Here is a 144,179-nt window from a genome sequence, read left to right as displayed (position 1 = left end):
ATTTTCTAGATTTATAAATAAAAACAGTATTTATAAGTTTAATTTAAAGGGGCTAAAAGAAGCCACATTTTGGCTGGGCGTGGTGGCTCATGCCTGTAATCCCAGCACTTTGGGAGGCCGAGGCAGACAGATTGCCTGAGCTCAAGAGTTTGAGACCAGCCTGGACAACACGGTGATACCCGTGTCTATTAGCATACAAAAAATTAGCCAGGTGTGGCGGCGTGCGCCTTTAGTCCCAGCTACTTAGGAGGCTGAGGCAGGAGAATCGCTTGAACCCGGGAGGAGGAGATTGCAGAGAGCCGATATCGCGCCATTGCACTCCAGCGCGGGCGACAGAGTGAGACTCTCTCTCAAAATAAATAACATAAATTAATTGATTAAAAAAAAGAAGCCACATTTTAAAATATGTAATTTAATACAGTCAACATTAAGTTCAAATCAGTAGTGTTTGTAAGATTTAAAATTGCATGTTTCTTTTTTCTCAGAAGAAAAGGAGTCTATCTTTAAGATTTTTTTTTTCTTTTACCATATACAATGATCCTGGTTTCCTTTCACAAAATGCCTTCTTGAAGAAGAGATGTGACTTTCAAAACTTCATAGGGATGATCACCACCATCATTTAACTGAAGATGGACCAATTCCAAGGTGCTATTTTTTTCAGAAACACTCTTAAGAATCTGTCTTTGTGACATTTGAAAGTGGGAGAAAGTCTTAGAAGATTGCAGGGTCTCTGCTGTGTTGGAATCTTGTATAACGGGCTTTCCAGGTCAGTTGCAGTGTCATTTGTACAGTTAAATGAGCAAATTATCAGAGCAGATGCATCAAGGGAAATGTTACTTTCTGGAGTGTACTGCCAAACATAAATTTCAGATTCATTACTCTCTGCAAAATAGAACTGAATATACTAAGTCTTGATGATGTAGACTGCGATTGAATTATATTAAATTGCCAATAAAATTGTGAAAGTTCCCTAGCACTCTAGACAATATTTTATCACTTGGAGGATCTTCTCAAAGGCTATCCTAACTGTGTTTTTCCTTCCTCAATGGCAGCCACCTGCCAAGCTCTGCATTTAGATTATCTCTGTCTTCATAAGCAGCCTTCTCTCTTTTTTACTTTTTAATGGACAAGTCTGAAACTAGTGCTGTGTCTCAAAAAGAAGCAACTAATTATAGTGCTGTATATTCATAACTTTTTTATGTTCTGTTCTATCCTTTTTATATCTTTAATTACATTTAAGTGTTTTAGGAATCTGTTCTGTATCATAATCAAACATCATCTCGCCTTGTGTGTCTATTCCTCTTTTACATCTAGATTTCTAAAATGTCTATGCTATTTTTATGTCTTTATCTCCATCCTCTCTAGTTTTCCTATATGAAGAGATACGTTTCAATGGTTTGTCTGCCAGTTGCTACAAACAGGCTGGTCATATGGGTTACCCAATTAATCATATTTATTCTCCCATTGAAAATAAGAGAGGGAGCAGTCACAAGAGCCCAGACAAACCAAATCCTAATCTCAGCCACTTACAAGTCACTTAACCTTCTGAACTCAAATGTATTCATCAGCCAAATGAGTACAAAACTTACTTGAAGTTACTAAGAGGATTGCCTACACAGGGAATGATGGTGGCATAGCAAATGTCGGTTTCCTTTCCTACAAAAATACTGGATTCAGGCTCTTCTCCCACGCAGATACACCAACCACAATAGACCTGGTTTCCTTTATCCACGACCTGTAATCCTATCAGTGCCTTTGTAGATTTGTCAAGGAAAATGCCATGTGAACATGTGGGGACCAAAACACCAATCAATCTCTATTTCAGAACTTGATTAGCCATATAGATATTACTCTTGAAGTCACCTTGGCATAAGAGCCACAGGAGAATAACTGAACTGAAAAATAGGTTTAAAATTCTTTCAAACATAACATGATTCATAACAGCAGAGGTTTTTGTGAGCCTGCAAAACTCTAAAGCCTTTGTTTGTTTGAAAAAATATATGTAGGCCGGGCGCGATGGCTCATGCCTGTAATCCCAGCACTTTGGGAGGCCGAGGCGAGCAGATCACGAGGTCAGGAGATTGAGACCATCCTGGCTAACACGGTGAAACCCCGTCAAAAAATTAGCTGGGCGTGGTGGTGGGCGCCTGTAGTCCCAGCTACTCGGGAGGCTGAGGCAGGAGAATGGCGTGAACCCGGGAGGCGGAGCTTGCAGTGAGCGGAGATTGAGCCACTGCACTCCAGCCTGGGAGACAGAACGAGACTCCGTCTCAAAAAAAAAGAAAAATAAAAGAAAAAATATATGTATATATATGTATGTATTTACAAATGGTATGAGGGATGAGGGATTATCACAGAGAGAAAGCATACCTTTGTATATAAGCATATAATCTTATAAAAGCAAGAAACATCTTCAAATGTTGCTTCAGGAGGTAGATGGAGCTGCTGGCAAACTAGTCAAACTCACTCAGCATAAATACAAGAAACATTTCAAGAAGTAAAAGAGCAACTTTACTTAGGTGAAAAGTTTCTGACAAGGCAGAGAAAGTAAAAGCACATTTTCCCTTAAATTTTTTAAAAATTTTACAAGTGGAGATTTCACATAATCCGTTAATGTCTTGTATTACCTTTAGGTGGGTATTAGCAATACACATGCGGGAAATGTCCCTGCTTAATCTTGATTTTTGCTTTTGTCCTCCAGCCAATTTTGTACCAATTTGCATACTATCCTACACCATGTGTCAAAAGAGGCGAAGAAAATGCCACGGCTTGTATTACCGGACAAGGCCACTGTTTTGAAGCTCAGTGGCATTGCTACCAACAGGGACTTTTCCTATAATGTAACGGAATGAATCAATAGATTTGTTGGCGTCATTTGTCAAAACTTCAGGTCTAAATAATAATATTCCATAATATAATAAAGACAGCATGCCAATAGGAAGTAAACATGGGGATTTATAACATTTAAAAATTACATAAATAGTTTTGACAGGAACTAATGTTTTAAAACAACAGACTGGTTGTGTATCCATGTATATGTAAACCCACAGAAGGGAGTGCTTTGCAAAGCACTGCATAAAATAATAAAATTATTGATTAAATGAAAAAACTCAACGATGCCTAAAAAAGTCATTACCAAGGAGTCTTTCTGTGAACTTCAGACATGTTTCATTTCATTACCACTAACAAAAGAAAATAATGAAATACGATGCGAAATAATTAAGCTTTTTATCTTTTATTTCTATCTAGATGGGAAATAAATTTAAGCCAGCAATGACAATAAGCAATGAGTAGAACTCAAAGCTTTTCAAATTATTCTAAAATCTTCAGCTTGCAAAATTGGTATAGTAAATTTCTTTTTAAAAATTGGACTATCTCAACTGTGTGCTGTGGGTTTCAAAGAAGTTCCAATACAGCTGCATTGTACAAGTGGTGATTCCACCCTGAAAAAATTATTCTTTTTACTTGACCACACCCATTACTAGGTTGCTGTGTGGATTCTAAAAATATGAGTATTAACACATACCAATGTGCCAAATGAAATACATAAATGGATACAACCAAACAAGACATGTCATGATACAATGATCTCTAAGGTTGAAGCGCATCAGATAGTAAAATGGAAACCATGATTTGATCAGACACTGAAAGCACTTTGAATATAAAATAAATATCAGTATTTCAACCAAAGAATGTGCATGCCAGTATGTTTTCTCTTTGTCTAGTTTTCTCTCTTTTTAAAAGTTGAACTGGATTATCTCATCAACTTCCTGTTAAAATTAATATACATTGAATGATAACAATTGCATTTAGTGTTTTGGTTGATATTTGAATTGTTTTAATCACCCTAGGAAAGGTTACTAAGAAGTCTTTATATTTTTTTTAACAATCTGAAATTGGTTTTAAGTAATTTGACTTAGTTTCATCTTTATAGAAATCATATAAAAATGAATGTTTCAAGTCTTTGCCTAATTCATATGACTAAAGAAAGTTAAAAATAAGACAAAACAAAACAAAAACCTCTAAAATGGAACAAAGTTTGATTTGCTCAAACATTTGATACCAAAATATGTCAAGGACAAAATTTGAAAGCACTCTTCAATTAAGATAAAATGTCAATGGAGCTATTCCCATCATGAATATTTATGAGGCGAATGATAAAGCATCCACATGTATCTGAAATGCACTCACAACAAGTTTTTTGAAGTACAAAGATACTAAATTGTTTGACATACTTTTTCTGTCATTGACAGAACAAGTCAGCAGAAATTGACAGAACAAGTCAGCAGAAATAAATAAAAATGTGGAGAATTTGAGCAATATGACCAATAATGTTGGTTAATAGATGCAAATTAATTAAAGTGCTCTTTCTGTTTTAGCAAGTATATACATGTTGCTTCACCAAAAGGATCATGTTAGGCAATAAATAATTTATACTAAGCTTTAAAATAATAATAATAATTTTGAAAATATTCTTTCACCTAAACACATGGAAATAGACACATAGGCAAAATTTGATAACATTTGGTAGCAATGATATTACTGTCCCCACAAGAGCAGCAGCAAACTCTGACAACTGGGAAATTAGCCCCACTTACCCAAATAAGAGGATGTTAAGTACCCTCAGAGAGGAAGACCAGAGCCTATTAAAATTTGCCCCCTCTCCGGCCGGGCGCGGTGGCTCACGCTTGTAATCCCAGCACTTTGGGAGGCTGAGGCAGGCGGATCACGAGGTCAGGAGATCGAGACCACAGTGAAACCCCGTCTCTACTAAAAATACAAAAAATTAGCCGGGCGTGGTGGCGGGCGCCTGTAGTCCCAGCTACTCGGAGAGGCTGAGGCAGGAGAATGGCGTGAACCTGGGAGGCGGAGCTTGCAGTGAGCCGAGATTGCGCCACTGCACTCCAGCCTGGGCAACAGAGCGAGACTCCGTCTCAAAAAAAAAAAAAAAAAAAAAAAATTTGCCCCCTCTCCTTCTTTTGTATCATACTATACTACCCTCAGCCATTTCCTTCAAAAACTCTTATTTGAAGTATCTTTTTAAATTGTTTAGAATAGTTTTAGGTTCACAGCAAAGTTGTGCAGAAAATAGAGTTTCCTATACCTCCTGCCCTGACACATGCACAGCCACCCCAACATTGACACATTATTATCATCCAAAGCCCACACTTTGGATTAGGGTTCACTCTCGGTGTTGTACATTCTATGAGTCTTGACGAATGCATAATGTCAAAAGACTATCTTTTCTCCATTGCATTGCCTTTGCTACTTTGTCAAAGAACATTTGGCTGTGTCTATGGGGGTCAATTTCTAAACTCTCTGTGCTGTTTCCTTCATCGATTTGTCTGTTCTTTTGCTAATATCACACTGTCTTAATTGTAAAGCATCTTTTTATTCATGTATTTATTTAGATTTTGACTATTTCCCCAATCTTATGTACTGTATCTTGTTCAGTGCATCAACAAATAAATATTTTTAAATAAATAAGGTTAAAGAGGAAAAGGAAATAGCAACTATGTCCATTTAGAAGCATGCTGAAACTGGAGCATATTGGGCAAATAGGACAGTGGCACTTGGTGGCATTGATGATCAGAAATTACTAAATATTGAAGTGCACAGAATATGGTTAATGTGTATGCAGAGGCAAGTTCATACTCATAGAAGTTTTCTACATTAAAAAAAGAAACAAAAATATATTCACTATTCTTTCAACTTACTTGGTTACAAATAGAAAAAGAAAACTAGACAAAACTGAAAAGCACAATGAACTAAGTATAAATAAATGTGTGAATTAATGAGTTAGGAGAAAACTGAATCTTTGAAAGGAAACCATAAATCGCAAATTAAAATAAATGTGACAGCTGAAGATATAACCTATTTCTCTGCTCCTGACACAAGAAAGCAAACAATAAACAAGGAACATGTAAGAAAATCATAAAGATCACTACATATTATACCATGTGGCATAAACTCTACTTATTGGATAACTGACTTTTCACAATTTAGTTCATCTAATGCCAAATTCTCCTAAGGCAACTTATTGCTTTTGCATATGCCCAGTTTGCTAAATTTGCCAAAAACATGTTTAAGGAAAATTCATCTTAAATGTAGTGAATGAAGTTGAATTAATTTTTCTCATTAAGTCTTTCTTAATGAAGGGTCTTTACCTCAATCATACAATATAAAAATAATTTTAATAATTTTTTTAGAACTAGTAGTGGCAGATGCAGAGGAGAAAAGTCATTGCCGTAGGGATTAACTCTCTCCAAGAATCTGCGTTGAAAGGAGCTACATGGACTTATCCACTTTTCATGGGTATATTCTTCTTCCATATCATTGAAGAATCAACATTTAACCCTAAAGGGTTCAAGTAAATTCACATTAAAACAATAGAATTTTTCATCTATGCAAAAGTGACATTAGAATATCGAGTATTGTTTATCATATCGACTATTATATTTTAGGAGAGTTATTTATTTAAATCCTTTTAAATCCTTTAATCCACCGAAAGTACTTCCAAAACATGTAAAAATATGATATAAATACACAAAATGCATACTGAGGGATTGAAAAACAATTTGCTTATGATAATAAAGATCAAAACATGGCCATTGACAGTGGTGTAAATTTCTTGAGGTGGTAAGTACTTACAATCACAATACTCTCATCATCCTCGTGAGGTAGGTGTGATCATCTCTGCTTTCTACAGAAAATATGTGAGAAGAAAGATCATCAGAGTGGATAAAAAATACTCTACATTTAATCTCACAAAGCAGTAGCAGAGTGAACATTTGAATCCCAATCTCCGTAACTCCATCCCCACCTTGATTACTCTCTATACTGTCAAACAAAGAATAAGTCAAGGATATAATCAAGACTGTCATATGAGACCATTTTAAATACAAATAGGCAGGCAGAGTCTGTACATAAATGCATAGAAGCATCTTTACAGAGAGCTATTGCAACAACATGGATGGAACTGCAGGTCATTATGTTAAGTGAAACAAGCCAGGCACAGAAAGATAACTATCACATGTTCCTGTTTATTTGTGGGATCTGAAAATTAAAACAATTGAACTCATGGAGACAGAGAGTAGAAGGAGGGTTACCACAGGCTGGGAAGGGTAGTTGGGGGGTAGGGGAAAATGGGGATGGTTAGTGAGTACCAAAAAATGGTTAGAAAAAATGAATAATCCCAGCACTTTGCGAGGCCAAGGCAGGCGGATCATGAGGTCAGGAGATCGAGACATCCTGGCTATCATGGTGGAACCCCGTCTCTACTAAAAATACAAAAAATTAGCCAGGCGTGGTGGCAGGTGCCTGTAGTCCCAGCTACTCGGGAGGCTGAGGCAGGAGAATGGCGTGAACCTGGGAGGCGGAGCTTGCAATGAGCCGAGATTGCACCACTGCACTCCAGCCTGGGCGACAGAGCAAGACTCTGTCTTAAAAAAAAAAAAAAAAAAAAAAGAAAAGAAAAAATGAATAAGACCTAGTATTTGACAGCACAACAGAGTGACTATAGTCAATAATTTAATTGTGCATTTTAAAATAACTAAAATAATATAATTGGATTGTTTGTAACACAAAGGATAAATGCTTGAGGGGATGGATACCTAATTTTCCATAATGTGATTATGATGCATTGCATGCCTATACCAAAATATCTCATGTACCCATGAATATATACACCTACTATGTATCTACAAAAACTTAAAACAAATTTTGAAAGAGAAAATAATAAATATAATTAACATTTTAAAATATGCCTAGGTTGTCTCTGATGACTAGTTTTGCCTTTTCCTACAGATCAGTCTAATTTGTGTATAATAAATGTTAGTCTTATGTATGTTTACAGTTCATAAAAAGAGGAAACTGAAATACATAAGACCAGAAAATTAGTCTTTAAATCAATGAGCAAGATAGACAAAACTCTATAAAATACAACAAAAAGGCAGAAAAAAGAAAATTTAAAAATTAGACATGACAAATTGAATAGGACAGAGAAAAGATATTAAAGGATTTTAAGGCAACACTATGTACAAATCCCTAAGACAAATTGGAAAATTTTAGAGAAATATCATTAGAAAATATAAATTATCAAAATTAAGTGAAGAATTAAAGAAAAGTTGGAAATGTGTATAAATCAACAAAGGAAAAAATGGAAAGGCAAAACAAAAAAAAGGAAATGATATTCAAGACTCTGGGGTCACACAGATTTACTAATGAGTATATTCTAGCTTAAATAAAAAAAATCAGTCTTATGCCTTGCATGGGCACACACTCATACGCAGTGGGAACCCATTGTATTGTCAGACACTTGATCTGATGAATACAGAGGGGACAGGCATCGTACATTTCAGTGCATTTAACTCTTGCACACTTGCTTTTAACTCTTTTTCAGAAAGCTAAAATGTAGAACAGATACAAAGGGAGCTGTTCTAGTTGGAAAGGAGAATTGTGGGTGGGAGAGAAGGCGGGACAGCAAGTGGAACATCATCTGCTGTTCTCAGCTGCTTGGCAGAATCTCAACCTTCATTAAATCCACTTCATTGCCTCTTCCACACCTGCACCTGAACAGCCACATATAGCTGGAGAAAAACTCACAGCCTAGCAGACTGGTATCTTTAAAGAAGGATCATTATCCTCAAGGGGGCTATCCTGAGTTTATTTACTTGCTTAAATACCCAGAGCATTCGGTCATCAAAATTGATTTCATGTTAAAATCACCTAGGTAGTTTGAAAAACTACTGATGCTGGGGTCTCAGCCCCCAAAATATTGTTATGAAATTGGTCTTGGGTGTGACCTGGGCATGCAGATTTTTAGAATAGTCCTGATTCATTCCAGGGTGCAAATTTGAGAAAAGCTGGCTTTGAAATCACTTGGAGATATTAATAAAGTGCAGATTCTGGTTCGTTTGTTTTGGGGCGATTCTTCATTTCTAACAAGCTCCCAAGTCAGGCTGATGCTGCTCGTCTATAGACCACATTCTGAATAGCACAGACCTAAAGTCTTATTTCTCACCTGTTCCTGTCTCCTCAGAAATGTCCAATAGTGCAATACCTTCTCTCTCCTATCCTCACTTTCCATGCATGACCTTGCTTCCCATTTTACTAGGACAATCCAAACCATCAGTAGGGAGATTACACAAGCTCTGACCTCCACTCTACCCACCTATATGCCATCATGCCCACACATTCTTCCCTTCACTCTTGTGATTTCAAACTATCTTTGCTCCCATCTAATGAAAGCACCCCATGTTCACACCAGAGTGGACCTCTCTATCCCTTTGACAAGTCTCCCTCTCTCTGTCATTATCAGCTCCTCACCAAGGGCTAGATCACTACATTCGGAAGCAGGTCAGAACTCTACAATACTAACAGGAAGAAAGGCAGGCAGGCAGGCAGGAAGGAAGGAAGGAAGAGAGGAAGGGAGGAAGGGAGGAAAGGAGGAAGGGAGAGAGGAAGGGGGCAGGAGGGGAGGAGGGAGGGAAAGAGAGAGGGAGGGATGGAAGGAAGGAAAGGAAAGGAAAGGAAGAAGGAAGGAAAAAGGAAAGGAAAAGAAGAAGGAAGGAAAAAGGAAAGGAAAGGAAGAAGGAACGAAGGAGGGAAGGAAAGGAAAGGAAAGGAAAGGAAGAAGGAAGGAAAAGGGAAAGGAAAGGAAGAAGGAACGAAGGAGGGAAGGAAAGGAAAGGAAAGGAAAGAAAAGGAAAGGAAGAAGGAAGGAAGGAAGGAAGGAAGGAAGGAAATAAATCTCTTTCTTATCCCAATTTCTTCTTCTAAACCAGGTTTTCTTCACAACTGACCAGTGAATATGCTGTTTTTCTCAATCACCAATGATCTTCACATTGCTGCATGCAATGCCAACCTCAAACCTCAGCTGACTGGACCTACAGCATCATTTATTTGACAGAGTCATCATCGCTCTTCTTACCTTAGGAAGCTTTCTTGGTGTGGATGCCTCACACTCCTATTCTTTTCCTTCTACCTCCGCTGCTGTTTCTTCCCGGCCTCCTTTATTGATTTATCCTTATCTACACAACCTTTAAATGTTATTGTGGTCCAGCCTTACCCTTTGAATGTTTCAATTTTCATATCCATACACACTCCCATCCTGGTCTTATCTAGACTAATGATTTGCAATCCTATTTGTCTGCTGATAACAAAATTTTTATCTCCAATTTGTACCTCTCATCTGAACTCTAATTTTGTGCATCCAACTCTTCCTTAATAGTTCTACACAGATGCTAATATTCACCTCAATCTAACATGTCAAAACCAGAAATCATCACCACAACCAAAAATTAAAACAAAACAAAACAAAACAAAAGTGGAAAAAGAAGAAAGTAAAAATCCCTTCTTCCCTTGCAGTGTTTTCCATGTTGATTAATGTCAATTACTCAATTGAAGACTCAGGAATTATTTTTGAGCTCTTTCTGTCCTTCCCAACCTACATCTGATCTTTCAGGAAAGCTTATAGAGTCTGTCTTCCAAGTACAAGCAGAATCTGGCCACTTCTTCCCACTTTCTCTCCTACCTTCTCTAAGCCATTTCCATTGTACCCTGGAGGCATAGCATTCACATTTTAACTGGATTCCTGATTCCAATGTTTCCCCTTGTAGACTACTATTAACACATAGGCAGAGAGACACTGTTCTATGATAGACTGAATCATGCCAGCCTCTGTCTGCTCCAGCTTTCCAGGAATTCCCCATTTCCCTGGCAGTAAACATCAATGTCCTTACAAAGATCTGCAAGGCCCCACATGACTTCCCTCCCACCACTTTATTACTCTTTCTCCCTTTATCATTCTAATCCAGCCAAAATAATCTTCTTGCCGATCCTTGAACATTCCAATTGCCCTTCTAAGGCAAGGGCAATACCTGCTTCCACTTCCTGTCCCCAGAATACCGTTCCCCCAGACAACCAAATGGCTGGCCGTTTCACCATCATCAAGGTTGTATGAAAAGTGAACTTCTCAATGGGTCAGTCAAGTTGGCAGTAATATCCTTCCCCAAGTATCTCTCAATACTTGGAATTTACATTAAGAAAACAAAAAGTTAATGGCAATATCAGGTACTTTTTTAAAAAAATGGAGAGATTCGTTTTACGAGTTATTACAACAAACTCTTTTAAAATAGTACTTCTCAAACTGAATTTTGCATCTAAAACGCCATGGGATCTTGTTAAAATGCAGATTCATATTCAGTAGATCTGGAGAGTCGGCTGAGGATTTGTGTTCCTAACACGTGCCCAGGTGATATCCATGATGCAGCTGGTCTTTTTGCCACAATTTGAGTAGAGGGTCCTCAGAGGATTTTCAAGAACTTTTAGTAATATACAGAAATACCAAAAGTAAAAAGAAGAAAAAGAAATCATCTGTGTTTTACCCACTCATAATTTGTTAGTATGTCTTGGTCAGTACAGGTTGCTATAACAAGTCACAGAGAGAGTGGCTTAAATAACAAATTATTTTTCCTCACAGTTCTGGAGACTGGGAAGTCCAAGATTGAGATGCCAGCACACTCAAGATCTGATGAAAAGAACCCACTTCCTGGTTTGTAGATGGCTGTCTTCTCTATTTATCCTCACTTGTTGGAAAGAAAGAAAAGAAGAAGGAAGCTACTTTGTGTCTCTTCTTATAAGGGCACTAACCCCATCCTGAGGGCACCACCCTTATGATCTCATCATCTCCCAAAGGCCCCACCTCCAAATATCAGCCACTGGGGGTTAGAGATTTAGCATATGATTTTATGGGGATATAAAACACAGTTTATAACAACTAATAGTATGTTTAATATCACTGGGTTTTCTTCATCTGTAGAGATTGCACATTCCTTTAGTGCATTTATTCACTAAAATAAGTATCAAGGATATACCATGCAACACACAAGTATTGTATTGGATGCTGAGTATCTAAAAATAAGGGGAGGATTGGTGCAGTAGCTCATGTCTGTAATCCCAGAGCTTTGGGAGGCTGAGGCAGGAGGATCACTTAAGGCCCAGAGTGTGAGATCAGCATGGGAAACATGGTGAGACCCTCAACTCTACAAAAAATTTAAAATATTAACTGGGTGTGGTGGCATGCACCTGTAGTTCCAGCTACTTGGGAAGGTGACGTGGGAGGATTGCTTGAATCCAAGAGTTCAAGGCTGCACTGAACTATAATCACACTACTGCACTCCAGCCTGGGTGACAGAGCAACACCTTGCCTCTAAAAAAATAAAAAATAAAATAAGTGAAGAATTGGCCCTTCTGGTCAGATTTCACAGAAATATTGGGCTCTCTGTCCTTTCTTTCCATTCATCTTTTCTGAAGACAGACAGAAAGGTAACAATTCAGCATTGGAGGACAGACAGAAGGTAACAATTCAGCATTGAGTGATAAGGTGAAGAGAAGCCAAAATTCCATGTAAACATGTGGACACTGTTTAGAAAATACTGCCACTTAGCATTCCCTTCTGGACATTACCAATCAAAAGTTTAAAAATAGCTCACAACTAACTCAAAGAACTTTACACATAATTTCTCTGTAAAATTCAGAAATAACTTCTATTATTGATATTTCATCTGAATAGTATGTAACGATATGGTGTAGACAAATTAAGTGTGAGATATAAATGATATTTCAAGAGAAGTATTTCAGAAAGTTCATTCCGAGTGAACAAACACACATCTTATAATATTTTGTTTGATTTCCTTTCTAGCAACAATTTTATTCTGCTGAGAGACATAGTTACTGTGAAACTATCACATTATAATGATATTATATTTGTACATAAAATTGAATGTTTTGCAAATTGATAAAGGAGCTGATTCACTTCTGTGGTTCATAAAAATGTAGTATTCAAACAATGGTTTGAATTGTTGTAGGTTAGTTTTTGATATTTGTTTTGGGACGCTGCATTCAGTCGCTCCTGGCAGATTTTACATGCAGAAGAGGAAGAATGACTTACACTTACACTGCAGCTTTGCTGGTCATTCCCCCACTAACTTACTCACAATGTGTTCATTGCCTGCACTTCTGCTAGGAGTCAGCTAGTGTTCTAGTCCAGCCCAAAGGATGTAAAGAGGAATAAGACATGGTCTCTACCTTTGAACATCTTGGTTCAGAAAGAGTGTCGTGTGAATAAATAAGTATTCTTTCTCAGGAGAAAGGAGAAAGAATGGAAATAAAGTATTGTGGGCAGAGGAAAGTAATAGGGGAATTGACTGCCTCATCTGAAAGGAGCCTTTGTTTTCATTGGTCTTGAAGAATTAAAAACTTTAAAAAAAACTTATTCCAAGTTTTTTATTCTACTGGGGGCAGGTGAAGGAATTTGATATTAAAAGGTGCAGAGCATAAAAAATATTGGGGGCGGTTTCATCATGGCCAAGGTGAAGGAAATGGGAGAAGATGGTTGAATGAAATCTGAGAAAGAAAAGGCCAGATTTTGACACTTTTCTCTACAAAGGGGAAGTTTAGCTAGAATGAAAGGACACAGCCTTGCCCAATAATACGAAAGCTTAGAGGATGAAAAATGTTTAAAGATTATGCAAATTAAACCGACATTTGCATGTAACAATGCGTGTATTCCTTTAGCAATATAGGGGGAAAAATCTCAGGGCAGTCTCAACCTTTAATTTTGTAAAAGTGTTTAATTTCAACATAACCGAAATTATATATATATGTAATATTATTTATGTATGCATATTTTAATGAAATTGTCCTAATTGGACTACAATGAAAACCAGTAGTTCTTTCCATCACTCTTCTCCATTTCTGGCATTGCAAACGCACGCATTTTTGACTATTTTAGTTGTTTTCTCAAGACATTTACTTCCTTTTTTTGAATAGCAAGCTTATGTATTTTTTTTTTTGGATTTAGATATTATCCACCTATTACTTATTGATTTATCTCTCTTATCACTTCCACTACCATTTTGCTTCTTTCACTCCCTCTCCACCTATAATGAACACAGGAATTGGCTAAATCAAGTATACTTTGTTTATGTTATTAAGGCTATATTTCAATTATTCACAGTCAAACCATATGATGAACAATGATTGCATTCCCTTCTAGTACATCTCTTTGGTTTTCCTTGGGGTTAGTAATTGCCTTTTGTTTACTTGTCTAATTTTTATATCGCTTTTCTTGAATTGTCTCTGCCTCTCTCACAGAAATATACACCTGTTTTCAAAACAACCAGGAACATCTGTATGTTCTTGAACCACTGAACTCACTGCCTCTGGACATGCTGCATAGCTTTGATATTGAAATTTCTTACCACCATTGCTCCTGTAGTTTCTTTAGTTTCTCTCTTGTGTTGGCACTACAACTTCTTTCCTCTCAGTCCTTTTCTGTTTTGGTAAATCATGCCCTTTAGTAATTTCCTCAGAAAAGATGATACATTTTTCAGACTTTAAATATGTGAAGATATTTGTATTCTATGCTCAGATTTGACTGGTAACTTTACCTGGCATTGTATAATGTTCTAGGTGGAGAATAACTTTCTCATAGTTTTTTGAAGGAATTGCTTTATTGGCTCCCACCCTCAAGCATTTTTATTGCAAAATTCCATATCAACACGATTATTAATATTTTTTTTCAAAGTAAACGTTCTTAACCTTGCAAGTCTGAATTAGGTTAAATTCTTTATACACAATCATTAATTGATTTTTTTCCTCTTGTTCACCAACTGCCGACAGCCAGAATTCCTCTCTCAAGAAATTGACCAACCCAAAGGAAAAAAATTTAGATGCTGAGAGTGATGGTCATCTTGTGAAATAGCAAGGTTTCTAGTGAGTTATTGTATCGTAAAGGTCACCATTAGAAAACAGGAGCCACCAATTGACATTTTAGTGTGTCTCTCTCAACGTGGAATGAGCAGTGCAGGAAGACCAAATAGTTGACATAGGTTTTAACATGATATATAGACTAAGGCAAACAAAATAGAGATTAAAAAAAAGAGACTCAGAAGAAAGAGGAAAACTATCCTTAAAGGAGCATATCTCTACTATTTTGTCTTTTTTTCTTCTGATGTTAGATGCTTAGTACATTAATTTTGAGACTTCCATCTTTACAAACAAATATATCAAAGATAGTGAATATTATGGCATAAAATATTAAAATATAATATACATATGTTTAGGGACAAAGGTAAGGAACATCTTCTAAAATAAAATCAGCATAGAGCTTAGACATATTGGACTATTAAATAAGCCTCACTCTGAAATCTTGCCCAGTGTCAAATGCTACTAATAATTTCACACAGCCAAAACAAAGTTTGGGACCATCGACACTCCTCCTTGAATCTTCTCTTCTTTCATTAGGACACGTTCTGACTCTGGGTTCCAACTATGAGTTCTCTAAGTAGTGCTTGTGGGAGCACCTTTTATGCAGAAGGGAAATGCTTCTTTCATGAGACATTTCCAATTAGACTCAGTTACATAGCTTATGTAACATTTTTCAGAAATCCATGTCCCTAAGTCTATAAACAGTACTAACCAGGCCAGTTACAACAGTCTGCTAGAAGTGGATCATAAAAACTTGGTAATGGTATCTCCCACTAAGAGATAAAATTATAGTGTTTTCCAAGAGGTCTGCCATTTGCAAGCTTACAGGTAAATTGCCCAAGTCATCTTTCTTTCTTTTCCTTGGCGTCCCCAGTAAAACAAGAAAAAGAATTCCTAAACTGCCCTTAGCCCTTTCTTTACCAAAGGTTTTAAGATTTTGGCACTAAGGTATTTTTTTCTCTAAACTATATTTATTTTATTTTTTAATTAAACTTTAAAAAACATAATATATGAGCAGAGATTTTGAGTGTTCCTATAATTTTAGGAAGTTAGGTGAGCTAATATCAATATTTAAGATACGCACACAAGAAAACAATAATAAAAGTGTGCTGCGAACTGCTTAGCAAGAAGTAGGCACTTGTCTAATAGAAAAATTATACAGAGACTGGGTGGTAGTTCTGAATTAATCATGTGTCTTTGTTTATCATTATTGTCGAAAAGTCTGGAGATATGGTCCATATTGCCTTTAAATTTCTTCACATTGGTAATAGCATAATTTCTGACTTAGGGTAAATGTTTTCACTTTAATAATTGTTGCAATTTATTTTGAACTATTACCCTATTCCTAGACAATATTCCCAAAATAGTCCTCCTATGTTTCAGATTGTTACACCTGCAGAGAGTCCTTTTGTGGCTAAACCAGATGAACCCCCCTGTAACAGCTGTATGCGTTGGGAAATGGTATTCTCAACAAATAGAAACTTTCCCTGCAGTTAAATTGAGTATTGGGCCAATGAATCACTACCCTTCTGACCGAGGAAAAGTTGTATATATCAATGGTACTCTCTAAATAATATATGAGAGTGGATACTCAATCTGTTTCACATTGAGTTTGCGGGTGAGTAGGTTTGGGTTAGGCAGAGTAGAGATTAATGAGACCATGTGTATTTCCTGCTCTGTGGGTAAATAGCTCAATATTCACCAGGGAAGTCAGTGAAAGAAAGCAGTGGAACCTGCATGTAAGTGTTAGATATTTTGAAACTATGCTCAATAGAAATTAATTAAGTACTCCAATGTCCATGATTAAATAAGTCTTTTGGGGGAACTAGAAAACTCACTGAAAATGAAATGGAAGAAAAATGAAATGAATTCTAAGCAGCAATGACAGAAACAACTACAGACTATGTTGTGACCAGGGCTTGTGCCAAGTGTGGCCAAAACGCCTCTGCGTCCTTTATATATAATACTTCTCAATTTTTTGTGTCATCCAATCAGTATTTGTCAGGGCTTGTACCTATAAAGAATGATACTTGAGTCCTCAAATAGGAGAGTAAATTAGTCAAGAGGAAGTCCAAGGCTGGTGGGACTGGGGTCTTGGAAGTGAGAATAGTGAGAACTAACTGGAGAGAATGGTAGAATTATGGGAATACGATGGTGAGCAATGGCAAAGCCATCCCTGTCTTTATTGGGATGGCAGGCGTATGGGGAGAAACAGACACATTTTCAAAAGCTACTACAACGTCGTATGATGAGTGTCTGAAGACGTAAGTACATGTGAGTTCACCTGAAAGGTCCCTGATATGGTTTGGCTCTGTATTCCTGCCCAAATCTCATGTCGAATTGTAATTCCCAATGTGGGGACAGGGACCCTGTGGAAGGTGATTGGATCATGAGAGTGGATTTTCCCTTGCTGTTCTCATGATAGTGATGAGTTCTCACAAGATCTGTGTAGCACTTCCACCTTCACTCTCTCTCTCTCTCTCTCCTCCTCTGCCATGGTAAGACATGCTTGCTTCCCCTTCACCTTCCGCCATGATTGTAAGTTTTCTGAGGGCTCCCAGCCATGCTTCCTTTATAGTCTTTGGAACTGTGAGTCAATTAAACCTTTTTTCTTCATAAATTACCAAGTCTCAGGTAGTTCTTCATAGCAGTGTGAGAATGGACTAATACGGTCCCTAAATCAGCTACAGGTGCAAGTCAAACTTTATGAAGAAAGTGGCATCTATCAAGAACCAGCAATTTGAAAGGGAGCAGATAAAATGTGGCAGAAAATGTTTTTTAAAAAAGCTTCCATCTTGGAAAAGATGTGTTGTTTCCTTGAAATAGGAGTTGGCATTACATATGTGATAATCCAGAGAGGAGAATAGGGAGGTAATGGATGAATGCAGAATAGCAGGACATCCAGACAAAGGAAGAGCACATTCAAAGGCCTTTGCCCTTTAGAGTAAAGACTAGCTTTAATTAAATACGACACTTGGGGTATCCATAAAATAGACCCTGCAAGACTGTCAGCATCCTTTTATCACCCACTGCAACAGACTGAATGTTTATGTCACCAAAATTCCTTTCTTGAAATCCTAACCTCTGGCTAGGTGCAGTGGCTCATGTCTGTAATCCTAACACTTTCGGAGGCCAAGGCAGGTGGATCGCTTGAACTCTGGAGTTAGAGACCAGCCTGGGCAACATGATGAAACTCTGTCTCTACTAAAAATACAAAAATTACCCAGGCGAGGAGGCGCGTGCCTGCAGTCCAAGCTACTTGGGGAACTGAGGCAGGAAGATCACTTGAACATGGGAGGTCGAGACTGCAGTGAGCCATGATCTTGGCACTGCACTCCAACCTGGGCAACCAAGAGACTCTGTCTCAAAGAAACAACAACAACAAAAAAACAAAAAGAAAAGAAAAAGAAATCCTAACTCCCACCAGATGGTATTAGGAGTTGGGGGCTTTGAGAGGTGATTAGGTCATGAATGAGATTAGTGCCTTTATAAAAGGGACCCCAGAGAACTCCCTTGCCCCTTCCACCCTGTGAGGGTATAACAAGAAGGCGCCATCTCTGTGAACCGGGAATTTCGTCCAGCAGACACAGAATCTGCCATGCCTTGATCTTGGAGTTCCAGCCTCCAAAACTGTGAGCAATAAATGTCTGCTGTTTATAAGCCACCCAGTTTATGATATTTCATTATAGCAGCCTTAACTGACTAATATACCACCTTGCCACCTGGGCATTCAAAGCCATACAGCCACTCTTGACTTTATTCCAGATCAAATAGCAACAGCTTAACAGCTGGTTGGATATGGGCAGTGGGGTAGAGAATTCAGTGGAATTATCAAATGGTAATGGAAGGTTGTAAATTGCTACAAGCATTATGAGGGGCAACTCACCTTATGGTCTGCTAAGTGCCTTACAAATGTTTTTTCAAGGTATTGTTGTCTCCATCCCACATAAGATGGAACCACAGCTCAGAAAGGTATGGTGATCAATTTGAAGTCACATGTCAGAGCTTGGTTTAGAACTCACATTTGTCTGGTTTCGATGCCCTTGTTCCTTCCATTGTATCTAACTCTCAGCAAAGCAAAGATACAAACATAAATTATGCAAAGTTATGGTGCTCGTTTTGCTTATGTAAAAATGAGATCTTTTTATTATGCAAAGACAAGACACCAGAAACTCATATCCATGATAGAAATGGCTATTTAATATGAACATTGTTTGTATTCATCTAAGAAATGACATTGTGATGGGAAAATGGATTTAGACATGGTATTTTGATTCCATCAAAATAATGCTTTATGTTTTTAAATGTGTTTGTATTTATGATGGATCAGGACTCAAGTAACCTGCGAGGAAGTTTAGACCAACACTGGGCTTCGTATATGTTCCAAATGGGTTTATTTTCTATCCACTTCTAAATCCATACTGAATAAGAAAAACACAAATTGTAAAAAACGAAGCCCAGTTTGTTAGCGCTCCCATATAAAGACCGTGATAAATGTATTTGTACTTTTGTAGGATTTACTTCTTCATCTAGGTAAATTAGTAAGAGCAAATCAAAAGACATACAAAAAATGACACAAAGGAGGAGCCCAATGAAAACACAATTGGAAACACAAGAAGAGAATGAATTTAGACACAAGTTGTCAGTTTCTATAGTTAGAATCTGATTAGACAGTGAAAGTGAAATGCCAAATTAAATATAATTAACACACTTTACATAAACCGGGACAATAAATTAACCACACCACACATCACATACAACTCAGATTAAATATGTTGTGTCCATAGACTGGGGAAAGAGTCTTAAAAAAATACAACAAAGTAACAAAGTTTATAATAGTGCTATCTCCAAACCATAGAAGGTTAACTCTAAGAATTTTTATTTTGATAGTAAAGTCCACTAGAAAGGCACATTATTAGATTCAATTTTTATGCCACAATATTTGAAGTTGTGTCTTAAGATACAAGATATTATTATTCAAAATTGTTTTCAATATATTGATTTCTCTTATTGAATAAGCATATTTGTCTACTGTAAGAAATTGGAAAATAGTTTGTTTATATAGGGAGTCAATAGTGAGGCAATATTAGATTCACACACAATTAAAAAAACAATAAAACAATTATAGAACATCATCTTCATGTTAATTATTTTCAAACCTTATAGATGGCACAACAATATGAGTATCGTAGCAGTATCATAACTGCACTGAATAAATTAAAAGTAGAAATGTATATTAGCTATCATTTTAACATTCATACTTGCTGGTAAATCCACCTGAAAGATATTCACCTTTAGCTTAGTTATATATTTATGTGGATTCAAAATTCTTATGAGCATTAATGGGAACTTTGACACTTTAATAAATGAAAAAGTAGGATGTTAGGATGAGATATTGGATGATATATTCAATTTATTCCTAAAATATATAATACTGCTTGCTGTGATTCTTCCAACTGGAGTAATTGGTTGCAATTAAAATAATGAGATATTCCAAACAGTGATATATGCATTACAAATGTAGAGCGATATATAATTTGTAATTCCTATATCATTTTTATGCTGATACATTTCTTTCTAATTATAATAATCTTTTGAGCTAATAGGAATATGTTTTGTCACATGGATTATATTCTCGGATAATTTTTTTTATGATAGCTAATTTGAAAATCTTCTGACTATACCTAAAATATAGTATAAATGTGTATTTTGGAAAAAGAACTTTGGGAAACTGTTCAGAAGTATCTACAAGCTGAATACATGCATGCTCTATGACCCAGTCTTTTCATTCCTAGGTAAATATCCAACATAAGTGGGTACATGTGTTTACCAAAGACACGTGCAAGCACGATTATAGTGTCATTGTGTAGTAATTTTAGCTATACACTTTTAAGGCTTTTGCCATCTGACCTGCTTGAGTGTGAAGGTAGCAATAATGATTTGAAAATTGGATACGGGCACTTCATGGCAGAATTAATACTTAATTATCGTCTGCGATTTAAAACAAGTTAGTTCATATCCTGAATAATATGATAGTTAGTACTAGTCCACCAACATCTACTGACTGCTGTATGGAAGAATAAATTGATTGCTTCTGTGAATATTTACTCTCAGCACTTGATGTGTATTAACTTCTTTAATACTGAAATCAACTTTATGAAATATGCTCTTTTTAAAGTCAGAGAATATGAAATGTAAAAAGATGACTTATTCAAAGTCAAGTAAATAGTAAGTAATAAGTGACACGAAAAACATACATCAGGTAAATGTTAGGAAGATTGACTGGTAGATGGCTTCATTTTGTAGTGTCAGGGCTGGCTTTTTTTTTTTTTTTTTTTGAGTAGATACATAAATTGCAATCTAAAAGACAAGAAGAACTCAGGCATGTGAAGATACTGGGGAAGATTATTCCAGGCAGAGGGAGCAGCTTCTAAAACAGGCTGTATGCCTGAGTGGTTAGCCTGAGTGTTTAGGCCTGAGTGTTAGCTTTGAGCGTTTAAGGAACTAAAACATTGAGCTAACAGAACTGAAGCAATCATGATTGAGAGGAGAGTGAGAGGGAATGAGGTTGCAGAAGGGCATAAGCCCTAGTCACATAAGAACTTCTAGGCTAGGTAAGAGTTTCACTTCCATTTTAAAGTATGTTTGGAAGTGCTGGAGAGTTTTGATCCAAGGAATAATATTTTATAACCCAAAGTATGGGGATTTTCAGCTAATGGTGTCTGGAAGACCATTTAGGAAACTCTTGAAAGAATGAAGATGAAAGACGATGGCTGCATGGAATAAGGTGACACTAGTGGAAATGAAGAAAATTGAACAGATGTGGAATATAAAGTAAAAGCAGAGCTGACAAGAGTTATTAATACGGCCTGTTAATGGATGTGAGATGAGGGAAAGACAGGAATCACGTGTATATGCCTGGGTGCACATGCTGTTCACTGAGACACAGAAACTGAAGAAGAGAGTTGGGGTTTGTGTAGGATCTAGAACCAATAGCTTTATTTTGGACGTGCTGATTTTGAGTTGCCTTGTAGGCATCCTAATGTAGATACGAATTAGGCAGTTAGATTTAGGATTTAGGACTTTAGAGGAGAAGTCAGAGCAGGAGATAAGAATTTGGGGTCATCGTGGTATAAATGCTATACACAACCATGGGAATGGGTAACATTGTCTGCAGAGGCAGAAGAGCTGGAGGAAAAACAGGTGTCAGGAATGGGGTCTTGGGAGAGTTCAACATTTGGAAGAAGAGAAGATGACCAAGAAGATAAGAAACATTGACTAAGTGTGTGCTATCTTTGGAGATAAGAAAATGTGTTTACAACAGAAATTGTTTAATAACAGTATTAAAACAAAAATAACAGCTAAATAATTTAAAATGCTTTTTGAAAAATTTCCAAGATTTAACATAATAGGAATCAAAAGTATAAAATTAAAATATATACAAGTATATGCTTTGTATACTTGTTTGTGTGTGTGTGTGTGTGTGTGTCAAAGAAAGAAATCTCAGCTATCTGAAATATGTCTGAAAAAAATCTTTGTCATGCTGCATGAGGAGTTTAACTATCCTCCTGATAGCTAGTGTAAAGAGAGATCTAACAAGAAATATGTTTATTTTCTTGTGCCAACAAAACTAGATAAAGGACAAGGTCTTTTTCAAGTAACACTACTACAGGCTCCACACCTTTCAAGCTCATCTTTCTTTGGTTCAAACCCAAAGTGGCTACCTGATAAAGGATGGTGCATGATTACCTGATTCAGGGATGTTATGTTAATTTAGGTTTCCCAGGCTACCATCTCAAATGAGTGCCAATGGCACCTCGACCAGCTGTCAGACCACACAGAGCAGTCAGAACGGCATCTGCCTGGCACTCATGCCTTTGCTGAAGTACAATCAAGATCATCTAAGTTTCCTACTAACACAGTACCTTGGAGTAAGAACGCTCTGTTTTCAAAAGTTGTATTCATTTGTGTTCATTTGTGTAAAAGCACAGTTCTTTGGGTGGGTGCCAAAGCTACGGATTTAACAATTTAACAATTATTTTCCTCATACTTGTCCTAAGCGAATAGTGCCATTCTCCCCAACTGATATACAGGACCACAGTAATTTCTGGGGAAAAGGTAGCAAAACGGCATGTCTTCTGTCGGTAGGACAATCACTTTTAGAGTAACGCTTACTTGCTTTGAGTGCACTACGCTTCCTGGTCTAAATTTAGTCTGAGTGGTATTACACTATAGGTAACTTACCGCTTGACACTTCCATGCCTTGAGACTAAATAAAGGGATCTTGCTGGGGATGCAGTGAGCCCGCAGAATTGCTTAAAAGGAAATCTCTTTATCCTTAACCTTGATTCTTCGATGCAGACATTTTCTTGTCCCCTATTACTGAAAGTAAGGGTAGAGCCTCAAGCCTGATCCCCACATTCTCCTGTGTTGTGTCCATCAGAAAACAACCAACATTAACCTCATGTAATGCTTGGGGCCTTATCCCTAATTTTTTTTTCCTAATAGCAGCTTTTGACTCCTATGCATCATGCTTTTCACAAAATTTGGGGTTTCAGCTTTCTTACACACTCTTAATTTTATAAAGTACCAGTTAAGATAATAGTTAATGATATTTTGGAAATCTTGAAAATAAAAAACAGTAAAGGTTACTATAATGTTGTCACTGAGAGATAGTCATTTGTTAATGTCTCTTAAGATTCTATTTTTCCTCCTCCTTGTCATCTTCATCTTATCCTCCTTCCTCTCCCACTCTTCCTTTTCTGCTTCCTTCTCCTCATCCTTCTCTTTCTTCTTCTCCCTTCTCATCACTCTTTTCTTCTTATTTTTCTCCTTCTCCTCCTTCATCTTCTTCCTCCACCAGCAAGGTATTTTGTTATACCAGCCTGAATGGACTAAGACAAGTGATCAACTCAACCTTCAGTTGCTCTCCCCTTCTTAGAGGGAGCTCTAACCCTCTAATGACATGGTTGGTTTCCCTGGCAATCTGCTTCCATCGTGAGGCTGTTCAGGAGCCCACCAGGAGAACAAAAGATGCTCCTATCACCCAAAATATTCCTAGGGATTTAAAGGCTCTGTGTCAGGAACCGAGGGTCAAATACAAAATATTAGAACAAAAGATTTTCCTAGCACCTCTACCTAGAGGTTGTTAGGCATTCCTGGCAAGTTCCTGTGCAAGGAACTGAGGGCCACAGACTAAACATGTATTTCTTATTATGTTATAATACCTGATATGGTTTCGTTGTGTCCCCATCCAAATCTCAACTTGAATTGCATCTCCCAGAATTCCCACGTGTTGTTGGAGGGACCCAGAGGAAGGTAATTGAATCATGGGGGCCAGTCTTTCCCGTGCTATTCTCACGATAGTGAATAAGTCTCACGGGATCTGATGGTTTTATTAGGGGTTTCTGCTTTTTCTTCTTCCTCATTTTCTCTTGCTGCCACCGTGTAAGAAGTGCCTTTCACCTCCTGCCATGATTCTGAGGCCTCCCCGGCCGTGTGGAACTGTAAATCCAATTAAATCTCTTTTTCTTCCCAGTCTCGGGTATGTCTTTATCGGCAGCATGAGAATGGACTAATACGGTAAATTGGTACCAACAGAGTGGGGAGTTGCTGAATAGTTACCTGAAAAATGTGGAAGTAACATTGGAACTGGGTAACAGGCAGAGGTTGGCACAGCATCTTCAGCTGCAGTTCCATGATGAAATCATTGTCTGGCTGTACTGTTAAGTGAACCGCGTTAGACAGCAACAGAAGCTCACACCATTGTGAGGTCAACATTGCACATGGACAGGGTGGGAAAGAGCTTTTCAGTGGCACATATCACATCGCTAATATAGATCCTCACTGAGGTTACCAAAAATGTTCCTCTCTGTGTGCTTCTGTAAGGCTTGAATAATTGTTACTCAATCTTGGATTACTGTGGTCACCAGGGAAAAATTGAAGAATCAAAACCATCTGACTTGAGGCAAATTTTTAAACACACCCAAGTCAGTTTACTTAAAAAGTAATCTAGGATTTGCTCTAAAATAACTGAGTGGGGCAGGGGACGGGTCAGGTTTGGAGAGGGTAACAGGTGAAATGGGATTAGCTGACTTTTGTAGTGGTTGGAGCTGCATGATGAAAACATGGTGATCACTATAGTAGTCTCTCCACCTTTGTGCATGTCTGACAAGTTTCAAAACCCTCTCAGTTTGTAGGATGTCAGAAACCACTCCTGCAGGATAGATGGACCGGAGGACATCATGCTTCAGTGAAACAAGCCAGTCACAGAAGGACAAACGCTGCCCAATTCTACTTTTATGAACTATCTAAAATAGTTAAACTCACAGAAAGTAGAATGGTCATTGCTAGGGGCTGGGGGAGGGGAAAATGGGGAATTGAGGTGCAATGGGCATGGAGTTTCAGTCATACAAGATGAGAAAGTGTATTAGTGTTCTCTAGAGGGACAGAAGTAACAGGATAGATGCATATATGAAGGGAGTTTACTAAGGAGTATTGACTCACATGATCACAAGGTGAAGTCCCATAATAGCCCGTCTATAAGCTGAGGAGCCAGGAAGCCAGTCCAAGTCCTAAAACCTCAAAAGTAGGGAATCCCACAGCACAGCCTTCAGTCTGTCTGTGGCCAAAGGCCAGAGAGTCCCTGGCGAAACACTGGTGTAAGTCCAAGAGTCCAAAAGCTGAAGAACTTGGAGTCTGATGTTCGAGGAAGCTTCTGGCACAGAAGAAACATGGAGGCTGGAAGACTCAGCAAGTCGGCTTCTCCCACCACCTTCTGCCTGCTTTATTCTAGCCACGCTGGCAGCTGACTGGATGGTGCCCACCCAGACTGAGGGTTGGTCTGCCTCTCCCACTGCACTGACTCAAATGTTAAATCTCCTTTGTCAACACCCTCACAGACACACCCAGGAACAATACTTTACATCCTTCAATCCAATCAGGTTGACAGTCTTAACCATTCCAGAAAGTTGTAAGGATCCACTGTAGCACAATGGGCATATAGTTAACAATACTGTACCATGCACCTCAACATTTGTTAAGAGTGTATATGTCGTGTTGTGTGTGTTTTACCACAAGTTTAAAAATACTCCTGAGTATCTTATTCCATATACTCAACACCTTAGCAAACCTTAGTACTTCACTGCCCTTTTCTGGCTGCATGGTGTATCAGAGAATGTGTGGGCTTTGGAGTCAGACAAGCTTCGGGTCAAGTACCAGGTGTTCTGGAACAGGTTACTTAGCCTGGCTGGTCCTCAGGGTCATCTCTTGTAAATTCAGGATGGAATAAGACAGCCCCATCTATCTTCCAGCACCATTCTAAGGATGACTCATAGGCATTGCTCAGTCATGGCAGCGATTATTGTTTTTTGATTAGCATCTAGCCCTCTACCTGGACCATGGTAGGTGCCCAATAAATGTTTGTTGAATGAATAATTTAATTCATTATTAATGAATTTTTATTTTATTTTACCCTGCTCTGCGCCATTTTTTTTAGTGCAATTACTCTTATCTAGTTTTGAGTTGTATCCAAATTCTCAATCTAGTTAAGATTCAAAATTACATATCAGCTTGCTGGGCTAGCACTTTTCCTTACTCCTCTTTCTGAAGGGTCCCCAATTCTGTTTCTATTCTGTGTGTCCTTTTTCCCCACTTCCGTGGACCTGTGTCCAGGGCCCCTTCCCCCAAAGCCCTTCAACTAGTTATTCTCCAGCAGAACATTTTTCTGCCAGTAAAAATGTTTTCTTTCAGGAATTGGCTAAAAGCTGTTTTCATAAAAACTTCCCTGTATGAATTGAGCCTGTAATTATCTTGTTCTTCCTTAGGATTTCTGCAGAGCTTATGCACACCTAAAGCGTGCCAATTCACACTTGGTTCCGGGGTCTATAGTAGAGTCACAGAAACATGACTCCTGTCATGAATTCAGGCTAGGATGTGGTCCCTAAGCAGGGGATGTGTCTCGAATGCCTCGTACAGTGTCTAATACAGTGCTGCTTCCACAGCGTTGAGCAGCAGTCCTTAAGAGGGTGGAGTTTAGAATTTGATCTTTGCAGACCTGAGTTTTAATCCTGGCTCTATAACCTATAAGCAGTATAAGAAACGTACCCAAACTGTCTGTTTCATTTGTCCAGTGGGGACACTACTCATTCTACAGGATGTGATGGTTAATTTCAGGTGTCAACGTGACTGCCTTAAGGAATACGTCAGGAATTGGTAAAGCATTGTTTCTAGGTGAGCCTGTGCAGATACTCCCATGAAGATTGGCATGGGGTGCTGGACAGTGGGGAAGATGCCTTCAATAGAGACAGGCCCCGTCCAATTCTCTGAGGGCCCAGATAGAAGAAACAGGGCAGAGGAAAAGCACTTTCCTCCCTTTCTCTCCTGGAGCTCAGACTCTTCTTTTCCTGCCCTTGGACATCAGAACTTCAGGCTCTTTTTATACTAAGAGTTATACTATCCACTTCCCTGGTTCTGAGGTTTTTGGTTGTGACCCGAGTCACACTCCTGGCACCCCAGGGGCTCCAGCTTGCAAACACTCTGCCCTGAGACTTTTCAGCCTCTAATTCACCTAATAAATCCCCTCTCGTCTATCTTTGCTGATAGGCTGTTGGTGGTGTCTCTAGAGAGCCCCGATTAATCCACAGGGGTAATGTGAGGGAGAAATGAGGTCGTGCATGGGGAGCATTTCACACCCTGCCTGACACATGCTCAGGTCCAATAGGCTGCAGCTGCAGTTATTCTAGAGCTTAGCATCAGTGTTCGAAACAGCGGAAGGCCTTCCTTCTGGTACCCAGTCATCGCGTTGAGCTTCCCCTGTCATTTTTCAATTCCAGAGTGTTTTTTGAGAGCAATTCTGTGTCCTGTGTATCTCTGATGTGGGGCCAAAAACAATCCGTACGCTTGGGGATCTGAAGCTGGGAATGACCAATAGGTCAGAAAGTTCTTAGGAGTCAGGAGCAGAGGAAGCTGCATGGTCAAGGGGAATCCACATGAGCCTTCCTGCCATGTGTCCTATTTCCTGTAGTCTAATGAGACAGAGACATATGTATGTATACATCATCTCATGCTTAGCTCTTTAATGTGTACAAGGTGTTTTCAAATTCTCCCACCAACTGTCTGTGACAGCTGAGAATCTCAAGATCACCTGTTGTTCATGACTGCTGTCAAGGGGATCCTCCCTTTAGGGACACAGGAAGATTTGCCTAAAATGTCAGGAAGCTTTGATATTTATCATTTTATTATAAAAGTCAACTGCGCCTTTGCTGTTATGTTATTTTGGGTCTTTACTCATTCCACTGTTTATTTTAAGCCTGAGCTTGTGTGTAGTTGGAGAAGGAGGGAAAATATTTAACACTCTTATTAACTAATTTAACTGTGTATATAGCATGTAGAATAAAGAAAGACTTAAAGGAAGATGTAGTATTTATGAATGCTCCAATAAATTAAAAGATTACTTAAATTATTGATTTTTTTTTTTTTTTTGAGATGGAGTCTTGCTCTCTCACCCAGGCTGGAGTGCAGTGGGTGCAATCTTGCAATCTCCACTCACTGCAACCTCCACCTCCAGGGCTCAAGCGATTCTCCTGCCTCAGCCTCCCAAGTAACTGGGATTACAGGTGCACACAACCACGCCTGGCTAATTTTTGTATTTTTAGTAGAGACAGTGTTTCACCATTTTGGGCAGGCTGGTTTCAAGCTCCTGACCTCAAGTGATCTGCCCGCGTCGGCCTCCCAAAGTGCTGGGATTACAGGTGTGACCCACTGCACCTGGCCTGATTTCTGATTAAACCACTTATTGTCTATAATGAATTAAAAGTTTGTGAAAGTAAATTCAATGACATTTTTGCATCTATAATTTCAAAATCATAATAACTTTCCAAATGTGAAAATGTCTGAAACACAAGTCTGCCAATCATCACAATAAAACATGAAGCCCTAGTGAAAGAGCTAGTCAGGATGGGTTCCCAACAAATAACAGTGGAAGCTCCTACTGCCATGAAATGATGAAAGAAACAAGGTTTAAGTGCCATGGATAATTTTTTCAATGCCAAAAGAATCATCACAAACTGTTGTGACATGCAGCGCTTGAATGGAAATATGGCATTAAAATAAGGTGCATGAAATTAATCCTTGAATGTAATTTTGAAACACATTGCAAAAGTGCTCCCTAATATACACCAACCCCAAAAGTGACCACTGACAAGATGAGTTTATTTTAGTTTTATGCTGTCATTATGGAAAAAACCACAGCAGAAAGTTCACCAATTTCCCTTTGGAAAGAGATATACAACCACAGCCAATAGGCTTTCCTAAAAGACAGCAGGAGCTTTTCATTCTCACTTGTTTCCCATCCATAACATACAAATATTTATTGTTCAGGGTCAATAGAGCCTTGCAAATAAACAGGCTTTGAGTTATACCAAGCATGCTCATCCTTATATGGTATTTCCATATAAGAAATACAAAAGAAATATACCACAAAATGATGGTGTTCAGGACATGGGCAACACCCTGTTTCTGTGGTATAGCGTCCTAGGTTTCTTAGGATTCCATAGGAGGCAGCTACAAGTTCAACATGCAAAGCTCTGAAATCCCTTCCTAAGCTAATGAAGTGAAGCCCTGACCACACCAAGGAAAGGATGAAACAGAACTCATTTGTTGTTTCTCAAATGATGCTACCATCTCTTCAAAGCCACCATTAATTTTAACATCTTTAAAGCTTTCAGAACAATCTATGTAACAAGTGAAAACTGCCTATAAAGTTAGTGCTTTACATCTCAAACCCTTATTATATGGAAATTCATATTTTCATAATCACATAAAAGTTTAACGTGTTATTCATTGTAAGATTAAATGGCATGAGTTATTCTGTCAGAGTAATTACTAATAACTGGAAATTAAATCGTGATAATTTTGTACTTTATTCTTCTTATAATAATTTCCTTTCTCCTTTTGCCTATGAACCATGCTTCAACAATCATAACACCTTACCTTCTAAAATAAATGATCATATATAGAATATATATTTTATATATTATATATTTATCTTTACGCATTACATATTTATATATTATATATAAATATAAATATAGTTACATATTTTATATATGTATTTATTTACATAGAATATAAATATTTGTATAATCTATATGTGAAATAGATCTCTATATAAATGTAAATACGTAGAACCAGATATAGAGATTTTATATTTATCTATAAATATACATATAAATACAAATTATATATATACACATTAGAAATACACAGTTTTTTTCTAAATATAAATATAGAAATACACGGTCTTTTCTAAATGTATCATAAATTCTACTATATAAAATTCTACTGTACATAAAAAAGACCTGTGTATTTATATAAATATATATAACCTGTGTATTTATATAAATATATAGATTTTATATATATACAGGTTAGAAATACAGCAGTAAATTATACTATATATAGAAAAGATCTGTGCCTTTATATAATTATATATCTAAATGTACATTACCTATATACACATTAGTAATATCCGTCTTTTCTATATATAGCAAGTTCTATATTATTCTCACATTGTAATTATTGACAACTGGGAATTTTGTACTTTATTTTTTATGTTTATTTTATTTTTCTTAAAATGATAATTTCCTTTCCCTTTTTATCTGTGAAGGATGCTTCAACAATCATAACACCTTACCTTCTAAAATAAATGATCACATATAGAATATATATTTTATATATATTTATACTTATATATCTATTTTCATGTATTTATCTTTATAGATAGGTTTCATATATAGATTTGATGTCTATATATTATTTATAAATATAAATGTATGTTTAATGTGTTTTATATATACTATATATAGAATATATATGTAATCTATAAATACAAAAACATAAGAATAGATGTTAATATATAAATACATATAGTAGGTTCTACTATGTACAGAAAAGAGGTATGTATTTCTAATGTGTATATATAATCTATGTTTACATATATTTATATTTATATATTTTATATATAATATATATTCCATATTTTATGTCTGTATGTATACATTTTATATGTAATATGTAATCTGTTTGTCTATAGTAAATATAGTTGTGTATTTTATTTATATAAAAATTTACATATATTTGTATATAGTAAATTCTACTACATATAGAAGAGACCTGTGTATTTCTAATGTATGGAAATACGAAATGTACTTTCTGTCTCCTCAACTTCAAAAATAAAAAGACTTTTTTCAAGTAGATAGATTTTGCTCTACTTTGAATTTTTCTTCTTAATTATATTAGGTTGTAGGGAAGGGACGCTGAAAGACGATGGAAACGATTCTTCCATCGGTTTCTAGAAACGAAAACATATTTTAACAATGAAACCTAAGTAGGTAGAAACTAGTTCTTGGTACTTGGTGTATGTGCTAGCAAGATTGCATGAAGAAACAAACCTTACAAGAAGCAGAGTCATCCTGTGAAGGGGAAGTTTGTTTCCAGTGCTCAGCTGTGATGTAATCCTTATCCTCCTGTGTGGCTAACTGTGACCTGTCCCTTTGACCTAAACCCCACGGGACCCCACTTCCCTCCCTCCCCACACACCACCTCTTCCTTCCTTCTTTCCTTTCTCCCTCCCCACACACCACCTCTTCCTCCCTCCCTCCCTCCCTCCCCACACACCACCTCTTCCTCCCTCCCCACACACCACCTCTTCCTCCCTCCCTCCCCACACACCACCTCTTCCTCCTCCCTCCCTCCATACACCTCCTCTTCCTCCCTCCCTCCCCACACACCACCTCTTCCTCCCTCCCTCCCCACACACCACCTCTTCCCTCCCTCCCTCCCTCCCCACACACCACCTCTTCCTCCCTCCCTCCCTCCCCACACACCTCCTCTTCCTCCCTCCCTCCCTCCCCACCACCAGAGAACACGGAGTCACTCAGATGAGTTTGCAACACATTCATTTTATTGTTCTCACCAAGGTAAGCACCCTGCTGGTGAGATCTCTGAGGTCTGGCGGCTGGGCCTGAACTTAGTGGCTGCTCAAGGAGATACGGGAGTAGTTGGCCACCCCTCACTCAGTGGTTCCTCCAGCTTGGTCTCACTCAGTGGTTCCTCCAGCTTGGTCTCCTCACTCAGTGGTTTCTCCAGCTTGGTCTCCTCACTCAGTGGTTCCTCCAGCTTGGTCTCCTCACTCAGTGGTTCCTCCAGCTTGGTCTCCTCACTAAGTGGTTCCTCCAGCTGGGTCTCCTCGCTCACTGGCTCCGCCGGTGGCAGCTCATACTGAAGGGGCTCCTGGCTGGGCTGGTCACTGGGGCCGGGTGCCGCTGGCCCGCTCCCCGCCTCAGGTGCCGTCACAGCCGCCATCTTTTTTGCAGCCCTTTTCTTCCCTCCTCTCCCTCCACGGGCTGCTTTCCCCTTCTTGGCCACCTTGGTAGTCTGGAAGGACAACAGGGAGATCACAGAAGGGCTCTGGTTTAGGGACGAGGGTGGAGGAGGCTGGGAACAGGGACGTGTCCTCAGAAGCGGTGCGGGCCGGGTTGGGGGGTTGTGCCAGGTGAGGACCGGAGAGGATTCTTGTGAGGAAGGAGGCGAGGGGAAGACGAGGAGGAGCTTGGGAGGGTCACTCACCTTCTTCTTCGGGCTACTGGGGCTCAGCTGGGGGGAGGACTTGCTCTTTCGTGCCGCCTTGGTGGCCGGAGGTCCGGAGGCTCTCGGCTTTGGACTCATCTTCCGCCGCTCAACGTCTCCCAACGGTCGACTAACTCCAGGCTGCCTGGCCTCCCTGTATATACCCCTCCCGCGATCCCAGGACAATGAGGCGATCACGTCCCTGAGCTGTGATTGGTCAACACTCCACTACCCAGCCAATGGTAGCCCTGGGCAGGAAGGAAGGCTTTACACGTCACAAAGCACCATCAGGACATGGCGGAGGAAGTCGGGGTGGGGGTGACATCTGATGAGGAATGCAAGGTGCTCTGGTTGGAGAAAGGGAGATTTTGGTTAGCACCCCTAAAGATAGTTCCCAAACTGACATGTCACCCCTCCTAAACTCCCCATGTTCAATTTTGGCAGATCACGTGGCAAGGGAGGATATTTCCGCCACATGTTTCCCCCGGACCTCCCATTCAGTGGTACATTCGGTTCCTCCACACCTGCCATCATTACCCGGTTTCTCTATGACCTACCTAAAATCCCTCCATGCTAACTAGGATGCATGGAGGGCTATATGAAGGTGTCAATTGACCAGGCACAGTGACTCACGCCTGTAATCCCAGCACTTTGGGAGACCAAGGTGGGTGAATCACCTGAGGTCGGCAGTTTGTGACCAGCCTGACCTACATAGAGAAACCCCGTCTCTACTAAAAATACAAAATTAGTCGGGCGTGGTGGCGCATGCCCATAATCCCAGCTACTCGGGAGGCTGAGGCAGGAGAATTGCTTGAACCCAGGAGGCAGAGGTTGCAGTGAGCCAAGATAGTGCCATTGCACTCCAGCCTGGGCAACAAGAGCAAAACTCTGCCTCTAAAAAAAAAAAAAAAAAATCCTTCAATCAATCATCCCTTTCTCCTACAAATTCCTCTGCTGCACCTTGAGGACCATTCACTTCTTGGATGCAATCAAAGAACTTTTCCATCTCACTTCCTTCTCCCAGCGTCCACATAGTGCCCCTCAATGTTTCATTCTCATGGTTTAAAGCACTGGCTTCAGGCGGTGAAGATCAGCAAAGACACTCGCTCAGCTGGGTATTTGTATCAGGCAGGGTTCCTCAGAGGAGAAACTAAGCCAACAGGATATTTGTGTGTGTGTGTGTGTGTGTGTGTGTGTGTGTGTGTGTATTATATGTCATAAACATCTATTTACTATTGTATGGTATTTATTTATGAATAATATATATGATATGCTTTAAGCAATTGGCTCACACATTCACACATTGTGGGAGTCTGGGAAGCTGAAATATATAGGGCAAGTGAGCAGGCTGGAAACTAAAAGCTTCTGCACAGCCAACAGTCAACAAAATGAAAAGGCAGGCTATGGTTTGGGAGAAACTACTTGTGAACCATATATCTAATAACGAGTTAAAATCCAAAATATATAAAGAACTCATACAGCTCAATAGCAAAAAAAATAGTCTGGTTTACAAATAGGTAAAGGACTTGAATAGACATTTCTCGAAAGAAAACCCACAACTGGCCGACAGGTTTATGAAAATGTGCTCAACATCATTAATAATCAGAGAATGCAAATGAACCACAGTGAACTATCACCTCACACCTGTTAGGATGGGTATTATCAAAAAGTCAAGAGATAAAAAGTAATGATGGCAAAGGTGTGGAGAAAATGAAACCCTTTTAGGGTGTGCAGAAAAGGGGACCTTTAAAGGATAGAAATGTTATTGGTTCATTATGAAAAACAGTATAATGGTTCCTTGGAAAATCAAAATAGATCTACCATATGACCCAATAGTTCATCTGTTGAGTATGTACCACCCCTCAAAATGAAATCCACATCTCATAGAGATATCTCCAGCACTAATTCTAACTCATTAATCACACAGGAAATAAGAGTTTCTATTTGAAAACACTGGTTTTTTTTTTTTTTTTTTTTCACCATTCTGGTGTCAAATACCTATCCTAGTCTAGTCATCTCTTCCTAGTTCTTGATTTGTGGTAACCTAGGTACTACTACACATTAACAGAACTAACTCATTATTCCAACAAGAAATGAGAAATGTTGAGAAGAATGAAATTTTATACTTCTTATCTTCAACCAGTTATTCTAGTTTTATGGAGGATTCTGTATTTAACTCTTACCCAGGTAACTCTAGTTACCATATCCATAGTACCTAGTCAACAGTCCTAAAAAAATAAGAACACAGAGTTGACTAGAATGGTTACTAAACTTTCTATGTTCAACCAGTTTTCCTACTAATTGCTAGTTGTTTATTCAACTGTTTGCCTAGGTACCACTAAATGTCTAGTTTTATGTCACTAAGACATAAGAAAAAATAGGACAAATAATATGTTTATTCCAGGTACTGGCTTCATCTAGTTATCTCTAGCCCAGGAGGAAAAAGTGATTTTATGGGCCAGGCCCAGGGTCCCTGTGTTGTGTGCAGCCTAGGGACTTGGTGCCCTGTGTCCCAACCACTCCAGCTGTGGCTGAAAGGAGCCAACGTACAGCTTGGGCTGTGGCTTCAGAGGGCGGAAGCTCCAAGCCTTGGCAGCTTCCACGTGGTGTTGTGCCTGCAGGTGCACAGAAGTCAAGAATTGAGGTTTTGAAAGTTTCACCTAGATTTCAGAAGATGTATGGAAATGCCTGGATGCCCAGGTAAATGTTTGCTGCAGGGGTGGGACCCTCATTGAGAACCTCTGCTAGGGTAGTGTGGAACGGAAATGTCAGGTTGGAGCCCCCACACAGAGTTCCTACTGGGTACTGCCTAGTGGGCTGTAAGAAGAGGGCCATCATCCTCCAGACCCCATCACGGTAGATCCACTGAGTTTGCACCGTGGGCCTGGAAAAGCCGCAGACAATCAACGCCAGCCCATGAAAGCCAGGAGGGAGGCTGTACCCTGCAAAGTCACAGGGACGGAGCCACCCAAGACCATGGGAACCCACCTCTTGCATCAGCGTGACCTGGATGTGAGACCTGGAGTCAAAGGAGATCATTTTGGGGCTTTAAAATTTGACTGCCCCGCTGGATTTTGGACTTGCATGGGCACTGTAACTCCTTTGTTTTGGCCAATTGCTCCCATTTGGAATGGCTGTATTTACCCAATGCCTGTACCCCCATTGTATCTAGGAAGTAACTAGCTCACTTTTGATTTTACAGGCTTATAGGCAGAAGGGACTTGCCTTGTTTCAGATGAGACTTTGGACTGTGGACTTTTTGGTTAATGCTGAAATGAGTTAAGACTTTGTGGGGCTGTTGGGAAGGCATGATTTGTTTTGAAATGTGAGATTTTGGAGGAGCTAGGAGTGGAATGATATGGTTTGGCTGTGTCCCGACCCAAATCTCAACTTGAATTGTATCTCCCAGAATTCTCATGTGTTGTGGGAGGAACCCAGGGGGAGGTAATTGAATCATGGGGGCCGGTCTTTCCCTTGCTATTCTCATGATAGTGAATAAGTCTCAGGAGATCTGACGTGAGATCCAGGGTTTCTCCTTTTGCTTCTCCTCATTTTTCTCTTGCCACTGCCATGTAAGAAGTGCCTTTCACTTCTCACCATGATTCTGAGGCTTCCCCAGCTTTGTGGAACTATAAGTCCAATTAAACCTCTTTTTCTTCCTAGTCTCAGGTATATCTTTATCAGCAGCATGAAAACAAACTAATATAATACCACAGGCACTTTATGGGAGTATTGGATGGAACTGGACAAATATATCCAGGGTCCTCCAAGCTAACTGCTAGGTCATTACTAGAGTGAAGGTCTTTCCTCATTCAAACACAAACACAGGCCAGCAGCATCACATTGACGGACTTGAGAGAGAGAATAGACAGAGACATCCCTGCTCTTTTACTCAGGTCCCAGAACAATCAATTCCACCACTGGGAAAAATTAAAGTGGGTGTTTGTTTTCTGTAGGTGCTGGTGCAGTCTTTTTTTCTTTTTTTGCATTGCATTGCAGCTTTTTAAAAATTATCACCTCCTTCCCCCTTCTCCTTCTCTTCCTCTCCCATACCTCCTCTTCCCTCACCTTCTTCTTCACTTTCTCTCTGTGTCTCTCTTTCTATGCGTGGTGGCAGATAAACATGAGAGCGTATAATGAGGGGCATATATAGATCTATCTATCTCTTTATCTATCTATCTGTCTATCAATCTATCCTTAAAGATATATATATCTCTAAAAATTTATAGATGGTACAATAGCCTTTATGTGTCAATATTGTATTTTTGATCATTTACTCATGAACTGAAATGGGTTAAAAACATGACTCTTAAAATCTGTAGAATACTCTCTTTTATGAAGGGTCCATGATGTACCTACCTATTTGATATGGTTTGGCTCTGTGTCCCCACCCAAATTTCATCTTGAATTGTACTCCCTTAATTCCAACATGATGTGGGAGGGACCCGGTGGGAGATAATTTGAATCACGGGGGCGGTTTCCCCCATATTGTTCTTGTGGTAGTGAGTAAGTCTCATAAGATCTGATGGGTTTATCAGGGGTTTCTGCTTTTGCATCTTCCTCATTTTCTCTTGCTACCACCATGTAAGAAGTGCCTTTTGCCTCCCACTATGATTCTGAGGCATCCCCAGCCATTTGGAACTGTAAGTCCAATTAAACCTCTTTTACTTCCCAATCTCGGGTATGTCTTTATCAGCAGTGTGAAAACAGACTAATACACTATTCTTCTACATGGAGTATATTGATCTTTTCCATTTTCTAAAATTAAAACACGATTGGGTTTAGGATGCTTCTTTGACATGACTGTGACCCTGCATGCTGGTTAGCCGGAGCCTGTGTTATGTGATTGTGCAAGAAAAGCTCTTAGTTTCATGTAGCAAGAACAACAATTGACTTAATATCAGCTACTCAGAAAAATAAGTGCATCAAATAACCACCCAACTGTGCATATGGAAGATGTCCAGAAAATCCATAAAATAATAATATTATCATTGTCACTGTGACCAAGACGGAAGAAATGAGACTGGTTTGTACACAAATCAGACAGGTTATATAGTCTCACTTCAGTCCAAGTATGTTTTTTCAACATGATCGTTTTTCAATGCTGCACGACCATTTTTATTTTTATTTTTTTTTATTTTTTTTATTTTTTTTGAGACGGAGTCTTGCTCTGTCACCCAGGCTGGAGTGCAGTGGCGCGATCTCGGCTCACTGCAAGCTCCACCTCCAGGGTTCACGCCATTCTCCTGCCTCAGCCTCTCCGAGAAGCTGGGACTAAAGGCGCCCGCCACCACGCCCGGCTAATTTTTTTTTTTTTTTTTTTTTTTTTTTTTGTATTTTTAGTAGAGACGGGGTTTCACCGTGGTCTCGATCTCCTGACCTCGTGATCCGCCCGCCTCGGCCTCCCAAAGTGCTGGGATTACAAGCATGAGCCACCGTGCCCGGCCTCGCACGACCATTTTTAAAGCAGCATTTACTATGAATAAATTTGAAGACCTCTCATCATTTTAACCAGTTTTATATATGTTGACAATCTGGGTGAGAGTTGTCCATGATCAGGAGAAAGATTTGGTGGGTAAGAAAATCGCGAGGCATGTTTAGAAGTTGGAGAGGAGAAATTCAGATTCTGTGACCTGTTAGGTCTGTTTTTAATCTGTTTCTGAGTCATCTACAATTTTGATGATCTTTTGGTTGTTCCCCCAAATTCATCAAGTGAGCTCACCTTTTAATTATTGTTATCCACTGAACCAAATGGTTCAGAATATAGTTTTTGCATTTATTTATGTTTTTCCTTTTGTGTCCTTTTTCTTCATAGGTCTAATGAGTCATTGAGCCCTATGATACTGCAATGTATGGATGGCTCTCTTTTCGCTGTATTATCTAGAAATGAAATACAATCCATGGCAGGAAGCCCAAAGAGGAGTTTGGCAGTTAGGCCTCCTTATGTCTCAGAATTGTGTCCTGAGAAACAAAACTGAGAAAATGGCTTCTGGACACCCCAGGACATTTGAGATTCTCAAAGAGACAAGGCATAAACAGCCCCAACAAAAGACTTTCCTTCTCACTAATTTGATGTTTGAATCAGCTGAAAACCAAAAGACTGTGAGGCAACGCTCAAATGAAGACAAGGCACAACATAAAACATAAAGAATAAATGAAGACAAAGTCCATCAGAAAACCCTGAAGAATTTGGTACTCCTGAGTGCTCATATTAAGTAGTTTGGGAAGCTTGGGTTGTAAATTTAGGTCAACATTTGTTGATGGCTATATATATATAGATATATCCTTTACCTATGAACTCTTATGGGTTGAAAACATGACTCAGCCAGGAGTGGTGGCTCACGCCTGTAATCCTAGCAGTTTGGGAAGTAGAGGCGGGCGGATTGCCTGAGCTCAGGGGTGTGTTGGCATGTGCCTGTAATCCCAGGTACTCGGAAGACTGAGGCAGGAGAATAGCTTGAATCCAGGAGGCGGAGGTTGCAGTGAGCCGAGATTGTGCCACTGCACTTCAGCCTGGGTAATGGAGTGAGACTGTGTTCAAAACCAACAACGACAACAACAACAATAAAAACATAACTCTTAAAAAGTGTATAATTCTCTCTTCATTATTTACCTACATAGATATGCTTTTTGCTGATAAGAGAAAGCATACACATTTATTCCTAGGGATGAATCTCTTCCTTCCCCTGATCCCCTAATACTTCTCGAATGAAAATTCAAGGAATATTGTGTGGGCTTTTATGAGTGACAGTAGATGCAATGTGCAATAATTCATTTGCAAAATTATAAAAACATTACCCAAATCGACATCTGTGTAATACGTTCTCTAGAGAAGACAAGGATATAACATCAAATTGCCTCTCAATGAATGTATTCGCGAAGGCCCAAGAAGTGTGTATCTGTAATGCCCTGATAAACTGTTGACTTCAAAAGGACTGCATACAGTTTGCTCTCAAGCATCAACAATCTGAAGTAAAGCACTTGGCCTTTTTCAGAGTCTCCAGATATTTATATTGATTCGAGAACCACATTTACTTTGCAATGAATCTTGCTGCTGTTTTGGGACCTTTCCCTATCTGGTATTTGGGAAAGCAGTTTGCCAGGGAGGAAGGAGAATGACAGAGTAGACATTGAGTACCTCTTTCTGTTTTCATATCCCCTATCGAGAGGCTCAATATAAAGAGTTAGAGGGGTGACTTATTCCTGACAACTGCATATGATTGCAGGAGGGCCTTCCTTCCTTCCTCTGAGGCTACGCTTCCTTCTTCCTGTTGATAGTCTCTGTCAGGGCTAGAAGAGTAATGATAGTCACCCAAAAGCTTCCCCTGTCTCTGAACGCAGAACATAATTAGTACATTATCATCATCATCATCTTCATCATTATCATCAGATAAGAGTTTCTGGTACCATCAGCAGCATAGCAATACATCTTTATCCTTTTCTGATACACTGAAAAAAATCAAAATGAAATGATTCATACCTCACACTCCATTTCAGCATGGCCACTGGAGCCCACATAGCATTAACCTCAATAACAATGACAGAAATGTCCTCATGCAAAGCACATCTCACTCTCTGTAACAGTTCAGACTCCATAAATGTCAGCAAACTGCCTTCTGGGAAGAATGGATAAAAAAGGCTAAATTGCTACAAATCTATGCCTCCAAAAAAGGCAATAGGAAATCATTTTACAATAGCCAAGTGCACAAAATATAATATTGTAAAATACGGAGCTGGAAATCACAAATTGGAAATAAAAATGGGGACCTCAACCCCTGCAGAAAGTGAGATAATCAACTGCTATATAATGACTAAGAAAAAAGGGGAGAAGAACTACAATTTACAATAATAATAAACCATTATTCTGAAGTGAAGTTGGAAAGATAATCTTTACAATATGGAGAGAAAGATGGAATTAAACCAATGTTACAAAATGATTTGTTCATATCTGAAGAGGCAGTGTGAGTGAATCATGTTCACACAAACACTTTATTTTCCCATGTCAATAGAGTTATTGAATATGAATTTTCAATTTCATTCATTTGTTCAAAATGTGATTTTATAATTTTAAACAAAGAGGCAATTTGAGCAAAGCAGGATATGAAACATGTCTGGGATAAGTACCCTTTTTGAGAAAGACCTCAGGCTTTGTCCTATTCAATAGTGATGTTTTAGACTCATGGTCTCTCATGAATGACTCTTTGTAGGGGGTAGGGAGATGGATGATCATTCAAGTTAGAATTGTTAGCTCTGATACTGGCAATAAATTCGAGTTGGGTTTTGTAATATGTTCCATCATTTATATCGTTTACTTCTTTTGGAAGAGCGTTTTCCTCAATAATCTGCTCACACCCTGCATCTCATCCAGCAGCAAGTTTTATTCTGTGTCTTACAAATGTGCTCTGAATCTGATGGCTTTGGCCCATGTCTGCTTTCACCTCTTGTCTGAGCTTCCAGGTCGTTCTGCTTTTCTCACGTTACCCCTTCACACCACCTTCTACTTGGTAACTGGAATGGTCCTATAAAATTGTAAATCAGGCCTTCTTATTGAGAGGCTACTAACCTGTCCATCGCTCTTCATCCAAATGTAATTAAACCCATCTTTTCCCCATGGCACATCACTTTTATCTCTCTGAGTTTTCCTCTTACAACTCTCTCTCCTCCTGTTCATTATGCCATGAACACACCACACCTTTCTAGAACCTTTATCTCAGCACCTTGCCAGTTCTTAGTTGCACTGCCAGAAATATATACTACTCACATTTATTTTTCATGGTAGGTTCCTTCTTGCCACTCAATTTTCAGCTCACTTGTTGCATCCACCAACTTATGCAGCTGTACCTGCCCCCAACTTACCCGTTGGCCTGTTACTCTCTCCTTTTCTTCATAGAGGCTCATCTCATCCAATGTCATCTTCTGTTCCATTACCCTCTTTCATTTTCTTCATTGCTCCTAATTTTGACCAATAACAGCTGTTTTTTGTGTTATGTACCATCTGTCTCACACCAATTTAAGTATCAGCTCCAGAAGACAAAAAGCCTTGTGGTTTTGTTTATTATTCTCTTTTTAGCACCTAAAACCGCTCAGAACCCAGAATGCAATCTTTAAGTGTTTGTTGAGTTAATGAATGACTCCATTCCTTGGTGTTTTCAGGAAACAGGACAATAGACAGGCAGCCAAGCTACGATCTGGGAGTTGATGCCCTGAAGTTGCTCCAGTGTTATCTGTCCCTTCCTGGCATTGCTGTTAGAGGCTTCTCTGAAGTGGCTACTGCGGCCAGCAGCACACTCCCCAGGCCCTTCAGTCTGGCCCCAGCTAACTTGCTAGCAGTTCCCGTTAGCCATCCTGAGCCAGCACCAACATTTACTCACTCACCACTCAGAACCTGTGAGTGGTCATTTATTTGCTTTTTTTTTTTTCTTTTTACCCAGTCCTCTGTGAAGCAATGACTATGGCCACGTGGATGAGATAACAACAGCAAAGGTGATGCCTCCATGAAGACACGTCAAATACTGCATTGCCCAAGTGTGGCTATCAAGAAATAGTTCTAGCGAGCTGCAAGACCTCTCTTCTTTCTTTTTAATGTTGCCAGGAGGGTGATGTCCTTGGTGGTGGTAGGTATGACTCCTGGTACATGGTGGTATGTGTGAGTGAAGGTGTGTGTGAGTGTGTGCATGACCCTGTGTGTGTATGCATGTGAGTGAATTTGTGTGAGTACATGCATGACTCTGTGTGTGTGTGTGTGTGTGGGTGGGTGGGTGGGAGGAGGGCTTTGCTGCCGATGGAAGAGAGACTGAGAGCACACGGGACAGGCAGGTGAAATGCACTTTCATTCCTGCTTGCCACTCAAGCATTTCTCTCCTTCATATGGGAGCTAACAGGACACTTTGCTGCTGATCGGAGATGGCTCACAAGTGAAAAACTGGTTTCCCCCCAAAAAATGTTTATAGCCATGCACTGATTAATGATGGGGATACATTCTGAGAAATGTGAGATTGGGCAATTTTGTCATTGTACAAACATCACAGAGTGTGCTTGCGCAAACCTAGATGGTACAGTCGACTACTCACCTAGGCTATATGGTACAGGCTATTGCTCCTAGGCTACAAACCTGAACAGCATGATACTGTACTGAATACTGAAGGCAACTGTCACACAACGGTATTTTCATATCTAAACATAGAAAAGGTAACGTGTTGTGCTACAATATTAGTAGATGATAGAATATTTTCAGCTCCCTCATAATCTTATAGGACCACCATTGTATATGTGGTCCATCATTGATCAAAATGCCGTTATGCTGTGCATGACTATACTTTTGTTTTTCATTTCATTCATAACAATACAACACCAACAATTATAATGATAAATATCTATTTTCTGCTTACTTTGGCCAAGCACTTTTCTAGGAAGGTTACACATGTTAATTTACTTAATTCTCGTAGCACCCATGGATTAGGTATTTTTCTCATCATTAGTGTTTTGTCGATGGAATAATGGAAGAACAAAAGTAATTTTGCAATGTGTGCATTGGCAAAATTGATATGCATGGAAATATGACTTGCAGGACTGATTTTATAGCACACACTTTGGGATAAACCTTTGTCCTCCCACGGTTATAGAGAAAGAGGAAGGGCACTTGATATGAGTTAAATGGCATAAATGGCCGTTGACCTAGCTGACAAAAAGAACAACTCTTGCCCCTTATTAGGGTATCACTTCCAGCCTCTCTAACGCTCAATTTTCTCACTATAAAATGAGATTAGCACCTGCCTCACATTGAGGAAATTAAATGGGCAAATGTATGTGAGAAGACATTTTAAACTGCAAGCACTATGTTAACATGATATATTTAAGGCACATCATCAACTGGCAATTGCCTGGGTCCTTTAGCTATTTCAGTGTAATTCACCAGTATAGGTTTGTAGAGGAATATGACAATTGAAGAGCACCTCAACTCCAGGCCGCTGTAATGACATTCATCAAGAACCTAATGTGCTATTTTAGGTCATAAAAACTACTCTATATCGTATCACAGGGTGTTCCAGAATTCTCTGATCATCATCTCTAAAGATACACTCATGCAACTACACGTAATGGAAATGTTTACTTCCACTCCTGTCCCTTCAATTGTGATAATGTCCTCTGTAAACTTCTCCTGCATATATTAGCTAATATATTTTCTAATACCCATTTCAGCCCATTGGAGAAACTCCTCTTAGGATCCTTTCAAGCATCCTAAGCCTCTGAGAGTTCTTGGCTTCTTTGTATTTCATTTGATGCATTGTTCCTCCTTTATAGTTTTTAATTTTCATCGCCTAGACACCGCCTTCACATAATCGTCTTTCATGTTTCTGAATACTCCTTCCATTCTGATGGTTCTTCTTTCCCTTACCTCAGTAACTATGGACCTCCTTAACACTTTGACCTAAGGAGCTCACTTATCCACTCATGGATGTGTCTCTTTTCAGAGATCTAATTAGTTTTTACGATGTGCTGTGGGTGGTTCTAGGCAAAATTACATCAGTGACATTTTACATTTTCTCCCTCACCTCTCTGCCTTTCCTCAGTGTTGCCCAACTGCCTGTTTCTCTGATGCTCTTGTAAAGTTCCAAGTGTCTCAGGGCCCCCTTCCTGTACAACATGCAGGATTTTCTGGTAATTTTTGGTCGAATTCCATCATCAAATCTTAGCAGTTCTGAGGTTACTGCCTTGTCGGGGGTAACAACCAAACCAACAAAATCAAGGTTTTACAACATTTTTATTTTGACCAAGCCCGCTCCTGCCTACGTTTAAAGAAGTAGATAAATTCTGAACAAGAGAAGAAAGAGAATGAGAAGAAGGAGCGGAAAGAGAATAAAGAGAAGCAGAAGGAAGAGGCGGAACTAAGTAGAAATCTGGGAGGGTTTTGTTAGCTTCAGGTTGCATCACAGGGATAGATGCTAAATCACTCAGCGCACTTAAGAGATTGTCTTGAGTGTTTATAACAGGGTAGAAAGTTCTTGTCCAGGAGGAGATCCAAAGTCTCACAAGGCATAAGACCTGCTACCAGAGGTTTTGTCTAATCTAATCTTTCTTCGAAGGGACTACTCTGATTTATTTGTATGTTTTAATAACTTCAAAAAAAGTAATAAACATTTCTTTTTCATTTTATGCCTCGCCCCTACTTTTTTCATTCTCTTTCTCTCTTTCTTTCTTCTTTCTTTCTTTTTTTCTTTCTTTCTTTCTCTCTCTCTTTCTTTCTTTCTTTTTTATTTTTTTGAGACAGAGTATTGCTCTGTTGCCAAGGCTAGAGTTCAGTGGCACGATCATAGCTCACTGCAGCCTTGGACTCCTGGGCTCAACTTATCCTTCTACTTCAGCCTCCTGAGTATGTGGGCCCACAGGCGTGCATCACCATGCCTGATTAACTTTCTAAGATTTTTGGAGAGATGGGTTCTCCCTATGTGGCCCAGGCTCATCTCAAACTCCTGGGCTCAAGCAATTTGCCCTCCTCAGCCTCCCAAAGTGCTGGGATTACAGGCATGAGCCACCATGCCCAGCCTTCTTCCCTCTTTTGCACACTATGAACCATTTATTAATCCATCCATCCATTCATCCATCCATCCATCAATCCATCCATCCATCCCATCATTCTATATATTCACTTAACCTCATTCATTTGTTTAATAAATATTAATCGAGTACTTTTTCAGGCCAGATACTGTGCCATGTTGCAGAAGCATACCCAGTCCTTACTTACTGTCTAGCAGGAGAGAAAGGCATCACATTCAGAGGTTCCAATAAACCCAGAGGTATGCACATAGAACCCGAATAACACTTTATAACATCTACTCCCCTGTTCACTTCACCTCTGCACACAAAACAAAGTTCTCAGTAACAATACATTGCCCTTTCATCCAGCATTGCTCTCTCTCACTAAGAAAGTTGTCACAATAGTAAAGTGAAGTCGTGGGCACAGGAAAGGAAACAGATAATTCATTTATTGTCCATCATAAGTAGAGCCTGGCAAAGTGGTCTCCTTGCTGAACAGGCTTTAAAGGCAACATCGACCCCCATTTTCACCTAAAACCATGTGAAAAGCTGCAGTCCTACCCTGACCCCTGAACCAACTCTGGCAGGGTCCAAACTAATATCCCAATGTCTAGGACACCCTTGGGGGCTCAAGCCTCATGTCCACAGCAGCCTTGAATCTGCAACTTTGCATTTAGCGATTGACTTGGTTTGCCCACAGACATCCTGATGTCCATACCAAAAATATTAAGCTGATGGTTTGTATGCTTTATTTACAAACCACCCTGTGTTCCTTCAGCCAAGGCACACTGACCTCCTGGCAGTCCCATCCACCAGAAAACACCCTCAGTTTTGTGTTTTCCCTGTTCCTTCTGCAGTACGTATATATAGTCCATAAACTGACATTGGAATTCCTAGTCTACTTTGCATGTAAATTCTTGAACATCCAAAGTGGCTTTTTCATTTTTTATGCAATGAATCAGTAATAAAAGCCAACTTCATTAATTCATTCACTGTATTCCTCCGGAGGGAAATGCAAGTAATAAAAATCATGTTAGGACAAGCATATTATGTGTACTTCTCTGCTCTGAGGTACCATGCTTTTATTTGATTTATGATGAGTCTCAGACTATACAAATAGATAAGTAGTTCATAGGAATTAATTCTCTTGTAGGTAAAATATTATTTTATCAAGTTTTATTGGATTTTAAACATTGTGCAGTTAACCAAAGGTGTATTAGACTTTCCCAAGTGGATGTTTTCTGTTTAATAAGTGAATTAAAGTTCAAAATATTAGATAACTTTAAAATACTTTTGAGTGCAAAAGTATTGAGTGCAAAATTTTATTGATTTAAATGGCAAGTTTTTAAATGACTTATTAAGTAGAAGGTCTTGCTCATTGAAATACCACCATCTAGCCATAAAAATTCTAGTTTTAAATGTTAAAAGAGGTGGACTCTAGTATAAATTAATTTAATCCTTTAGAGTCCATACAAATATTGGAAATAGCCTCCTGGTGGAACACAAATCTTTTAAAAAAATCACACACACAGATATATATTTGTACTATATGTACGATTGTATGTACCGCATATATGTGTGTACACATACTACTGAAAAAATCATATGTATGTATATATATTTGTACTATATATATGACTTTTAGTTATATATGTATACACACATGTTTGCATGCACACATAAATACATGTACATATGTAAACACAGATACGCCCACACCTACATATGGAAGCATTTAAACCATTGAACCTTGTACTATATACAGAATGCTATGTCACATTATTCATTTATTTTTGAGACAGAGGCTGGCTCTGTCACCCAGTCTGGAGTGCATTGGTGTGATCTTGGTTCAGTGCCACCTCTGCCTCCCAGGCTCAAGCGATTCTCTTGCCTCAGCCTCCCAAGTAGCTGGGCTTACAGGCACATGCTACCATGCCAGGCTAAATTTTGTATATTTGCTAGAGATGAGGATTTTGCCATGTTGCCCAGGCTGGTCTCAAACTCCTCGACTCCAGTGATCTGCCCACCTTGGCCTCCCAGAATGCTGAGATTACAGGTGTGAGCCACCACGCCTGGCCCTATGTCACATATATTTAAATATAATTTTATACAAATTGACAAATATTCAATATAAGCATATTAAATATGTTAATCCTCAAAATAGGTATTAGAATGAATTAATGAAAATATGGCCAGATTCCTTACCCTGGGGCAAAGAACAAATGTTCTAATGAGAGGAGATAGGTCAACAGGGGGAGTTGTAACAATGCCTGGTCATGCACATCTAACAGTATACGATTAAGAACCATGGATTATCTTTGGCTTGGTATTTTCAACACAAGTCTTGAGTAGGAAAACAAATTGGGAAATGGTGTGCTATATTTTCTTCCCTAGATTTTCAAAATAAAGCTCTTTATTCACATGCACTTTTTTTGCATTATGTTTCCATGGGTTAAAAAAAAATGTTTTCATTGAACACTACTTGAGATATGATTAGGCAAAAAATTGTCTAGCAGTTTTTAGATAATCAGGAATAAAAAATAAACTCTTGAAACAAGTATTTGGATTCTTGTTCATTTTAAGCCTGCTGCCATTGATAAGCCACCATCTCAATTATGAAATGCATTTTTGGAACTCAGCAATACTATCGTAATATTAGAACATGTTATTAGACAGTACGTGGAAGGGTGGTGGATCATTAAAAAAAGCCAAATTAAAGTCTTTCTTGATTGACGCATACAAGGAGCACATGAAATACTCTTAATTTAAAAAGAAAGGAATTTAGAATAAAATAATCGAATAATGCTTCTAGAGTTAACCTGAACTTGTGGCAAAAGCAAGGTTTGGATTTGCATTTCTATTCTCCTGCCTCAACCAATTATTTCTTCCTATAGGATGTAGAAAGCAATACTGTCCCTAACCTGTCATGGGGAAGATTTCAGCAATTTTAATTGAGATAGTATTTTTAAAGGTGTTGATACACAGTAGAAACTCAGTCACTTTCTATTCTTTTCTTGCATGAAAACTGTGAATATCAACATTAGGTTTAGTATGCGTATGATCTTCAAAGCCTCATTGGAGAGGGGCAGTAGGGTTGTGCATATATATACTATCACTTTGATCTTCTTCTCCAAGGTGCAAACTGAATCTGTGAGATTTTAAGAGATTTTTCTTGCATCGTCAGTGCTCCAACTTGGCCAGAACTCCTGGCCCAAAATCTAATACTCGCATCTCAGTGTTCTCCAGGAAAGACTAGAGCTTGGTAGTCCAGGCAGCCTAAGAAGTTCCTGTATAAAGTTAAGAAGTCCCCCATGGCTCATTATCACAAAGATAAGATCCTGCCTGTTGTACTCAGAATCAAATATATCCTCATTCTTATGTCAGCACTTTTAAAATTGCAACCGACAGCCAATGGTATTCAAACTTTAAGATACCAAATAATCAGCCCAAGTGCTTGTTAATAATAAGATTGCCAGAAGTAGTCACTGGAAGCTTCCCTTTAAATAAGGTTGCCAGGTGATGCTGATGCCTATATCCTAAAGGCATCATCTTGAAAACCACAGAGAGGTAGCTGTCTGTGGAGGATATCTGCCAACACCCAGAAGTACTTTTGGTTTAAAATTGATGTCTCTCACCATTTGGATTCAACTAAGTCTTCTTTCTCTATTAAACAATTCTTTTGGTTAAAAAAGAGACCTATATATTGGTTAAAGAAAAATGATTTATGCCTACATATTTAGAGGCAGAGATTATATAGAAATATGCCATCAGTATAGAATATGTCCATTACTTGCATTAATTTCTATAAATAACATTATTCCAGGTTTGCTTCCCTAATCACCTTATACAAAGTTGCCCACATTCTCTTTTTACTCTCTTTCAATCTGAAATACATAACTTTTTCTTCGTAGTGTTTAACCCCATTTAAAGAAATAATCTTTTGAAATATAGTTTTGCTTGATAATTCTCTGCCCCTCACTGCAATCGAATGTAAGTTATATAGTATTTATCGACTTTAGAGCAGTCTTTCAAAAAATCAGAAACGTTCAATGAATATTGAATAAATTTGAGGAAGGAAGGGGGGAGGGAAGGAAAGAAAGAAAGAAGAAAGAAAGAAAGAAAAGAAAAAAGAAAGAGAAGGAAAAGAAAGAAAGAAAGAACGAAAGAAAGAGAGAAAGAAAGAACGAAAGAGAAAGAAAGAGAGAAAGGAAAGAAAGAAAGAAATAGAAAGAAAGAAAGAAAAGAAAGAAAGAAAGAAAGAAAGAAAGAAAGAAAGAAAAGAAAGAAAGAAAGAAAGAAAGAAAGAAAGAAAGAAAGAAAGAAAGAAAGAAAGAAAGAAAGAAAGAAAAAGAGCTGAGTTGTATGGCCACTATGCTTAACTTTATGAGAAATTTCCAGGACTTTTCCCAAGTTAGACTCCCACAAGTGGTGAGTAAGCATTCATATTTTTGACAACACTTGAAATTGTCAGAATTTTCCACTTAAACCAGACTAGTGGATATAGAGTGGAGCTGCATTGTGATATAACTGACATTTACCTGGTAACTAATGATGTTGAGCAACATTCCGTGTCATTATTGGCCATTTACATTTCTTCTTATGTAATGTGTCTTTTGCTATCTTTAATTGGCTTTTTTGATCTGTATTATTGAGTTATCAGAGCTCTTTATATATATTGAATTCCATTACATTATTAGATTAGTATTGCTAATGTTTTCATCCATTCTGTATCTGACATTTTTTTGTGTATTGGTGTATTCCAGAGAAAAGTTTTTAACATGGATGAAGTCTAGTTTATCAGTTCTTTACTTTTATAGTTTATAGTTTTATGTCCTATCCCTATGGTTGCTGATTTTTCTCTTATGATTTATTCCAGAAATGTTACTGTGTTAGCTTTTGTGTATAAGCCAATGAATTTATTTTGTGTTAATGTATTTGTAGTGAGATAAGGGTTGAGTTCCCAATAAACACACACAAAACAAACATGTCCTTTAAAAATACTACAAGAAATAACTCTACTTTGCTCATAAATTTTCTAAGCTTTATGTTCTTGTGCTGTGTGAGTATATAACTTCCACTTAAATACATGTGTATATGTGATAAATAAATTTGAAATGCATGAGTTCATCCTTTCAAGGAACAGTTCAAATGCTGTCCTCTTCATGTGGGTCCCTTTTATATTGATGCAACCCTTCCCTGCCTGTCCACGTAGCATCCACACATGGCAGTGCCTCTCCATTTCTCCTGTCCAACATCCAGATCACTCCCAAACCCTGCCAGTTGACCAAGCTCAACCACTTCTCACCAATTCTACAACCTTTGTCTTCCACCTGGACTACTGGGATGCAGTCAATTCTGCTTATTGGAGGTAGTTGTGCTCTAAGAGGTCATCACAAACACTGAATATGGAACCATTTCTTCTTGGAAAATTCAGGGTTAGGTTCCCGTGAGCTCCAGTTTCATTTTCCTCAACCAACCCATATATAACTTTGTTTTGGGTGTGTTTTCGTACAAACATACTTTACTGGATGTATATTGTTGATTCACTAACATTGAACTGACACCCAACTGCACTGTCATGCATGCATAAATGAGGCATATCTAAGACATGTATTTTGTCTGTGGAACACCAGGCAGCACTTCAGCACTGCATTTTTGGGCCATTGTAAACAGCAAAAGCTCCAACAAAAAGCACAAAAATACAAACAACATAGTCCTAGATAGACCACGAAAAGAATAGTTATTTACAGTATGAGAACTGAAACAAGAAGGCAGAGTGCCTCCTTATTCAACCTCAGCTGGGAATGTACTAGAATATTTCACCACTCTGCACAAGTCCACAAAAGCACAGGGAGTATTCATTTGGGGGTTACAAATAAACTGTAGCAACTAGATAGATTTACAAATACAGAATCTGCAGATAATGAAGATCAACTGCAGTGTTCTAACTGGGTCTCCCTGTTCCGATTCTCACCCAGGCACCACTCAGCAGTCAAAGTGATTTATACTCAATCCACATGAATGATTACTAGACTCTTCTGCTTGACACCTTCCAGTAGCTTCCCCTAGCAATCAGGGTAATAAAATTGAAGGCCCTTTTACTACATCTGAATAAATGGTTTCAGACTCTGGCACACATGTGTCCCACAAAGACTCACTTGAGATATTTCTCCAAAAGATCTCCCTCTCATTATTTCCCCCTTGTTGGTTACGTTCTGACTTTCTGTTTCTCCAAGTCCCTCAAATGTCTTTGCATTTGCTCTTTCCCCATTCTCTCCTCATATATTGCCATGGCCAACCACCTTTCTCCATAAGATCTCAGCTTAAATGCCATCTTATTGAAGAAAAATTTGATGATAGTCTATTATCAGGGAAGAAATATACTTTTTCTCATCCTCCATAAGCTTAGTTGGGATGAACTCCTATAACAAAAGGCAAGTCAACAGAAGGAAAAAGGAAGCTGATTCGCCTGTGCTGTTCACATCATACAGGAGAAATCTCAGTGAAAGGTAGCTCAAGGCAGTGGATTAGAACTCTGGCTTACAGGATATATTCCACCAAGAACAATGCATGTGTAGAGAAATGGTAAGACAAAGGAAAGTGGTTTTAGCTTCCAAGGGACAGAAATGGTGGGAAGGTAAATATATTGTAAGAAACTTAATGGAGTAGGTTTTGTTTGCAGATCTCTCTGATGCCATCTCTGGGCTGAGAAGAGTTTAGAGTCATCTCCAGTAAAGGAGAATCTATATTTTGCCTTTAGGCAGAAAAGCAGGAGGACAGGGCCAGCATTTCCTTCATTTTCTGCTTTCTAATTACTTTTGGCTCATAAATAATTTCTACGTTAAAGAGGCATCTTTTGTGGGACAGATCCTGGTTTCCCTCACTATCTATGGTCACAATTCCTCTCAATTCTGTGCCCTGGCTGTGTTCTGCACTTTTCTTGATCTGAAAGGGTCTTGTGTGTTTGCTTGTCTACTGGTTATTGATGTGCACAGGGATATAGAATTCCTGACAGCAGGATCCTTGTCTACTTTCATCCTTGCTGCATTTATAGCATGAAGAGCAATGTTCCTGGGACTCAGTGGCGTGCCTTACACATGCATTGAATGAATACTGCAGAGTACTCCTGTGTACTATTTTTATGGTACTAATTTATGTATTTGTCCCCATTTTCTCCCATTATAATGTAAGCTCCTGAATAGCAGCAGTGACTTAGGCTCTGGCTTCACAAGAAGATATTTTTTTACCAAATCTCCCCTCCTTACTGTGTAATGTGGGGACGGCAGGATATGGGTAGCAATGAAGCCACACACTTGAATACCTTTGGTATGTTATAAGCTAAAAATACGTTTATCAAATAAATGGTTTCAGATTCTGGCACACGTGTTTTAGTTGTGTTTTGCTTCATAACAAGTGATACTTAGTGGCTGAAATCAACAGCAGTCTTTTTTGTCCCCTACAAATCTGCAATTTGGGCAGGTCTCCGTGGGCACAGCTTGTCTCTGTTCCATGCGACAGCTGGCTTGCTGGAAGGATAGCTGGGGGCTCCATCATCGCGAGTCTGACGACTCACATGTCTGGGGATTTTGTTGCCTATCCCTGAGACTTCAGCTGGGGCTGCTGGCAGGGGACCTGATGTGGGACCTATCTATATGGCTGCTTGGCTTCTCCAAAGCATGGTGCCTGCATCCCTAGGGGAGAATGCCACAAACACTGGGAAGAAGCCATATTGAGTACCTCGTGTTGGGAGACTTTCAGCATCGCTTCCTTCTTAGACACATTGTAGGTACACCCAGAATCCAGGGAAGGAAGCACTAACCCTACCTACTCATGGGAGGGCCATCAAAGACAGTACACCTCCATGTGTAGCAAGACAGTTCGTGTCCATCTATCACATTCGAATGGATCGAATCTGGGGCAAAATGGTGTTACATGAATGCCTTTATTCTTTCATTTGCTCCTCCATAGTACGCATGTGAGCATGTGTATGCATGTATGTGTGTGCATATGTGCGTGTGTTTCACTCATGGAAGCAGCAGGGAGCAGACAAAATAATTTTTTTTAAAAAATTGAATTCCCTTGGACCAATGAGTTTTTTAGAGCAAAGTAGAGGAGTAAAATGTAATTAATTGCAGAATCGAATCTCAAAATAGAGCCCCAATAAGTAACAAAATTTTCCCCAAGTCAGTTTTCTAGAAAAGTATACCAAAACATTGGTCATTGTAAGCAGTTCCCAGTGACTATTTTTGATATTCAAATCTGTAATTACAAGCCAAATACTGCCAGTTCCAGGAACTCCCTTGCCCTTTTGCTATTATGTCCGCAGTGGAACAGAATGCCAATGGGATTGCATCCTTTTGCTCCCATCTCAATAGGAGACATTGATCTATTTTAATAAACTTTTTTTTTGTTTGTGTGTGTGTAGCTCATAATACTCACCCTTTGATGTCTATTTTTTCCCCATTGCAAATTGCCTTAGGCATTCTTTCAATGAATACTTCTGAGCTACTCTGTGTCAGGAACTGTATCAGGGTTTGGAGATACTGAGATATTAGCCATGGTATCTACCCTTAGCTGCTTCCCAGTGCAGTAGATAAGACAGACAACTGACTCCAAATCTTATAGTCCATTTTGAAAGGAAGATAACATTTTGTAAAACTCCCAAGGAGTTTAACTAACTTAATAATGTCAGTTCCTTCATGGGATCTGCATACATGCTATGAAACCTCAGAAGCTCACTCAAACTTAAAATAGCCCAGTCAATGTGAAACTTTTAAGGCAGATTATTCACTCTCAAAGTGGAATCGTTACAATTCATATGTGGATATATAAATAGGTATTCATAGTGCATATATAAATGCCAATGTAGAATAATCAAAACTCAACAAATATACATTGATATACATTTATGTATATATGAAAAAACACGTGAAGAAATTGGTGGAATTGGCCAATGTCTATTCTCCTAACACTCTCTTCTTGTTAGAGAAGAATGTATTACACCTGCAGGTGAATGTTTCCATGAAAATTTAGGTGGATGGATATTTGGCTAAAGTTTAGCAGCTCTTATGCTGTTATGCTTTGATAAACCACCACCAAAGTTCTAAATGAGCAGCCACCTTACTCACTAATTGAATATTTTAACTTTTTTTCCTCTAGAACTAGTGTTTCGTTATATTTCCCATTTTCTGCCTTGCTTTTCATGCATTTAAAGTGCTGGAGCAGCTGTTTATTTGGAAAGGTTCCATTATGGCCATAATAATCTCCAACTAATTGCACATCAAATATTTATTTCTTGCACATTAAATTAATGAAGCAGTTTCAACAAGAGAAAAATTGGATCAGGATGGCAAACAGTGCCTATAAATTCATGAAAGATTCCCAGTTCTTTTTTGGCAGGATTCCTTTAATACAGATTAACAGTTTTTAAATGGAATATTTTTCTACTATCTAGTTGTGACTTTGAACATATCCAAGCTTTACTGTGTAAAGCGTTTTTCTCGATTTGCTCTGGATATATCGTATCATAATTTTCAGAAATAAAAGCTAAATCAAACTATCAATTTTTAAATAAATTATTTGCATCTTTTTTTGCCTTAGATTTTATATAAGTTTTTCCTAATTCCACTTTTTTTTTTTTTTTTTTGAGACACAGTCTCGCTCTGTTGCCCAGGCATGAGTGCAATGGCATGATCTCGGCTCACTGCAAACTCCGCCTCCTGGGTTCAAGGGATTCTCATGCCTCAGCCTCCTGAGTAGCTAGAACTACAGGCACATGGCACCACACCTGGCTAATTTTTGTATTTTTAGTAGAGATGTGGTTTCGCCACATTGGTCAGGCTGCCCCCGGACTCCTGGCCTCAAGTGATCCTCCCACCTTGGCCTTCCTAAGTGCTGGGATTACAGGCATGAGCCACCATGCCTGGCATAATTCTATGTTTTATACTATAATTTTTTCAGTGGGTGGACTTTAATTTATTTTCTATTTTATTTTAGTTTTTATTTTTTAACAGCTTTATTGAAGTATAATTGACATACACATAATTTCACATATTTAACCTGTCTGATCTGATGAATTTGGACATTTGCAAATAACTGTGATACAATCACCACAATCAAGGTAATAAACTGATATGGTTTGGCTGTGTCCCCACCCAAATCTGATCTTGAATTGTAGCTCCCATAATTCCGACGTGTGGTGGGAGGGACCTGGTGAGAGATAATTGAATCATGGGGGAGGTTTCCCCAAATTGTTCTCGTGGTAGTGAATAAGTCTCATGAGTCTGATGGTTTTGTAAGGGGAAACCCCTTTCCCTTGGTTCTCATTCTCACTTGCCTGCCACCATGTAAGACATGCCTTTCACCTTCCACCGTGATTATGAGGCCTCTCCAGCCACGTGGAACTGAGTCCATTAAATCTCCTTTTCTTTATAAATTACCCAGTCTCAGGTATGCCTTTTTCAGCAGCATGAAAACGGACTAATACATAGACAAATTGAACATATTCCAAAGTTTCCTTGTGTTGATTGATAGATTAATTAATTTTGTGGTAAGAGCACTTAACATGAGATCTCCCCTCTAAACGAATTTTGAAGTGTAGAATACCACATTGTTAACTATAGGCATCATCGATGTGCAGATCTCTAGACCTTATTATCTAGCATAACTGAAACTTTATACCCATTGAACATGTTTCCCACTCCAGCTCCTAACAACCCCTAAGTAGCTTCCATGAGTGTGACTATTTTAGATGCCTCATTTAAGTGGAATCATGAATTATTTGTCCTTCTGTGACAGGCTTATTTCACTCCCAAAGCAGATATACAAATGGCCAACCGGTATATTAAAATATGCTCCACATCACTAATCCTTAGGCAAATGCAAATCAAACTATAATGAGATATCACCTCACACTTGTTAGGCTGGCTATTATAAAAAAATGATAGCAAGTGTTGGTGAGGATATGAAAAAACTGAAACCCTTGTGCACTGTTGGTGGGAATGTAAGATGGTGCGGCCATTATGGAAAACCACATGGAGGTTTCAAAAAATCAAAAATAGAACTAACATATGATCTAGGAATCCCACTTCTGAGTATATATCTAAAATAATTGAAACCAGGATCTTGAAGAGCTATCTGCAGTCCCATCTTCATAGCAGCATTATTCATAATAGCCACAATGTAAAAACAGCCCAAGTGTCCGAGGGATAAAGGGATTTAAAAAATGTGATCTATATACCCAGTGGAATATTATTCAACTATGAAAATCCTGCCACTTGTGACAATATGGATGAACCTGGAGGACATTATGCTAAGTCCATGAGTGAGCTTTTAAAGCTTTGCTAATTAAAAGTAGCAGTTGGCTAAGGATTTATTCTGAACGTTTATTCTGAAAACTAATTTGTACTTTCAACTTATATTTTTTCTGTTGATATGGTCTCTGAAAGATCTCTGATACTATTTTCTCTTAGTCCTATTGCTGGTGTGTGTAAAATAACTAATTGTTTTAGGAAACAGTTTCAGAAAAGAATTTCTCTAGGCAGTTGGTTTGTCAATGTTAAGGATAATGTCTATGGATTTCTTTCATTGGAATAAATTATGTTACAATTTTACAACAGGGAAAACTTGCACAGTTGTCACCAACGATTATTGAATACTTACAATTCTTGGTAAAGAATACAGTTCCCACACAAGGCTAATGGTCGACCATTGAGTTGGTATGAGCCAATAATTATCCTTTTTTGTATAACCCTTTTGAGTAGGGTTTTGGCTTCAGTTACTTATGAATGCAACATAACTTACATTTGTTTGCAGAAAAGTCTTTTTGAGGTAGTTGTGATCTCCCTGTGTTGTTTCCTTAAAACAGCAAGTTACCAGTAACTTGTCCTCTAGGTGAGTCAGGATGGGTTTCTTTCTTCACTTCCACCCATTACGCTTTATTGCACATGGTCTTTAATAGAGGAAAATAAGATGCATCACATATATGCTCTGAAAAGCACTCAACACAGCAGTATTTATTTTCTATATATTTTACTCAAAATAATCTGATGTGTCTACATTTCTTTTAGAGACTCACAGATTCTGATTCTACCCCTTTCTCTTCAATGCATGGCTAGGACCAAGGGCAGGAGAGGCACAAGGGGCCATGCTAACCTGCAGAAGGGCTTTGTTTGGTCAGCCTAAACCTCATGTTTACTGTGTCCTCCACCTTCTCTTCTTCCTCCTCCTCTTTGGTTTTCTTCTCCTCTTCCTCATCCTCCTCCTCTTCCTTCTCCTCCTTCTCCTTCCCCTTCTCCTTTCCTTCTCTTTTCCCTTCTCCCTCTCCTCCTTACTCTTCCTCTTTCCTCCCTCCCCTCCTCCTCTTCCCTCCCTCCTACTCCTTCTCTACTCTTCCTTCCCCTCCTCCTCTTCCCTCCCTCCCTTCCTTTTCTCCTCCTCCTTCTTCTTCTTCTCCTCCTTTTCCTCCTCCTTCTTCCCCCTCCCCACCCTCCTTCTCTTCCTTCTTGCAGTGGGCAAGCACTCTCCAATTGCAGACATCCCTAGTTCCCTGCTGTTCACACTCAGCCTGAATCATGCCTATGTGATAGCTGCCTGTCTCCTGCAGGCATTTGAATTTTCATCTCTGACTTAAATGATCGTATGTGGCTCTTGTAAGATACAACTAAAAGGAGGAAGCAAAAATAATGTTGGTGATATGACAGCAACTGAGACGTGACACTGGGTACAACACTTATATGTATTTACTGAAGATATCATAGTGCAATACCACTGTTTTGTTATGTACTTACCGTTTTGTCATATGCCACTGTCTCTATTTTACACTATGTTTTGAAATTTGCATAAGTTATCTTTTTTTAAGTCTCACAATGGTGACATGAGTTATGTATTATAACCCAAACACGTAGAGAAAAAAACAGAATTAAACAGAATTAGTTATGTATTATAACCCAAACACATAGAGAAAAAAACATCATGTATCCAAGTTGACATGGAAATTTTGTAAGGAGTAGATTCAGGATTGTGGCATGCTTGAAAATAGGACCAGCACGTTTTTCCTCTCCAAAGCACAATACTGAATATAATTTTGACACTACCCAAAATGTATCAGTTGAAGAAAACAGTATAGGTATGCGGTCAAAGTTGAAAGATTATGAAGAAAATGGGGACAAATATAAATTTTCTTTCAAAATACCAACAGACTGGTTATAAGGTCTTTTGGTCAAACTTGAAAGGAATAAAATTAAATGAAGAATAGAAATATAGTGAAAATGAACATGCATGCACACATGGATAGACAGGCATTTTGATTTAGGGAAAAATAAATGTTTAGGGAATATGTCATTAATCTTATCATATACTCTCTACCTGGGGGAATCCATGCCTTTTCCCCAAATTTTTATCAGTATCTCAGGAGATACCAATAGTCAATCTCCATGCTTCCCAGTGATGACAACCAAAAATGTTTCCAAATATTACCAAATGTCTACTGGGAACACAATCGCCCCAGGTGTGCACCACTGCCCTAGCTCAATCCCATTTCATTGCAATGTCCCCTTGAAACTCTTCCATATTTCCTACCAGTGTATTAAGAGCTCTGCAACCAATCTTGATCTAATTGTCAAAATGAAAAACCCAGCAATTACTGTTTATTATTCCCTATGAGTAGTGACAGATTTGAACTTCTTTCTGCTCCTCTCACACCATTTCCAAGTCTTTGTAGAAGAAATCAGATATTATTGTTTAAATTCATGGTGCTTAATTTTGTATGCACCTTAGAATCATCCAAGGATTTGTTTAAAACTCCAAACACCAGGTGGCACCCCAGAAAATCAATTCAGAATCTCAGGGAGCGGGGGCACACAGGCATGACTGTCTTTGAAGTTCCTCAGATGATTCCAAAGCATAGAAACATTTGTAAACTGCTGGTCTGGATTTTGGCCAAATCTGCGGATGAGCCATGATATTGGAAATAGGATGCCTGTGTTGCATCCCTTACAAAATTTCCACATCATCTTGGGTATATGACTTCATCCAACTCTGTTTTTCTCTATGAGTTCGGGCTATAAGGCTTAACTCATGAGACTTAAATAGATGATGTGAATTTCAAAATATAGTGAATGGCATCTATAACAAAATGGTGGTTACTAAAATAACTATAATTTTTGGTATTATTCCTTTTCAATAATTATGTTGAGCTCATTCTTTCCATTACAATCAAGTTTTCAATAATTGTCTAGTAAGTTGATTAAATAAATAATTCAATCAGGGGATTTTAAGCAGGGTCATTATTTTAATCTATATGTTGGTAAACTGGAATATATATTCAAGTAATTTTTTTTTAAGAAAAGCTATTTGTGTGGTATATATCGTAAACCATAGCGTACCTTAGTGTCTCTCTCTCTTGCCATTATGCTTGAGGAAAATCTTTTTTGGGGTTGAATTCTTGGGCCCTGAATCCTAACCTGTCAACACTCTGTAGATGTTACTTGATCTTTCATTGTTTGGTATTACAGAGAAGTTGGAGCCAGCCCAGGAATACTTCCATCCCATGCCACATACTTTGTTTGCCAGGGTGATTATAGTTGATATTTCACTTTTATTTAAACTATGATGATACAACACATTTTGGTATGGTTATATTTTTATTAAATTTTCCTCAAACCAAAGTGAACCCAATTAATCTGCAACTCTGCTTTTTTTTTCTGTAGAAAAGTTTTCTTTTGTTACAACCTTGAATATTATTTCTGCTCCATTTGTTTGTAAATCATCTTTAAGAACACTAATTATAAGTTGATTCTTTTCTTTGTCATTTGTATTTTTAATTTCTTTTTAAATTTATTCTATTTGTCCTATTTTTCTGCATTCTGGGAATGTGCCCCATGTTTTACATGCCAGAAATTTTTAGTGTCAGTTACATTCTTTACAAATTCCAATGCAAATTTAAATTTGGTCATTGAACTTTCAATTTCTTTTAAAGTCGTGTCCATGTTCATTTTATCCTGTTCTCTTCTTATACTGCATGGTTGCCTTTGTATTTGCAATACTGGGAGAATAAAATAAATCTGAATATTCTGAAATCCAAATGTTTAAAATATTTAAAATCCAATTTTTAAAATAACCCCAAATGCTTAGAAGCCTTATTATGTACAGGAAGCTCTAGAACATTTTCTAAAATGACTCTTTAGGAAAAACAGCTCTTACCTTTTAAAAGTTTCTCTTTTTCAAAGTTAAGGTACAAACACATCTAGAGATTTCTGTATCTTACATGTACTTCTCTGAAAAGCAATCTCTTGCTGTGAACCATTTACACTTCTATAGATAACCCATACCAAATTAGAAAAAAAAATTGAAGGCCTATATTTGTCCCTGCCTCGAAATAGGTTTGTATCTCATACCAGATTAACCCATGCTGTGAGGAACAGAGACAGTGAAGCACTAAGTTAGGGACTGAATCTCACCTAACAAATTCTGAGAAAGGCAACATTTTTCTTCAAGTGCAAGTCTCCACTCCCATTTGTGAAGATTTTGTCTCTTTTCCTTCCTGTGATCTGTCTCTGTGGCATTCTTTCCTGTTATAAAATAAACTATTTTCCAACGAAAGTTAGGACCTCGTGACAGGGGCCACATGACTTTTAGACTTTTAGACAGGAAGTAGCTATAAGGAAGTGTGCTGTTGGACAAGCTGGTTAATGCTTAGCTTTGCTTCTGCTCAAAGCTTAGGCATTTGCTTAAAAACTAACCAATTCAGCTGCATTAATTTCATGATGATGGCTTCACAGGCACTGTTTTAAGTGCTCACACTGCATGAATTCTTTCCATCTGTATGACAATCATGTAATGTAGGTACTCATAATGTCTCCATCTACAGATGAAGGAATAGAAGTACAGGGAAGTTAAGTAATTTTTCAGATATACAGATGGGATGGTCAAAGCCAAGTCTGTTCATCAACTGTTCATAGTTGATTTTATAACAGGAAAGAATGGAAAAGACTCAGTGGAAAAGACTCTGTAAACTTATCCACATGAAGGGTTACATTTGGCATATTGATCAAACAGCAATTACTGATTGAATGCTTGCCATATGTAAGGAAAATACAGGTTCTGGGAGGTATTGAGCGACCTCTGCAAGCAGCTTACAGGGTTTGAGGTAGAAAATGATTAAGAATAAGGCTTGCCTGAGGAAAGATGGAGCCTCCTGGCTGAAGAACACGGCTTTGCAGTTCACTCCAGGTAATAGTAATGTGATTATCTAAGTGAGTATAAAGAGCACAAAACTTATATAGTGAAAGGAATGAATCACAGGGGACACAGACTAGAGGCAAGAACCCTGAGTCCCAGGAATAAGACTATTTCAGGGAAAAAGATAATTTCCATTTTGTGGTTGCCTTCTTGTACCTGTCATTGGGTTGGACACTTTACAAGCATTGTTTTGTTTCATTGTCTGAACATGTTTATGCAGATATAGGGATGGAGAAAGCATGTAGAGTCCATTCCAGACTTGGCTTTGACCATCCCAACCGTATATCTGAAAAATTACTTACCTTCCCTGTACCTCCACTTCTTCATCTGTAGATGGAGACATTATGAGCACCTACATCACGTGGTTGTCATACAGATGGAAAGAATTCATGCAGTGTGAGCACTTAACACAGTGCCTGTGAAGCCATCACCATTAAATTAATGCAACTGAATTGGTAGTTTTTAAGTAAAAGCCTAAGCTTTGAGCAGAAGCAAAGCTAAGCATTAACCAGCTTGCCCAACAGCCCACTTCCTTATAGCTGCTTACTGTCAAAAAGTCACGTGGCTCCTGTCACACGGTCCTAACTTTCCTTAATTGTTTCTATAGATAACATCTTAACATTAAGAAACTTCAAGTTCTCCACTGGAGATATTTTCCAGATTCTGCATTCCAATGGGTCCAGTGATGCCAGTCTGTCTTAAGATCCCCTCCAAGGAATTGATTCAATGAAAAAATGCAGTTTCTACATCTTTATGGTTTCATCCCTAATCACACCCTATAAACAACCCCCAGCTCCTCAGCCCTCTACCCACCAAAATTCCCTTAAAAACTCCAGTCCAAAACTCCTCAGAAAGGTGAGTTTGAGGTTCCCTCCCACCTCCTCATTTAATTGCCCTATGATGATTAAACTCTTTCTCTACTGCAACTCCTGCTGTTTTGATGCATTGGTGCATTTGGTGCCTGTTACCATGCAACAGGCAATCAAACCTTGTTGTTCTATAACACCTGGAAGTCAGAGAGGACCATGGATGTCTGTTGAATAAAGCTATTCCTCCTGCACAGATTAGGAAATTTCATCCTGATGGAGTCAAAGTTTGAAAATCAAACTCATAGAGGAACCACAAAACGTTCTGGATCCTGACTTAGGGGATGGAAATGGGAAAAAAAAGTTTACAAGAAAAGAAATAGCTAGACTTAGGGAACAGTCATCTGCAGTCACTCAAAGAGTCATCTGGCTAATATTCCTTTCAATAAGTACAATTTCTCTTCCACTGTCTCTTTCTTTTATGCTCCACTGGAAAACTCCTGGAAGAGCCTGACTTTCACTTTAATCACTGAAGAGGAAACAGGATAGTGAATTACATGTTGACTAAACAAAGTCCACATTACACCGCCTTTAACAGACCTCACAAGGTTGTTTAAATCTGGAAACCATAAGGTTTAGCGAGAATGATAAGGCTGACCACCTGTTTCCCACCTCTAACAAGAAACACGGTTTAATTTTGCTTCCTTTAAGAAAATTAGCATGCTTATACTGGTCACACTTAAGACACCATATGGGGCCACAGGTGCTAATGAAACCATCATGATGTCTCCTGGTCATTAGATGCACAAGAATAAAATCACCTTGTGACAAAGGGCTAGAAAACCAGACAATGAAAAGTGACACATTCTTTTCAAGTTCCTCTGCCACAGGTGTTTCAAATGCTCAAAGTAATATCTGATTCCTCTCACATTTTTATAAGATTTCGAACCAAAATAAGCAGCTAATGCACCAGCCTTTAAAAGATCTTATATAATCAGAACTGTTTGTTCTCCTTGTATCTCCCATGAAAGCATGGACATTATCAAGCCTTCCCTGACACACATGAACAAGATAAGTCAATGCCCCCCTCCCAGACTCAAGATAATCTGGAATCAGCACTGTGTTGCAAAGCATATAGCTATGGCACTGACTCTACATTTTACGCACAGAGGAGCTTGGAGACATACCATTGTTTTAAACTAGAAGTACTTTCTTTTCATGGTACTTCAAAGTCTCCCACTGACACTAGCACCAAAGTCTGAATGTCATGAATTGCCCATGTAGATAGACAATTATCGGTCTAGTGCAGGAAAACACTGAAGACCCTCATGCACAGAGACCTAGTTCATCCAAGCAGGGAGCCACCCTTGCTTCTCATATCTATACAGATTCACGCTTTCTGCTTTTTCTTCCCCATTCTACAGGTACAATTCCCTTGCAGGAAGATTTTCCACTGAAGAAAAGCTTTTGGGATGAAGGGGGCAAGAGGCTGATCACTGTCTATCTATATGGGCAATTCATGAAATTGAGACTTTGGTGCTAGTAGCAGTGGGAGGCTTTGAAGTACCACGGAAAGAAAGTACATCCTATGGTTTGAAACAGTGTTATGTCTCTGATCTCCTCTGTGCATAAAATTCAGAGTCGGTGCCATAGCTATATGCTTTGCAACAAAGTACTGATTCCAGATTATGTTGAGTTTGGGGTGGGATTGACCTACCTTGTTCATGTGTGTCAAGGAAGGCTTGATAATGTCCATGCCTTCATGGGAGATGCAAGGAGAACAAGAAGTTCTGGTTACATAAAGACCTTTTAAAGGCTAGACATTCTGCTTTGCTGTTTATGTGTATCCTCAGGTGAATCTCGATACCTTCCCTGTGAGCTAGATACCAATACATCCATTTTAGAAAGGAGAAAATTGTCAATGTTGACCAAGAATAAAACCAGGTCTGTCCAATATGGAAAATTACACGCTGGTCTTCCAAATGTCACTGGCCTCAGTAAGTGGGAAAGGAAAGGGATGAGAGGGTCTGAGGTATGGTCTAGCTCCCATTTTCTTTGCTCTTTTAGGATCGTAACATGCTGTGCTACAGGTGTGCATTGCTGTATAGAGTGGTGTATACCACTGGGCTAGTAGGAGTAAGAATAAACTTCTAATCTCATGTTAGGACCATGAGCTGCTAGAATGGGCACCTTTTGTTTCTTCTAGAAATGGGCATTGCTATGAATTTCAAATCAAAATAGAAACACTTTTAGGCAGTGCCATTCTTTATATAACTGTGAATAAGTAAAACACTGGTTAATATGTTTTCTGTTTTATGATGAATTCTTTTAACTACTAGGCTGGTGAAAAGGTAATTATGGGTTTTGCCATTACTTTCAATGGCAAAAACTGCAATTACTGTTGCACCACCTAATATATATGGTGCTTCAAAGAAAGTAGCATGTGACAATAACATTTATTTGAAGGACTAAGGGAGGTCACTGGATTAATAATTGTGCATGTCATTCTATAAGAGTACCCAAGATTCAGTAGCATCTCTTCAACTCCAAGTTTAAAGGAATCCAGACTGAAAGGTAATATCAGAGGACTGTCACTGAATGGACGTCCCAAATTTTGGGCATGAGCTAATGGCTTTTAATGCTAACTCCCATCTCTATGCATTTGGAACATATTCTGGCAACCTCGCACAGCTTTGCTGGTGCCAGAGCATTTGGGCATTCTCCACTCTAAGTTATTTTGACTAAGTGACTCCTTCCAAATCATAAAAAGAGCATGGGTGGATTTGCATCTTTGGAAGGCAAGGTTCATATTCTATGATAATATTTTGCTCATTTTCCCTCTTGCATATCATGAATTATGAATTTGTGTATTATTCATCCAGGCTAACAGCTAGAAGAAGCTCTCAAAATGCAGGGTACACATGAATTTTGCTAGGAAAGACCCTTGTAATATACATATTTTAAAATGCATATCATCCTTGTCTCTTGTGACTACACACATTCAATGAACATATTTGTGTGTCCGAAAAGAGGGTATGCTGGCAAAATAATAAAAAAGCAATCACTGTTTTTGAGCTTCAGGATCAGAGACTCAAACCTACTTCATCCCTTTCCACTCTTCCTCAATAGCCTCTCTATGGCCCAGTTGTTTTATTTATTAACTGAATGTGTGAGATGGCATTTTCTGTGAAAAATTAGAATCAGATATCTCTAAGCATTTTAACCTCAACAATAGAGTACTTAGTTATAAGGCAGTAATATTCAGTTCAAGAGCAAGTGTACAGGGAAAAATAAAAGAATAAGATGCATCTGGGTGAGCGGCATGGTGCAAAAGATGAAGTGGCCTGAACAGCCGTTCCTTATCACCACACAGATGCTCTGCGGACAGATACTCCATGCACTGCCACTGGGAAACAGATAACCATGCCTGCCACTGGAAGGGGAAGTCACAGAAAGAAATTGCTCTCAGACATCACAGAATGGATTATAAAACAAAAATATCTATATCAGTGAAGACCTTTTAAATCCAATACAAAAAGAAGGGCTTTCTTTGTCCTTCCCTTTGTCATGCCTGCATTATCAAGGATAGCTGCTAGCTGTATACTGCTTGTCTGAAAACAGCAGTAAGAGCTGGAGAAAAGGCCCCATAGATTTCCTTCCTAGTAAAGGAAGACTATTATTATAGGAAATCACACTCTAATTCTGTTTATGTAGACAACTTCTCTTTAAGGGAAAAAGAGTATTGAATATTTAATGTCGTTTACATTTTTCCTGCAACTTCTTATGTTGAGCAAAAGCCATTGTAGAAAAAGGTAAAAATACATTGGTACACGGACAAGTACCATAAAACATTAAGGGAGAGGGTGAACTTCCAAAAGGGCTGGAAGTAGACATATTCAACAGGAAACAGAGACTACTGTTTGCGTGGTAAGAAAATAATTGGACAAGGAAATCAGAAAGCTGGAATCCAGACTCGACCCTGTTGTAAATAAGATTTATGTCCTTGGGTAACAGGCTTAACCTTCCTGGGATTGAATCTGGTTGTGTCTTACATGAAAGGTCAGGTGACTTAGGCTGCCCAGAGACAGATATCAATCAATTAAGGAGGAACGTGGAAAAACCAAGATCTCCTGTTTAAAGTCTTCCAGTTACCCAGCTGCAACAACAGATCACCATGAGTGTGTTCATACACAAGATCTGAGGACTTCAGTGGTAGGTTCTTTTAAGAATAATGTTAGGCCAGGCACAGTGGCTCATGCCTGGAATCCCAGCACTTTGGGAGGCCGAGGCGGGTGGATCACCTGAAGTCAGGAGTTCAAGACCAGCCTGGACAACATGGTGAAACTCCATCTCTACTAAAAATACAAAAATTAGCCGGGCATGGTGGCACGTTCCTGTAGTTCCAGCTACTCAGGAGGCTGAGGCAGGAGAATCGACTGAACCCAGGAGATGGAGGTTGCAGTGAGCCGAGATAGCACCACTGCACTCCAGCCTGGGTGACAGAGCGAGACTCCATCTCAAAACAAAACAAAACAACAGAATAATGTTAAATAGCACTTGATTAATTACTGAGATGCATAGAAAATGTCAAGTATCAAGGAATATTTGAGGATTTTTCTGCTTAAAATTACTTAGAAGGACTAGTGGGATTAGTGACTTGGGTTAACCTATCTTCCAGGGGTCTGCAAGCTAGGGCCCATGAAATACATCTTCTCTGCCACCTGTTTTTGCAGATAAAGTTTTCTTGGAACAAAGCCACACACATCCTTCTGTTTACATAATGTCTATAGCTGCTTTCCTGCTACAATGTAATGAAGGCAGAGTGGAATAGTGGTGATAGAGACCATCTGGCCTCAAAGCTGAAAATATTTACTATCTTGTCCTTTCCTTTTGACCTAGAGGAGGTTATAAGGCCGCCTTATGAGAGATGAAAATGGAAAAGTGTGATATAGGTCATAAGTGACATCTGGTTCCTTATGATAGTTTTTGTTGTACTTAATGCATTGTCTAAACACTTAAGGTAAATGCTGAAGGAAAGTTCCCTTATTTTAGAAATAGCCGGAGAGGAGTGGTGTTACTCATGCATCTCCCCAGTCAATATGCACTCTTTAGACCTGCACCACCTGGGGGCTTGTTAGAAATGCATACTCTCAGGCCCTGCTACAGCCCTACTGAACCAGAATCTGCATTTAACTGGTTTCCTGGGGGATTTATATCCACATTTAGTTTAACTAGCACAGCCCTAGACATTAGAGGAAGTCAGTTTTTACAGACACAACAGAATCTGGGTGCTTTTGCTTTTAACTGGATTCCTGGGGGATTTATATCCACATTTAGTTTAAGTAGCACAGCCCTAGACGTTAGAGGAAGTCAGTTTTTACAGACACAACAGAATCTGGGTGCTTTTGCCAAATTTTCACAGCTATGGACTACAGAGTTGACATACGAATCTGCTGTTAAAAGCATTCTAGGCACAGGGAACTATAAATTCAGAATATTGTACGTTTACAATTTCATGACACGTTTTCAATAAAGTTTTAATTATTTAAAATTTAGCATGTGTATGATATTTGAAAACCACATCCCATAACCATCTTCCCTCTAGAATTGGGTTTACCTGAAATAATAATTGCAATCTTTATCATTTGGTCTTAGTGGATGGCTCATGAAATTTACCAATGTTTAACAGTATCTGAAATCCCCATTATTTTCTGCCCAATTGTTTCCCCTTTATTGCTCTGAAGAACTGTCCTGTTTCCCCTTTATTCTTGCTGAAGAACTGTCCTTGTTAATTTGTTCATTAAGGATATATGGGTGGTAAATTCCTAGTCTTTGTATATCTGAAAGTGGTTTCCATAGCTTCATCTTGATCTGAGGCTACCTGGGTATTGGATTTTCAATTGATGATTATTTTTCAACACTTAGGCTACTTCTCCAAGACCTTTTCACTTCTCCTGATGTTTATGTGACTCTACTAACAGACTAACAGTTTTTCTATTGCAATCTGCTTTTTATTAATATCTTGGGAAAGTACTTAACTTTATCTTCATTCTCAATATTCTTTAGTTTTACATCAATCTGTGGATTTACTGATCATTTTATTTGGTACTCAAGTGATGTATTTCAATGTGAGAGCTCATGTTTCTTTAATTTAGGAGTATTTCCATCCATTATCTACCCAATCATTGTTGCCGTGGTTTGCTCTCATCTCCTTTTACTAACCCATGTCCATAAACATATCTCCTAACAGGTCTTTATGTATTCGTATTATTTTTTATTTCTTTGTGCATCCTCTGTACTATGTTTCAGTGTTCTCTTTGATTGTAGAGTCTACACTTTACAGTATTAGTTTTATTTCCATTACTGTATTAGTCTGTTCTCATGCTGCTAATAAAGACATAGCCGAGACTGAGTAATTTATAAAAGAAAGAGGTTTAATGGACTCACAGTTCCACATGGCTGGGAAGGCCTCACAATCATGGCAGAAGATGAAGAGCAAAGGGATGTCTTACATGGTGGCAGGCAAGAGAGAGTGTGCAGGGGAACTGCCATTTACAAAGCCATCAGATCTCATGAGACTTATTCACTACCATGAGAACAGCATGGGAAAAACCCATCCCCCATGATTCAATTACCTCCCACCAGGTTCCTCCCACAACACGTTGGGATTATTACAATTCAAGGTGAGATTTGGGTGGGGACACGCAGCCAAACCATATTATTTACTGTTCTTTTTTGTTTCTGTAGTTGTGATTTTGCAATTTCTATACCCACTTGCTTTTATTTGGTGCCTGCCTGTCTCTGTTTCATGATTTTTTTGCTCTTTTCATGATTGCTGTTTTTCTTGCATGTATCTTCCTTTGCTTCTCCCTTGCGGTCTCCAGAAGTATTAGAGGTACTGTTCCCTGGAGGCATCATAGGTCCTGTGCTGAAGGCAACTGCTCCTCTAGAGAATGCTTGCCCCATTCTAAGGAATTTCACTTAATGTCTATTTTAAAATCTAAACTGTGGTTAATTGGAAGATTGCATTTTCCACTTCTTGATTCTTTTTGCATGTGTTTTGGGATTTGGATCTTCAGGTGAATAAGATGCATCTCTCTCACTCTTTCTCTGTCTCTCTTTCTTCTTTGCACACACATCTGTCTTCATGTGTCTATTTCCTTGTCCCCTTACCCTTCTCTATGGTCTTATCCTCAGTGGTTGGAGCTCCCACCCAGAGACGTGAGTGGCGTAGTCATGAGTTCATTCACTGAATCTGCAGCCTGCTCAGCTTGGTTCTTGGTGGTGACGTTGTGTCAGCTCCCTTTCTCCTCCCTAGGATCTCAATTTCATAGAAATGCCAGCTCTGAGTAATGGTCAGTAGCTGTCTTCAAACTCTCTTATTTCTGGAAAGAAAGGGCTCTGTCTCCCAGACTCCTGGGGCATCTTTCATAATTTCCCAGGAATTACACTCCGGGTGTCTCCTGGCTCTTGGGCCTAGAGTCCAGCAGTTCCTGGCCACTACTGTGTTGAGTTCCCATCTGGTTTCTATTCCTAAGAAGACAATTTCCTCATTTGGAAATTTGACTATCACTGTTCCATTTTTACGTATTATGTTTCATCTCTCGGTCCTACATGTTAGAAACAAAGACGAGACCTCAAGTATGAGCTTATAATTTTGTCTACAATAAGGCACAACAAGAGACGTGACCCCTTCTATTAAACAGGCCAGGGGAGTGTACCTGAGTGAGTCAATTTAAGCTGGAGACCAGTGTAAATGTATGTTGTGTATGGGCATGTTGGTATATATAATAATAATATGTAAATGTAGTTGAAATATTTTGGATACTGGATATTTTATTAAATACCTTACCAGAATCAGATTTCTAACCTGAACCATTTTTTGACTATTTATTTATTTATTTTAAGTCAGAGTCTCACTCTGTCACTTAGGCTGGAGTGCAGTGGTGCTATCTCGGCTCACCGCAACCTCTGCCTCCGGGGTCCAAGTGATTCTTGAGCCTCAGCCTCCCAAGTAGCTGGGGTTACAGGTGTGTGCCACCACACCAGGCTAATTTTTGTATTTTTAATAGAGATGGGGTGTTTCACCATGTTGGCCAGGCTGGTCTCAAACTCCTGACCTCAAGTGATCCACCTGCCTCGGCCTCCCAAAGTGCTAGGATAATAGGCATGAGCCACTGTACCCAGCCTTTTCTTGACGGAGTTCTGATATCTTCAAATTGAGATGAATACACAATAAGGATAACATTTCCTAATGTGCTACCACATTAGAAGCTTAGGGACAGGACAAGCTATAAATAAATAAATGAATTAGATGGAAAAATAGATGGATATGTAGCTAAAAATACAGCATGTTTATTACTAGTGAGTGACTCAAGCCTGCTGGAAAAATGGAAACCTTTTCAAGGACAAAGCTAAACCTTTCCATTAATTACATTCCAAATACAGGAACTATATGAAAAAATAAAGCCACTGAAAATTGCTAAAAGTATTAAACAGCTACTTTTATATCACAGACAAGACTCATCTTTTATATGTGAGACAGTATCACCTATTTAAATCTGAAGCTATTTTTGCATTTGCCTTGAATGTGCAGGTACTATATTTAAGGCAGACGGGTGATGAAGGAAATAACGCCTACTCCAGTGGATTAATTTAGTGGATTCACTTGAAAAATAGCCTTACCTTCCTCTAAATTAAGAAATATTTACTCTTACTCTGCAGATGTCAAATGAAAAAGAAATGATAGAGCCCTTGGTTTCAAGAGAGACGTCTCTTTATAGTGTTATAAATTGTGCTTTGCAAATTAAACTTGTACAAGCAAAAGTTTCCCTTCATTCTGGGAAAATAGGCCTTGTTAATACAATGCTTTTCCTCCGCAACTTTAGAGTTTCTGCATAAACTTAAAAGAAGTTAAAAATAGACAAATATGATTTATTTAGCCAAAAAAAGAAAACAGGGTAAATCATTCAACTTATTAAGAGAAATCTAACTATTCAAGTTGCTGAAAAGACCACAAATCCTTGTTTTTGCAGAGACGCTCTTATTTTTCAGTCTATTTATTTTACATAGTGCCCTCAAATACAAATTTTAGATAAACATAAGTTATGAGCAGACATTTTTTTCTGCTTTAAGTATTATATTCCACCAGATGGATAAAACTTAACAGTTTTATTAAACTGCAAATTTAAAAACTGCATTTTAAAAAAGTCAATGTCCACACAAATAATTCAAAACACCAACGTGTTTTTAAATTCAGATCTATGTATCTGGGGGTGAAAATCTTAAACCAGCCTTCCAGCCTTTCACCTTGGGGTAGGGGGAGCAAACGTTAGCACTGTGGTTGGGGAGAGAGGAAACTTGATTGATTGATTGAGACAGGGTCTTGCTCTGTCACCCAGGCTGTAGTGCAGTGGCACAATCACAGCCCACTGTAGCCTCTATCTCCTGGTCTCAAGCAATCCTCTCGCATCAGCCTCTCAAGTAGCTGGGACCACAGGCATGCGCCACCAAGCCTGGCTATTTTTTTTTTATTTATTTATTTTTTTGTAGCAATTGGGTCACCCTATGTTGCCCAGGGTGGCGTCAAAGTCCTGGGCTCAAGCGATCCTCCCACCTTGGCCTCCAAAAATGTTGGGATTACAGGCGTGAGCCACTACATCCAGCTGGTTTTAAAACAGAATGTTTCAGTAAAAACAATGACTTCTATGGCAAGAGGTTTTAAAACCTGGCCATGGAAGAATCATTGTTTCTACCGAAAATGATAAGGTAATGTGACACTTCACTGCTGCCATCATGTAGCTTATATCAATAAGGGCATGTCAGCAACTCACTCTCCCAGGCAGAATAAAATGCATAATAGAAGCTAAGAAAAAAAGTTGTGATACTTCTAAATAAGAAAGAATGCTTTCAGAAAGAGCAGGGCATGAGGACAGGGTGCATGGTAGCGGGTGGTATGAGGGAGATGGTCTTGAAACCAAACCTTGGAAGAGGAAGACATATTCAAGTTGTAAAGTACGGCCTGAAATTACACTAAAAATTAAATCAATGTTTATGCTACATGCTTTTATTTCAATTTGAAAAATAAACAATCTTTTTTTACGTTAACTGTTTCAGGCATCTTAATTTGTTACGGGTTTGCCTGATAGAAGCGTTACGATGGAAAAAATAAAAGAGGAAAAGGAGGGAGATATAATTCTGGAAAAAAGAATGTACACTGGAGGTAGAGAGCTCAGGGATGGCAGCTCAGATCTGGAACAATTACAGTGCAATACTTGGGCATCAGCACTCTAAATCCCGAGGAGCTAGCCAGGAGCGAAGTGAGGAAAGAGCAAATAAATTTAAACAATGCTAAATACCAAAGACAAGCTAGCTAATTCTTATTTTGCATGAGGCTTGCCCACGTCCTTTCTTGTAAATTGTCTGGGCCATCTCTGGTCATTTGGTGGCATCAGCAGAACAGAGATATAGTGAGATGCAGAGAGCCATCGAAGTTGTCTGACGTGGTGGGAACAAATGTGACTTGGCTTGGAGTGTCAAGCCAAGAATGAGTGCATGCATCAGATGAAAGTTGTCCATGGGGTCTTGCAGACATGAATCGCTGCAAATGTAGTCTAGTGAAAAAGCAGAATTCAGATGCAAAACACCATTTTCAAAACTTCTCTTTCAAAACCCAAATGCAAAGTGTATTTCCCCATATAGAATATACTAAATAATGCACGGCCAACAGACCCATGCTCACAGTACATCACAGAAACATTCCCAATGCCTTTCTTCAACCAGTTATTTTCAACTCAATATTATTTATCAAAAACAGAAAACCTTTTTACCTTTATTGCTTAAAATTCCTTTAGAGGTTTGGGCATTGTATAGATAGAAAAAAAATGCTTTCAGGATGAAAATAAATAATTAATGACCTTTAGATCTGAAGCATGGAAGCAAAAACAAAATCGGTTTTGCATTTTCACCCTCACTCAAATATATTTATAGTCCAAAGCTGCTTCTCTGAAACTAGACATGGTTTTAAAAGAAAGCTTACCATGTACTTTTTGCAAGGTACTTGAACACATGATTTTTATTTCATGAGGAAATAGGGGATGGAAGTGAAATAATAGAATACAGAATAGATCCTCCCAATTAGAGGGTGCTAAGGCAACTAAAAGAGGGGAAAATCACACTTGCTTAATTATTAAAGACTGGAAAAGAAATAATCCATTTCCTGTAGAGGAATGACATTGCACAGCAGCTGCAAAGGCAGGTGAATAAATAGGTTGCAGAGAATCTTACTGACTGCTTGCTTCAGTTTACAAATTAAAGAGAAATCGAATGCATTTCAATGAATATAACAGTGCCCAGGCAGAGAGAAAGCATATTATTTGTGGCTTGCACACACTGCTAGAGATATGCAATTTCATAGGAGTAAAATCTATAATTTGGAATTGGTTTAACAGTTATCATGGCTAGCACGTTGCTGATTCTTAATGAATGTGTGTTAATGTCAAGTATTAATTTAGAGTTTAAAAATCAGGGCTCCCTGTTTACTTCCATGAATGTTTATTGATACTGACGTGTGATAGGCACAGTATAATTCACACAAAGATAGAACCATTGTAATGCTTGCTAACTGTGTATACTTGGAGTTAAATATCCACCTCACTACCTGTCCCCAAGTAGCTGGGACTGGCAGGCAGACAGCAAAAGTATAATATGTAGGAAGAAAATGTATTCCCTTCATTTTTTTAAAGTTTCTCTTTTTCAATATTTCCTATGCCAATCTCAAAACCCTTTTTGTTCTCCTAAAGTCCATGCAGGGTTTTAACTTTTCCCTCATAGATGCTTCCTCAGACTCTGGATCTCCTTCACCCATTACTTCATCTCTATTAATTTCTTCCTCCCAATTCTTGCCTCCTGAGAGTCCACCCACAAGTCCCAAGCACACCTGCACAGCACTCCGATAACCCAATTTTGTGCTCAGCCTAAGCCAGTGCTTCTCAACCTTGGCTACACATTAGAATAACCTGGGCAGCTTCCAAAAATTTCAACAGATTCTGGCAACAATGTTTTCTAAAGCTCCTATGAGGCCTCCTGTGATTCTAGTGTGCAGCCAATGAGTCCTGGGCTGAGGGGAGCCCATTGGCTTATTCTATGAGTCATTTTGGGGTATTTGTACATTAATCAGGGCATTCTAAAAAAAAAAGTCTTAACATAGCAGTCCCTTAGAGAAACACTTTTGAGATTTATTAATAGGTATTGGGTGCATCAAAAAAAAATTGGAATTCTACAGTCTGATAAATTTGTCAATGCATGCATATCATGTCACCCTCTCAGAGACATGAGTGAATACATCAGATACTCTATGAACACATGGCTTTAAAAAAAAAAAAAACACAAAAAAACCCAGATAACAAAAAATTAAACTCATTTCAGTTTTATTTAGTCCGGGACTCTCAAATTTATTTGACCACCAAATAGGGTTTTGTTTTGTTTTTTTTCAGAGCATCAAAATTAACATCCCATGAAAATAAGACTCAATTTTCCCTTGGGAAAAGGCTGTTTCAACACTGCAGGATTTGTCTTTAGAGGTGGAACTTGGTCCTCAGTGCAAACTCCTGGGGAAGAAATCAAGGAGAGATTGTGGGGAATTTTCTCAGACTTTCTTCATTTCTTCTACAGAAGGTCAGTGGATTCTTCAATCTGTAAGGTCAGCTTAGAATGCAAACTTTTCTTCAACCAAGCTAAGCTATTCGCCACTTCTGTAGTGGAGATTCATGTTACTTTATTTCCATGACAAAATTTAAATTTTGAACATCAGAGCTAGAAAAATTCTAAGACATTATCTAGAATGAAGAACTAATTTTTCCACTGCGGGTCCAGTACCTAACTCAAAGAAACCTCAGCTCAATCATCTATAAAATGGGGATGATGAAAAAAACATTGTCCTTGTCATGTATCTGTGGCTATTAGATAAAACGCACTTTCCAAGAACCCAGTGAAATGACTGATCCAGAGAACACACTCAACACATGAATGCAGTCAGTATTGCCATTTTCAAGAAGCCAGATTTTATGGGAACACCAGGTACAGCGTTTACAGGAAAGGAAATGTCAGTAAGACACACACACAGACCTTTGACCTTCCCACACAGGAACTGGAAGAAATGTGTGGCTTTGTCTTTAGCAGGTCTCAAATTCTAAATGACAAATATAGAAACAGGAAGGAAAGGAGCAAGATGAGACATCTGCAAAAAGGTTTGAGGAGATTCCCTGGTCAATTTGTTTGAGAAGACCTAGGGATAAAGGAAGTGGGATATAATATACAAAACTATGAGGAAGCATAGAGTGTTGAATGTTGATACTTAAAAGTAACGGATGATCAAAAAGAAAGAGTGGTACAAATAATTTAGGCTGGATTGAATTGGTGGAAAATTTCCAAAATTAAATGTCATTTAGGGCTGGGTGTAGTGGCTCATGCCTGTAATCCTAGCATGGAGGCTGAGGTGGGTGGATCGCTTGAGGCAATGAGTTTGAGATCAACCTGAGCAACATAGTGAGAACCTGTTTGTACAAAAGAAAAAAAAAAAAGAAAGAAAGAAAAAAAGAAAAAATTAACCAGGCAGGGTGCCACGCACCCGTAGTTTCAGTTACTCGGGAGGCTAAGGTAGGGGGATCACTTGAGCCCAGTAGTTTGAGCCTTCAGTGAGCTATGATCGCTCTACTGCACTCCAGCCTGGGTGATAGAGGAAGACCCTGTCGCTAAAAAAAACAAAACAAAACAAAAAGTAACGCAGTAATGGAGATAAGTTGTGAATTTTGAGAAAGAAAATGAGGTGGTCACAAGAATAGAGTTTATTGCTGTTAAAAAATTTTGTTTTAAGTATTGCCTTAGAAAATGGGCATAAGTTACGGTCTCAGGAGTTTACATCAGATCCTTATAATTTTTATCTATCATACTGGAAAGTTTTCTGAGAATCAAATATGATGTAGGCAAAATCAGCTGTTAATCCAGGTTCTACACCTGATGAAAAGCCACTTCTGAAAATACCAGATTAAGCTACATTCATTAGGATGTTCCTCTCCTACAATAAAATGTCATTATTGCTGCTCTAGCTAACTGAGAATTCATGATGATTTAGACATCACTTAGCAAAATGTTACTCATGTAAAGCAAAGCTCTTTTTTACATATTGTGCAAGTTCTTAAAGTAATGAATATGTATATACCTGCAAATTGTAACATAATTCAGACTACTTTTTCCACTAATGTAAAGCAGTCAAGTTTATAGATTTTGTCTTTCAATGTGCACTTCTGAGTTTTCAAACTAGAATATATGTTTCATCCACTGCATACTGTTTATTTTCACATTTACTTCCAACCACTCATTTTGTACATATGAGCATAGCATGTAAAATATTCTATATACCTAATTCTTATAGGTACAGATGTTTCTTTCTTTTTTCTTAAAGTGGGAAAGGACTAATTTCGAGGGCTCATGAATCCCTATAAAATCAGAACCATTACCTATGTTGTTCGTTGCTATGGCTACATATTCATGGGATCTGTAGATATGACATAATTCAGGTATCTGCAGAGCAATATCATTGCAAAGAAATCAAGAAAATTTAAATAGCACAAGAAACCAAGAAAAATAATTTATAAAAAGGATACTCTTGGAGATAATAAAATTTCTTACTTCATTTTGTAATATATTTTCAACTTTTATTATTAAATATTAACATCTTTTTATATGTATTCTGTCTCTCCTAAGAATCTAATTCTTCCATTTAATACTTAAAATGTATTCACTACCTGGATAGGAAAAAAGTAGAGAAGATTTTCTTAGCTATGGCATATTGCATAAAATAATGTAAGACAGTGGTAGAGATTAAGTTTATTGTTTGCTATTATAAATAAACAAATATTGCTTTTAACTTGTAACTTGTAGAGGGTATGTTTGTGTAAAGAGATTTCTTTTTCTGGCATCAAATATATTAAATTTACTGAATGACCTTTGATAAAATAAAAGAGCTATGTTGCTTTTCTAAACAATAATCTAAATTAGCAGTTGGGTTGATAATCCGGAAATACAAATAAAAATTTAGAATAACACAATGATTAGGTGTTCCTATTATAAATAAGACAAGCCTGTTAGTATTCATTCATGGCTAGATGGTTGAGAGACAGGTGGTAAGCCAAAAAACATACAAATGCATTCAGATATTAATTGCATAATAATTCATTTCACTGGATTGTACATGATTTTCACATGAATTCATTGTAGCCAAAACAAGTATTCACCTCCTGAATCACAGGAAATAATGCTTCTTGATTGATATATTAAAGTGACTGGTAAGTAGTGATTCTTATAAGAATGTTATATTTCTGACCATGTATTTCCTTAATCAAAAGTTAAAATTTTAGGAACTATAAATTTGGATAAGCCTGATAAAATACTTAAAAGAACATGAAAGTGCCAATGAAACATTAGGAAAGTGTATTATTCTGTCCTCATGCTGCTAATAAAGACATGCTAGAGACATAATTTATAAAGTTCCACAGTTCCACATGGCTGGGGAGGCCTCACAATCATGGCGGAAGGTGAATGAGGAGCAAAGTCACATCTTACATGGCAGCAGGCAAGACAGCATGTGGAGGGGAGCTCCCCTTTATAAAACCATCAGATCTCGTGAGGCTTATTCACTATCACCAGAACAGCATGGGAAAGACCTGACCCCACGATTCAATTACCCCCCACTGGGTCTCTCCAGCAACATGTGGGAATTATGGGAGTTACAATTCAAGATGAGAATTGGGTGGGGACACAGCCAAACCATATCAGGAAGAAAGAAAACCTACCAGGAGACAAAAGGAAATCTATGTTGATGAAGATGGAAAACACTGAAAAAAGAGAAGAGCAACTGAAGATAAAGGAAACACGGTGAACAAATCCAGATAGAAGCCCTGGGTGTGAGTAATCAAGTAACAGTCAATGTGAAAGAAAGCTGGTTTCATAAATACAAGTTTTACCTGTGAGCTATCAGTCATATTGATCTGTCCCTTCACACTGACTGCATTGGTCAGAGTTTTCCAGAGAAACAAAACCAATAGGATAGAGAGAGAATGAAGTAGACAGATAGATATACAGATGATTGAAAGATAGATGATAGATAGATAGATAGATAGGGCTAAGTAGATGATAAATAGCTAAAGAGAGATGACAAATGATTGACAGATAGGCAGATGATAGGTAGATTATAGAGAGATCAATAGATAGATAGACATGGATAGGTAGATGATAAATAGCAAGAGATAGATAACAAATGATTGACAGGTAGATGATAAATAGCAAGAGATAGATAACAAATGATTGACAGGTAGATGATAAGTAGATTACAGATAGATAGATAGATAGATAGATAGATAGATAGATAGATAGACATGGATAGGTAGATGATAAATAGCAAGTGATAGATGACAAATGCTTGACAGGTAAATGATAGGTAGATTATAGATAGATAGATATGATGATAGATAGATAGATGATAGATAGACAGACATGGATAAGTAGATGATAAATAGCAAGAGATAGCTGAGAAATGATTGACAGATAGGTAGATGATAGATAGATAGATAGATAGATAGACAAATACACATGCAGATGTACGTTTTTGTCTTTCTATATGTATCCATCAATGACATTTACTTGTAAGGAATTGGCTCACCTGATGATGAGGACTGGCATGTCTAAAATAAGTAGAGGAAGCAGTATGCCGGAAACTCAGGATTTCTATGTTACTGTCTTGAATTTCTTGAGGCTGAGTTTCTTTACTCTAGGAAATCTGTTTCAGCTCTTAAGGGGATTGGATGTAGGCCATCATGTATTGAGGGTCAACTCCCTGATGTCAAGTGATAGGGAATGTTAATCCCATCTACAACATACTTTTGCAGCAATATCTAAATTGGTGTTTGGCCATGATTGACTTGTAAAATTTAATCATCACACCAACCTGACTTCTCTCTGCTCCAGACATCCCTCTCACATTGAAGAGAACAGAGTTCTCTTGTTTAGTCTCTTCAGTCATCATGGAGTGGGTAAGTTTGTATTGTGTTCAGAGTAAGTTGCACCATTGAGTAATCTCTGGAATCTTTAAGAGCTTTGTCTGATAATAAGAAGGTTAATCGTATCTACAATGAAATATGTGAGAGGGAACCAGAGAGACAAAGGAGAACGCTTGGGCCCAACCTCTATATTCACGGACTTTATGGCTACAAGATTGGTTGATATGGTCAAATATCCCTGCACGTTTTGACATTCTTCTGTGTGAGGTTCAGTCAGGAGTGGTGTATAGCATGGTGACTTCCGCCATCAGGCTACTCAGGGTCTGATATTAGCCTTGTCACGGATTAGTTGAGTGGCTTTCAGGAAATTTTTTAACCTCTGCAGACCTCAGTTTATTTGCCTGTAGGGCAGGTAAAACAATGGTACCCAGCTGGATTGCTGTGAAGTTGTAATGGCATAATTTGTGTAAATTAAATAAGACAGGGTCTAGCATATAGCAAACATTCAGTAAATGCGAGCTACAATTCTTAGCTGCTCCCCTGTCATCTCTGACTCAGATCATGGGAGCCTGAGGTGTCTACTAAAGATGGGGTGGCATATATATGTGACTCTCCAGAAAGCTTGCTCTACTCCAACAGTAAGTTGGCCTGTAGCAATAGGTAAGGCTGATGTTCAAGTCTTTCCTATGAAAACATCACTTATGTGATTGAATGACTTGCTATAGCTATTATTCTTTCCTTCACAGATAAACTTATTAACAGGGTTGTCTATTACTTGTCCTTGAACTATTACTGCTCAACTCTCCACAACCTGGCTTCTGCACCAAGTATGCTACTGAAATGAATTGAAAATACTATCATCTTCTCAGTAATTTCTCCTGCCTGCCACCGAGCTCATACCTATTCCTAAATCTTAACAGTAGTCACGTTTGCCTTATAAGTCACATTGTAGCATCGCAGACAAAAACTAATGGTGATACAATGTATTGGTGTCACACATTAGCTAAATAAACTTGTGGACCTTATTAATATTTTATAGTTCCTTTAAAAAGGGCTCTTTCTGATGGCTGGGGATACCAGAGTGATAATTAAGCATCCTCCACACTGTCACCCTGCCAGGCATTTTGCAAGTCAGGAGGATGGATTGTGGTGGGGCTTCCTAGATTCTTATCTGTATACATCTCCACAATTTTTTCTTTCTCCTTCTGTTATTTATGTTTTTAAATTGTGAGGCAGCAGAAAATGGTACAGTCAGTTGATGACTTCATAGTTTGTTGTAATCAAATAAATATACCCCTTTCCCCATCTCTATGGGTCTCCTTCTTATTTAATCTTGAGTATTTGATTTGAATAGAATAAAATGATATAAATCCAAATTTTCTACAAATAGAGCAATATGGTTTCTTATGGTGAAACTGAGTGGTAGAGAGAAATGATACAGAAAAAAGGCTTATTTTTCAATCCATGTATGCCCTTTCGTACCTTTGAATTTTCTGCCATGTGCATGTATTACTTATTGAAATATGTTAAATAAGTAAATTAAATGAACAACCACATGAACAAATTTAACTGCAGAATATCAAAACCTATAGTTTTTGTGATATATACATACATATATATTCAAGAATAAATGTTTTTATAGATCTTCCTTTAGGATTTCCTTCTTCCAGATTTAGCTTTTCAATAAATAGAAACTGTGTCACAAAAGGAACCACATGAGGATTTAAGACATGGATTTCAGAAATCAAGATGCCAGTCATGTTCTCTTTGAGGCAATTCAGAAAGAAATGTTGCAGATTGCCTTCCTAATAATGCCTGATGAATGACACCTCCCTGTGTCCACCATAAAGACACAGAGTCTATTTCCATGCCCTTGATCTGAGAATAGCCTTGTTATGTACTTTGACAAACAGAATGTGGCAGAGTAAATGCTGTGCGAAGTCTGGGAATTCGATCTTAAGAGACCTTGCAGCTTTCACTCTTGTCCCCTGGTAAACGAGCTCTGAGGCCACCATACAGTGAGGAAGACAAGTGTAGACTCTTGGAGAGAGACCATACACAATGCAAACCAAGGCACCCCAGCCAGCAGGAAGCAGCAACTCTGGGCAGGTGAGTGAGGTTATGTTTTTCTACTTCTCAGTTCCTTCATCTTGCACCCTGTGATCTCCGATCAGTGTAAAATGGGATTTCTCTTTTTGATGTTTTCTCCTGACATTTCTACTTTTGAACCGTGAAATGCACCTATAACTTTCTAGAACGATATGAAATGAACCTATGCAATAATAAGAATTCCATATTAGATATCAGAACTGCCTTTCAAGTTTCCTCTCACCTTAGAAAGCTATACTTGATCCAAGCGACTCGAAAGGGCTGAGTTTCTCAAATAAAGAGGAGCAGGTGCTTCTAAAAAGCTCTCCTCTGGGCTCATTCTCAGTGTACAGCTGCCGTGATGCATCCCTTCCCACAGCCTTAACTTCTGGTGTTGAGCAAAGAACAGAAAACCAGGGTTGCAGCTCAGTGGCATCGCAGAGGCAAACAGCATTTAACTGTCTCCATGCATCACTCTGATTTGAGACTAAAGTCTCTCCTTTTCCTCTTTGCATCAAGAAGAGAGGGCAGCACCAGATTAAATGAGTGGATCTTAGGCCATGCCCTGCCTGTCTTCACATCAGCCTGACACGTCTATCACCACCTTCCACATGTAGCAATCACTGAACTTTGCAATAGCTCAGCTTCTGCCCACACACGTCTTTGACCAGTGGAGACAATGGAGGCATCATTGCACCAAGAGTGCTGGCTAAATGTTTGATGAATGCAGTCCAGAGCACATCTGCCTTTAAAACTGCTTCACATTCAAACTAAGGTAGAGTCACTGGGAGAGATCTGGAAGATGAGCACTTCTCTCACATCACATCATCCCACTGTTCCTTCAGAACACATGGATCGCTTTCGAAAACATCGTCATGTTTTCAGTAATCTACTCCTCTTTTGTTTTACTCCAAATGATTTTCCCAACCTTCCACAACCTTTATAGGGACACACATTTTCTCCTAAAGATTTTTTTGCATCATACGAAACATAATTGATTCTCCACAAAAATCTGCCATTAATAAGAATATTTAAAGAAAATGCCTTAGGCATTTAAAAATGTTTTAAGTAGTGCCAACATCATTGGATTAAGCACGTGGCCTTAGAAGTTGACTACTTTGATAGACAATGTTCATTTGGATAGAGGACAACTGGTATCATTTTTTTAGATAATTAAAACATAACCACTCTAATCCAACCATAAACATAAACCACAATAAAGAGCAAAACAACATACAGGTATTTATTTATACTCACAGTGTGCATCATTTGCCTATTTGATGGTATATCTAGCATTATTTTAATCTCACAATCTAACATTTTGGTCTCCTGGCTTTACTTCACTTTTCCTCTGATATATGATGCTTTACAACTAATATCAATTCCAGAAGGCATCTTATTTTCCCCATATCCAAAATTATTAATAAATATGTCAAGGGAGGAAAACTAGCATCAACCCTTTTAGCAGCTTGACTATTCCTTAAGTCAATACAAATACGTATTATTGACCTTCAAGTCATTTCCCCACAGGGTGTACTCTTTTGGTGGAAGCTAATTTGCTCCTATTTGTAGGAAAGCAGAATGGTGCAGTGCATAAAACAATTGTGTGAGAGCAAAGGGGATAAGTTTGTATTCCTAATACTGCCAGACGTCATCATCAAACCTTTCCTGATCTCAGTCTCTTTCTCTGTACAAGCAAAGGAAGATCTGGGGTTGGAACTTCCAAGGCCCTTTCCATCTCAGGATTCCGTGCCAATTCTCCCTTTAATGTTGGAGGGGCAGGTAACCTTGTAATGAGAAATCTAGACAGAGCTTTTCCACCCTAGGTGTGCACAGCTCTAGAGCAGTCTCCTCACCACTTTTGATGGCTGCACTATACAAGCAGCCGGGAGAACGAATGACATGACCATGAAACCAGAGCTCCGATTACTTCCACCTATTAATCCTCCTGGCATCATTCTTGAAGGAGAGAAAGAGAACAGACAGAGTAATATGTCAAACACACTTACATTAATGTCAATGTGAAGTCCCTACTCCAATCAGGTATAAGAGAACCAATAAAAAGAACAAAGAGAATTTCCTGGGTGTCTCCTCTGAGCTCTTTGATTATAAAATCCCATTCAATTTTTGCTGGACACTATGGCTCAAGTCTTTAATCCCAGCACGTTTGGAGGCTGAGGCAGAAGCACTGTGTTAGCTCAGGAATTTGAGACTAGACTGAGCAACACAGCAAGACCCCCATCCCTACAAAAAAAAAAAAAAAACTTAAAAACAGCCAGGTGTGGTGGTACACGTCTGTAGTCCCAGCTCCTTGGGAGGCTGAGATGGGAGGATCACTTCAGCCCAGGAGTTTAATGCTGTAGTGAGCTGTGATTGCACTACTGAACCCCACCCTGAGTGACAGAGCAAGACCCTGTCTCTAAAAAATAAATAAATAAAAATAAAATGAAATAAAATCCAATTCCAGGTAAGCATTATTACTCTCCTACAACTGATAAAACAAACTAGGCTTAAAAGAGTAAAATAGCTTGTCTAGGGTCCCTTGGTCCCTTGCTCCTCCCTGGAGTGAGGAGAAGTGTGGTTCCCAGATGGCCTGCCTCCAGTGGCTGCACTGAGGGGTGGCTTGAAAAGGATTTAGACCACACAAAAATCTCCATCACATCCCTCTGAGTCACCCAAACAAATACACAATCTCAGTGATATGGTTTGGCTGTGTCCCCACCCAAATCTCACCTTGAATTATAATAATCCCCAGGTGTCAAGGGTGGGGCCAGGTGGAGATAATTGAATCACAGGGGTAGTTCCCCTCATACTGTTCTCATGGTAGTGAATAAGTCTCACAAGTTCTGATGGGTTTATAAATGGGAGTTCCTCTGCACATGCTCTCTTGCCTGCCACCATGTAAGATGTGCCTTTCTTCTCCTTTGCCTTCTGCCAGGCCTGTGAGGCCTCTCCAGTCATGTGGAACTGTGAGTCCATTTAACCTCTTTTTCTTTATAAATTACCCAGTCTCAGGTATGTCTTTACTAGCAGGGTGAGAACAGACTAATACACTGAGCCATCAGAAACCAGGTGTTTGCTATGTAAACACAGCTTCTAAGCAGCATCCTTGCCCTCCCTTCTATCACACTGATGATACCAACCTCCTTCATATAGAGATCCTGGGGTCTCCACTACCTAAATCAGATCACAGAGGATTCCACTTTAGAAACACAACAAAAAAAGTATGTTCCCAAGCTTCATCTCAGAATTGGACCACAGTACAGTGGGGACCCAGAATCTTCACTTTTAACAGGAAAGCCACGTAATTCTTGATAGTTTCAAATAGCAATGCTTGAAAACTACTGCCCTGGAACACTCTAAGTTGTACTAGGTTGAGGTGAGGGGAATGGAACAAGAGAAGATGTCAGGGGGTAGAAATATAAGGAGTCTGTACTAAACCTGCTCCCTGGTTTCCCCCATGACATAGTGCTGCCCCCCTGGGCATCATGTGGTCCATGAACCAATAGCACCAACATCACCCAGGAGCTTGTTAAAATCACAGAGTTTGGGGCCCATCTCCAAATCTACCAAATCATAATCTATATTTTAATGAGATCCCCAGATATTTCATGTACACATTGGAGTTTTAGAACGGGTGAGGCAATAAATATGATGATTTACCGGGAATCTCACCTTCCCCAACTCAGGGGAAAAGAAAACAAATATTCACATAACATCTACCAGGCACACTTTATAAACAATGTTAATTATTTCTTTCATGATTCACCAAAGTGTAGTGCACTTGGTTTCTCCAGTCACCTGCTTGGCCCTCTTCCAAGTGTACTTTCCTTCCTTTCTTTTCTTTCCTTCCTTTCCTTACTGTTCTAAAGCTTTTTAATAAACTTCCACTCCTGCTCTGAAACATTCCTCCATCTTTTTCCTGCCTTATGCCACCCTGTTCGATTCTTTCTTCTGAGAAGGCAAGAATTGAGGTTGCTGCAGATCCATATGGATTTGCCGCCAGTAACTTGGATACCTTCCACCAGTGACATATTTGGTGCCACATGATTCAGATACCTTCCTTAGTGGTAAGAGATCTCTATGCCTCACCTTCTTTGGCTGGAGGCATCTGGCCCCCGTGCGTGGTTTTTTTTCTCCTCTCTCTCTCTAATTAAAAATAAAGATTCACCAAAGTAAAGTATCTTATTTCAAATTCATAGAGCAAGGACAGAGCAAGGATTTTTAAATTAAAATGAATCTCTCTCCAGTTCCCCTGGCTTTTGCACAAAGAACCAGACAAAAGAAGGCTGCAGGCAGTCCAGGCGCAGTGGCTCAAGCCAGTAATCTCAGCACTTTGGGAGGCTGAGGTGGGCAGATCACCTGAGGTCAGGAGTTGGAGAACAGCCTCACCAACATGGCGAAAACCATCTCTACTAAAAATAAAAAAATTAGCTGGGTGTGGTGGTGTACACCTATAATCCCAGCTACTTGGGAGGCTGAGGTAGGAGAATCGCTTGAACCCAAGAGGCTGAGGTTGCAGTGAGTTGAGATTGTGCCACTGAACTCCAGCCTGGGAGACAGAGCGAGACTCCATCTCAAACAGAAACAAAAACCAAAACAAACAAAAAAAAAGTGGCTGCAGGTAAGAGGAGCCAGTTTTCACAACACCCCCACCATGGACTCACCACCCTTGTCCCCTATACAGGAAAGACTTAACACAGCAGGCCTGGGTTGCTCAAACTCTGTACATTCCCAAGAAAGTCCCATTTTAGTGATGGGCCTTGGTTAGTTTCCTGTGATTTAAGCGCTTAGAATGTTCCCATTGATTAGAGGGCTTTTCATGCTTTGAGTGGGGGGAGTGTCTTGAACCATGCATACAATATTGTGCATATAGTGCATGCAAGCGGTGTACATTGTGGTAAACACTTTTTGTTTCCTTCTAAGAGTCTAGAGATTCAAAAATCATGTTTGATTATGTGCCTTTGCGTCTGCCCTCCAATAAAAACTCTGTACTCCAAGGTTTGAGTGAACTTTCCCAATTGACAATACTTTGGATATATTATTACAACTCATTGCCAGAGGTATTAAGTGCACCCACTGGGAGGACACACTTGGAAGTGTGCCTGGTTTCCCTTGCACATTGGAAGCTTCTGTCTACTTTCCCTTGCACCCTTGCACTTTGCCCATCCATCTTTTTCCTTGTGCTGATTTTGTTTGTGTCCTTTCACTATCACAAACTGTAAGTATGAGTAGTATAACAACTTCTGAGTCCTGTGAGTCTTACCAAATGATTGAATGTGGGCATAGTCTTGGGGACCACTGACACATCCCTCTTCCTTCTAAGAGGCTGCTCTGTTATCTCGAAGCCTAGTGGGGGAGATCTTTTCTACCTCATCCAGCCATCTGTCTTAGTCCATTTTGTGTTGCTATGAAGAAGTATCTGAGGCTGGGTAATATATAAAGAAAAATGTTTATTTGGCTCACAATTCTGATGTCTGGAAAAGTTCAAGTTTTGGCATCTGCATCTGGCAAGGGCCATGGACTGCTTATACTCACGCTAGAAGGTAAAAGGGAGCTGGTGTGTGCAGGCATCACATGGTGGGAGAGGAAGCAAGAGAGCGAGAGAGGCAAGAGGTGCCAGGCTTTTTTAACAACCAGCTCTTCTGGAAACAAAGAGTGAGACTTCACTTATCTCTTCCCTCAACTAGGGTATTAATCTATTCATGACGGATCTGTTCCCATGATCTGAATACCTCCCATGAAGCCCCACCTCCAACACTGGGGATCAAATTTTAACATGAGGATTGGGGGAGTCAAATATCCAAATCATAGCACCATCTAACTTTTTTTCTACATGGTTGATCTTCAGATACAAAATCACATCTCCTACAGGCTTTTCTATATTTTCCCCAATCTTTTTTCTCTAAGATCAATATTCTCAGATGCTTTGATATCATCATATTCAGCTACTTCAACATACCATGGTCATCCTCTCTTAAATGTGTTCAAGTATGCCTGGGCTCTTGTCCAAGTGATTAATTCCAATACTCCCAGATGCGTTCCAACCTGCACAGAATGGAACTTGGTCAACACCAACCTCTGGGAATGAAGCCTGAAATCTTATCTCAGCTATTTTTGTAGACACTTTTAATTTTCCATTTATTAAATAATAACCTACTTGAGCTGTTTTTTATTTTTCCTTATTCTGTGCTAAAGATTCACAATCTGTTTTTTTCAAAGTTATTTTCAAGCCACCTGAGCAAAGCCTGCAACTTTCATACAATCATCATTCTTCTTGGGAGAGTGGATTCATAATTCCCATCTGTCGATATGTTTTGGATCCTGACGAGTTGATGTGAGACAAGATTGTAAATGTTCAAACAGAGTTTTTATCAGACAACTAAGGGTAAACATGAAATTCTCCCCAAAGAGCGAGAAAGAAAAAAAAAAGTTACAGAGTAGCAGTGGTTGTTTCTGATCCTAACTTCAACTGACATTGAGCTAAAATATACTTTGGTCAGTGATATTTGTGAGCATCTAGGCCCCGGGTGCTTTTGCTTTGCCTCTAAACAAAGGCATAACCCTTCTTTTCTGAGATGAACTCAGATTGGCACTGCTTATGTTTGTTCAAGCTTTACCCCTTCCAGCCTGGTTTGCTGTCCTCCCGGCAGCTGGAGGACAATCCCTGCACAGCATTTCCTGCTTGGCTTCTGGTATTCAGTCCCTAAGGTCCCAGAGGTCAAAAGGTACTTCTCATTGCACTGCAAAGTTTTCTTTCCTGGTTTCAGGCTATCTTGTATTTGGTTTTGGATATGTCTTCAATCCTTTCCTAGTGGACCTTATGACTTTGTCGTTATTCTAGCTGGCAGGAAGCTATTTAAAACCTAACTCATTCTGCTGAGATGCTTGTGATCTAAGTCTCAGATGACATGAAAGCTCCTGATATCTCATGTCCTTGCACGCAACTCATTGATAATCATGTCAGGGCAAAAGAGCCTGAAATCTAAAACTTCCAGCACTAGTGTGTCGGTCCATTCTGGACATCCTTTAGACCAATCATTTAGAGAGCTGTTAGTTTGCTTAATTTAGCCCATCTTTTCTCACCTTACCTTGTATAATTCATAATTTCAAAGCAGGAGAAGATCAGTAAAGCCAGGGAAACCTATTTTAAGCTTTAGACGGGAAAACAGCGACCCAATAAGAGTAAAACTAAGCCAAAAATGTTCCAGTATGACTTCAGTAAAAATATGTGCTCTGCTTCAGTAGATGTGTGAGCTGGGAAGAGAGAATAGCACTTAAATGCTACGGGAGACAGAAGGGATGATTGGGAGGCATGGTGAAAGAAAGATCTCAGAATATGGGATGAGACAATTAAAGAAATAAAAGTGTTCCAAAACACCACAAATTGAATTCTTTTAAATATTCTTAGAGAGACAGAGATAAAGAATAGAAGTCGTTTTTAGTAAGTTTTTGTGCTTGGATTGTACTTCTTTAAATAAGACACTACTATGGCACAAACCAAGTAAGTCACGTACTCAATGAACTTGTTATATTACAGGACATGCATGCATGAAATCCACAATGGAAACCATTATAGCAATGTGCACAGAATTTAACGTGGGGATTCACAGAATCTTGGCTAACTTGGCCAGTTGATTCAACTCTATGGCTTTGTCTTCCCCAGTGAGAAAACAAAGGGTGTGCAGAAGAAATCTAAAATCATTTCTGCCACCATTCTATGTTCTTATCAGATGGTGTATTTTATCTGCTACAGATAACGTTGTATGTATAGGTAAAAGGAACAGACTTTTGGAGAAATGTATTTATATTTTCTTTGAATCCCTTTGTTTAGTTACACTGAAGGGTAAAAGTGTGCATATGGAGTGGGGATAGTGTGATGATGATAGTATGGTACCAACATGCATGCACATCCCATTCATTTGTCAACAGTTATGGTTATTCAAGAATGAAATATAAATATACTTCTTTGCTTTCAAATTAATAGACAAGATTTTAAAATTGTTTTACTAAAATATTAGCACATAAATTTCTTGTAACTTATTTGGGCTAATAAACAGAAATTTTAGGTCTTTCTTTTGGCCTAGGGGGAGTAGGAAAAAAATTACTCAGACACTAAAGAAACTATGAGCTCACAAAGTCTGGGAAGCTCTGCCACAGTTGGTACACAGTTGCACAGAAGCAGGCAAGCTAACCTTGACTGCCCTTTCTTACTGAGCCATCTGCATTCAATGTACTTTTCTGAGTGTCAATATAAAACCTGGTTAGTTTTCAATTGACCAAGAAGACTGTTGACTTGATGGTGCTATGTACATAGGTTTACAAAAAAAAATTGCCTTTCTGGACATGCTACACTGACCTTAAGAAAATACTCCAGTGGATGGGGAAGGTGGCTTGTGCCTGTAATGCCAGTGCTTTGGGAGGCTGAGGTCAGTGGATCACTTGAGCCCAGGAGTTCAAGACCAGACTGGGCAACATAGTGAGACCCCATCTCTACAAAAAAATTTAAAAATTGGCAGGGCATGGTGGTGCACATCTGTAGTCCCAGCCATGTGAGGGTAGGCTGAGGCAGGAGGATGTCTCGATCCCAGGAGTTCCAGGCTGCAGTGAGCTATTATCACACCACTACACTCCAGCCTGGGCAACAGAGCAAGACCCTGTCTTTAAAAAAAGAAAAAGAAACAAAAAATAAAGAAAATACTCTAATGAATACAATTCCTGGCACCACAGCAGTGAGAAAGGATGATTTTGGAGGAATTGGATCTTCCACAAGTCTCTAGCTTCATCGTCCAGGAATTTACCCACCAAGACTTTGTCAAGGGTCTGTCAGATATGGAATCTGATCTCATTTTATTTCTCTTGCAAATGTTGCATCTGTATATTTCCTTTCAACCCTTCCCATTAGCTGCACAGTCTTCACTTTTATTTAGCCACTAGGAAAAGCTGATGATTTAGAGCCATTGTTCTTTCCTCTTCAAAGGCCACAGTTGCTGGTGTGAAGCTTGGAGATGCTGAGTCACAAAATCACCTTCAGTGGATAAAATGCAGGGTTATTTGGGACAAGTAAATACATTTGGGACAACATATAGTTATCTTCCTTTGTTCAAAGCTAATGGATTTTCACTCTTTTCCTCCTCTGTTGATTATCATTTTAACCTCTTCATTTCTAATTTTCTATACTATTATTATTAGGCTGGTCTGGAGACCCTTATAGATGATAACTGACACATACCCATACACTGATCATCATTACTTTCCTTTGGCAAGATAATAAAGGTTATTTTCGTTCAGAGTGCATTTCGTGGTTCAGTGACTCCGGCCTACTTACAGTCTCTGAATTTCCTATTCAAGAGATGAGAATAATACTAATAATTTCACTGACAAAAAGTCCTGCATTGATATAGCTTTCTCTATTTTCATATTTATATGGAGAGGGATGTTTTATCTCCGGTCTACATGGTACTGCAAGTAAAATATTACCCAAGTCTATTCATACTTTGGAAAACAAATATACATTAAAATTAAGTAGAAAAGTAATGATTTCTTCTCCTGAAATATGTTTGTCAAATATAGAACTATTAAATAATAGTGGCCAGACATCTCCCAAGAGGAACATTGAGTTTGTCAATCGTGATCCAAAGAATCAGGAATGACAGAAAATTCCTGCTAGCTATGGAAGTAATGATTACAATGTTCAGTTTCCAGGAGACCGTGGACCATGTGTCCATGCTGCTTGGATGAAAGTACAGTGACCTCATCTAGCCTCCTGTGCTGAACACAGTGGTTATGATTTTTTTCATGGTCATGCTTGCTAGACCTGTCTCCCAAGTATTCTCATTGGATGGGACCATTAGCAGGCTAGTGTTAAGCACGGGACCTTTGGCAGGCTAGTATTTTTAGCAAACTCACTTTTAAGTCTCTAGATTGTGATCAAAACACACAACCAGTCCATATTGTCCATAGTGGGATTCTGACCCTAGAGCAGCTCCCAAGTTCACATTCTGCAAGTCTGACAGGCCATCTTGAAGATCACCTGAGCATTTTCCTGAATACTGGACACTGATCCATCTCTGATCTTGTGATTCGAATCTGAAAACTAGATTTCACCTTCTTCCTGATACTACCTTCCCTCTTTGTGGTTCTTACTCTTCCTCTTGACTTGTGTCCCTCTTTGGTAACCTTTCCAAGGTTTAGTCCTTTTATATTGAAGACATGGTCTTTGTGATGGTTAATTTCACATGTCAACTTGACAGGCTGAAGAGATGCTCAGAGAACTGGTAAAATCTTATCTCTGGGTGTATCTTTGAGGGTATTTCCAGAAGGAATTAGCATTTGAATTCATAGACTGAGTAAAGAAGATCACCTTCATCAGTGCAGGCAGGCATCATCTAGTCTGTTGAGGGTCTGAACGGAACAAAAGGTGGAGGGAGGGAGAATTCACTCTCTGTTTGAGCTGGGACATCCAGGTTCTCTTGCAGTTGGACAACAGTGAATCTTGTTCTCAGACCTTTGGACTTCAGCTGACTTGCTTCGGCTGGAGCAAGTCTCCAGCTTGCAGACAGCAGATAGTCGGACTTTTTGGCCTCCAAAACTTCATGAGCCAATTCCCACAGTAGATAGCTACATATAGATATGGATATAGTTATATAGATATATAAGTTTAGATATGAATATAGATATAGGTGTAGATATGGATATAGATATATAGATATAGGTATAGATATGGATATAGATATATAAATATAGGTATAAATGTGAATATAGATATATAGATATAGGTATAGATACAGATAAGTATATATATGTATCATATAGGTATAGATATAGAGATAGACATCAATACAGATTCCAATATAGCTATAGATTTTCTATTGGTTTTGTTTCTCTGGAGAACTCTGATGAATATAGCCTTCCTCTCTGAGGCTTCTGATCACATTTTCCAGGACTGATGTAATTTTCTTGGATGACAACATGGTTGTTAAGACTCTTTACCAATTGTGAAGGCTCCAAATTTGCTCTATCAATTATCATCTATCCCTCAGTTACTGGGCACACCATTTACCGACCCGTTGGATCTAACCTCTTAGACTCTGAGTTGAGTTATATGTCCTTGAAGCTCCGTGCTCAGCTTGGTCCATTTTGTGTTGCTCTCTGACCATGGTCTAGCTATCACACAAACTTCTGGAGAAACTCTGGAGAGTATGGCATTAGCTGGGAGCTTCCCGTCCTACAGTTAATTGGCCTAGTTAATTTTGCTTGGATAGGATGCCAATACTTGGACACCACACAGACAGCTAACCATTTCCTTAATTTTGACGGTTGTGCCACAGGATTTAGTGCCATTCTCACCTCTACAATTTAATCCCTTGGACTCCAGTTTATGTAGAAAGACTTTCTTGGTCCAAGTGATCACTGCAATGGCTACCTCACTGCTGAAAATATTTCCCCATGTGTTAAGCCCACTGGTGGGTAAATTTTCTGGAGTGTTTCATGCTGCAAATCTAATCAACAATCCATACAATCTTGTGAAATTTAATTGAGAAACTTCCCATGCTGACCCTTTTTCACCTGCTAGAATATACAATTCGCATCTTCTTTCAGGTCAAAAGTGAAAACTAGGGTCATTATCATCCCACTCCCCAAGCCTAACTCGAATTAAAATATTGAGCTTTAGTTTTCCTGTGCATTTTGCATTTGGATAGACACAGCATGAAGCATCTTTATAATAGCAGAAGTAATAGGTTTTAGAGAGAAAGATAAGCTTTCTTCATTCACTTGTTATTTTGGATTTGTGTTCTAACAAAATGGGAATGCGCACACATTTTATTAAGTTAAACTGATAAGTATGTTGTGGTAATTGCCTCAAAATGAATGTAGATAAGTTAAAAAAGAAAGAATATCCCAAAGTAAATTGGATGTTAAACATGGGCTCTTTGGTCTTGAACAAATCAGATGTTTATCTGCTGCCAATAACAAAGTTAGAGAAGTCACACTTACTCTTTTTCCCTACTATAGGGAGAAAAAAGAAATTGCTACCTATTACAAATATATGACAACGTGTAAGTATGTAAATGCTTATATTTTATATATTAGCTAAATATATAACTTCCAACTAGATGTTATAAAGAACAGATAGTACTCAAATAAGTATTTGCCTAGGTAAGTGATTCTCAACAGAGGGAGTGATTTGGTCCTCAACAGGAGACATTTGACAACATCTAGAGATATTTTGGTTTCCACAACTGGGTGGGGAGGGGAAGAGGGAAGCAGCTAATGTCTAGTGGGAAGAGACCAAGGATGCTGATAAACATTCTTCTGTGCATAGTATAGCTCCCCCACAACCCAAAAATGCACAGCCTCAAATATCAGTAGTGCAAAGGTTGAGAATTTCTGGTGTAAATAAACTGAAAATAGGTATTTCAGTTCTGATGTTAGGTATTCACTATATTTATCTGGCATGATGCTTTGAATCTTTATTTAAATTGTATCATTTGATTTTCACAACTTTCTTATGAAGCGGTGCCCATTTTTCAGATGAGAAATTGAAGAACAGTAAGTTCAGTGACCTATTCACATTAGTTAAAAAAAAAAAAACAAGACATCCACCATTCACAGCAAGATATAGCTGGTTCCAATGGCATCATATATAATATCCATGGAAGCTTTTCATTCCTTTTATGGAAACTACCTAGCTTCATATTAGCAAACAGATTGGATTAGGTGCTGCAATTCTCATTTTATAATTAAAGAAATTAATGGAGAAGGTTAATCATTGTCCAGGGTTATCGCTAGTAGATATTGGAGTCCATATGCAAGATTATTCTTCTGACTCCAAATCTACAGCTCTTAAACAAAATATAATTTTATGTCCACACTGTCTAGATAAATCACTGTTGTAGGCAGAATCATGGTCCGCAAAGATGTTGATACCCTAATCAACAGAACCTGCAAATGTATTCTATGAAATGGCAAAGGGAAATTAAAATTGTACTTGGAATTAAGGTTTGTATTAAGTCTGGAATTAAGAATGACTTTGAGATAAGATTACCTCTAATTGTATGCATGGGCCCACTGTTATCACTTGGCATTGAAAACCCTATCCCATATTTGGGACACACCAGCCATTCTTGTTTTCATGGTAACAGAAAACAAGTAACCTCTTATTACAGAAAACAAATCACCATGTTTGACATGCCAAATGGCATGGGACTCTGTGGCCAGACACTTCCCAAGAGGACATTGAGATTGTCAATGGTGATCCAAAGAATCAGGAACGACAGAGAATTACTGCTAGCTAAGGAAGTGATGATTGCAACGTTCAGTTTCCAGGGGCCAGTGGGCCATGTATCAATGCTGCTTGGATGGAAGTACAGCGACTTCATCCAGCCTCCTGTGCTGAACACCACGGTTATAATTTTTTTCATGGTCATGCCTGCTAGACCTGTCTTCCAAATGTTCCCATTATTTCCACCCACACTCCAAGCTTGTTTCTCCAGTTTTCCTGGTGATGATGTGAGATGCTCACTATCTTTTCAATATACTCCTTTACCATGCCATCAGCCCACATTGGTTCCTTCTCCTTTTATGTATGTATGTACGAATGAATGCCAAGTACTCAAAAAGGACAGCACCAGGTACATTAGCTCAGCAGAGATACTTGGTTGGTCAGAAGTCCCAGGACGTATATAGGATCTTGACAGCCATGTATAGACTGGGAGAATGCAGAAGCAGGCAACATCCACAGAGAGAGAAAAGGGAAGCAAAAGTGAAGAGAGAAAAAAAGGTAAAACTTCACGGGCCTCTTAAAGAGAGTCAAGAGGGGGTCATGGAAAATAACTACCTGCTCCACTATCCTTGACACCTTACAGGTTCAAGACTTCAACCTCCCATGAAGTTCTGTTGTTCTTCCTGTCCTCAAATCCCTAAATATCATAGATGAAAAGTTTGGCCAAAGAATGCTTAGAGGACTATCTTTTACTTGCCGGCAAGCATGTCTTAACTAAGACTTCTACTGTGAGCCTGTGGGTGTGCTAGTTCCTACTGGAGATGCAAATGATTACCATTTGCTTCTCCACGCTCCATGACTCATGGGTGGCAGCAACTCCACCACAGAATGAAAGGTGGTGACGATACATAACACTTAAGGAGGTATGTAAGAGGTAACAAGTTGAACATTCCAAGGTGCAAAACAAGACATGTTAATGATCACACAAAGTGAAAAACACTTGGAAGTTCAAGAAATAAAAAGATTTGAATTTTTATGCAATTCTTAAGAAGAGATGAGGAAGGAATCAACATTTCCACTGAGAAGCAGATGTTGGGAGCTATGCTATGTTCGATGACAACAAATGGAAACCATAAACATTTACCTTACTACTAGAAATTAATGGGATTTTTTTTTTGCTCAAGATGTCAAGTTAAAAAAAATATGATTCCCTTAGAATAAAAGGCTTTTCAAGAAATTGTGGTTCACAGAACATACTGATAATGAAATTAACTAATTAATTATAAGAGGTGAGAGGCAAGTGGAGAGAGAATCAAGACTAAATATGAAGAATACTTGAATATACTCAGCTTTTCTATCTTAGTTACGCTTTAATTGGCAACTAGAATTAGAAACCATGATATTTTAAAAAGGGACATTGGTAAATTCTACACTTTTGCAAATGTACAAAGTGGGAAGTACTGGCCTACTGAAAGGGAACTGAAGGTCATTTTCTAGTTTTGTTTTCCTCCCACCAAATTATCTAATGAACTGAATTATCTAATTGGCAGGCATCTAATGCACAGGGAGTCCTGTGCACCTGGGATGTTTAGCCACATCCCTGGCTTTTACCCATTAGATGCCAGTAGCATCCTTCTCCCAGCTGTGACAACCAAAAATGTCTCCCTATGTTGCCAAATGTCCCCTGGAGGAAGACTTGCCTCCAGTTGAGAAGAGTTGTTCTGATTAATGTCTGTCTTGGTAGTCTAAAACAAATGCTTGCAAACCCTTAAAAAATATGTTCAGAGACTACACCTTTTTGGCTCTTGCTTTCTGATTCTGGTATCTAACCATGAACTGTATTTACAAGCCACCAGCAATTCATCAAATGACTAAATTAATTATGTTAAAATACAGTAAATTCTGTTGTCTGTACATTCTGTTTAGTCCAATTAGTTACAGCTATGGAGCTGTGAAATTATTTTATTCAAATTATTCTCTCAATCTTCCGTGCTGGTAGAGAATTATTGACAAGACTCATTGGGTATGGAAACTTACTGTTCTGTGCCAGCGGTGATGAAAAGACCTGCCAGGAGGAGATATTGCCTATGGTGATGGTGCTTAAGTTGCTGAAGAGCCAGTCTCAGTAACGCAGGAAGTTGCTGGATCTTAGTTTGTGAAAGGGAAAGGAGTTCATACAGAGTGAGTGTTGTCAATACCTTAAGCACTAGTCATGGGAGCTAAGGTAAGTTTTAAGTATCATATCCTCAAGAATTCCCCATCAATAGTGTCTGAGCCTTTGTTCCCCTTCTCTATTGTCCACCCCTATTCCCAACACTTCTAGTATGTTGGTCCCAGTGTCTTCCCACCACGAATTCTGAAAGAGCAGCCTGTTGCCCGCTCCTTGCTAAAGCTTACCGTGACCCAGATAAGGAGCAGGAAAAGAGCTTCCCCTTCCTCTCAGTCTAATTTTCCAAAAAGAAATGTGGCTGGCACCATCCTGTGCCCAAATGGTAAAACCTCAAGTTTTAGATAGATCTTTCTTTCTGATGTGCTGTACCTATTTCAGAAAGACTACATGCATTTCAAAAAAAGAATATATCTAAAACAGCAGCATGCCCATGAAAAAGAAATGACAATTACATCCATAATATTTTCTTAGCACAGTATTTCAAAAGGCAGTTCTGGGTATGAGACTTATTTTTGTAACCTATTTCCCAGCTTTTTCTTGAATCCAAAATTAATGGGATAATCTAAAGTTTTAGGATTTGAAAAATAACTACAGTAATCTTTTCATTTTCTATAGGCTTTCTTGTTTTGAACTACATTGACTATAAATATGTTTTATGGCCCCAAACTTCAGGTAGGTTTTAAAAGTCATTTAAGGATATACTTCGGTTATATTTGGGATCAAATCTTGATAAACAGCCCACTCTGTCTATCCCCTCTTGATAATCCACTACTTTATGAGGTTGGGCTGTGGCTACTGAATAAAAGTAAGAACAGACATCAAGGATCATGGTCAGAAGTAAAAATGTGCAATCATTGTTATAAGATACAGTGCTGGGCAAGCAGCATGTTGATGTGTCTCAGGACAAGATAAACATGGCTATGTGCCAATGAACAAGTAAGCAAGGAGATGGAACTTAATGATCACACCCTGATTATAAAGCCTGAAAAGGTGGTAGTTTAGGGAGTCTGCAATTTCAGAATATAAATTTTAATTCACTTTTATAAGTATTATGCCATGAATGTCTGTTTTTTAGCTCTTCTATGCTACTGAGGATTGGCTTACTATGTTATGAAAGGGGAGGAACTTATAAAAGTGATCTGTGTGGCCTCTACAGATCACTCTCAGATCTAGTATTCTAGCCCTAACCAAACTCCCATGTGAATCAGAAATGTATCCCCACCGATCTGCTGGATAGTTACACCTGAATGTCTTACTGCTGTTGACATCTCAGTGTGCCCATTGCTAAACTCTCTTTTTCCCTAAACGCTCCCTGGGTGTGACTTTCCTATTCCCTCTAATGACATCATTGATTTCCAAGCTCTTGGATCAGGAATCTTAAAGATCTTTTCTCTAGGCCCTTATATCTGATAGGATTCCAAGTGCATTTATTTTTCTTTTTCATTTTATTTTTCAGCTTTGCTTCTATTAATTACCATTCTACCAACACCAACCAAAACCAAGCCATTGTTACTTGTCATGCATGCTACCATTATAGCCTCCTAACTTATTTCCTCTTACCAGTTTTTTTCTTAATTCAGTTCCGAAAGAAATTTGTCTTATCTAACTCTTTTCCTACTTAATAATACCAAGAAATTCTCTGTAATTAAAATAACTAAAATTTCCTAGTAAGACAATAAAAGACACTATGATCAGCCTATCTTTACGATATCTTTCTCCATCTAGCTGAATCAACCACCATTCCCATTTTTTGACCAAAAAAAAAAACAATCTCCATGGATTTTTTACCTATAATATTCCATGCCTCTGAATCATTTGCTCATTGTGAGGAAATAGGTCTAATACGTTCAAATCCACTTCCACTAAACAGCTATACAGCACTGTGCACACAGGAAAAGACATGTAATATTTGTTGATTAAAGTCAGTTGGCTACCTGTGGGATTAATACAATGACTGTAATATAATCTTCTACATATTTCCTGAGGCATAAATGTCATCCAGTGAACTTTATTTTTGTACTTTGTAATTTTTAGCTAAAGCATATGGAATTATCCTCTTGTCAAAATCAGAGATAAGAAAAAGCCTTAAAGAGGTGATCTTATACTAAAGAATATATAAGATTAGGTTTACAAATTTAATTGGTAGAATGACCATTCCACAAATCGAGCATTAAGTACTTATTATAATTCCCACATTTTTAGAGCACCTACTATGTGCAAAGCAAAGTGCCTTAAGGGGAAGGAATGTAATAAAGAGTTGAACCAATAAGTAAGAAACATGTTTTTTATATTTTGTGAAATTTTATAAGAAAATTTGAATGAGATGAAGAGTTAGAGAGTAATTTGCACGGTGGCTACTTTAAATAAGATAGGAAAAAATGAGAAGGTTCTCAGAGACATCAATGCTGATACTGAGGATATGTTTATATAAGAAACATGTGAGGATTAGTGGGATTTATGCTTTAGACAAAAAAAGGGATAAGCAATAAACAGACCACTAGACAAAATATATGAAACAATTGCTTTCAGATGTTGTACAACGATCAAGACAGAAATGGGATCTCTTATGTGTATGAGTCTGACAATTGCCCTTTGCACCTGGACAAACTTTCGAGGCTTTAAAAACAGAGGAAGGCAATCACTGAGTTGATAAAACAGAGATCAAAGTTCAGGGAAGCTGAGGTGGCAAGAGTTGCAGGACAGAGTTCCAGAAAACATAAAACTTCATAAAGAAAGACCTCTAAAAATCTGCACAGAGGTTCTTTTAAGTGTTTTCTACAAATAAGGACATACATATAGTTGATGAAATTCTATCAGTCTGGGCAGAAATCTCCAGGGATCTGTAAGCAGAACAATTTCCAGAGTGTACACAGGGTAATAAGGTGTGAAAGTTTAAATTGTTCAGAGTATAGAATTAAGAACTAGGGCCTTATTATCGACTGCGGTAGGACCACGTCTTAGTATTAAGGTTAAACTAAACCTAGGCTAATGGTTACTCTAGCAATGCCCTGAAAAAGCTTAAAGACAACCCTTTAAAGCATCCATGCTATCTAGAAGTAACTTAAATTTACCTCAGGTGAGAATTTATACTCCTAAAGGAAGATAACATTTAGACTCTAAAATAAATAACATGCATTATGTTCCACATCCAATTAAAAATTGTATAGAAAGGCCAAACATCAAGACAATGTAAAATATTTTCCATGATAAAAATAATAGAATCAGATTCAGAAATTAAAGTGATGGGATTAGCAGAAAAGGATTTTAAAACAGTTGTTATACTCAAAATGGTCAAGGATTTAAAAGAAAGCATGATTATAATAAGGAGAAAATTGGAAGACTAAGAACTGAATATAAATACATGAGATGAAAAATAAAATATCTGAAATAAAAATTCATTGCACAGGATTAATTGCAAGATGCAGAAGAAAAGACATGTGAATTAGAAGACACAGTAATTGAAATTATTAAGCTGAGTCATAGAGACAAAAGCATGAGAGAAAGGAGTAATTAACTGTGGAACAATATCACATGGCCTGATAAAAGTTCAATTGTAATCCTAGAAGTAGAAAATGGTGAAATGGGACAGAAAAATATTTGGAAAATAATGATTGATGGTTTCCTACGTTTGATAAAAATTACAAATTTAAGATTGGATAAGGTCAACAAACTCCAAATTGAACAAAATATAATGAAATTACATCAAGACAAATCCTTAGCAAATTGACTAAACCTAGCAATACAGTGAAAAATCTTAAAGTGAGTTAGAGGAAAAAGGCACATTTTATGCAGAGGAATAAAGATAATCATCACTTCAGATATCTTGTCAGAAATCACCCAAGTCAGAAGACAATGGATTAGCATGTTTGAAACATTAAAAGAAAAAAAATTAACTTGGAATTTTTTATCTAGCACAAAAATTATTCTAAAATAAATGTAAATATAAGAATTGTTTAGACAAACAAAACCAGAGAAAATTTATGGCCAATAGAAATCTTTTACAAAGAATATAAAAAGAATTTCTCCAAGCATTAAAAAAATGGCATCAGATGGAAGATGGATATGTGGAATCAAATAAGGGAATGAGGACTGCTAGTAATAGTATAACAATGTATATGGGTAAATTTTTAAACATATTCATTGGTATAAACAAGGTAAGAAATCTAAGTTTCAACTTAACAACTTATGCAAAAATTGACTCTAAATGTGTCATAGACAGTCCTAAACCCCAAAGCTAAAATTTTAAGGAGAAAGCTGTGACCTCAAGTTATATAATGAGTTTTTAAGTGTGATTTGAAAAGCACAAATCATAAAAAAGATGATAGAGTGAATTTCAAATTTTAAATCTTCTGCTCTTCTAAAGACATCATTAAGAAAATGGAAAAAAAGACTGTAAGAGACAGAAATTCAACAAAATCTTAATTCAAAATGCATCAAGAACTCTTACAACTTATAATAATGCAAAAATCCAATTAAAATTGTCAACGTATGTGAGCAGACATTTCACCACACAATATACACAAATGGCAAATAAGCATGCTAAGAAATATTCAACATGATTAGCATTAAGGGCTAAAACCTGGAAGTACATAACACTATACATCCATCAGAATAGCTAAAATACAAAGACTGATAATATCAAGTGATGGTGAGAGTGTGAAGGAACTGGAACTCAGATACATTTGTGGTGGGGAAGTGAAACTGTATAATTACTTTGGAAATTACTTGGAATCTAGCTTCAGTAATGTTGATTGTCTAACACAGATTTGGATATTTCTCTTGGAGAAATTATTCCTTGGATTAAGGACCATTTGGCAGAAAAATAGCTTCTTATTTGTAAGTTTTTACCTCCTCTGCCCTACTCACCATGGTATGCTTTCATGTAATTATCTCAGGCTGATTTGCACTTGCACTAATTTGGAGAGGGGGCTAGGAGTTTCTATGGTAGCCTGACCAAAATCTGCATAAAATCATCCCTAGAACTCCTACCAGAGTTGTACCTTACAGAAAATACTTTTATCAGATAATATCCTTGGATGCAAAATATAGGTGTCAATACTGGCTATAAGAAGCAAGAAGATTTACTCAAGGTTATTATGCAGCTGACCAAAATTCCAAATTCCATGACGCTCTGTGTCATCTGCCCCCTCTATAAAGTCCTGGATCTGAATATCCAAATGACCAACACTAGGTCATGGGCTTATGATTGTCTAGGTCAGGGACAATCAGAATCTAACCTTGTTGCTTTGGTAACAAAACGCAGAGCTTTACCGTCCCTTAAGACTCATCAGTAACAATCTCCCCAAACCCAAAAAGGACCTCAGATATCCAGCCAGAAAATAATGACAGATGTCTGTTACAAATAACCCATCACTCCAGCGATGAGTTGGGTACTTTCTTGTTTAAACCAAATATATGAATTAATTCATCATCAAAATATTATTTATAACTTTCTTTTCTAATTAAATTAAAAATATCAAAACATTGTATTCCTGTTGATATGGATTGGCTCTGTCTGCCCACCCAAATCTCACCTCAAATTGGAATCAGCATAATCCCCACGTGTCAAGGGAGGGACCAGGTGGAGGTAATTGAATCATGGGGGCAGTTTCCCCCATGCTGTTCTCCTGACAGTGAGTGAGTCTCACAAGATCTGATTGTTTTGTAAGCGTCTGGCATTTCCCCTGCTTGCACTCACTCTGTCCTGCCGCCCCGTGAAGAAAGTGCCTGCTTCTCTTTTGCCCTCTGCCATGATTGTAAGTTTCCTGAGGCCTTCCCAGCCATGCGGAACTGTGAGTCAATTAAATCTCTTTCCTTTATAAATTACCCAGTCTTGAGTATTTCTTCAGAGCAGTGTGAGAACAGACTAACACTCATGTTATCGTATAAAATGAATCTAATACTTTTGAATAGGATCCTTTTGTTTAGAAATCATCAAGCTAGTTAGAGGAGCTTCCAGTAACTTAAAATTTCAATTGCAAAATTCCACAATCTTCTTTAGTTGTTGTTAAATGAAAATCTGTATCTTCAGTTACATTGTTTGAAAGCTATAAGTAAAAGGGAAAATAAGAATAGAGGTTTCATTATGGCATTAAGGGATCTTAAAGCTGCAATGATGCATTTGCAAATCTAGCACTTCAAGTTCCAAATTATATCTCAAAAGAGGAAAATAAATCCATAACCAGTGTTTCTTCATAAGCCCCAGTTAAGGTGGGTTTTAGTCTTCTGTTTTCTAAACTCATTCCTGTTACAGATAACTTTAACACCTCAGACATGTTGTATACACATTTTACACTATGTAAGTAAAACATATATTATGTATATTTGTGCTTTATAAATAGAGGGAGGTTTGCCCTTCTCAAGAAAGAACCCTTTCTTTGTCCCTTGGGGATGATTTGTCTCCCTCTAAGAATGCTTTCTTTAGATCAGTACTGTCCAATAAAATTTGCTGGGATGTGGAAATATTCTCTAATATGCAATACCCAGTAGCCACATATGGCTAGAGAATGGGTTTTTAAATTGTATTTAATTTTGATTGATTTAAACATTCATATATGACTAGATGCTACCACATTGGACAGCATAGTTCTAGAGGGTTAAGGAAGAAAATGATTAAATACAAGTATATGAAGAAGAGTCCTCTGTAAAATCCCTATGGGTAGCTAGTGTGATTCCTGGAAAGGCACAGACTACAGTCGTGGTTTTCAACCAAGGCCAACTCCCTCCACCCTGGGGATATCTGGCAACTCCTGAAGACATTTTGGCTTGTCGCGGTGGGAGGAGGTGCTTCAGGTGCTAACGGTATCCAGTGAGTAGAAAAGCCAGGGATCTCAATAATAATTCCTGCACAGAATTATTCAGCTGCAGTCCCAACAGTTCAAGACTGAGAAACTCTGCAGTGAAGATAGTCTAGCTGAACCCGAAGCTTGGAATTTAAGCCTCTCCAGACATTCCCTTCCGTTTTGGCAAGCAACAGGGCTGAGAACCTGGCTTCTTGTCATTATCTTTAAAAATATATTGGAGCTGCAACGCTCAAACAAGGTATATATTAAATCTGCCTCTTGAGACTTTTTGGAGTTCTGTCAAGCAAGAATACAAATAATACTTTGGATAGAATGTTTACTTTCCATTTCCCTTGGAGTATGAAAAAAACGGCTGATATAATGACTGTGTGTTTCTGAAAATCTACAATGCATGCCTCTCAAATTAAGGTGCAACAATAGCTCTCCTGAAGCTGGAAGGAGCGTCAGAAGAGTCTATTCGGCTTGGTTTAAGATTAAAAATATCATGAATATTATTTTTATGCCAGTTTGGAGTATTGGCTCAGAAGATGAGAACTGGTAAGAAACTTTCTGAGGCTATGCATGAAAAATCGACTTTCTCCAGCTAGGCGTCTGATGAGGCTAACTGTGGAAATGTGACAGGGCAAGTTCACAAATATTTGCACTCCCGACCGAGAGAAATCTTACAGGCATAGAAAAAAGGGGTCTAAGATCTCCTGGAGCAGTCAAGCAAAACCTGGAGATCATAATACAGTGGAGTGGATTAAATTACAAAGACCATTTTGCAACAATTCTGTTAGTGCCTGGATCTCTATTTTGTTTTTGTGGTATAAGCTTTGTCACCGTGAGCCATGCATGGCATAAAATATTTCATGAAAAGTAATAGAAGGAATATCACAGAAAAAAAAGTGATTATACAGAAGCTTGGGTTTCTGCTACAGGAATCTTACAGTCTTACAGTGGATCTCCGTTTTATATGGGGAGGTGTGTTTATTCATACCACTGGGGAATCGCAGAAAAAAAATTTACATGGGGCCCAAATTAGTGTCAAATTCTTTCTTATTAATGAAATTTAGTTTCCTGGAAACTAAAATAAGCTACAAATAGAATTTAAGTCACAAAGGTGGTTAAATATTTTCAAAGAGAACGCATTTTCACTTATTAGTCACCTGGGTAGGTTTTCCTTTTCAACAGCACGGTGATCCTAAATATGATTAGAGCCCTCAAATGTAGGGACGACGATTCTTCGATTTCTTCAGGTTGAATTTAATCACTTTTTTATTTTTTACATTTAAAAAATTTTTAGGGACAGGATTTCACTGCGTCATCCCAGGTGGCATGCAGTGGCACGATCGTAGCTCACTGTAGCCTCAAACTCCTGGGATCCAGAAATCCTCCCACCTCAGCTTCCTGAGTAACTGGGACTACAGGCATGCACCACAATGCCTGGCCAAATATCTTTTAGCTGTAAACTCAGCTGTGAATGAAAAGCCCCTAGAACAAAACGTTGCTGTTTAGTTCATTATGAAACTCTGCTAAAAGCTAAAACGCAGCCTCAAGACCTCAAGCAATTTCACATTTCTGAAATGTACTAGAGAATCAGCCAGTTCCCTGGACAAATCAGTTCCCTATGGGTTGTACCACTGGAAAAACAACTCTCCCCTAAGGTATCTAGAAATCTCCAGGGAAGAGCAAAACCTGGAGAAGCCCATGGGAGGCAAACTGTTAAAGATCTTGAGGCAAAAGAAAGAAGACAAAAGGGAAGGCTTCGGTTTAAGAGAATTGTTCATATATTTCCCACCTTCTGCTTTAAGCTTTTTTGTTTTGTTATTAAAAAGATCCTTTGAACTTTATGAGGAAAAACTGGGATTTTACAAAATGAAAGAGGAAGGCCCCAGCTGTAATTCTTTTCTTAATTGAGGCTTACAAGGAATCTCATGCTGTCATGGGTGAGATTAATGGCTATAGGAACTGAACATTGCAGGCAATCCTATAAATAAGTACAACTCTCTGGGAAACCAGTTTTGAACTATGTATCCAAATGAAAGAAACTCCTATGCCTTTTGACTCAGAATCCAAATTTATATGAATCCATGCTAAAAACTATTTAAAGCAGAATAAAAACGTTTGGGTAAGGATGTTCATATGGTGAAAATTACCAGCTTATCATACATCTAGCAAGAGTGGAAACACTAAACAAACTAAGGATACATTTATTTGCTGGAATTTTTTTAAGACAATGTAGCCACTGATAATATTTTGTGTAGCCTTATGGAAGGAAGGTAGCTTGGACACTGCCTTTCCTATCTATTCCTCTTTGGTAATATCACATTCGCAGTATGTTGGAAAAGTATAAAAGTGTGTCCTAGATCTTGAATTGGCCTGAGATTTTCAGGGGACAGCGTGGGAAAACCTAGCATTTATTGTCTGTGCTGCCAGGCAAACAAACAAACAAACAAAAAAACAGTAACCTAGGATTTAGAAGAATGATAATACATCCTTAAAAATTGGGGCAAAAGCATTCAAGTCGCTTCTCTGGTAGGATTTTCTGCACCCTCTACGTTATAGACTGGAGACCTGAGAAGCCACTCAAGCCAGTAGATGTGAGCCTGAATAGATCCCGCACCATTTTCTGTGAAAAGAACCATGGAAGAGGTCTCCCAACACATGAAAAGGGGAGTTTGGCCACAGCTTTCCCTTTGCTCAGAGCCAGACTATAGGAAGAGTAGCCTTCCTGCCCATCAGCTGCTACCTGGGTTACCAACAGGCTGCCCCCAGTAGGGGTCCAGACATGACCTCTTACAAGCTGGCAAAAGGAAAGTGCATTTCATTGAAGGGGACTGTGTAGTCCACAGGACTAAGGCTGAGGCTCATGTCTACAGCCAACAGTTCCTGTTTAAGTTGAAATAATGGGAAGGACAGAAGAAAAATTTCACAAGAGTTTTAAGAATTTTAAAGAAGTTATAACTGGAGAACATAGGCTGCCTGGGTGTAAAACAATGAGTTCTTAAATAAATAAACAAGTAAACTCAGAAAGAGCACGGTAATTCTTGAGAATTGAAGAACCTTGCAAAAGTCCATTCTTATAACAGGACAAAAGGAAATGAACATCCAAAGTGAAAAGTTGAGACTCGGAATACAGTGCTTTCAGTGAAGAGTTTACGGGGTATCCTTCTAGGCACAGAACCCTCAGATAAGATATGTATTAGGTATTACTACCTTATTTAAGTAAGTTGAATTGCATCATACATATCATTCTTCATTTTGCAACTTTCACTACTATTAGAGGACTACTTTTTATACCAGTATAAAAAGCTCTAGGAAATTAGTTTATGATAGCATTTAGAAGCATTGACCCCAAATCTTGACTGCTTGAATTCAGATTCTGCCTCCCCAACTTCCAACCTGTGAGATTTTGGGTAAATTACTGATAGCTTTCCTAGGTCTGAGTTTCCTCTTTTGTAAAATAGGCATGAAATATCACTGGCCTTTTAGGCTAAGTATAAGGATTATTTACATCAAAGCACCTAAGGAAGTAGAAGAATGTTACCCACGTAACAAATGCTATATAACTAGTAACTATTATTCACTTACTCTTTGTAACAACAGCACTGTACTGCCTAGGAGTCACTTAACAACGGTCCTCTTGACTAACATTTAGAACCTTTCCTTTATTCCCTCATTGCAACAAACTTCCTTGGACACAGTATCTTTGTTCCTTTGTTCACATGCCTGCCACCTTTAAATTAGCATATTTCGTGCAAGCTCATTAACCTTGATGAAATGTAACATATTTAAAGCAAGTTTTAAGTCCTGAGGTACACAAATATGCTGGCTGTCTGGTTGTATGTAAAATAATGATGCCGATAATGACATTGATAAATAACTAGCATATATCAAGCTTTCTAGAGGCACTACTTAGTTTAATGTAAAATCCATTTAAAATGGGACCACCACAAAGGGGCTGCTTTTTTGAAAATACAATCATGGTTGTGTTTGAAATGAAAAAGAAATCTCCCTCTGTCATAGAAATTTATAAAGTATGTGTACCTTGTAGATTATTTAATTGTACATATTTGTGCATATTAACTTATTTTCTAGGTTAAAGCTTCTCTGATGGTTTATATTATATTTCCTTTTTTATAGTCTTGGTAGCTCCAAAGCACCAAGATAGTGACTTGCCCCCAAAAGAGAAGTAAAGTAATCACAGTTATATTAGTAATCATAGTGGTCTGCATTATGGCAGTGACTATAAGAGAAAAATAATTTTTAATACAGGGGTCACCAGCTGTGCTCAGGTAGATATTCACAGCCCCCGATGTGTTCATTTGTCCTGCAAAGTGTTTGTAAAAATCAAATAAATTGTAAACATTTAAAAATCAACCTAACAGTCAGATTGTGATGCAGCATCTCTTAAAAACGTGACAATCTGCCAACACCTGGAGGTCTCCTGCATGGTGTATCAGTGTTTGGAGGTGAGAGAATCTCCCCTTTGAAAAGCATGTTCCCTTTATACTTCAGCAAAACTTCATCTAGTTTTGCTCTCTGCAGTACGACTTGTAAGCACTTGAAATACTGTCTGCTGAGTTAGGCTGTGTCAGCCATTAGATGAAGGGCTTCACACTCATTATTTCACTTAATTCACAACATCCTATGAGTAGACGCTTTTTAAATATACATTTTATAGGTGAGAAGACTGAGATTTGAGGCAGTCCTATGAAACTTGCTCAGTGTCACTCAATGCCCAGCCAGGATGTCACCCAGGACTTGAACTAAGGTCTATTTGACCTCACAGCTGAAATGCTTAACCACCAGGCTACAACAATATTTAGTAACCCTATGTGAATTAGGCTACATTCGTGCCTGCATATTCTTAAAGTTTCCTTCTCAGAGGTCACTGTGTCTATGACCATCTTCTCTTAGTGGACATGAGCATCGTCTCTCTGCCTGTCTGCCATTGTTGTATCTGAATGGTCTCCATTCTGTATCTGTCTTCTTTTCCCTAATCTTCATTCCTGTACTCATTCCATCATTATTTTCTTCTCTCACACAATTTCTCTATTTTTCACATCTTTTCTTTCTATTCTATCCTTAGCTCTCCAAAAATGCAGAAAATAAAATATTTTTCATTCCTATACCCTATTTTGTACAAGAAACACATTTTGCCTGAATGGAAAGGATTATGTTGAACAATGCTATTTTTTAAATATCAGCACCCCTTGAGAGTATATACCCAATTTCCCCTCATTCTCTGCTCACACTCTCATCTGAATTATATCTTCATCAGTGAAAACTTATTGTGACCCACGTGTGATAAAGTCCTAAACATCATCCCCTTTGAGTAAAAAGAGAATTCAATTAATCATCCTTTGGGAATAAAAGTATGAATAAGATTCAGTTGTCTGAAAAAAAATCTTTGTCAATTATATGGGACAGAGATATCTATATGCACCTTAACCTAACAGCAGTGCCTCACTGTAATTCTCCATTCATTGCACAATTCCATTCATCACCATGTAGTTGACATCTGTAAGACGCACTCCATGGCTCCCAAAGCTTCTGTTGCATTCTTCTCCCCCAGGAACAGAGGCTGGTTTGCTTTCTATTTCTACTTCCTTCTAACCTTCAAAGCAGTGAATGTTCCGATATCTTTTTATTATTTATTACTGGTCTGATCACAACTTAATTACAACTTATGTGTGCAAATGCTATCTCATGAAGGCTTTTATTATTTTAAGTTATTACTTTTTAAAAAGTTCTATCTCAGCCTCCCCAAACAAACCTCCTTACTGTAGTGATAATGTGTAAAATGCATCCATCATAGTTCAGGGCCCTCTGGTAAAGAGGCAAGCGTATCTGACTTGAAATTCCTCCAAGTGATTTCAACAACCCAGGAGGACATTCCATTAAGAGGGCTTTCTTATCTAGGGGCAGTCCCATGACACAGACTCCAAGACATAAAGCGATAAACTTTAGTGAAGTTCATTATCTTTCAACTCTATTAAAAAATAGCTGACTTCAAGCTAATCTTATCAATTATTTATCATTCTTTGGACACTGTGAGATTGCCTAATTCCCAAGCTCTCAAATATGATTGTAAAAATTGTTTGTTTTCCATCCAAATGCCTTCTTATAACAATCATTTTATATAAAAAGAAATGGTGACTTAAGTGATTTTTAAAATGAAGTATTGGATCTCTTTTCCCACCGTTTATGACCAAGAATCCTCAGTTAATGCTTAATAACTTTTATTGTCAAGACATCCTTTTTAATTTCTAACCTAACCTTCCCTTGTTGACATTTAAATCCATTTATTCTTGCTCTAGGAATATTAAGAAAAGTTCCCAGAGTTCTCTTCATAATAACCTTTCACTTGATGACAATTACTGAATCACCCTTCATGGTAAATGTCTCCAACCTTCTTTGTGTTCCCTCATTTCCTCTTTTACTATTGCTCATATATGTTATATTAGATGCAGTAATAGTATAAAAACAGGGGGTGGATTGAGTGCAAATCTCTGTCTCTTATCACCCTCTTTAGTTTACATTAAGAAGTTCTCACATTTCCAATTCTCTGAGCTTACATGAATGCTTTAATTTCTACAGCTGATTGGAAGAAATACAAATGCCTGTCTTGTAAATGTTAATGAGCACTCTGATGACCATGTTGCTGTTGGTATCTGAAACTGGCAGAAACAGTATTCAGGGTCACTGGGTTTAGTCTCCTCCTTTCCTCTTCTCTGGACATGGCTTCCTAGAACGGTTGGCCCCAGCGGCTACACTCGAATTGGAAATATGAGAAGTTCTTAATGGAAACTAAAGAAAAAGTAAAAATGAATGAAGCAGTATCATGTACTGACCATGTGTTAGTAATGACAGAACATAAAATGCTTGTGCTTAAGTATTCAAATTTTTCAGTTTATCATCATCAAACTGTTTTCATGAAAGCAATAGGTATCCATTTTTAAATCCCTATCACTCATAAACCTTTATGGTCATCAGTTGTTAATTTTAGTTTATTTAGTAAAAATTCATTTTCAAAGGGGACACTCTATGGAATACCATCTTTTATTGGTTATTGGACTAGTATAGGTTAAAATAGAGTGAAACATGGTGATAAGGCAGCATTGGTGTTGTCAGAATAAATTCATCAGTTTCCAAATTGTGTTCTTTACATAGAGATCTCTACATGGCAATGTTTTAAAATAATGCTCCGCAATTAAGCACAGTACAAAAGTACATGTTCATTATTTTTTGTGTCCTGTTGTTGCTGCTGTTCTCTAAAGCTTGCATGGATGCTTTAATTTCTACAGCTGATTGGTAGAAATACAAATGCCTTTCTAGGAAATGTTAATGAGCACTCTGATGACAATGTTGCTGTTGGTATTTGAAACTGCCATAATTGCTGATGTTCACTTGTTTCCTATTTGTAAATCTCATCTCACCAAGAACTTCAGCTGAAGACCCATGGGAGATCCTGAACTTTGGCTGTGTAGCACTCACAGTACAGGGTTAGAAGAATGAGTGGTATCCTTGCACTGGTCCAGCTAGCTGACTCATGGAGGCTAAGAGATGCTGTGAACATTCCCAAGTCTGGAAACAGCTCGATGCACATAGGAAGGCAGAATCCCAGTGGGTTTTGTGAGTTTTCTTGGTGAAGTACCTAAGCACAGTCAACTTTTAGGAGCTGTGGTCCAAAGAAGTTTCTTTGAAACTCAGAATATGGATCACCTTTGCTTGGTTCATAGAATCAGAACAATAAATATTGCAGCCCAGATTAAGTTTTCAGCCCATTATTTTCTCAACAAATATGTGACACCTGAAGTGAGATAACACAGGTGCTGCTCCATGGAGCAAAGTAGATATGTATGCCTATATATAGATAATATGTATTTGTACGTGTGTTTTAAGCAACAATGCAGAGGCTTGAATCAATACTTCCTCATACAAAATGCAGGATCAAAGTGATATCTTCATTCTACTTCATTTAATAGAATTGTGTAGTTAAGTGGACAGTACACGGGGTCTCAATTAATCAAATGCATTTCTTAGCCAGGTGTTAATTTGAAAGTTGCTAGGTGGCAGTTTTAGCACTTGGTGGATATCTTCACTGGTTCACTGAATCCAGGAGGTCTTAATTTTCCATCGAGGGCACAGTGTGTTTGTTTTAACTTCCCTGAATGAAGCCGTTACCCCTGACTCTGAGGCAAGGCTTAGAATGCACATCATTTATGTGAGAGGTGATTCTTCCCAAGGAGAACTTGGAGAGATGACACAGGGAAGGGAGAAAAGCCAGCAAATCAGTAAATGGTATGTTCAAAAGTGGGCACCCTTGCAGAGGACAAGGGTCCAGTGTCCCAAGAGACTGGAACATGCCTCAAAGTTGACCAAAGCTGAGGGACTACAGAGCTGGGATATGTTATGCCAACTCCAGCCGTCATTGGTTGAGGTTCACTGGCAAACTCACTGCCTGGTGTTTCCAATCTGTGGCTCCTGGAGTCAGAAAATGCCCACAAAGAATTATGGCATTATGAAATAGGCAATACTAATAACTGCTACACTCTTTTCTTTTTTTTTTTTAGACAAGGTCTCAGTCTGTCACCCAGGCTGGAGGGCAGTGGTGCGATCATAGCTCACTGCAGCCTCCATCTCCTGGGCTCAGGTGATCCTCCCACCTCCAACATTATTAGGGGGGCTTACACAATCAGGTCATATCCTTCCAAATCTGGGCATATTTGGACCCAGAGTGTCAAGTACTACATTATTTCTCCGAGTATGAAATGCTTGCTGCAAACCAGCTTGAGTTTCTTGTGTTACATCTTTTGATGGATAAAATTCCTTGCAGTCACTCATTGTTCTTTCTGGTGCAAGTCTGGGTAAAATGATTGGGTGGGAGCAGGTCCTCAAATTGGCAGCAACTGATGTGTGTACATCCACACAGCTGGACTCTTCCAACTTAGATGGGAATGCTTAGTCTTTGCTCAAGTTTGTACAAAATCTATCATAGCTTTAAAGCTCAAATGGAAGTGATCTAAGTCTGATGTTCTTTTCTTTTAGGGCTATATAAATTCATGACATAGCTACATACATAAATGGATGCATATGAGAGTTCTACCAAAGAACAGCAGTAAGGATCCCTAAGTCTTTTCATTAAATTTACAAAATAAAATGTATTCAGTTCACTACCCCTCTCCCTTGAGAGACTCTCCCTATAAAAATGTCAATACATGGTAATTGTCTAATATCTACAGAACTAAAGACATTACCCAATGACACTTTCTTAACTCTAGAGCCAAAAAGCTTTAGGCAACGCTTGACGGATAGTTCTCCAGCTTTGCAATAAAGCCATAAAGGGATTGCAGTCTCCATCAGATGTCGCATCCATGTGCAACAAATAAAAACGTAAACTTCTTACAACACAAACCAACCAAATGAAACCCTTTACGGCACAAAAATCATGTGCTTTTAAAGTTAAGTGAGAGGAAAGTCACCTTCTTCACATAGCTTTACGGCCTATGAAAACACCATTATATTAGCTTTGAGTTAGGTGCCAGGTTGATTAAAGTCCGTTCTCTTTATGCTCCCAGAATTTGTGGCCCCATTATCTCTCTGTACAAACTTTTTTTGGGGAGCAGTTCTGATGTTTGTGATAAGAGGATTGCTATTTTAATCTAACCAAAAGTTTGTTTGGATTGCTGAATGTGTGCTTGCAGGAAATAATTGTCTCAGGCTATGTATGACTCCAGGCTGTCAAGAGACAGATTTTTCAGGCAAACTTGAGAGACAAATCAAGTTGAATGCATGTAAGAATATTCTGTGCATAAGCCTGTTTTTTCTTATCACCTAGATTATTGCATGTGACCTATTTTGGGGCACTTTAATAACGGAACTTTCCGAAATTCCAGAGAAGAATTTTAATTTTGGAAATGCAAATGAAATGTAGTAAAATTCAACACTAGTAATGATTTCAAACTTTGAAACGTCATCAATATTTATGAAATTGGATTACAGTCATTTACAGATGATGCGATCATCATTTGAAGCTATCTTCTGTGAGTTTATTTTCAAGATTAAATGTATGTGGTAGTCATGATGTTTTGGTATTTAATTATCTATTACCTGGGTCTAAATGTCAGAGTTATAATCACATTGCAAAATGAATCCTAAAATAATCAACTTTCATTTATTTCATATCATATCCACACTTTAAGTGGTGAGTTAATTGAAAGTGTGTGCAGTTAACGTATTTGACAATTTGATATATATGTTAATTTATAACTCTAAAATGCATTTTGCTAAGGCAATGTTGAACATATAATTTGGAGATTTTCAAAACTCTGACATTTAAATCAAAGTGTTCACCATGGCTTCTGAACACGGCAGACATGAATGGTTAATGATTTTAAAACTCTTGGTATAATAATAAAACTGGATATAGTAGCTTACCAAATGCATTTTAATGCAGCTCAAATAAATGAAAAGAGTATTTTCAATGTTAATTACTTATGTGTGAGAGAACAGAAGACATATTTGTTTCTGTAGGGCCCAGCCGCAATGTGTAGCATACACAGTGAATAATCAATACGTGATTGTGAAGTAGAGAAAAAAGGCTTATGTGCAACCTTTAAACAATGAATTTGATGATCAGAGGCAATTATTTGAAAAACATTATGCCAACCCTTCCAATCAAGATGTAAAATGATAATAATTACAGTCTCCGCTCTCCATTCCAGACATGGACTTGTCCCTGTTATTCCACTATACATGTTGAGAATTGAGGAGAGATCATTGAATTTAGTCATCAGGCAGTTGTTGGTGACACTTGGGAAGAGTTTCACGGGCTAGGAGAAGAAAGCAGATGTCTGAGGGTGGCAGAGTAAACATGAATTGGAGAGCTTTAGCATTTTGGGTCTGGTGGAATTCAACAACTTCTGGCCAAAGACTGTTAAAAAACATTTCTCAAAAAATACATAAAAACAATGTATTTTTGATAAAACATATGTTAAAAAATAAATAAGGTAGAATGAGTATCTCATTAAGTAAACCTAAACAATCTTTTGGTTTTATGAGAAAAATCATCACCTTAATGAATCATTGAGCTGTCCCTTCAGCATTCTTGAATACAAGTTTAGGGATTCCCAGCTTGATATAATGAGCTTATCTGTGTTATTCCATATGAGATTTATTTCCCAAACCTGAGTCTCAGTACATATAACCCCTATGCTCCCAACCCCAAGCACAGACAAAGGTATTCTTACAGTCTAAATACACAGAACAACACAGGAGGTAAACACACAGGACACACACAGGATACACAGTTCTTCTAATTGTCCAGAGCCCTACAACACTAGAGTGGCTGGATGCAGGTTTCTGAGGGCACCTGATCACCTTAGACACTGGTTGTGGTCTATAATGAGGGTCAGAAGTTGCATCTCCCTGACCACTGCTCTTTTTTATATATAAAATTTTAAATGTTAATGTCTGTGCATCAAGCTTTATTGGATCACATCCATATCCATTGGTTTCAGTGTTGTTTACAGCTGTTCGCATGCTTCAGTAGCAGGGCTGAGTAGGCAAAGCAGAGACAACATGGCCTGCAAAGCCAAAATATGTTCACTCTCTGGCCCTTTACAGAAAAGGGTTGCTGATGTTTGGTCCAGAATTCTTGAGTGTTTGAAGGTTAGATTCAGTTGCTTTTTTTTTTTTAAGTAAGATATATCAGGTAAAGTGATATCATTGTATCCTTTAATATTTTATAATACAAATATTTGAAAATGCTCTCTATCAAATAATTTGAATAAAGGAAATCCCACACCACTAGGAATTAAGTAAGAAGTAAAAATAAGGGGGAAGAATATTTATACTTTAAAATTTTAAGCTAAGGACACTTGGCTCTGAGTTCCTGGCCAAAAAAAAAAAAAAAAGAAAAAGAAGAAAAGGAAAAACAGAATCTCTCTCTCTCTCTCTCTTTCTCTCATTCTGTCTGTTTGTCTCACATCTGATAATAATTTCTCATGTTAGTTTCTATCACCACTTCTTATTAACCTATAAGAATGAGGAAAAACTCTGTGCCTAGTGAAAAGTTAAATTAGACCTTTGTTTAATAGAAAATTGTATACATTCAAATAGCCCTGAAACTTGGGATTATAGTCAAAAAAAATGTGTGTGGGGGGGTGCTAATTAATAGGAATAAGACTTTATCTGGTTTAAAGCTGTTAGGACAGAAACCTATAATGTTTTCTGTCTTTTACTGTTTTTCCTTAGGAAAATGCTTGGCAGAAATGATCAATTCAGTATTATGAACTATAATGTGGAAACAGCCTACTTTCTAATTTAATCATCAATATTAAATAATCAGTAATAGGTCCTGAAAAAGTATTAGCCTCAAACCCCTAATTTACTCTAAAAAAATTGTATCATGATCAATAGGATTAGTTTTCCATCCATGGTGTCTTAGCCCATTAAGGCTGCTATAACAGAAAACCACAGATGGGGTGGCTTATAAACAGACATTTATGGCTCACGGTTCTGGAAGCTGGAAAATCAAGGCACGGTAGATTCAGTGTCTGGTGAGAACCTGCTTTCTGGTTCAAAGTCAATTCCTTCTTACTGTGCCCTCACATGGTGGAAGGGGTGAGGGAGCGCTCTGCGGCCTCTTTTATAAGGGCACTTATCCCATTCATGAGGCTCCACCCTCACGACCTCATCGCCTCCCAAAGACCCCACCTCCAAATACCATCCCTTTGTGGGTGAGGATTTCAGCATGCGAATTTTGAGGAGACACAAACCTTAAGTCTATAGCACATGACTTCTGTTATTTCCAAATTATGGCATTTCCAAATTATGCATGTATTAAACCCAAATAATTTCATTTTTAAAAGGCGTTAAAAATGAAGAGTGACGAGAGATCAGAGCCTATGTTCACTGGCAGTTGATATTTTTTCCCTTTTAAACCATGTGATCTAAAGGCAAAGCCTGAGGACCTGACAGTACCACTGTTCCTTCAAAGACTTTAAGTTCAGAACCTCATGAAATCCACGAGAGTGACATTTCAATACAATTATTTTCTTGAATATGTTATTTTATTATGAAACAAGAGCCTTGCATTGACAAACAGAAGAAAGTTCATGGACTCTACATTTCAGCCTCTCTTTGTACAAAATAAATGGACATTTTTCTTTGCCAAGGGAATGGTTGTGGTGGTCACCTTCACCCGGAAATGCACACTATGATGATAACTTTCAGGATGCAAAAAGGCATGAGAATACTGGGTGCCTTACCCCCACCTAAATATTAGACTTCCATTCCTCATAGCAAGATGACATGAATTAGAAATAACATGAACTTGATTCTTGGAAATAAATAATTTACTGTTATAAATAAACAGAGAGTTCTTATTGCTAATTATATATTACATGAAGAGATGTATTACACAAAGGGGGGCATCATTCAAAGCTCTTATGCCTTTCTGGAGAAGGATTGGCCATTTTAGAGTTGAAGAAAACTCTGACATATAAAAATAATCCAGTAAATAGATTACTTGAGTGGATACCCTGATGAGGCACATGCTGACCATTTAATTAGAGTATTGCAGAGTGTGACAACTGAAAACCTGTTCGGCGATCATATTCTCCTCTTGAAGATCAAAAGGCACTTGTGCCCTTCATGGTGAGTGTGAATACACCAGGGTGCAGCAGAGGGCATGCTGGGGAGGGGTGCTCCGCATCTGATCTCAATCTGTGTGCGCTCTTTTCAGAAAGTCACTTTGGGGGCTTCACGCACGGAGATTTTTGTGTAAGTGTCACAGAAGCTAACAAAGCTTATTGTAGCAGAGCTGGGAAAGCCAGAGAATAAACACACACAACATAGCCCCAAGGTAAAGTAGATAACATCCAGCAGGCTCAACCCCAGGCTGTGTCTGGTTGCTGTCTTGAACTTCAAACCTATTTTACCCCACAGCTCTCCACCGACAGCTACCTGGAGCAACACCTCGGGCTCTCACTCACCTTATGGAGCAAGTTACTCCCGGAAAAGCTGTGTTGCTTGTATGAACTTCAAGCTAACATTACATTTTAGCAAATCTATATTTAAAAACATTTTTTGAAATTTTGTGATTCTAGCAACTGATATTTACCAATGGCATCCAAGGTATTAGATAAATAAATTGTTGTGTGTGCTATATCTCAATCCTACTGCTAACAGCCAGTTGATTTCAATATTAGGAACTATAATGTGGAAACAGTCTGCTTCATAATTCAACATTAAATCATTAATAATATGCCCTAATAAAGTATAAAATGCACCATATTTTATAAAGATTTATTGACAAATTGCTTTTCTATATTTTCAAAAGTATCTTCTGTCTATCAAGCTAATCTTTTCCTTCCTTCTTTCCTTTCTTCTTTCCTTCCTTCCTTCCTTCCTCCTTCCTTTCTTCCTTCTTTTTCCTTCCTTCTTTCTTTTTCTTTCTTTCTTGCTTGCTTTTTTTCTGATATGGGGTCTTGCTATGTTGCCCAGTAAGCATCTTTCCTTAATAAACTGCTACAAATCTACAGTTCATAGCAAGTGTAAGACAATTCTATTTCTATTCTGCACTGAAGGCCATAATCTATGCCATAAAGAAATAAATTTATGCAGAAATGAAAAGGAGGATAAGTATTGAAAAAAAAACCCGAATGTCATGAATTACAGATAAAATGATTGCTACATAGAAAACCCCAAATAATCCACAGCCCAATTACTGAACAAATATGAGAATTTAACAAGTTGGCCTATCACAAGATCAATATAAAAATTATATTGCACTTAAACTTATTAGAAACAAACAAAATATATTTTTAAGTTACTGTTATGAGATACATGGTATCCAGTAGTAAATAAAATTTTTAAAAACATGCAAGAACTATACAGTGAAACACATTAATGAAACATTAAATGCACTTTATGGCCAATAAAAAGTGTTGATTCACAGAAGGGCGAATTTACCGCTGGAACAGACAAGTATATTGATCCAGACACACACCATTTCATGTATAGAAACTGGATATATTACAAAGGCAGCATTGCAGATTCTCAACTCAAGAATGGTCTCATCAATTAATGTGTTGTAACAATTGGTAATCAATAGAAAAAATAAAGGGCCCAAGACTTCCCTTCTTATGTCTTTTCAAATATTCATTATCGATAGATGAAAGACATGAAAGTGAGAGACAAGACTGTAAGAAAGTTTTGTTAAAAAACATACTATGATCTTTCCCTGGGTACAGAAAATACTTTTTAAAGACACAATAAGCACAGACCATGAATAAGAGGATTCATAAATATAACCACATTGATTTTAAGAACTCCTCTTCATCAAAGATATCATAAAGTGTGTGGGGGGAGGAGGAAGGACAGATATTTGCAAATCTAATAATTTATAACAGGTAAGTATCCAAGACATATAAAAAGTTCCTTTAGATCAAAAATAAAAAGACAAACAATTTAGAATAAAAATGGACAAAACACATAGCAGACTTTTCACAGATCAGGAAGTAAAATGCTCATTAATATGTGAAAAAGCGTTCAGGGTAATTTTTAGAAAGATCTCATGCATGCCCACTGGATGGGTAAAACTTAAGACTGAAAATGCTGAATAGTAGGGAAGATGTGTTTCCACTGGAACTCTTACATACCATTGGGGCAATCGGGGTGTATACTGACACAGCTCTTTGAACAACAATGTGTCTCTAACTTGTAAAGTTGAATAGTCACAAACCAATGACTCCACAATTTCACTCCTAAGAGGAATATACCTCACATTAATGCTTGCACAGGTGCAGTGGGGGATACAAAAAAGAATGTCAAATCAGCATTGCTTATAGTAGATAAAATTTGGAAAAATCCAAACAGTTATCAACAGGAAGAGGATAAATAAAATACATATGCGTGGGGTGGAATATTTTACAGCAATGAAAATAAGTGAACTATCCTTACATTAACAAAACAGACTATCTTAAGACTGCCAAATGCAAAAAGAAAATTATAGAAGAGTATATGTTATGTGATATTTTCACAAAACTCAAGAGCAAAATACTCAATAGATTGCTTAGTTGTGATAATGTCCTCATTGATGAACTGAGTAGTAGGTTCACATACATTCATTTTATTATTGTGTTTCAACCACACACACACACATACACCCACACAAATACATATACACATTGAATATTATACAAAATACACAAATATTATTGAAATGCTAAAAAGATGGCATGACTAAGACTACATCTTAATAAAGGTGCTACAGACTACAACAACAAAGCTAATTCTATTTCATGATATCATTGTGATAGATTATTTTCCATCAGTCCAGTTACTCAAGATTAACTTCTCTCAAGGTGTCCCACAGCTATTTCTAAGAGGCTCCTAGGTGCTGGCTTAGGTGTGCTCAAGTACAGATCAATTGGTTTCTTACTTACCATTTTGCTTCTGCTGCCTCTATCGGGACAAGAATCAAAAGCCTCAAAACTGTGTATACCCTTTGACAAGAAAAGTCATGTGCATCTTCAGGAAATAGTCAAGGGCGTGAAGAAAGACTTGATTCTAAGGATTTTTTCGCAATGTTATCGATAATAAAATATTTGAAACAATAGGGTATTGCTAACTAAAATATGGTTTGTTCCTTATACTCTCCTGCTCCTGTCACCATGTCCCAGGTAGGGGGAAAGATTGTCTTGTGTGTCACTCTGGCAGGGGATGGACCCTTTCTAAGTTCAACATGGAGCCACTGAGATCAGGCTGAAATCATTAGCAGGAAGTGATGAAGTTTTCAGGAATAATAGAAGGAATTTACATAACAGAAAACATCTTATAACTACTGACTGTGTTAACCCTCACCTATCCAAAGCCAAAGGCCCCTTGCTGGCTCAACGCCCTGCCAATAACCTTGCCTGCACCCCAGTAGCAAGGAGTTCCTCATCTTCCAACAACTGAAAATATTTTATGCATTGTGCATTTCTCAGAGTCTGAGTCAGACTGAACTCTTGTCCCAAAGAAAAACGTTTTCCTTTGCCTCATCTCAGACTGTTTCCTTTTTTGATTTTTGTTTTTTGTTTTTTTTGTTTTGTTTTGTTTTTGGTTTTGGTTTTGGCAGAGTCTCACTCTGTTGCCCAGGCTGGAGTGCAGTGGCACAATCTCAGCTCACTTCAACTTTCACTGTCCAAGGTCAAGAAATTCTCCTGCCACAGCCTCCTGAGTAGCTGGGATTACAGGCATGTGCCACCACACCTGTGTAATTTTTGTATTTTTAGTAGAGATGGGAAATCACCATGTTGGCCAGGCAGGTCTCGAACTCCTGACCTCGAGTGATCCACCTGCCTCAGCCTCCCAGAGTGCTTGGATTACAGGCATGAGCCATTGCACCTGACCTACCTTGAGTCAATTCATGGTTCAGGAGGAACCTCTTCTCAGAATGATTGAGAGTGGATACATCTAGTGCCTTCAGGGTAGCTCTACATCTTTGTAAAAATATGTGGTCATGCTCAAAAGCCAATTGCAACATTCTCTCTCTTGATAGCTGTTTCTCAATATCTGGACCATAAAGCTTTAGAAATGCTCTGCCTAAAATATCAACCAAGTGTAGGTTGGGCAGTGTTAAGCCCAATGTCTTCCTCACCAGAAGATCAACATACAATGAAGTTCAATTTTATAATGACCACCTTGCTTCAGAGACAAAAACACTCATAAGGGAGTTGGATTTTAGGTTAACTTTTAAAAAATTGATTACATTTTAGAAAATCTGGTTTTAGGAGAACTGACTTTGGGCAGAGTTGTTGGTTACCTTTGCCGCTAGTGTTGCCTCAAAGCTGATGATGAGAATCTTTAGGTATTTTTCTCACTTCCACCCCTTGATGTGCTGCTATCTCTCTTAGAGCTGGCATAGCTCAGAGGACATACAGCTTCATCCCTATTCTCTACTTACTCAGCGTTTCCATGAAATATTGACTCCCCTGTATGAAGAAATATACTCAAAGCCACATGCAGTATTCCATCCTTGCCCACAATACCTTTCTCCTGGAGGGCAGAGACTTTTAGTGGTATCATTCAAACTCGACAAATATTGGCACAAGGTCACTTGAGTGGTGCAAGGTCACTTGAGTGATGAGTGAAACAAGGCTTTGGAAGATTAGGTGGCATGGCTAAGATCAAGAAGATCACTGCCGATCATAATTTTTTTAAGTAACTTGGTAAATTTTCAGTTACAAATAATAAATGTTTAATGTAAGTAATGTCTTTTTTACCATATAGCTTTAGTAGTTTATTCTCCTCCCCATCTCCCTTCCTCTCTTCTCTCTCCTCCTCCTCCTTCTCCTTCCCTTCTTTCTCCTTGTCCTCCTTCTTGTCATTCTCCATCCCCTTATCTTCCCCCTCATCCTTCTTCCTAATATTATTTTAATTTTTTAATCAAGTGGTAGTATTTTCAGATTTTTACCTTAGACATCAAAGACAATGGAGATGTTGATAAATTTTTAAAATTCAAACAATTAATGACCAAAAAAAAGACCATATCAAATAGCATACAACTTCTTAATCACCAAAAACAAATTATCACCAAAAACCCCCACCTGCATAGAAAATGGATTAAGATGATCATGGTCTGGCAAAAAGAAAGCTGTGAAGAAACTTAATGATCTTCAAATCCACATAGGACTGTGCTCAGCTATATTTTTATCTCAGCTGAAAACAATGTGCGTGGGCTGAGGGAAGGGAAGTGGCCTAAGACACCAACTAGGTGAAAGAGGAAGAAAAGTTTCTTTTGATATAGTTAGTTTTAATATTCTGAAACAGCCTCTGCTGAAGCTGGTAGAACTGCCTTCCCTGAATATCTTTAAGAATGAGCTGACAATTTTCTATCTCCCTGAAAGAGTTCTAAAAGTAAAATGCTGGAATAATGAAAGTGAAATAGGAAATCTCCAAGTATTCAGAACTGCTATTCCTTTCTGGAAATGTTTTAAGATCCTCAAATTAATTGTGCAGACTCATAAGTATTTTTGAAGTACGTGCCGTGCCCACTGTGCTGCTAGTTATGAATTGCACTAAACACCGTGGAAGGAGGAAGGATGGGTAACTATTAATATATCTCTCTTGGACGTTATAAAACAGATGGGAGAGAGATTTATGTACATACGAAGGGGTCATTTAAGGCAGAAGGCATAGAATACCAAAACAGAAGTGCCAATAAAAGTCAAGTGAAGAAGGCGTGTTTATACGAGATGTACTAGTGTAGTATCCCATATCGTAGCAGACACAGGAATTACGCATGCCAACCCAGCGAACGATACAACAGTTAAATAAGCAAAAGCTCTCGGCAATCCTACAAGAGATGGTACGGGATGTATGAGATCCACTCTGGAACAAGAGGACATTCTGAGATGAAGGACATCAGATGGGAGCTGCTGTTTGCAGAAAACACTTATTCTTTTAAAAATCACATTGGGGGTGTATTAGTCCATTTTCACGCTGCCAATTAAGACATATCCGAGACAGGGTAATTTATAAAGAAAAAGAGACTCACAGCTCCACATGGCTGGGGAGGCCTCACAATCATGGCAGAAGGTGAAAGTCATGTCTTACATGTGGGTAGGCAAGAGAGAAAATGAGAGTCAAGCAAAAGGGGAAACCCCTTATTAAACCATCAGATCTCATGAGACGTATTCACTACCACAAGAACTGTGTGGGGGAAACTGCCCCCATGATTCAAGTATCTCCCACCGGGTCCCTCCTACAACACGTGGGAATTACGGGAGCTACAATTCAAGATCAGATTTAGGTGCGGACACAGCCAACCCATATTAGACAGCATACAAATTCTTAAATCTTTTTTATAAATTTCCAAATAGTTTTAACACATTTTAAATAATTTTCCGATAGTTTTAGATTTACAGAAAAATTACAAAGATAGTACAGAGAGTTTCCATGTTTCCCACACCAATTCCCTCTATTATTAACATCTTATATTAGTGTAGTACATTTGTCAAAATTAGTAAACCAAGGTAGATACATTATTATTAACAAAAGTCCATAGTTTATCCAGATTTCCTTATTTTTATCTAATGCCACATTCAGAATACCATATTAGATTTAGTTTTTATGTCTCCTTGGCTGTGACAGTTTCTCCCTCTCTTTATTTTTCAGATCTTGACAGTTTTAAGAAGTACTGGGTGAGTATTTTGTAGAATGTCTGTCAATTTGAGTTTGTCTGATGTTTTAATTATGATTCAACAAAGGCTGTAGGTTTTGGGCATGAAGACCATAGAAGTAAAATGCCATTTTCATCATATCTCATTAAAGGTACATGCTGTCAACATGACTTATCACTGTGGAGGTTGACCTTAATCAACCTCGGGTAGTGTTTGTCAGGTTTCTCCACTCTGAAGTTACTTTTCCCACCTTCCCCTACTTTACTCACTGGAAGTTACTAAGCACGGCCCACGCTTAAGGTGTGGGAAATGATGTTGCACCTTTCTGAGCATGGAGTATCTACATCAATTATTGGAATTCTTCTGCAAAGAAGATTGCCCTTCTCTCTCCCTCCATGTATTTATTTATTCAATTATTTATTTATATCACTATGGACTGACAACATATAACTTTGATACTCAAAACTTTATGTGAGTGAGCCTCTCTTTATTCTCCTGCAATCAAAATTACCTGTCACATGCCTTTTGGACACAATACATCAAAAAACTCCCCAAATATTATATAGGTAGATTGTTTTGTCTGTGGTATTTATTTGGTGGATGGGTGACCCATGGAAGCAAGTTCTATTAAGAGTGAATGCCTTACTCATTCTTCTGAAATTTCCAAATTTCAGGTTTATAAGTTTCTAACTTGGTGAAAATGCCTTCTGGATGTTGCTAAGCAATTTAGTAAACTGAGTTGCCAAACTTGACCCTGAGTTCCTTCAAAGAATGGAGTTCTGATGAACGAATAGTAATAAGGCATTTGCATCAGTCCTGTGTTCATCTAAAATTATTAAAGCTTAAAATTGCACATGGCCCTACAGATGGGATGTGGTTAAAATGGACCATTTCCCAAGCACATATCTGGTGAAACAAAGGGCTTTTGTTTCTAACTGTTAATGTGGAGGATGGGAAAGATTCTCTTAGCAATTAAACCACTAGGGACATGAACGACCCTCCCAAATCATCACATGTTTAAGCCGAATACTAGGAGAAGTCTATATGTGTGACAGCTTATTTTTTTACCCAAAATATGCATTTTTAAATGGCATCCTAGGAAAGAAATCTGTGTGCAAGCATGATATGCATCGATAAATGGCTGTATTTCCAAAGTTCTGTAACCCTATGTTTTTACACGAGTCAGATCTCTCCTAAGACCAATAGAAGCAAGACATTTCATTTTGGTAAAACTCTCCAGCAAAAATATGTTTTTAATAATGCAACTCTAAGTTTGTTCTCTGATACTTAGCATGATGGTGTTTCTATCAGACCGTGTGGGAGCCTCATTGCCCAGAGCTAGCTGGAAGACCTAAGGCTAAACTAGTACAAATAGCTCAGGAAGCCTCACCACTCTCTTCTCAGTCTAGAAGAAAATGATTCCTGTGGTTATCTTGAGGGTCACCCTTCTTCCCCTGGGACTGCAGTGTATGAATAAACCTTAAATTCTCTTCAACCTCTCACTGAAAATGACCCAAATGTCAATGTTATTTTGAAAGCTTTATTGAAAAAGCAATTAGTGGGTTTATATTTTGCATAAAATGTCAGAAAGTGAGATGAGGAACCTGCCTTCTATTTTAGTAGTCTTCAGTTGAAAATGTTCTCATTCTACACTCAGATGCACAAAGAAAACATGTGCTTTTTATGTGTTTAAAAGTAGATCTAATCTTTTTTTATGCATTTAAAAGTAGATCTAATCTTCTTTTTTTTTTTTTTTTTTTAGTACTGGGGTCTTGCTGTGTTGCCCAGGCTGGAGTGCAGTGGCATGATCATGGCTCGCTGAAGCCTTGACCTCCTGTGCTCAAGTGATTCTCCTGCCTCAGCCTCCTGAGTAGCCACCACACCTGGCTCATCTTTCTCACCTCATTGAGAGTGTGGAATAATCACAAACTTTCAACCCACCAATTCAGAGTGTGACAATTTCTTCTGTTTAGTCTCTTGAATGACTTGACCCCTGGGTCAATACCCAGTTGCTAATTTTGTTATTGCTCTATACTTCTCCCGATGATACTATCTATGTATATAGGCAATCTACCATGGCCTTAGGGTGCTGGGAAGAAGGGAGTCTTAAAAACTTGTGGATGCCATGAATCCTCACTCTTCTGTGCCATAGAGGAACCTGCAGAGTTTGGTTCCTGGACTGGGTTAGATCTTTCCAATCTATCCTGCTGGGGGAATGTGCCAGCATTCTACCCTGAAGCTCACATCCCCAGCCATGTGTCACTAGTTTCCAAGTTTGCATATAGCAACTTTCCCTCCCATATTGACCTAGTCATCACTCCTGTGTCTCCACATTCACATATACATAAAGTTCCCAATCCACTACATGTCACAGAATGGCTGAGGTGAGCTACAATTCCCACCCCCCAACCCATCAAGCCCTCAGACAACATCTCTCCACTCCTCTCAAACCATGAGAGATCATGAGCCTTTGCAAGACTTTGCTTTCTCTGAGAGCCTCATCATCTCCCCAGCAGAGATGAGAGACACAGGTGCTAGTTTTCCACAGCATCTTTATGCCATTCCAATGTGTACGTAGCTCCATCCCAAAATAAGTGGGGGAAATGAGGATCCTGCTCTGTGATCACCACACTCTCTCTCCATTTTTGTTTCAAGGTGCACCAGGACAGAAGGTACAGGTTTTCCACTTCATTTACTCTCTGGCATAGATTTCAGCTACATTCCATCCTCCTTCAGGATGGCACCAAAAAGCCAGCTCAGGCTTCAGAGAACTGGAGATTATTGAAAACAAAAATACTGTACTTGTTACTCATATTTTACTTAGCAAGAGTCCAAAGAGAGTCACTGCATGAAATAACAACCCTCAACTTTCTAACCAATTTTATCTTCTCTCCCCTCTTTCTTTTGTATTTAATAACTGAGTCATGTGATAGCAATTTGCACCAATTGGCATGGTAGAATGATATGCCATGCTGTTCCTCACACCTGCAGAGGAAACCCTTCTGATGACAACAGTCAAATAGGTTTGCATCACAGGTTAGTTCAAGTCAAAGGATTTGATTCAGGACCAAGCTTGGGAGCAGATTATTTGCTCCATGTTCAGGGCCCTAGGGCTTCTTCTATTCTCATCAGCCACAATATCTCAATTCAGGGGCTTCTGGACATGAATGTTTTGTGTAGAAACACAGAAGGATCGCTAACAGAATTATAGACCACTTTCGGAGTCAGCCCGATATTACAGTCTGATAAAAAGAAAAACAAAGCAGAAAGCTGCCTGATAGAAAGGCAGGGACCCTCTATGAGTCCATCAAGCAGAGGATGGTGCGTTGAATTCAGTGACTCCTAGCCAGATGAGCAGTCCACTTGATGACATCTAAAGGATTTAAGGCTCCAATCTGCCACAGGCATCACATCTACCTTCTTGTTGATAACACCTATGAGCAGCACCATGATGTTGGACAAAAAAAAAAAAGAGGAAGCAGAGCCTGGCCATCTCACTCTTATTACAACTGAGTCTCCAAATCTGCCAGAGGATGGATGAGTGCAGGGTCCCAAAGCAATTAACAATTGCTTTGTTTTCTTTCTTGCAAAATCAGAGAGGGCACCTAAAGAGAAAAGAAAAGCAGTAGCTGCTCATGGCGAAACACACACATTTGAATTCCTCTGCAGAGCTGGTGGGGGTGATGCGGAGGGATGATGAAGTAACACAGAGGCATGGCCTATGGGTGCTTGACTACTTAGAGTGAGGCGTGTTCTCTGGAGGAAAAGGGTCAAGGTGAAGAGGGAAGAGATGGTTTCACGGAGCTCAAACAGTAGACTGAGGAGGAAGGCAGTGGACGACCTCTCTAGGTGGCAGCAGAGGAGGGGGCTTGGCCATTTTCTAGCTGTGTGACCAGGACACCTGGTCCACTCTTATCCTCAGTTTCCTTATGTGCAAACTCAGGACAGTGATTCCTAAATCTCACCATGGTCTGGAGGATTAGTGGCAAATTCTCATCATAAAACACAGCTCTGGAAAAGAGGTAGATTCTCAGTGAGGATGGCTGCTTTCATTTGCTGTTCTTTTTCTTTTCTTTTTCAATCATAGTTCTCCTTTGAACATCTTAGTCTAGCCAAGCAGTGGGTGTGTATGGGTAAATTCGCTTGATACTTTAAAAAAGAAAAAAAATCAACCTTGAGGTTGTTTCCCAGCTTTGTCCATCTGGACGCACCTTATAAATTATTTAAGCTCTCAGAGTCTCCGCTGCTCGAACTATAAAATGAAGACTTTCCATAAGACTTTGTAAAAATTAGGAGGTAGCACATTTAAATACCCCGGTACATGTATGTATATGCTCAGGTAATATTACTTCATTTCATTGTCTTTTGTCAAATTTTCATCAAAATAGAAATTGTCTTATGCTACATTAGTCACAAGAAATAGCTTTCTATTGCTCATGAGTGTGGTGAAGATGTCTCATGATTATCTGTTTGGAAAACACTTTCCAAATATCCTCCCTGGATGTTGACCTGCAGCGTAGGTTCCTATTATGCCAAACTGTCCTCCTCTCAAAATATTTCAATGCTGATAGATTGCGTTGTGGTTTCCATTACAGGTTCATAGATTTATGCAACTTTTATGCTGGCTGAGTGTATAGTCTGACACTACCATCTGACAGCGTATCTATCTAGCTTTTGAACAAAACATCCTCTGCCACTGCTATAGTCCAATCTTGAGTCACACCTCACACATGGGGACACATAGATGCCTTTATGTTCACATGTTTATTTTATTATTTACTCCCTGCATTTTGGCATACCCATACCTAAGGCTACAACTATGCTTCCGTCTCTCTTTCCAGTATTTTTATTTATTTCCTTTTTTGTTTGTTTCTGAGAGCAACTGAGCATTTTCCATACTTCCTCAGTGCCCCATAACTTTTTTGGCCTGCTGGAGACATGCCGTCTCATCCTTCATTTTATATTGCATGTGCCCTGCCAGCTTTCAAAAAAGGAATGAGGCTGTAGGTGCAATGATGTCCCTGTGATGTGCCTGATTTCTCAGTTATAGTCATCTGCACAAGCTTATAATAGCATTCCAATTTTCACCTCCAGCAAGAAAGGGAAACAGGTGTGAATGTGAGGTGTGTGTGTGTGTGTGATTTGAGCCACAGCCTATTTCCATCTCTGTGCTCAATGTTTTTATTGCTTGTACCCTGTAGGGTAAAACCCTACTGGGAAGTTACTTCTAGAGCTTGTACTTGTGCTTCTGTTTCAATTATTCTGCTTTTAAACCACAGCAAGGCAATTTGTAATGACCCACATGGTAGGAATGTCATAGTACAATTCCTTTGAAATGTTTTTGTCTCCTGGATGGTATTCTTAAGCAATATGAGTTAAGTGACAATGTGGTCTTAATGAAAAATGTGCTACAGAAAGAAAGCATTTTTCTAGAGTAATGCTCCCTTTCAGCTACATAAATGCCAAGGCCAGGCAGAGGGGCTTCAGATGCTTAAAAAATTCTAATTGTAGGGCCGGGCGCGGTGGCTCACGCTTGTAATCCCAGCACTTTGGGAGGCCGAGGCGGGCGGATCACGAGGTCAGGAGATCGAGACCACGGTGAAACCCCGTCTCTACTAAAAAATACAAAAAAAAAAATTAGCCGGGCATGGTGGCGGGCGCCTGTAGTCCCAGCTACTTGGAGAGGCTGAGGCAGGAGAATGGCGTGAACCTGGGAGGCGGAGCTTGCAGTGAGCCGAGATTGCGCCACTGCACTCCAGCCTGGGCGACAGAGCGAGACTCCGTCTCAAAAAAAAAAAAAAAAAAAAAAAAAAAATTCTAATTGTATGGGCTTCATTCTGTAGCAAATGCTGATTTCAGTGGCAAAAATCAGTGTATTTTATAAAAAGACAGTTTGCTGATTTCCTGACAGCAATATTTCTTTATTTTTCCACACCTTAGTTTTCAGATCACTAGTATTATCAGAAAAAGATTCTTTTAATAGCATGTACCATGGCAGGGTGCAGTGGCTCACACTTGTAATCCCAGCATTTTCAGAGGCCAAGGTGAGAGGGTCACTTGAGTCTAGGAATTTGAGACCAACCTGTGCATCTCTACAGCAAATACCAAAAATACTAGCCAGACATGGTGGTGTGCCCTATAGTCCCAGCTACTCAGGAGGCTGAGGTGGGAGGATCTCCTGAGTCGAGGAGGTCGAGGCTGCAGTGAGCAATGAATGCACCTCTGTACTCCAGCCTGAGCAACAGAGCAACACTCTGTCACAAAAAAAAAAAAGGAAAAAGAAAAGAGCATGTACCTCATCTCAACAGCTGAAACACTTGATGCTTGGGTTACATTTTCTTTTGTTCTGTATTGTTTTGCTTTTGCTTTATGAAAATAACAACTATGACATTGCTATTCAAAATTTAGACCTTGAAGCAGAAGCCATGGCCTCACCTGGGAGCTTGTTACAAATGCATATTATTGGGTACCCATTGCAGACCCACCAGATGAGAACCTGAACTTTTACAAGATCCCCAAGTGATTTGGCCACATCTAAAAGTTTAAGAAGCACTACACTTCAAGAGACATGACAACAAGGAAAACTGTCACATTTTGTGAATTTGTGCCAATGGTTCTTAAATTTGGCAACACATTTAAAATGGTCTTATGGGATTTAATAAGAGATTTTGGTAGGGTTGGTCTACCGATTTTTTTTTTTTTTTTTTTTCTGAGATGGAGTTTTGCTCTTGTCGCCCAGGCTGGAGTGCAGTGGTGCAATCACAGCTCACTGCAATCTCCATCTCCTGGGTTCAAGTGATCCTCCTGCCTCAGCCTCCTGAGTAGCTGGGACTACTGGTGCACGTGACCACGCCCGGCTAATTTTTCTATTTTTAGTAGAGACGGGGTTTCACCGTGTTGCCCAGGATGGTCTCTATCTCTTGACCTTGTGATCTGCCTGCCTCGGCCTCCCAAAGTGCTGGGATTACAGGCGTGAGTCACCATGCCTGGTGCCATGGGATTGTTCAGAAGTCCTCCTCTCCCAGGCTAATGTGCAGCCTGGATTAAGAATGTTTCTATTAGTATCCAGAAGAAAATAAAATGGATCCTTATATTTTATAAAATATAAAATATAAGAATTATATATGTGTGTATATATATATATATATATATACACAAATATATGTATATATACATACACACACATACCCCCACTCACACATACACACATAACTTTTTGCAGGGAATTTGCTATGGTTGGAATGTGTTTCCTCCAAAATTCAGGTGTAACCAATGTGACACTACCAATGTAGATAGTAGGGCTTTTAAAAGGTGGCTGTGCCTTGAGGGATCCTCCCTCATGAATGCTATTAAGGCCCTCATATAAGAAGCTGCAGGTAGCATTCAGCTCAATTGCCCTTCTGCCTTTTGCCATGTGAAAACACAATGATCCTCCCTTCTGGAAGATGCAGCCCTCACCAGACAACTGAACCTGCTGGTGCCTTGATCTGGGACTTCCCAGCCTCCAGAACTGTGAGAAAACACATTTCTGCTCTTTATTAATTACCCATTCTCAGTACTTAGTTAGAGCAACACAAAATGAACTAAGACAGAACCCAAAAAATAATCCTCAATGGTCAGAACTAAAATTCCAGCTAGTGTAAAACTACATGGATTGAGTGGATTTGAAAATCTTTGCAAAAAGAGAAGAGCACAAACACTATTCTGACAAGAAACCATTCTAAATTTAAATTCTAAGGATTTTTTTTTCCTCACAAGAGCCATCCCAGCATCTTATGCCTAAGGATGCTCACAACTACACACATCAAGAACTGTGAAGGGCCTGAGATTTTACTCTACATGCAAGCTTACTAGTTAGCCTGCCACAATGTCACAGGGGTTAGCCGAAGACATGAGACTCCTGGGTCAGAGATAAAGAACAGATTATTATTCATGGCACAAAAAGAAGCGGAAGCATCACATTTTCATTAGGTCTGTTTGCATCAAAGTCCCACCAGGCTGAAGCAGATGGGCTGAAATGGACTCCTACAAATGCAGTGGATATGTTACAGAAGAGGCATCCCATGCTTAAGGATCCTGGTGGATAGGGTTTGGATCTGTGTCCCTGCCCAAATCTCATGTTGAAATGTAATCCCCAGTGTTAGAGGAGGAGCCTCAGGGGAGGTGACTGGATCACAGGGGCAATTTCTAATGCTTTAGCACCATCCCTATAGTGCTGTTCCTGTGATAGAGTTCTTAAGAGATCTGGTAGTTTAAATGTGTGTAGCACTTCCCCCCTCCCTCTTCCTCCTGCTCTGGCCATGTAAGACATGCCTGAATGCCCTCTGCCTTCTGCCATGATCGTAAGCTTCCTGAGGCCTCTCCAGAAGCAGAGCAGGTGGTCAACACCATGCTTCTTGTACAGCCTGAAGAACTGTGAGCCAATTAAACTTCTTTTCTTTATAAATTACCCAGTCTCAGGTATTTCTTTATAACAGCGCAAGAACAGACTAATGCAGTGGTGGACATCCTGGCCCTTTGCTCTGGAAGAAGATAGTATAGTCTATCTTTCCAAAGCTGTTTGCTACACAAACATCCTTGAAAAGATGGTCTGAAGCAAACAGTAGATAACGCTTCCCTTCAAGACACAGTGAAGCAAGACAGACTCAATGGGAGCTGCTACCCAAGAAGTAGCACAAGATGTTTCCATTAATGAATGTGATGGCACTTCCACTGGGTGTTACTACGTAAAATTTCAGTTAGCTGAACATTGTTTCCTTGTTGACTTCAATTATAAGCTCAGGGATGCATTCTAATAGTAAGCAGAGTTAACACTTTTATCTAATGAAATCCTCTTTTGTGAAAGCTTTGCTTAAAGTTAATTATTTGAAGGCAAATACATAACTATCTTATTCTCTTTATTGAGAATATATTACGAATAACCAAAATAGATTTAGATTGAGATGGTGCAGTTACTGCCAGAGTACAGATTGTAAAATTCTATTTGACCGGAGATAAGAATGTGCCATCATATTGAATACTACTGTAGTGGCTTCATCTTGACAGTAGCACACTTCAGGGGGAGAAACGATAGCATCCAAAAGTTATGAAAGATGTGAATTTCTGGTGTCAGGAAGTAATTTCAATAGGTTAGGTCATATATATGCCATAATAGAAAAATTAAGAAAAAAAGTATTATAGTCAAAAGTAATAAAAAATGGGTTGTTCTTTTCAATCAGGCCTTCTTAACTAATAGTTTTGTCTGCATGCCTTGTAGACACTAATTTAAGTATAAACGAACAGTCTTCCATGATTTCCATTAAATCATCTTGATAATATTGAAGTTTATTAGGAATGCACTGATGCTTAATAAAAATAAGTGATAGTCCAATAGGAATGATTATAGATCATAATAAAATATTAAGATTGAAAATATAGTAAAATGTAAGTCATTGACCATATAATTATCTGCCTTACACAGATCTACTGTTTGACATAAGATAGAAACAACAAAGACAATTAATATGCTTTCCATAGTAATAATTTGCCAGGCATTACACTGTGCTTTTCATTTAAATGGCCCCTTTAATTTTAACAAATACCTCGGCGCCAGTTCTATTGTGGCCATCCCCATTTTATGGGCAACAAAGCAAGGCTTACAGAGTTCATGTAAGGGTCCAAAACAGTTCACAATAACTGCAGCAAGGTTCTGAATGCAGCCCCAGCCAGGCTCCTCATAGCTGCCCTTTTCTTAATTAAAATAAATAAATAAAAGCTTAAAATTTTATAGACAAGTACACTTCAAATTTTATAGACAAAGTAGTTATCATTCTTGCACTTAGGTATACCTGAAAACATCTCTTTGTTACAGTGGAATGAAAAATAATTAGTTAAGAAGATAGCAACTAAAAATCGTGCCATCTCGTGCTCATTTAACATTAAAGTGTATCTATGGTCTCCTGGATTTTTCAACCTACATAGAGGGAACGTTTAAGAAGCACTACACTTCAAGAGACATGACAAGAGGTGATAGACATGACAGAGGTGACAGAAACACATGCACATCTTTACCAATCATCTAACTTTATGAAAGCAAAAATCTAAAAATGTGCACCATCTCATGTTAAATCAACAAATTTTACTCTTTGTGTTTCATTCCAATCTTCTCCTTATACATCCACACGTTTTACAGCTCCAATCTTGCCTGCCATGAATAAAATTTTGTTTTTGCCTTTGTCGCTGAATTGACACAAACATTTTCAATGTTGTTATACAAATTTAGGGATTATCATTTTAACAGCTGTATGATATTTCTATCAGTTGACAAAATATAAGTTTTTTACTCATTTACTTACTAACACTCAAGTTGTTTTTAATTCTCCTTTTCTTTATTTTGGATTATTTCCCAATATGTACCTTTTAAAACAATATTAGACAGTAAAGTAGGTATTTATTTTTATGCCTCTTTAAACATCAAATGGCTCTTCATAAGAGTTCAACCAATAGACAATGTGCAATTATAGAATTTGCATTATAAACTTAATGATACAGCATGGTACCATTATTTTACATCCCCATCCTCCAACTTTATTAAAGTAAAACACATTTTCATTTTTGTCACAGGTATAATTTCTTGCCAGGAAAAGGCCGACCCAAGAATAGCTGATGCCAACCCAACCCAAGAATAGCTGATGCACTGCACGCCCACAGCTGGGCACCAAGGGCAACCTGGAGGCAAAGGAAAATCTCTGAACCAAGGAGAGGAAACAACGAAAGGAAGAAAGATGAGAGCAGAGATAGCCAAGACCTGAGCAGGAGAGGTTCCTCTGTCAGTATCTGCCATTCAGGTCATTCAGCTTTGCCCCAAGTATTTACTTCTTGTTGTGTTCCAACAAGAACCAACACAATCTTGTTGTCTCCCAACAAAAACCAACACAGTCTCTGGAGCCCTTGTCAGTAACAAAAACTCTCTAGAGAGAATCTAATTAGTTCTTTACCTGGTAACTGACAGATGCTGCATCCACCCACTGCATCCACCATGTCAGGCATCTTCCCCAATCCAGTCTGCTGTCAGGTTGTGAGGGTGACGAGGTGCAACCATTGTATCTGCTTGCTTGAACTGTCTGCTCAGCGGGACCTGGGAATTATGGAGACTTCTCTGAGAAGAGGAGGCTGTACGAGCCAGAGAATGGCTTCTAAAACTCCATGTGCAGAGAAATCCCCTGGGGGTCTTGGTAAAATGCACACTCTGGGTCTGTAGGTCTGGGAATCTGCATTTCTTTTTTTTTAAGAAGGAAGGAATCTGGAATCTGCATTTCTTTTTTTTTATGTTAACATATAATGGGTTCTTTCTTTTTTTTTTATTATACTTTAGGTTTTAGGGTACATGTGCACAATGTGCAGGTTTGTTACATATGTATCCATGTTCCAAGTTGATTTCCTGCACCCATTAACTCGTCATTTAGCATTAGGTATATCTCCTAATGCTGTCCCTCCCCCCTCCCCCCACCACACAACAGTCCCTGGAGTGTGATGTTCTGACAAGCTGTCAGATGGTGCTGATGTTCCGGGTTGGTAGGTCTGACTTTAATTTGCAAAAGAATAGCCCACTGATTGTCGAGCTAGGCTGCAAATTCCAATGACCTGGGGTGCTTTAAAATACTAATGTAAAAATCGGCAATTTGAGAATTACAGTAACTCTAACCAGGGCGATTTTGTTCCTCATGGACGTGTGGCAATGTCTGGAGACATTCTGAGTTGTTGCAACGTGGGTGGGACAGAGAGTGGGGGAGTTACTGGCATTCAGAAGATAGAGGCTAGGGATGTTGCAAAACAGCCTGCAATGCACAGGACAGCCCCACGGAGCAGCATCTGGCCCCAAATGTCAACAGTACCAAGGCTGAGAAACATCCTCTGGTGGGCTCTTGCTCCAAATCATGCCCATCATCTCTGCAGTTGACAGTTATACTATAAAATTAATTGTGCAATATTTCACTGATGGATAATCAGTTAATGTATGTTGAAACGTATTTACTGAGCACAATGCTACTAACTAGCTTTGTCTAACTGCTACATAGAATAGCAAATAGCCAGCCCTGCACTTAGTTTCAGTTATCATGAGGTGCAATATGCTAGGAGAAGTTCCCCCAATTTGCCACACTTCAGAATGCTGCCCCTTGATATTCTCTAATCTAAACCATGAATTCTGCAACACAGACCTTTGAGGATGAATAATTGCATTGTGATGCTTTTAATATCAAACTCCTTTAAAAAGTCTTTGTTTTAGCATGTTATCCTTTGCATGGTACAGTGTAGCTAAGTGCTTTATAAATGGTGTATTTTATGACCTACTTGAGCAGTTAAACTATCCTACATCTGCAGAATGAAACTGGATGGTGGCTCGAATCCTTGAATTATCAAAAATATCAACTTAGCACTCTGCAGAAATATGCAGCTGATGCTACTTGGAGAAATACTACGGAAGGGCTTTTTATGAATTTTATTCCATGTAGTAGCTTATCTTTTATTTTCTATATTTCCTTCATAGCTCTGCAAAAATTATTCAAAGAAGGAAAAAAATAAACTTGGTTGGCATTTTTACTAAGGCACAGAAACCATGTATACATATAAAACAAAGAGAAAACATATTTGTCATGCAAAATTATATGAGCTACAATCAAAAGACTAGAAAACAATAATTATCAGGATGTTTTATTAATCTCATTTTTAAAATAAAAGCGCTTTCTATGTTGGTTCAAACTCTATGCATAGCTCTATATGAGTAAAAAATTATGTGAATTTATAAATGATCCTCAACTTTTGATGTGTGTGTGTGCATATACACATATATCTTGCAGGATGGATTTGTGGATGTAAAGGTCAGGTAAGGTTTTTGACATGAACATAAGAGTAGTTCAAGGCTGGGCACAGTGGCTCACACCTGTAATCCCAGCACTTCGGGAGGCTGAGGTGGGGAGGATTACTTAAGGCCAGGAGGTCAAGACCAGCCTGTGCAAAATAGTGAGATCCTGTCTATACAAAAAAAAACAAAAACAAAAACAAAACAAAACAAAAAAATAGCCTAGCATAGTAGCACACACTCCTAGTTCCAGCTGCTAGGGAGGCTGAGGTGGGAAGATTGCTTGAGCCCAGGAGGTCGAGGCTGCAGTGAGCCATGATGGCACCACTGCACTCTGGCCTGGGAAATATAGTGAGAGCCTGTCTCAAGAAAAAAAGGAGTAGTTCAAGAGTAGAGGGTTTCCTCTGCCTTCTCCCCCTCTGAAGGCGTTTCCTAAGATCCTTATATTTATTGAGCGGGTACTGTAAATAGTATTGTGTCTTCATAGCAACGTACTAGGTAAGTGTATTTGTGTGAGTTTGTAGAATTTTTTAAATGTAGGAAGTTAATTGTCTTGCAGAGGAACACACAGTCAGGATCGAACTTGCCTCTGAACCCAAAGCCCAGGGTCTTGCATCATATCATGCTACCTCCTGCTACTGGGGACCTTCCTCAGTCTTTCCCAGGGTATGGAATTGCTGCCCAAGCACAACGTTCTAATAAACAAAATGACTGCAGAGCTGGAATATTTTTCCCATCATTTCAGCCAATGTATTGATTATGGAGGGTGATCAGATAAGAGATAGCAACCTATGTGAATGGAAGAGGTCACTGAGAAGTAGGACGAGTTAAACCACAGTTGGCTTCCAAACACAGACACTGGTCCCTGTTCCCATTCTGATTTGTGATTCTGCTCAGTGACAGGTCTGCATTACCCTAAGGGTGGAGCTTTGGAATTGCAATTTTTCTAAAGAGCCCCAGCTAAACTGAGATGTCCTGCAGATTTGGGAATGATTCATGGCTGTAATTGGGCTTCAATCACATTTCCATGCTAAGAAGGATGTCCTTACCCTCCAACAGACATGTGTGGAGAACTGGAGTGATTTACACACAGGATCAAAAGCAGAATAATAGCCTCTTGAGGCTGGGAAATTCAGGGGAAAGGGTTCAGTCACGGAAACAAGACAGCTCAACCCTCATCTTGTCACTCACATTTACTGGCCTTGCACAAGCTCTGGAACTTCTGGGCTGTTAGTCCTGCCCTCCTCACCAGACCACCATGTGACTTCTCCCTTCTCAGCAGAATTTTCTCCCAACTTGTGCAAGAATCTTGTGCAAGAGAGCAGCAATCTTTATTAATCAAATTACTTCAGAAAGAACAATTCCTTCAGCATAAGCTTTTCTAATGTTAACCATGTAAAAGCTAGTTATTGGCATACATTTTAAACATTGCAACTTTAGCAAACATTTTAGAAGTTATTCGTTGTTTATAATTGTCAGATAATTACTTAATTATTGCTTAATGTAATAATGCACTTTTTATGTCACATAATAAAGTGTGTGTGTGTGTGTGTGTGTGTGTGTGTGTTTGGGGGGCACTGTGTGTTAGGGTCACATTTAGCTTAAAATAACTTTTTTTAATAAAAATATGGTTTGCTACCCATATGCATTTCAAAAGGTGTTCCATCTCTTTCTTTACCCACAATTGTTTGTGCAGGAATAAGTAGGTGTCCTTTATTGAGACACCCTTAATAAGCCTTTTAAACTTTGAATTCTCAGGCTCTGTACCCTTGGCTCTCATCTCGTGCATTACAGTGAGGACGTGGCTCTCATTTTAGGATTGTCAGTTAAAGATAAGCACAGGATGTGTGGATGACTTAGTTACCTGAGCAAACATTAGTAGGTGGACTCAATTCCAGGCAAACAGCCAAACGAAGTCTTGAAAATACAAAGCTCCAGATACTGTTTTTCAAGTTCAGCAGCACTTTCAGAGGAAGTCTGGGATAATAAAATGTTGCAATTCTGAGATTGCAAGGCAAGAAATGTCTCAGACTGCCTGAAGACTGAAAAGGGGGAGGCTTGACTTGCCTACAGAGGAAGTAAATTCCATGCACCAAGAAGAAAGGGGAGCAAGTGAGATCAAGTGGTAAAGATACCAAATCCCGAGTCTTCTCACCCTATGTATAAGTGATGGCTGACGTTAGCCGCAGCCAGCCACATGGAAGTGTCTGGAGGAGGAAGGGTGGCACAGGAAGGAAAACACACAGCAGCTCCCATCCAAGACACCAATCCACACTCTGAGTTTAGAATAAGCTCTACATAGGTACAAACCATTTTTTAAAATGTTATTTCACATGAAACTGCAAGGCAAAGGCCTACAGACACCAGATTGCAACACAAAAATGACATCGAATTTGTCATAAGCAGATTTTGAAGCAAATGTAAACAATAAGTTTAATGCAATGGGCTGACTTCACAATACAGAATCTTCTCACTTGTTCTTAAGAACCAGCATGTGTGGTGGCTCACACCTGTAAGCTCAGCACCTTGGGAGGCCAAGGCAGGCAGATCACTTGAGGTCAGGAGTTCAAGACCAGCCTGGCAAACATGGTGAAACTCCATCTCTACTTTAAAAAAATACAAAAATTAACCAGGCATGGTGACGGGTGCCTGTAGTTCCAGCTACTCAGGAGGCTGAGGCGGAATCATCACTTGAACCTAGGAGGTGGAGGCTACAGTGTGCAGAGATTGCACCACTGCACTCCAGCCTGGGTAATAGAGTGAGACTCCATCTCAGGAAAAATAAATAAATAAATAAATAGAACTAGCATGTGATGGACTCACTAGCATAAGACATTCCTACACCGTGTCCTTACAGAATCAGCCTGCTACCTTTGTTTCCATCAGTTTGGTCATGTATTAAAAAAAAAAAACAAAAAAGGAAAAAAGACAAAAGGATCATGCTAAGGACTCATACTGAATTGTTATGTAATTCTACCAAGTCTTTCCAACATCACAGGAAGAAACATCCAAAAAGTTCTCGAGATTCCTACACATCTCAGGCACACATCTATACATAGCTGCATACCACACAATCTCTTATATCAACCTGTTTGGCAATAGTAAGTTGAAATCCAAGTCTTCCCCCAAAGGCTGATTTTTGTGCCTATGCTTTAAAGCAATAAAACCAACCTGTGTTATTTGGATAAAGAGTGATCTTCTTCTCTGACTTTATTTATTTATTTATTTATTTCCCTACGTGTTTTACGCATTATGGGGAAATGCTATTGCACTGTAAGTAGCTTAGCCCTTCTTAAGTCAAAATTTCACTTAATACCTTCCCCTGACCATCACCATTTGGATTAGTAATCATGGCAGCTGCACAGTGGCTGCCAGTGGGTGGGGAGTAGGAGCCAGGAATTAAGTAGATGTTTGTTCAAAACATGAAATCATGAGATTTAAGTTAAATTGAGAACACAGCAAGGATGCGTGTTCCCTCACTGTGACAGACATGAACACCTCACACGGTATAAACTGATAACGTTCCATAGTAAAATGTTATTGCAACTAAACAGCCCTTTCACTAGCAACCTGTTGAATTTCTCAGAGAAGAAACAGACAAAATACCATTGTTATTTGTTCCTTCATATCTCCCATACGTATACTAAAGATCTCAAAATAGTTTGAAATATCACTGCTAAATAAAGATGACAGTAACAATGGGAAAAAATCTATATCCTAAAAATTCACCTAAGCTTTTATTAATACCTGGGGGAAGAAAACGTAGGAAAAAGGATGATACAGATTTCTTGAATGCACAGTTATCTTCTTTATCTGAGTACACTCACTTTTTCACATTGTATTATAAAGCTCTTAATATAAACATTGAACCAGTACCTATATGTCTTCCATCACAGCACCTAGGGGCTAAGTATAGTATATATGACTTAGAGGATTTTCCCATCGTCTGCTTGTCTTTTAAATGTTTTAATAAACAACGCTGCTTTATAAGAATACTTTGTCCTCAAATACAGAGTTTAGAATGCTAATAATCACATGTAAAACAAATAAGACCATTTCATGGATGTACTCTGAGCACCTTCGTGCATTTTCACAATACAATGTCTTCTAAGGGTCTTGCTCCATGATTTAAGCAATAAACACAATTGCTCAGTCCTAGGTTGTCATCCTTGGGAGGATGGCTTGAGCCCAGGAGTTCAAGGTTGCTGTGAGCTATGATGGCGCCACTGCACTCCAGCCTGGGCAACAGAGTGGGTACCTGTCTCAAACAAATAAACAAACAAAAAATGATGCCCCTGTGATGTGGCCCTATGTCACACCTAAACAGGCAGGTGATTTATTGAAACACCTGTCATCTTAGCATCTCACAAAGGGATGTAATTTGGGAATGCTTATCAACCTCAGGTTTCAGAAGTTTTTACTTCATGGCCCAACTTGCCCTGTGTACATTTCAAAGAAACAAAGCCAAACAAAGCAAACCTTGAGCATATCTTTAGCCCTTCCCATTTAGACAGAATTTCAGTAGCTTTCTCATACCCCTTTCCCTCCTCATAAATATGGAAAATAAAGAAAATCCTTGGTTTCTAAAATCAACAAAAAAAGGCTGAATTTAAATGGATGCATTTCGCTAAGATAATGGTTACTTGAAAATCTGTCAAATGCAAACCTGCTGTGGACTGAAAACTTTCCTCCATACCTAAAGATGAACAGAATATGTTAAAAAATCAATAACGCTCTATCTAGGGGATATATATATATATATATAACCACCATGAATACATATGGCTATATGAATTTAAGAAAGATGTCCTGTGAGCTTTCAATGCTCCAGAGTTTTGACTGAAGAACAGAGGGATAAGTTTATGTTACAGTCTACATTTATACTTACGAAACCAGGTAGAACCTGAGGTGAGAAACTCAGACTGTTATTTATAAGTCCAAAGAGTGAAGTGAATCTGTCAGTATTATTTCCATTTCCAATGAAACAGTGACTTGGTGTAATTCAACTGTTGTGATAAAAAAAAAATCCATAGTTGTTTCTCAGGATTATGTAAAAAATAAGTTCTACAGCTATCTTAGAATTTCCATAATATGCTTACATTTAAATATTATGTCATTTTAGGACGTTGAGCCTCTTAAATCTTTAATTGCTAGCATTAAAAAGAGATTAAAGAAGACAAGAGAAAACAAGAAAAATAAGAAATAAAAGACAATAAAACTGAATTATTAGAGTAGTTGAATTCAATTTCAAGATCTATCTCTCCACCCACATATGCATATGTAGGTATATGTGATATATATGACAATGATGTCATCTATGAGAATCTTATATATCTATATCTATATAGCCATAGATACATATATATCCGTAGTTCTACTGTGTGTATAGAGTATTGCTTCATTCACTGAGCACTTTCAAAGGAACATAACCTAGGAAAACTAGTTTGAATTTATCAATTTAATGAGTTCCCTTTTAACTAGATTCCAAATTTATGAAAACTCTGCTGGAATCCTAATTAATCACTAGAAAAAGTATTGTCATTTGGAAATGTGGGGTGATATAAAGGTGAACAGGCCCCCTAAAAAATCCTTTTGATTCTTGTTCTTGAAGTAGTTTCCTCCTCATTCATTCCCTTATTTTTCATCAAATTCCATTGACTTCTGAAGTTTTTGGAGAACGAATTTCATACACAACTCTCATAATATTGACTAGGAGGTCAAGTGACTTAAGCATGGGATAGAACTGATAAATAACTATTTGGCTCTTCACAGAGACATTATCAGATTAAAATGCTCCCCTAAGACTGGCAGAAAGCAAGAAGATTTCCCTTCTACACACCCATATAAATAACAAAATGCAATAACTCCACACATTTGTTGAGCTAGGTAAATGATGCATCAGGGAGTAAAAATATCTCATCATTCACCTCATCATTCCAATAAAAAAAATTATCATTATCTCCACTATTAAGTGTGCAGGACTAAAAATAGCCTCACGATGAAAATATTCTTTAAATAGGGGTCTTTAAATACAGAATAATATTATTGTGTAAAAGGGACCTTAAATTCTTAAGTGTGCAAGAATGTTTAGTGTCACATCACAATTACGTAATGGGAAATGAGAAAGTCTAGACAAAATGAAGTCCAACAGAAATCACTTTTCCAAATTTAACTTATCCACACTTTATGCTTTATTTCATATTTTGAGGGTCCAATTATCTACAGCTTTCACACCTCAACACCTTTTCTAAACACAACTCTGATTCCTCTTAAAGATACCAGTAAGATGAAATCAAGTGTATTTGCAATTTAGACCTTGTTACTTTTGTTTCTTATAAAAAAATAGATACAATCAAGAGTGCCTTGTGTCAAATCTCTTGTGGATGGATTTTTTTAAAAATGACGTGTGCTATAGGACCAAAGGTCTTTAACGTGATTAAGAGACCTAATATTTGCAAGAGAAAACATTAGAGATCAAAACCATCATGAGGTATGTTTGCTTCATGGCTATGATTATGATCAATTTGCATAAAATGAATGCCTTTTTTTGCCTTAATGTTTTGGGGAAAGCATACGTGTTTTAAGTATCTATAACTTTTGTTTCTATTATAAATGAAAAGGAACAGAGAGAAAAGGGGAAGATCACTGTAAGACTAAGTGTCTAGTAGGTAGGGTCAGTTCTGAGTTCCTCCAGTGGATTTCTGTGTTCCTGTAACAACCTTGACTCTTCCAAGAAAAAGAGTTGGGAGAAAGGCGATTGGGAAAAGTAATGACCCGTGTCTCTAGCTTTCATATACACATGCAATAAAATATACAAATGTGTGCTCTGAAACAAGTATAGACACCTCTCCGACTAGTTTGTATCAATTTTCACTCCATCTTTAGGATCTGGTAACCTTACAACTGAGGCATGTTGCAGAATATTCCATAGTATTTTACTAACCACTGTAATTTCTTCTATTTCTAAACCTTAATGGCTTTTTAAAATGATCTCACCAAGTCCGAATCCTGAATGCATCCCTGTATTATGCAGTGTGAGCTTTAAATTACATGAGAAATGTTCAAATTAATGATGTTCAAATATTAAATTGATCTGTCAGGGCTCAGTGAAGCCATGAAACTAGTCTAGCAATTTGGACCCTCTCCTTTCCTGGGATATTTTAATGCCCTAAAAGGCTCCTAATTTCAACATATAATAGGTATACTGTATTTTAAATAACTTCCATCTTTCTGTAGCAGTTAAATGGTATAATAAGTTCTGTTATTAAAGAGTCCAGTATGTAGAGAAAAATCTTTTATAAAGTCAAGAATAATATTTTACTGAGTTAGAATTCAGGTTTCATTTTTCCTGGGCTGTGTTTTGAGATTTTTCATTTCTCTCCTTAAACCGAAGAGCATCTGTTTTGTAAAATACATGAGATACTTTGAATCACTTTGGCTTCTACTGATAGTTTAGACTTTGGTTTACACCACCAAATGCTCTTGCTAGTTCCTCTGCCTGTTTCCAATTTCCTTGTTTATTCCTTATGAAGTTTATTTCAAAATGTTGCTTGCTGAGACCCCTGAAGGCTCATTAAGCATGAAGGTCATAGACACATTAATGAAAGTTTAAACATGCTGCTTGGTAGCATAGCTGTGACTGACGGGCACTGGGTAAACAAAGGACTCACCCAAACCCAGGATCAAGTGTCTGCCATCTGAATTATCCCTGCTTATTTTTACAAACTGGACAGTTCTGGTGTCTTACATCACTAGTGCTTCTCCTAACAAACAAACTGGGAAATCTAAAATACCACCGATGACAACCATCCAAAACAGGTGTAAATACTTGGCATTTCAAGAAGGCTTCACCAAGAAGCACAG

The 144,179-nt window shown here is 38.4% G+C and overlaps 1 protein-coding gene across 1 annotated transcript; it reads right to left on the bottom strand.

Moving 5' to 3' along the window:
* Positions 1 to 31,812: 31,812 nt before the first annotated feature.
* Positions 31,813 to 134,497, bottom strand: LOC100602816 (testis-specific basic protein Y 1-like). Its single transcript, XM_030806985.1, has 5 exons — positions 134,455 to 134,497; positions 56,737 to 56,884; positions 32,401 to 32,747; positions 31,982 to 32,208; positions 31,813 to 31,873 (listed from the first exon to the last, which is right to left on the bottom strand). Exons 3-5 carry the CDS (start codon positions 32,497 to 32,499, stop codon positions 31,813 to 31,815), a joined length of 387 nt encoding a protein of 128 aa, XP_030662845.1. The 5' UTR covers positions 32,500 to 32,747; positions 56,737 to 56,884; positions 134,455 to 134,497.
* Between the last annotated feature and the right edge of the window lie 9,682 nt (positions 134,498 to 144,179).

This window comes from Nomascus leucogenys, chromosome X (genome assembly GCF_006542625.1).
Source record: "Nomascus leucogenys isolate Asia chromosome X, Asia_NLE_v1, whole genome shotgun sequence".
NCBI lineage: Eukaryota > Metazoa > Chordata > Mammalia > Primates > Hylobatidae > Nomascus > Nomascus leucogenys.
This window is presented reverse-complemented; position numbering and strand designations above follow the sequence as displayed.

Excerpts from the sequence above, each read along its gene's own strand:
- LOC100602816 (XM_030806985.1), bottom strand. The coding sequence starts at position 32,499 with ATGAGTCCAAAGCCGAGAGCCTCCGGACCTCCGGCCACCAAGGCGGCA. Across the intron at positions 32,209-32,400 it reads CCAGTAGCCCGAAGAAGAAG|ACTACCAAGGTGGCCAAGAA; the intron begins GTGAGTGACCCT and ends TTGTCCTTCCAG. Across the intron at positions 31,874-31,981 it reads CCACTTAGTGAGGAGACCAA|TGAGACCAAGCTGGAGGAAC; the intron begins GCTGGAGGAACC and ends GGAACCACTGAG.